Source organism: Pristiophorus japonicus, chromosome 20 (genome assembly GCF_044704955.1).
Source record: "Pristiophorus japonicus isolate sPriJap1 chromosome 20, sPriJap1.hap1, whole genome shotgun sequence".
NCBI lineage: Eukaryota > Metazoa > Chordata > Chondrichthyes > Pristiophoridae > Pristiophorus > Pristiophorus japonicus.
The window spans coordinates 88,485,476-88,619,032 of NC_091996.1; the positions used below are offsets into that span (position 1 = coordinate 88,485,476).

General features: G+C 53.1%; 2 protein-coding genes and 1 long non-coding RNA gene across 4 annotated transcripts in view; 1 reads left to right on the plus strand and 2 right to left on the minus strand.

Annotated features, from left to right (window-relative positions):
* LOC139232662 (phosphatidylinositol 4,5-bisphosphate 3-kinase catalytic subunit alpha isoform) overlaps positions 1-2,436 on the plus strand; it is a 221,938-nt gene extending 219,502 nt beyond the window's left edge. The window contains exon 22 of the mRNA XM_070863122.1: positions 1,373-2,436. Coding sequence (XP_070719223.1) covers positions 1,373-1,637 — 265 coding nt within the window. The 3' untranslated portion in view covers positions 1,638-2,436. The remainder of the gene's footprint in view (positions 1-1,372) is intronic.
* Positions 2,437-22,102: 19,666 nt separating this feature from the next.
* Positions 22,103-97,806, minus strand: tfr2 (transferrin receptor 2). Of its 2 annotated transcripts, none has more exons than XM_070863496.1 (19): positions 97,770-97,806; positions 83,094-83,156; positions 77,641-77,848; positions 74,474-74,675; positions 63,476-63,616; positions 50,073-50,184; positions 48,967-49,089; positions 46,842-46,958; positions 43,473-43,612; positions 41,652-41,830; positions 39,997-40,116; positions 39,286-39,368; positions 38,253-38,316; positions 33,803-33,870; positions 30,057-30,133; positions 28,846-28,930; positions 24,767-24,994; positions 23,254-23,394; positions 22,103-22,403 (listed from the first exon to the last, which is right to left on the minus strand). In XM_070863496.1, the coding sequence occupies exons 2-19, from the start codon at positions 83,124-83,126 to the stop codon at positions 22,158-22,160; spliced, it is 2,367 nt and encodes a 788-aa protein (XP_070719597.1). In that variant the 5' UTR covers positions 83,127-83,156; positions 97,770-97,806; the 3' UTR covers positions 22,103-22,157. The 2 variants fall into 2 exon arrangements, with proteins under 2 accessions (XP_070719597.1, XP_070719598.1); XM_070863497.1 differs by lacking the exon at positions 97,770-97,806 and adding an exon at positions 86,457-86,556.
* Positions 97,807-104,373: 6,567 nt separating this feature from the next.
* On the minus strand, positions 104,374-112,814 carry LOC139232997 (uncharacterized). The gene is made up of 3 exons (XR_011588129.1): positions 112,760-112,814; positions 110,277-110,361; positions 104,374-105,547 (listed from the first exon to the last, which is right to left on the minus strand). It is a non-coding gene; the product is annotated as an uncharacterized lncRNA (long non-coding RNA).
* Positions 112,815-133,557: the final 20,743 nt, after the last annotated feature.

Sequence of the window (133,557 nt, forward strand, 5' to 3'; positions counted from 1 at the left end):
GCCCCTACACCCCTCCCTATCTCTGTAACCTCCTACAGCCCTCCCTATCTCTGCAACCCCCTCCAGCCCCTACACCCCTCCCTATCTCTGTAACCTCCTATAGCCCTCCCTATCTCTGCAACCCCCTCCAGCCCCTACACCCCTCCCTATCTCTGTAACCTCCTACAGCCCTCCCTATCTCTGCAACCCCCTCCAGCCCCTACACCCCTCCCTATCTCTGTAACCTCCTACAGCCCTCCCTATCTCTGTAACCTACTCCAGCCCCTACACCCCTCCCTATCTCTGTAACCTCCTCCAGCCCTCCAAGATCTCCGCGCTGCTCCAATTCCGGCCTCTTGCGCACCTCCGATTTTAATCGCTCCACCATTTGCGGCCGTGCCTTCATCTGCCTGGGCCCTAAGCTCTGGAATTCCCTCCCTAACCCTCTCCCCCTCTCTCCTTTTAAGACACTCCTTAAAACCCACCTCTTTGCCCGAGCTTTTGGTCACCTGTCCTAATGTGGCTCGGTGTCAAATTTTGTCTGATAAGCGCTCCTGTGAAGAGCCTTGGGGACATTCCGGTACGTTAAAAGGCCCTATATAAATGCAAATTGTGATAGGATATCACGGCATGGAGAGCGTACATTGTGATGGGCTATCACGGGATGGGGAGAGTGCGTTGTGATGGGATATCACGGGATGGGGAGAGTGCGTTGTGATGGGATATCACGGCATGGAGAGAGTGCGTTGTGATGGGATATCACGAGATGGGGAGAGTGCGTTGTGATGGGATATCACGGCATGGAGAGAGTGCGTTGTGATGGGATATCACGAGATGGAGAGAGTGCGTTGTGATGGGATATCACGGGATGGGGAGAGTGCGTTGTGATGGGATATCACGGGATGGGGAGAGTGCGTTGTGATGGGATATCACGGGATGGGGAGAGTGCGTTGTGATGGGATATCACGGGATGGAGAGAGTGCGTTGTGATGGGATATCACGGGATGGGGAGAGTGCGTTGTGATGGGATATCACGGGATGGGGAGAGTGCGTTGTGATGGGATATCACGGGATGGAGAGAGTGCGTTGTGATGGGATATCACGGGATGGGGAGAGTGCGTTGTGATGGGATATCACGGGATGGGGAGAGTGCGTTGTGATGGGATATCACGGGATGGGGAGAGTGCGTTGTGATGGGATATCACGGGATGGGGAGAGTGCGTTGTGATGGGATATCACGGGATGGAGGGAATGCATTGTGAGGAGGTGAGATTAGGAATGGGAAGGAGCGGCTGGATGGTGTGGTGGGTGGGATGTGGAGGGCCATGAAATCTCACTGAGTGGAGGGTTCACGCGCTCTCGTTTCTCCTCCCCCCCCCCGAACCCACCGCAGGTTTCAGGAGATGTGCTACAAGGCGTACCTGGCCATCCGGCAACATGCCAACCTCTTTATCAACCTCTTCTCCATGATGCTGGGCTCGGGCATGCCCGAGCTGCAGTCCTTCGACGACATCGCCTACATCCGCAAGACCCTGGCGCTGGACAAGACGGAGCAAGAGGCGCTGGAGTACTTCACCAAGCAAATGAACGATGCCCACCACGGGGGCTGGACGACAAAAATGGACTGGATCTTCCATACCATCCGACACATGCCCTGAGCAGCTCCCGGGGAACCCTCGACCACAGGAGTCGATGAAAACCGCTTGTACTCCGAAGTCGGACGCGCCTTGCAGGCAAGGGGGAACCGCCCGGTACTGGCTCGAGCTCGGGGTTGCCTTGGAAACTAGGCAACGTTCCCACCCACCCCTCCCTCCCTACCCAGGATTGGCTGCTCCAATCTCTAACACTACACGTTAAAACTCTTGCACCTACAATGAGTTGAACTCTTGTGAATTGGGTCTAGGTGAATTTTTTTTTGGACTTTTCTTTTTCGGAAAAAGGTGGGAGGCGTCCGACAGGAAGAAGTGGATTTTGAGACTGTACGCAGACTGGGGGAAAAAGGTGGAGGTGCTGGGAATCACCGCGGCTCACAATCTACAAGGAGTCCAGTCCGCCATTTCTCGCACGGAAGTAGTTTTTTTTAAAAAAAGATACTTTTTGAAGTGACGTGCAGTGTTCAACACTTCGGTTTACAGGCCTGCCCCTCATGTGGAATTAGGAGCCAAATTTCGTGAGGGCGAAACATTTAAAAAAAAAACAACCTAACTTGGGCTTGGTGGGGGGGGAAAGGGTGATCGCCACAAAACCTTTCGATCCTTTCTCTTGTTTCTGCACTCGGTGGGGGAAAACTTCTCGGCCCTGAAGGAAAATGGACCCAATCTTCGATTGTGGAAGGAGCAGGAGAACTTTGAGCGGGATCGTACGCTGAGGTGACCAGCCTTCCTCGGTTGAGTTTACAGTCGGGCGCGTTGTCGATGAGGCCCGGCTTGACTGGTTGGAGAATCCCTCTTTTGGAAAGTGGGGGGCGGGTTTTGGAGGGGGGGGGGGGGGAACTATGGTTCTAAAATCTGTTGTAAACAGTGGTGAGAAGCTGTTCGATAATTTGAAGATCTTTCTATTTATTGGAGGCGTTGGGTTGGGTTGGGTGGCCTCCAATGGGATGGAGGCATTGCTTTGAGTGGCCTCCAATGGAATGGAGGCATAGGGTTGGCTGGCCTCCAATGGGATGGAGGCATAGGGTTGGGTGGCCTCCAATGGGATGGAGGCATAGGGTTGGGTGGCCTCCAATGGGATGGGGGTATAGGGTTGGGTGGCCTCTAATGGGATGGAGGCATAGGGTTGGGTGGCCTCCAGTGGGATGGAGCCATTGCATTGAGTGGCCTCCAATGGGATGGGGGTATAGGGTTGGGTGGCCTCCAGTGGGATGGAGCCATTGCATTGAGTGGCCTCCAATGGGATGGGGGTATAGGGTTGGGTGGCCTCCAATGGGATGGGGGTATAGGGTTGGGTGGCCTCCAATGGGATGGAAGCATAGGGTTGGGTGGCCTCCAGTGGGATGGAGCCATTGCGTTAAGTGGCCTCCAATGGGATGGAGGCATTGCTTTGGGTGGCCTTCAATGGGATGTAGGCTTTGGCTTGGGTGGCCCCTTGATTGTTGCTAAAGGCTGGGGACCCTCAACCCCAATCGATTAATGGTGTCAATCTCCCTCCCTCTCTCCATTCTCTGTGCAGCGCCGAGTTACCGCTACAGCCTTTGCTTGGCACCTTCGGGGGAAGAGGGAGATGAAGGAGGTCAGAGTGGGTTGCTGCCATCTCCTTCCCTGCAACCTTTTGTGTGTGTGTGTGTGTGTGTGTGTGGGGTTTTTTTTTGCACTGTTCCCCTTTGCTACCTACCATCCATGAAGGAAAAACAAAGCTGCCCCTGTACTCCAGGGAGACCTCGCTGGTTGAAAATGTTTAATGAAGAAACCTCACCCACCTCTCTGATGCCCGCGCTCCCCTCTCTTCTCCAAGATACCCGACGTGGTGTCAGTAATGTATTTGCTTCATTGCTTCTTTGCTTAAGAATTCGTAGCGACACATCCGTGCTGTAAACTTCTATGATTGCTATTAAGAACTAGTTGGTTTATTAGCAAAAGGTTTAACAATCACACAACACATTACCAGTTCATCCACCAGGCTCACAACCACCTGCCTCGTCGTGGATCACCCGAAACCAACTGGCCGGGGTTTTATTGAGTCTTGTGAACATCACGTGACTGGCTAAGCCACTCCCAACTCAACAGCTCTATCAACCTGTGAGCACGCTCACTGGTGTATACATTACAGCGTTCTTTGCGTGGTGCAAATCAGGTCTGAAAGTCGAATAATGGTTAGGAAGGAGCTGCCATTGGTTATCTGGCAGTAATGAGCACCCGCCCCCTGAATTCCTGTAGGATAGAAAGCAAGGGCCTACAAGTATTATAAGTAACTGCATATTTTTAGTTTTTTGGGAGCGGGAGGGAGGTGGGAATATTATACAGCAGCAATTTGGGGAATATATTCTCTGGGATGAGATGCATAGTGTTGACAGATTTCCCCCTTGATGATTGTTATCTCGATCCAGCTGTGAAACAGTCGGCTGGTGTGAGATGTTTACGGGTTGACCTCCATTGGGTTGGGTGGCCTCCAATGGGATGGAGGCATGGGGTTGGGTGGCCTCCAATGGGATGGAGGCATGGGGTTGGGTGGCCTCCAATGGGATGGAGGCATGGGGTTGGGTGGCCTCCAATGGGATGGAGGCTTTGGGTTGGGTGGCCTCCAATGGGATGGGGTTGGGTGGCCTCCAATGGGATGGAGGCATGGGGTTGGGTGGCCTCCAATGGGATGGAGGCATGGGGTTGGGTGGCCTCCAATGGGATGAAGGCTTGGGGTTAGGTGGCCTCCAATGGGATGGAGGCATGGGGTTGGGTGGCCTCCAATGGGATGGAGGCTTTGGGTTGGGTGGCCTCCAATGGGATGGAGGCATGGGGTTGGGTGGCCTCCAATGGGATGGAGGCATGGGGATGGGTGGCCTCCAATGGGATGGAGGCATGGGGTTGGGTGGCCTCCAATGGGATGGAGGCATGGGGTTGGGTGGCCTCCACTAAGACAGAGGCTTTGGGCTGGGTGGCCAATTTGGGTTGGGTGGCACGGACATACTTTTGGGAGTTGCATTTCCTTTGGAGCCACTAGGTGTCGCTGCTGTTCGTCCTCGATCGCCAAGACTCGCACAACTGAGGGGAAACTAGTGTTTCAGTGGGTAGAGACAGTATTAGAGGTTAGAATGAAGAATCTGCCTCTCCCTGGAAGGATGTGAAAATTAAACCTTTTCAGTGCAAGCTTTAACGATGAATAAGTGCCGTAGCGGCCGGCCAAATAATTAACGGGTCCCTCCCCCTTTCCAAGCTTCAAATTAGAGCCAGGCCGCTCAGCGCCGATCTCGGGAAGCACTTTTACCACACAAAGGCCAGTGGTTATCTGGAACTCTCTCTTTCCCCCCCCCCCCCAAAGGTTGTTGAGACTAGGGGTCAGTTGGAGCTTTCAAATCTGAGATCGATAGATTTTTGTTGGGTAAGGTCATCGAGGGATATGGAGAAATGGTGGGTAAATGGGATTGAGGCCATGGTCTGATTGAATGACGGAACGGGCTCGAGGGGCTGAATGGCCTCCTGTTCCTATCTAACCGGTTCGGTGGGCTGAATGGCCTCCTGTTCCTATCTAACGGGCTCAAGGGACTGAATGGCCTCCTGTTCCTATCTAACCGGTTCGGTGGGCTGAATGGCCTCCTGTTCCTATCTAACGGGCTCAAGGGACTGAATGGCCCCCTGTTCCTATCTAACAGGCTCAAGGGACTGAATGGTCTGTTCCTATCTAACAGGCTCAAGGGACTGAATGGCCTCCTGTTCCTATCTAACGGGCTTAAGAGACTGAATGGCCTCCTGTTCCTATCTAACAGGCTCAAGAGACTGAATGGCCTCCTGTTCCTATCTAACGGGCTCAAGAGACTGAATGGCCTCCTGTTCCTATCTAACAGGCTCAAGAGACTGAATGGCCTCCTGTTCCTATCTAACAGGCTCAAGGGACTGAATGGCCTGTTCCTATCTAACAGGCTCAAAGGACTGAATGGCCTGTTCCTATCTAACAGGCTCAAGGGACTGAATGGCCTGTTCCTATCTAACAGGCTCAAGGGACTGAATGGCCTCCTGTTCCTATCTAACAGGCTCAAGGGACTGAATGGCCTGTTCCTATCTAACAGGCTCGAGGGACTGAATGGCCTGTTCCTATATAACAGGCTCAAGGGACTGAATGGCCTCCTGTTCCTATCTAACAGGCTCAAGGGACTGAATGGCCTGTTCCTATCTAACAGGCTCAAGGGACTGAATGGCCTGTTCCTATCTAACAGGCTCGAGGGACTGAATGGTCTGTTCCTATCTAACAGGCTTGAGGAGCTGAATGGCCTCCTGTTCCTATATAACAGGCTCGAGGGGCTGAATGGCCTGCTACTATCTTTATCTAACAGGCTCGAGGGGCTGAATGGGCCTCCTCCTGTTCCTATGTAACAGGCTCGAGGAGCTGAATGGCTTCTTTGCAAGAGCTATCCAGTTAGTCCCACTCCCTCCCACTGCCCCTTCCCCCATTGCCCGACAGATCATAATAACCGTCTATGCTATCAAAACCCTCATGATTTTGAACACCTTTATCAAATCTCCCCTTAAACTTCTCTGCTCCAACCCCAGCTTCTCCAGTCTCTCCTTGGTTGATTCCTGGGATGAAGGTGGGTGTCTTTTATGAGGACAGGTTGGGCCTATACTCAATGGAGTTTAGAAGAATGAGAGGTGATCTTACAGAAACATTTAAGATTCTCAGGGGGCTCGACAGGGGTAGATGCAGAGAGGATGTTTCCCCTCGTGGGGGAATCTAGAACTAGGGGGCATAGTTTCAGAATAAGAGGTCGCCCATTTAAGACGGAGATGAGGAGGAATTTCTTCCAAGGGTCGTGAATCTGTGGAATTCTCTGCCCCAGAGAGCTGTGGAGGCTGGGTCATTGAATATATTTACAGTGGAGATAGATTTTTGAACGATAAGGGAGTGAAGAGTTATGGGGAGCGGGTAGGGAAGTGGAGCTGAGTCCGTGATCAGATCAGCCATGATCTTATTGAATGGCGGAGCAGGCTCGAGGGGCCGAATGGCCGACTCCTGCTCCTATTATGTTCTTATGTATCCATGTCACTGAAGCCCCTCGTCCCTGGTACCATTCTGGTAAATCTCTTCTGCACCCTCTCTAAGGCCTTCACATCCTTCCTGAAGTGTGCTGGTCCAGAATTGGACACACTATACTCCAGCTGGTGCCTAACCGAGTTTTATGAAGGTTAGCGTAACTTCCTTGCTTTTGTACTCTCAGCTTCTATTTATAAAGCCCACAATCCCCACATGCTTTCTTTAACGGCCTTGTTGTTTTTTTTTTCATTTTCTGTTTAAAGGAGGTTTATTTTCAATATTTTCCTGAAGGAGTTTAGCGAGCGGGAAAGGGGAGAAGCGTTCATTATCGCTCCCGCCTCTCGCTCTTGAATAATGTGAATCGGTCGACTGCCATTTTGATCCTCCGTGCGAATAGACTGCTTGAGCCTGGGGGACTCTGTGCTCAATTGGTTCGGCTTCCTGGGCATTTCCAGCTTCAGAGGGGGTGGGGGGGAGGGGTAAAGGAAAGAATTTGCATTCATGTAGCCCCTTTCACGGCCTCAGGGCGACTTTGGTTGGACAGTATTCGGGGAGGTTTGACCACATCACCTCCAACCGGCCCACCCATGCCCTCTCGCCAATGGTCACCCGTTGTGTCAATCGATCAAAAATGGCGACCATAGTACCCACAATCCTCTGGTCCCGGAAAGTCCTCTATACATCGTCAAGGCGCAATACCTCCTGTGCTTATTGCGAGCTGTGCTGCTCCCAGCAGTGTCCGGGAGATTAATCTTTAATTCCGGGAAACTCCAGGACAATCCAGGTGGCCTGGCCACCCTTGCCAAAGCCCTTCACAGCCAATCGCATACTTTGGTTTTGTAGCGCAGTCACTGTTGTGCCCCGTGCAACTTGAGGTTGTGTCGGCGAGCTGTTCGGCTGTGGAGGCGGCATGACGGCAAGGTAGTGGTGTGGTGAGGATCGAACCCAGGACCTTCCTGAGCAAACCCCACACAAATTTCTGCTGCTTAATTATTAACTGCATGAAGTGAGTAACGGTGTAAGCTGTGCTTTGGTGGATGGTACTCTGCCCCCTGAGTCGGGAGGTCGTGGGTTCGAGTCCCGCTCGAGAGTCAAAATCCAGGCCAACACTCCCAGTGCAGTGCTGAGGGAGAGCCGCACTGTCGGTGGGGCAGTACTGAGGGAGTGCCGCACTGTCGGAGGGGTGGTGCTGAGGGAGCGCCGCACTGTCGGAGGGGCAGTACTGAGGGAGCGCCGCACTGTCGGAGGGGCAGTACTGAGGGAGTGCCGCACTGTCGGAGGGGCAGTACTGAGGGAGCGCCGCACTGTCGGAGGGGCAGTACTGAGGGAGCGCCGCACTGTCGGAGGGGCAGTACTGAGGGAGCGCCGCACTGTCAGAGGGGCAGTACTGAGGGAGCACCGCACTGTCGGAGGGGCACTACTGAGGGAGCACCGCACTGTTGGAGGGGCAGTACTGAGGGAGCGCCGCACTGTCAGAGGGGGCAGTACTGAGGGAGCGCCACACTGTCGGAGGGGCAGTACTGAGGGAGCACCGCACTGTCGGAGGGGCAGTACTGAGGGAGCGCCGCACTGTCGGAGGGGCAGTACTGAGGGAGCGCCGCACTGTCGGAGGGGCAGTACTGAGGGAGTGCCGCACTGTCAGAGGGGCACTACTGAGGGAGTACCGCACTGTCGGAGGGGCACTACTGAGGGAGCGCCGCACTGTCGGAGGGGGCCGCCTTTCGGATGAGACGTTAAACCTCTCGGGTGGACGTAAAAGATCCTACGGGCACTACTTGGAAGAAGAGTTCTCCCCGGTGTCCTGGGGGCAATATTTAGCCCTCAATCAACATCACTTTTGGAAAAAAAAACAGATTATCTGGGTCATTTAACACATTGTTGTTTGTGGGAGCTTGCTGTGCGCAAATTGGCTGCCACATTTCCCACATTACAACAGTGACTACACTCCAAAAAACAAAGTACTTCACTGGCTGTAAGGATTCTTGGGACGTGCTGGGGTTGGGAAAGGTGCTATGGAAATGGCAGGTCTTTTAAACAATATTTAACGGGTGGGGAGTCTGGGTTGGAAGGCGCTGCGCGACACATCAGCAGCGGGTTCCAAGTGTGCCGTGTCTTTGTTCAGACTTGGAGGAGAAGTGTTTGTTAGCAACTGGTTCATTCGCGCACAGGGTGATCCCGACTGTTGTCCGTACAATTGCGCCCTCCAGAGATTCCGACGCTTCTCTCTCCGGGAGGAGCGGAGCTGGGGACGGGAACCCTCCGCGCGGAAGGCCCGTTTGTTGAAGTGCAGAACCTCGCTTTCTTTCCGAACCCCATTCCCCGGGGCGCTCGATGCTTGACTTGTGGGAGATGGGAATGTGTGCAGCGAAGGCTCTGCTCTTTTGAGCGGGGCCCCTTAATGAGCGGGAAGGTGAGAGTTTTTAAAGTTACCTGGGGCTAGGAGCCGTCTTTGATCGGGGACGAGAGCAATGTTGATCGCCACTAACGCGAGTTGCTTGTTGTCTGTGGGGAGTGGAGATTGAACGTGAGCGCAACTTTACAGGCATTGTATTGCTGCAGAACGCTGACAGCCCTGGTTCTCTCCCACCCCATCACAGTCTAGATAGATGGAGCTTTACTCTGTATCTAACCCCGTGCTGTACCTGCCCTGGGAGTGTTTGATGGGGCAGTGTAGAGGGAGCTTTACTCTGTATCTAACCCCGTGCTGTATCTGCTCTGGGAGTGTTTGATGGGACAGTGTAGAGGGAGCTTTACTCTGTATCTAACCCGTGCTGTACCTGCCCTGGGAGTGTTTGATGGGACAGTGTAGAGGGAGCTTTACTCTGTATCTAACCCCGTGCTGTATCTGCCCTGGGAGTGTTTGATGGGACAGTGTAGAGGGAGCTTTACTCTGTATCTAACCCCCTGTACCTGCACTGGGAGTGTTTGATGGGACAGTGTAGAGGGAGCTTTACTCTGTATCTAACCCCGTGCTGTACCTGCCCTGGGAGTGTTTGATGGGACAGTGTAGAGGGAGCTTTACTCTGTATCTAACCCCGTGCTGTACCTGCCCTGGGAGTGTTTGATGGGACAGTGTAGAGGGAGCTTTACTCTGTATCTAACCCCCTGTACCTGCCCTGGGAGTGTTTGATGGGACAGTGTAGAGGGAGCTTTTCTCTGTATCTAACCCCGTGCTGTACCTGCCCCGGGAGTGTTTGATGGGACAGTGTAGAGGGAGCTTTACTCTGTATCTAACCCCGTGCTGTACCTGCCCTGGGAGTGTTTGAAGCTGACACTGGGTGCCTGAAATGGAGAATGACCCGTTTGCCCCATATTGACACCCTCACCTTGAAGACGTCGAAAAATAAAAAGTTCCACTAATTCAAATCTATGGGCAGTAAATGCAGACCCAGGATTGGAGGGTCTTTAGGGGATCTTGGCGACCCGACCCGGCACGAGGTAGTAAAGCTGGCTTGGATCAACCGGTCTTCTTAGCACAATGGGGGCCCCTCAAACACTTGCGATGCTCCCTGTGGTTATTATGGTCTCGTCGTCCGCCTAAGTGTGGCCGTGCCCCTCGCCTGCAAGAATGGCTGGGGGATGGAGGGGAGAAAGGGGTCAGAAAATAGCATTCGCGCGGCGATTGGGGGTGGGAGGCTACGGTGGGGCGGGGCAAGCAGTCCTGGATGTCCTGACTCTTATCACAATGAGGGGTGGAGTGGGAGCCTCTTCCAACACTTGAGCCGCTGCGTGTGGTTATTATGGAGATGGTGGGGTTACAGCGATACAGGGCTAGTGCTGAATCTCTGATCTGGTGTCGGGAAGGAGATGGCAGCCCTCGGTTCCCACCCAGGATCCCCGCATTTTGCTGCTGCATGTGCATGTAACAGGAGAGGCAATAGGGAGCGTCACCAGCAGCTTTATCGGGAGCTGTCCCTTTATATTCCCGGTTTCTCTCTCTCTGTGTGTGTGTGTGTGTGTGTGTCTTGAGGATCCGTGCAAATTAATCCTGATTGGGACGGCGGTGTGAATGAGGCTGCTGTGTAAACTCACCACAGATTCTCTGCGTGTTTTTTTTTTAAATGAAAATTAAAAAAATAAATTGTATTTGCACTTTGCAAAAAGAAACGAACCTTGTACAAATGTAAAGTCAGAGCAGAAGCACTACGCGCCTTTGGGTCTTGCGTGGCGTTTCAATAAAGATGTCAGGTATTGTTTTAAGTCCAGTGCGTCCTCTCTCCTTGTGTTCAATCTGTCCGTGTCTCACCCTGGCCAACGGCGCTATATAAATGCAAGTCCGTCTTTTTGTCGTCTCCCTTTCCTTCTCTCTTCCCCCCCCCCCCCCTCTTCATTTCTTTCCCTCCTTTACCATCCTTCTATCCCTCTTTTCGCTCTTTCCTTCATTCCTTTCCCCATCCTCCTCCCTCCCTCCGAAAGCCATGGCAGAGTGTAACCGGCCGACGTGGGCACTGTGCCGAGGACTAACGCCCTCCCGGCTGAAGGTCCTCGGCCATCTGGGCAAGCCGCGGGAGGGGCCTCTAGCTCTCCCAACGCAGCGAGGGTGCCGAGGGGGGACGGGAGAGCGTGTAACGGGGAAACGAGAGAGACCCGAAGGACTGACCAAATAAAACGAGGAGAGTGGCCAGGGGATAGGACGCGGAGAGAAAGTCCGAAGGCTGAGGTAAGGGAACGATCACTCTAGGGAGGAGGGGGCAAAGCCATCTCCTAAAGAGAGCTTCTCTTCCTTTGCTGGCACCTGGGCTGGTGTCCGGGTTACTTTTGCTGGTGGACTTGATCACAAGAGGCATGGAAAATGGTCAACGATACACGCAGAGGTTCAACAAAACCATTAATTATATTGGTGCTTACAAATCTCTGCTTGCCCTTAGTGCAAGTTAAAAAGTGCAAAGAAGGGGGTCCTTGTGAATGAAACACACAAAGTTAGTATGCAGGTACAACAAGTAATCAGGAAGGCAACTGGAATGTTGTCCTTTATTGCAAGGGGGATAGAGTATATTATCATCATAGGCAGTCCCTCGTGTCGAGGATGACTTGCTTCCACGCCAAAAAGGGACGAGTTCACAAGTGTTTCAATGAAGGACCTAATATTCCAGATCCCGAACTACATCCTGAAGGGTGGAAGGTGCCTGTGGGTGGATTTTTTTAACGTGGGGTGGCCGTTGCACACCAGCCACCACACGGGCTTGACAGAGCGAGGTCTTGGTCCAGTGGCAAGGGTTAACCAGGACGACTGGAGACCAGCTCTGCTGCACGGACCCAGTGTGCGCACATATCGCACAGTGTGGGCTGGGCCCGTGCTGCCCTCGCCTCTTCTGGGCCCCAGATTCACGCCTCTCCTGGGCCCCGGTCACTTCCCTCTACAGACTCTTGCCGCTCCTTCGCCCCTCCTGCTGTGCCTGCCCGGACGTCCTGCTGCAACTGTACAGGGTATTGGCGAGGCCACACCTGGAGTACTGCGTGCAGTTTGGGTCTCCGTATTTAAGGAAGGATATATTTGCATTGGAGGCTGTTCAGAGAACGTTCACTAGGTTGATTCTGGGGATGAGGTGGTTGCCTTATGAAGATAGGTTGAGTAGGTTGGGCCTAGACACATTGGAGTTCAGGAGAATGAGAGGTGATCGTATTGAAACTTATAAGATAATGAGGGGGCTCGACAAGGTGGATGCAGAGAGGATATTTCCACTCATAGGGGAAACTAAAACTAGGGGACTTGGTCTCAGAATAAGGGGCCGCCCATTTAAAACTGAGATAAGGAGAAATTTCTCAGAGGGTTGTAAATCTGTGCAATTCTCTGCCCCAGAGAGCTGTGAAGGCTAGGTCATTGAATATATTTAAGGCGGAGATAGACAGATTTTTGAGCGATAAGGGAGTGAAGGGTTATGGGGAGCGGGCAGGGAAGTGGAGCTGAGTCCATGATCAGATCAGCCATGATCTTATTGAATGGCCGACTCCTGCTCCTATTTCTTATCTTCTTATGTAACATCATAAAACTTTGTACAGCACCTCAAATGTAATTATTTCATTCCAGTTTATAAACCATAAATCCACACCAGGAGCTTTAACAAGATGATTCTGAGGGGGCTGGACAGGGTAGATGCAGAGGGGATGTTCCCCCTTATGGGGGAATCTAGAACTAGGGGACATAGTTTCAGAATAAGGGGTCGCTCATTTAAAACGGAGATGAGGAATTTCTTCTGAGGGTTGTAAATCTGTGGAATTCTCTGCCCCACAGAGCTGTGGGGGGTCATTGAATATATTTAAGGTGGAGATAGACAGATCTTTGAGCGATAAGGGAGTGAAGGGTTATGGGGAGCGGGCAGGGAAGTGGAGTTGAGGCCAAGATCAGATCAACCATGACCTCATTGAATGGCGGAGCAGGCTCGAGGGGCCGAATGGCCGACTCCTGCTCTCATTTCTTATGTTCTAACAACAACTTGTATTTATATAGCGCCTTTAAGGTAAAACATCCCAAAGCGCTTTGCAGGAGTGTTATAAGAAAAGATTTGACACTGAGCCGCATAAAGAAGTAGTAGCAGGACATTTGGAAAAGCAAAATTCGGTCAGGCAGAGTCATTGTGGATTTATGAAGGGGAGGTCATGTTTGACAAATTTGCTGGAGTTTTTTAAAGATGTAACGAACAGGGTGGATAAAGGGGAACCAGTGGATGTGGTGTATTTGGACTTCCAGAAGGCATTTGACAAGGTGCTTCATAAAAGGTTATTGCACAAGATAAAAGTTCACTGGGTTGGGGGTAATATATTAGCATGGATAGAGGATTGGCTAACTAATAGAACAGAGAGTCCGGATAAATGGTTCATTCTCTGGTTGGCAACCAGTAACTAGTGGGGTGCCGCAGGGATCAGTGCTGGGACCCCAACTATTTACAATCTATATTAACGACTTGGAAGAAGGGACCAAGAGTAACGTAGCCAAGTTTTCTGACGATACAAAGATGGGAGATGGGTGGAAAAGCAATGTGTGAGGACACAAAAAATCTGCAAAAGGACATAGACAGGCTAAGTGAGTGGGCAAAAATTTGGCAGATGGAGTATAATGTTGGAAAGTGTGAGGTCATGCACTTTGGCAGAAAAAAATCAAAGAGCAAGTTATTATTTAAATGGAGAAAGATTGCAAAGTGCCGCAGTACAGCGGGACCTGGGGGTACTTGTGCATGAAGCGGAAAAGCATAGTATGCAGGTACAGCAAGTGATCAGGAAGGCCAATGGAATCTTGGCCTTTATTGCAAAGGGGATGGAGTATAAAAGCAGGGAAGTCTTGCTACAGTTATACAGGGTATTGATGAGGCCACACCTGGAATACTGCAGTTTTGGTTTCCATATTTACGAAAGGATATACTTGCTTTGGAGGCTGTTCAGAGAAGGTTCACTCGGTTGATTCCGGAGATGAGGGGGTTGACTTATGAAAGGTTAAGTAGGTTGGGCCTCTACTCATTGGAATTCAGAAAAATGAGAGGTGATCTTATCGAAACGTATAAGATTATGAGGGGGCTTGACAAGGTGGATGCAGAGAGGATGTTTCCACTGATGGGGGAGACTAGAACTAGAGGGCATAATCTTAGAATAAGGGGGCGCCCATTTAAAACAGAGATGAGGAGAAATTTCTTCTCTCAGAGGGTTGTAAATCTGTGGAATTCGCTTCCTCAGAGAACTGTGGAAGCTGGGACATTGAATAAATTTAAGACAGCAATAGAGAGTTTCTGAAACGATAAGGGGAGTGGGCGGGGAAGTGGAGCTGAGTCCATGATCAGATCAGCCATGATCTTATTGAATGGCGGAGCAGGCTCGAGGGGCCGTATGGCCTACTCCTGTTCCTATTTAGGGCAGGTGAGAGGTAGGTTTTACGGAGCTTCTTAAAGGAGGAAAGAGAGGTAGAAACATAAAAACATAGAAAATAGGTGCAGGAGTAGGCCATTCGGCCCTTTGAGACTGCACCGCCATTCAATGAGTTCATGGCTGAACATGCAACTTCAGTACCCCATTCCTGCTTTCTCGCCATACCCCTTGATCCCCCTAGTAGACTACATCTAACTCCTTTTTGAATATATTTAGTGAATTGGCCTCAACAACTTTCTGTGGTAGAGAATTTCACAGGTTCACCACTCTCTGGGTGAAGAAGTTTCTCCTCATCTCGGTCCTAAATGGCTTACCCCTTATCCTTAGACTGTGACCCCTGGTTCTGGACTTCCCCAACATTGGGAACATTCTTCCTGCATCTAACCTGTCTAAACCCGTTGGAATTTTAAACGTTTCTATGAGATCCCCTCTCATTCTTCTTAACTCCAGTGAATACAAGCCCATTTGACCCAGTCTTTCTTAATATGTCAGTCCCGCCATCCCGGGAATCAGTCTGGTGAACCTTCGCTGCACTCCCTCAATAGCAAGAATGTCCTTCCTCAAGTTCGGAGACCAAAACTGTACACAATATTCCGGGTGTGGCCTCACCAAGGCCCTGTACAACTGTAGTAACACCTCCCTGCCCCTGTACTCAAATCCCCTCGCTACGAAGGCCAACATGCCATTTGCTTTCTTAACCGCCTGCTGTACCTGCATGACAACCTTCAATGACTGATGTACCATGACACCCAGGTCTTGTTGCACTTCCCCTTTTCCTAATCTGTCACCATTCAGATAATAGTCTGTCTCTCTGTTTTTACCACCAAAGTGGATAACCTCACATTTATCCACATTATACTTCATCTGCCATGCATTTGCCCACTCACCTAACCTATCCAAGTCACTCTGCAGCCTCATAGCATCCTCCTCGCAGCTCACACTGCCACCCAACTTAGTGTCATCCGCAAATTTGGAGATACTACATTTAATCCCCAATGCAATCATTAATGCACAATGTAAACAGCTGGGGCCCCAGCACAGAACCTTGCGGTACCCCACTAGTCACTGCCTGCCATTCTGAAAAGTACCCATTTACTCCTACTCTTTGCTTCCTGTCTGACAACCAGTTCTCAATCCACGTCAGCACACTACCCCCAATCCCATGTGCTTTAACTTTGCACATTAATCTCTTGTGTGGGACCTTGTCGAAAGCCTCTGAAATACACCACATCAACTGGTTCTCCCTTGTCCACTCTACTGGAAACATCCTCAAAAAATTCCAGAAGATTTGTCAAGCATGATTTCCCTTTCACAAATCCATGCTGACTTGGACCTATCATGTCACCTCTTTCCAAATGTGCTGCTATGACATCCTTAATAATTGATTCCATCATTTTACCCACTACCGATGTCAGGCTGACTGGTCTATAATTTCTCTCCCTCCTTTTTTAAAAAGTGGGGTTACATTGGCTACCAGAGTCCAGAGTCTATGGAATGTTGGAAAATGACTGTCGATGCATCCGCTATTTCCAAGGCCACCTCCTTAAGTACTCTGGGATGCAGACCATCAGGCCCTGGGGATTTTATCGGCCTTCAATCCCATCAATTTCCCCAACACAATTTGCCGACTAATAAGGATTTCCCTCAGTTCTTACTAGACCCTCTGACCCCTTTTATATCCGGAAGGTTGTTTGTGTCCTCCTTAGTGAATACCGAACCAAAGTACTTGTTCAATTGGTCTGCCATTTCTTTGTTCCCCGTTATGACTTCCCCTGATTCTGACTGTAGGGGACCTACGTTTGACACCAAGCCCACAAAATGAGGTATTGGGACAGGTGATCAGTTGCTTGGTAGGCTTTGAGGAGGGTCTTAGAAGGAGGGATGGGGGGTGGGGGAAAAGAGAGGTTTAGGGAGGGAATTCCAGGGCTTAGGGCCTAGGCAGCTAAAGGCATGGCCACCAAGGGTGAAGCGCTGAAAATCAGGGAAGCGTAAGAAGGCAGAATTGGAGATGTGCAGAGATCGCTGCGGGGCAGGTTGTTCGGCTGGAGTCGGTGACAGAAATGGGGAGGGGTGAGGCCATGGAGGGAGTTGAACAGGAGATGGGGCCACCTTTTATCCCACAGCACGGTGTAGGCAATACACTCACCGCTTTCTGGTCTGCCTTTACAGGCTGCCCCTCATGGTGCTTTGGTAGCCGTTGGAACTTCACCGGGAAAGTAAAAAGACCGACTCAATCGTGGGGTTTCAGACTGGATTTATTATCGAGTTACAATAAGCTGAAGCATTTGACGTGACTCTGACTGGTCTCTGGTCTCGGGCCTGTACTGCGCTCTCAAGCCCGAGAGATGTTACAACGGAGAACTCCCGACAATCCCAATCAGCCAACAGCACGGTGAGGTCACGACCCCTGACAGCCCTGTGTCAACCCGACACGCTTATAAAGGAATAAGGACAGGACTTGGGTTTATGTAGCGCCCGAGGATGTCCCAAAACGAGATTGTGTCGCGGGACCTTTTACGTCCTCCCGAGAGGGCAGAGGGGGCATTATTCCCTTTAAAAGGAGGAGGTGGGGTTTGGGGAGGGAGTTTCAGAGCTGGGGGCCCAGGCAGCTGAAGGCACGGCCGCCAATGGTGGAGCCAATCAAATCGGGGACACACAAGAGGCCAGAATTGGAGGAGCGCAGAGATCTCCGGTTGTGGGGCTGGAGGAGATCGCAGAGATAGGGAGGGGGCGAGGCCACGGAGGGATTTGAACATGAGGATGCGATTTATAAAACTGTCAGGGACCAGAGGCCAATGCCCAGTCTTTAAGGGTTAAGTTACGAGGAGAGATTACACAAAATTAGGGTTGTATTCCCTCGAATTTAGAGGTTTAAGGGGCGATCTGATCAAGAGATAGAGAAATTATTCCTGCTGGTTGGGAAGCCTAGGACTAGGGGGCACAGTCTAAAAATTACAGCCAGATCTCTCGGGAGTGAAATTGGGAAATACTTCTACGCACAAAGGATGATCGAAGTTGGGAACTCTCTTCCGCAAACGGCAATCAATCCATTGTTAATCTTGAACTGGAGATTGATAGTACCGTTGGTTAACAGAAATCTAAGGGATACGGGGCAAAGGCAGGTGGATGGAGTTAGGTCGATGATCAGCCGTGATCTCACTGAACGGCGCAACAGGCTCGAGGGGCTGAATGTCCGCCTCCTGTTCCTAATGTAGGTCAGCGAGCACAGGCGGCGAGCGGGACGCGGTGCGAGTTGGTACACGGGCTTTGGACGAGCTCGGGTTTGTGTCGGGCGGGAGGCGGGCCAGGATTGCCGAACTCCTTTTTCGGAAGAAACTCTCGCCCCGTTCCTTAGTCCAGCGTGCGTGTCCCTTCCGAACGGAAGGCATGGAGACCCGGGGGAGGGGGGGGGGGGAGGGGGACCAGGGCCGGGCGGGTGTGTGTGACCATCACGGCTGAAGGTTGAGTGGACCTTCCCCTCCTCCGGCACTGAGCCACGCAAATCAAGCCAAAGCGGAACACAGCGCGAGCGGGCAGGCCGCGAAACAAACGCGGCAAAGCGGTATTAACCTAACAAACAAACAAACAAACAAACAAGAAGGACTGAGCGATGAGAAGAAGCTGATCCCGATAATTAAGCCTCCGGAAAATGCGTCAGTGGCAGTCTTCCTAACGCGGAAACAGGACAATCTCGACACTGGCGCAACAGCTGTAATGATGTCATGAGGTGGGTGCTACCAAGTGTGGGGGAAACTCGCTCCTGACTAATCACTTCTACCTTTCGGCCCAAGTCCGGAACCAGCCAGAATAGGGCATGTGGGTGGGGGCGGGGACGGGCAAGTTTTAAAATTTGTTCTTGGGCAAGACCCAGCATTTATTGCCCGTCCCTAATTGCCCCTGGAGAAGGTGGTGGTGAGCCGCCTTCTTGAACCGCTGCAGTCCCGTGTGGTGAAGGTGCTCCCACAGTGCTGTTAGGGAGGGAGTTCCAGGATTGTGACCCAGCGACGATGAAGGAACGGCCGATATATTTCCAAGTCAGGATGGTGTGTGACTCGGAGGGGAATCGTAGAACGCTTACAGCACAGAAGGAGGCCATTCGGCCCGTCAAGCCCGTGCTGGCTCTCTTCAAGAGCTCTTCAGCTAGCCCAACTTCCCTCCCCCACCACCCCCCCCCCCCCTCACCTCCGCCCTTTCCCCGTAGCCCTGTAAACCTTTTTGGGAACTTGGAAGTGGTGGTGTTTCCAGATTAGCGTTCTGATGTTTGATTCACTGCTGATGAGAATTCATCCGCAACTTAAGGGGGGAAAAAATTGGACTTCTCTTTCAAAACAAACAACATTTCGGTGTTTGGTTTACAGTTTGGGAAAGCGTCTTTCAAAAATGGTACTAGATGGGTTAGTTGCAGAGCAAAGCTTCCGGTGCTGAGAAGACACACGGAAGTGGAATCATAATTATGTTTTTGGACACTGCAAATGGCTACCCTAGGAGCTTGGGATACACGGTAAATGGCTGCCCTAGGAGTTTGGGGTACACTGCAAATGGCTGCCCTAGGACCATGGGGTACACTGCAAATGGCTGCCCTAGGAGCTTGGGGTACACTGCAAATGGTTGCCCTAGGAACATGGGGTACACTGCAAATGGTTGCCCTAGGAGCGTGGGCTACACTGCAAATGGCTACCCTAGGAGCTTGGGGTACACTGCAAATGGCTGCCCTAGGAACTTGGGATACACGGTAAATGGCTGCCCTAGGAGCTTGAGGTACACTGCAAATGGCTGCCCTAGGACCATGGGGTACACAGCAAATGGCTGCCCTAGGAGCTTGGGGTACACTGCAAATGGTTGCTCTAGGAGCGTGGGGTACACTGCAAATGGCTGCCCTAGGAACTTCGGCTACACTGCAAATGGCTGCCCTAGGAGCTTGGGGTACACTGCAAATGGCTGCCCTAGGAACTTGGGATACACGGTAAATGGCTGCCCTAGGAGCTTGGGGTACACTGCAAATGGCTGCCCTAGGAGCATGGGGTACACTGCAAATGGCTGCGCTAGGAGCTTAGGGTACCCTGCAAATGGCTGCCCTAGGAGCTTGGGGTACACTGCAAATGGCTGCCCTAGGCACTTGGGGTACACTGCAAATGGCTGCCCTAGGAACTTGGGGTACACTGCAAATGGCTGACCCAAGAGCTTGGGGTACACTGCAAATGGCTTCCTGACTATCCTGAACATTCCCAGCAGCCCACCTCTCCCACCTCATGACACCCTGGCTCATTATAAGCAGATACTGCTTTTTCATTCGAAGACAGTATAACTGTCATAATTATGGAAGGCACTGCTTCCGATAATTACCAATATATAAAAAAAATGTCTTAATACTTATGAAATAATTTATAGTGATCACTGTCCCTGATAAATTAAACAATCATTACTGACAACCAGAGTATAGACACAAGCACTAAATGTGGATATACAAACACGCAATGTCGTTTCTTTAGCTAAGATATTTATAACTCACTAATGTATTCACGTTAAATTCCTGCTTTTAATTTTATTTCCTCCACAGGATGTGGGTGACAGTGACAAGGTCACATTTATTGAATCAACCGCTGGGTTTCTCTAGAAAAGAGAAGGCTGAGAGACGACCCGATAGAGGTCTTTAAAATTATGAAAGGGTTCGACAGGGTAGATGTACAGAATATGTTTCCACTTATGGGTAAGAGCATAACTAGAGGCCATCAATACAAGATAGTCACCCAGAAACCCAATGGGGAATTCAGGAGAAACTACTTTACCCAGAGAGTGGTGAGAATGTGGAACTCACTGCCACAGGGAGGGGTTGAGGTGAATAGTATCGATGCATTTAAGGGGAGGCTGGACAAGCGCATGGGGGAGAAGGGAATAGAGGGTTATGCCGATAGATTTAGATGAGGAAAGACGGGAGGAGGCTCGAGTGGAGCATAAACGCCGGCATGGACTGGTTGGGCCGAATGGCATCGACTCGATGTAATTGTGGGGAACTGGGGCTTCATCCACCAACCAATCCCGAGGGGGCGTTAAGACGGGAGACACATAGGGAGAGCAGAATCCCATCCCGGAAAGGCATTGGCCAACCGGTTTGGAAATTTTAATCCGCAAATGATCCGATTTTTAAAAAAAAGAAACTTAATTTCACACCTTGCCAGTGGCGGGATTTGAACTCACAATGCGAGGTGGCTGGTTCAACGCCGTACCCAACCCTGGGAGGAGGCACTGGTTACGGCAAATTGATCGATGACCCGGGTTAAAGGCAGGAATTCAAGGTAAACACATTAACCGCAGAGGTAAATTAGACCTCCGAGAGTGAGAAAGGAGGGGAGTGAGAGAAAGGAGAGAGGGAGAAAGACAGAGAGGACGAAGGAGAGACTGAGAAGGAAAGAGAGGGAGGGAGGGAGGGAAGGAGAGAGAGAGAGATGGAAAGAGGGAGGAGAGAGAGATGGAAAGAGGGAGGAGAGAGAGAGAGAGAGGGAAGGACTGAGAGGGAGAAAGAAAAAGAGAGTGAAGGAGAGACTGAGAAGGAAAGAGGGAAGGAAGGAGAGAGAGAGAGAAGGAATGAGAGAGGGAGAAAGAAAAAGAGAGTGAGAAGGAAAGCGAGGGAAGAGAAGAGAGAAAGGGAAGGAAGGAGAGAGATGGAAAGAGGGAGGGGAGAGAGGGATGGAAAGAGGGATTTTTTCTTGTGCAGGGGAATGTCTGTCACACATTGCCAGCACAATTACATTTTTATGCTGTCACAGGACAGTTCACTCAGATACGTGTGTGTTTATAACATTTCCCTGAGCAAAAACCATTTGCACGCTGTATAACAGAGGTTACAGAGGGAGAGGGGCAGATAGGAGGCAGAGGAACCTCCCCAAGATAACCAGGGCGCGTTTCTGGAAAGCATACTTCCTTCTCCAGGTGACTGAGCGGCTGGTTCTAGTGAGTGAGCAATGGCCCTGATTGAATTCCAACAGCAAGTCTTTGTCACTGCCCTCTCTGAGCAGGGGTAACCGACCGGGGAGAGGGGCAGGCGGAGGGTGAAGGGGAGTGGGGAGGGAGGGTGAAGGGCAGGGAGGGAATTGGTGGGAGGGAGGGAGAGGTGGAGGAGGGGAAAGGGTGGGGAGTGCTGTGGGAGGGCGAGAGAGAGAGCGGGATGGAGGGAGGGGAGGAGTGGAGTAGCGAGGGGAAGAGATGGATGGGGTGGGAGGGGTGGAGGGTGGTTGGGAGGAGTGGATGGAGGGAGGGAAGGGAAGGGAAGGGGTGGGGGGGGAGGGGAAGGAGGGAGCGAGGGAGTGCAGAGAAGGAAGGATGGAGAGGAGTGAGGAAGAGATGGAGGGGAAAGAGAGAGAGGGAGGGAGGGACGGAGGGAAAGGGACAGAGGGAAGGGAGGGGTGAAGAGATGGAGGGGATGGAGCGAGGGGAGGCAGGGCAGGGACGAGAGGGACACAATCTCCAGTAGAGTTGGTAACCCCTGAACCCCTGCTCCCTCTCCCCGACCCCCGAACCCTCCGCGCTCTCCCCCACGACCCCTGAACTCCCGCTCCTTCCCCCCCGTTCCCTCCCCCCGCCCTCACCGTGACGACTGGGAGAATCGGGCTCGTGGGGCAGTGACGAGAGCCCTGATTGGTTGCGGGCCGTTAGAAGCCGTTGATGTCCAGGCTCCAGACGTCGCCGCTCAGTGCGTTGGCGGCCCCCTGCAGGGTCCACGTCACCAGGGCCAGCTGCCTGCGGAAGCACTGCTCGTCGAAGCGGGCGGGGTCTACACGCAGCAGCTGCAAGTGTTGGTAAAGGGCCGGCAGCGTGTAGTCGCCCCGGCCGTGCAGAATGTGCCGGAACGGCGAGTCCGTCACCGACACGTACGGAGACAGGAAGTAGAACTCCACCTGTTGGGAAATGTGCAGGAGCAAATATTACCGCCATTGTTCCCCAAGGCACCGCCTCACCCCATCCCCCTCCCCATCTCCCCTCCCCCATTCCCCCCTCTCCATTCCCCCATTCCCCCCTCTCCATTCCCCATTCCCCCCTCTCCATTCCCCTCTCTTCATTCCCCCACTTCATTCCCCCATTCCCCCCTCCCCATTCCCCCTCTCCATTTCCCCCTCTCCATTCCCCCTCTCCATTTCCCCTCCTCTCCATTCCCCCATTCCCCCCTCTCCATTCCCCATTCCCCCTTCTCCATTCCCCATTCCCCCCTCTCCATTTCCCCCTCTCCATTCCCCCTCTCCATTCCCCCTTCCCATTTCCTCCCTCTCCATTCCCCCATCCCCATTTCCTCCCTCTCCATTCCCCCATTCTCCCCATTCCTCCCTCTCCATTCCCCCATTCCCCCCTCTCCATTCCCCATTCCCCCTCTCCATTCCCTATTCCCCCCTCTCCATTCCCCTCTCTTCATTCCCCCACTTCATTCCCCCATTCCCCCCTCCCCATTCCCCCCTCTCCATTTCCCCCTCTCCATTCCCCCTCTCCATTTCCCCCCCTCTCCATTCCCCCATTCCCCCTTCCCATTTCCTCCCTCTCCATTCCCCCTTCCCATTTCCTCCCTCTCCATTCCCCCATTCTCCCCATTCCCCCCTCTCCATTTCCCCATTCCCCCTCTCCATTTCCCCATTCCGCCCCCCGTTCCATTCCCCCATCCCCATTTCCTCCCTCTCCATTCCCCCTCTCCATTCCCCCATTCCCCCTCTCCATTCCCCCGTCCCTCCCCACTGAAGGCCCTGGCTCCCTGATAATCACCCTCATTATCTTATCGTTGTAGATGCGATTGAGCCTCTCGTTTTTCCCGTCCGATGAATCGATCAGGTTGGTCAGTGCCTCGGCCGCTCGGTTGAAGTCTCCTCGGGCAGAGTACAGCCACTGGAGGGTGAGGCCATAATTCTGTGAACAGGCCCAGAGTGCAGGGAGTGGGAGGGCAGGAGAGAGAGAGAGAGGGAGCGAGGGATGGGGAGTGCAGGAGAGGTGGAGTGCGGAGAGGGGGGGGCGAGAGGGATAGAGAGTGAGGGAGGGGGACGGTGGGAGAGTGAGAGAGAGAGAGAGAGAGCGAGGGAGGGGGAGTGCGGGAGAGGGAGGGGGACGGCGGGAGAGGGAGAGTGAGAGAGGGGAAGGGTGGGAGAGTGAAGGAGAGGGATAGAGAGAGAGAGCGAGGGAGGGGGTGAACGGGAGAGGGAGAGAGAGCAAGAGAGAGACAGGGAGGGAGAGCAAAGAAGGGAAGGAGAGAGAGAGAGAGAGAGTGAGATAGGGATAGAAAGGAAGAGGGGTAGAGTGGGAAAGAGAGAGAGGGGTTGAGGGGGAGAGGAACCGTGAGGGATAGACAAAGAGAGGAAGGGAAGGAGTGAGAGAGAGAGAGAGGAAGGGAAAGTGAGAGGGGGATGGCAGAGATTGAGGGATAGAAAGAGAGGGCAAGGCAGAGATGGGAGAGGGTGGGATAGAAGAGACAGGGTGAGGGAGAGGGGGGAGAGACAGAGGGACAGTGAGGGATAGAGAAAAAGAGAGGGAGGGAGGGGAGAGAAAGCAAGAGTTTGAGGGGGCGCATTAGGGAGAGAGCCAGAAATAGGAGAGAGAAAGGGAGATAGAGGGAGAGAGAAAAAAAGGAAGAGTGTGAGAAAAAGAGAGATCGAGAGTGAAGAGAGAGAGAGAGAGTGAGGGAGACACAGCAAGAAATAGAGAGAGAGTGCGGGAAAGAGAGAAGTCATTGCTTTTAATATGATTTTGTTTTAAACTTTTAATTCAATGTTAAGTGTAATTTTCTCTCTCATTTTATCGTATTCAAACTATCTCTACACTGTCCCATCAAACACTCCCAGGGCAGGTACAGCACGGGGTTAGATACAGAGTAAAGCTCCCTCTACACTGTCCCATCAAACACTCCCAGGGCAGGTACAGCACGGGTTAGATACAGAGTAAAGCTCCCTCTACACTGTCCCATCAAACACTCCCAGGGCAGGTACAGCACGGGTTAGATACAGAGTAAAGCTCCCTCTACACTGTCCCATCAAACACTCCCAGGGCAGGTACAGGGGGTTAGATACAGAGTAAAGCTCCCTCTACACTGTCCCATCAAACACTCCCAGGGCAGGTGCAGCACGGGGTTAGATACAGAGTAAAGCTCCCTCTACACTGTCCCATCAAACACTCCCAGAGCAGGTACAGCACGGGGTTAGATACAGAGTAAAGCTCCCTCTACACTGTCCCATCAAACACTCCCAGGGCAGGTACAGCACGGGGTTAGATACAGAATACAAGAGAATACCTGCAGTTCCTGTGAGAAGGTGCTGAGCTGGGTGATGTAGTTGAGGGTTTCATCGCTGTACACCTGGTAGTTGAGTTGCAGCAGGTCATTGTTGGTGAGTTTAATCACCATCTGCCCGACCATCTCGGCCACCGACCGGCTCACGTCCTCCAGCCTTCCGTTCAGCTTCCTGTTCAATAGCTCGTAGGTGTCCTGCTTGGTGTTGAGGAACGGGTAGGCCCTGTTGAACTACGGAGAGGAACCAGCTGTCACAGTGATCCTGGACCCGACCTTACTGCCCCCCTGTCCGACACTAACGCAGATTCTCCCGTGTGTCTCCACAGTGCCAGCCGTGGCTCAGTGGGCAGGACTCTCTCTCTCGCCTCTGAGTCAGAAGGTCATGGGTTCGAGCCCCACTCCAGGGACTTGAGCACAAAATCCAGGCCGACACTCCCAGTGCAGTACTGAGGGAGCGCCGCACTGTCGGAGGGGCAGTGCTGAGGGAGCGCCACACTGTTGGAGGGGCGGTACTGAGGGAACGCCGCACTGTCGGAGGGGCAGTGCTGAGGGAGCGCCGCACTGTCGGAGGGGCAGTGCTGAGGGAGCGCCGCACTGTCGGAGGGGCAGTGCTGAGGGAGCCCCGCACTGTCGGAGGGACAGTGCTGAGGGAGTGCCGCACTGTCGGAGGGGCAGTGCTGAGGGAGCCCCGCACTGTCGGAGGGACAGTACTGAGGGAGAGCCGCACTGTCGGAGGGGCAGTGCTGAGGGAGCGCCGCATTGTCGGAGGGGCGGTGCTGAGGGAGCGCCACACTGTCGGAGGGGCGGTACTGAGGGAACGCCACACTGTCGGAGGGGCCATCTTTCAGATGAGACGCTAAACCGTTGCTCTCTCAGGCGGACGTAAAAGATCCAATGAAGTACTTTTGGAGTGTAGTAATGTGGGAAACGCGGCAGCCAATTTGCGCACAGCAAGCTCCCACACACAGCAATGTGATAATGACCCGGATAATCTGTTTTAGTGACGTTGATTGAGGGATAAATATTGGTCACAGGACACCGGGGAGAACTCCCCCTGCTCTTCTTCGAAATAGATGGCCGTGGGATCTTTTATGTCCACCTGAGAGAGCAGACAGCGTCTCCGACAGTGCGGCGCTCCCTCAGCACTGCACTGGGAGCATCGGCCTGGATTTATGTGCTCAAGTCCCGGGTGTGGGACTGGAACCCACAACCTTCTGGCTCAGAGGGAATCGAGGGATATGGGGAATCGGGCGGGGAAAGTGGAGCTGAGGTCGAAGATCAGCCACGATCTCATTGAATGGCGGAGCAGGCTCGAGGGGCCGAATGGCCGACTCCTGCTCCCATTTCTGATGGTCTAAGTCTCTGGGGGTGGAGCTCGAACCCACGACCTTCCGACTCCGAGGCGAGAGAGTGCTGCCCACTGAGCCACGGACAACATCTCACAAGACGAGGCGACGAAGGGGCCGGTAAACGAGGGTGCGATGTTGCGACTGTGTTCCGCAGACCGCCCTCAGTGGAGGAGGTGCATCCGGGAGGGCGCTGAGCACCTCGAGTCTCGTCGCCGAGAGCGTGCAGAAGCCAAGCGCAGGCAGCGGAAGGAGCGTGCGGCAAACCAGTCCCACCCTCCCCTTTCCCTCAACCACTGTCTGTCCCACCTGTGACAGAGACTGTAATTCCCGTATTGGACTGTTCAGCCACCCGAGGACTCGCTTTGAGAGTGGAAGCGAGTCTTCCTCGATCCCGAGGGACTGCCTCTGATGATGATGATGTTTCGCTGTCGGTCCGACATTTGAGCAGGTTCTGTGACCAAGGGCGGCTGCTGGGGAAGGGTTGGGGAGCGCCGGCGCTACACGGGCGCAAGCAGCGATGCTGCCGCGAACGCGTCCTCGACTCGGGCGGGACAGTCTCCTCACCACCCCCCACCCTCCAGAGGGGCTCATCACCCCCTCCCCAAGCTCGGCGCGCGCAATGGCCAGATTAAAGACCAAATTCAATCATTTCATGGAATCGCACAACGCTGAAGGAGGCCATTGGGTCCACCGTGCCTATCCTGTGCCGGCTCTGTGAGCGAGCGATCCAATCAGTCCCACTACACCCCCCCCCCCCCCCGCTCTTTCCCCACAGCCCAGCAAACGTTTCCCCTCCACGCATTTATCCCATTCCCGGTTTGATAGTTACGATTGAATCTGCTCCCACCGCCCTTTCAGGCAGCGCGTTCCCGATCACAACAAATCACTGCGTAAATAAAACATTCTCCCCATCTCCCCCGCGGGCTCCCTTGTGAATTATCTTCAAGCTGTGTCCCCCTGGCTACCGACCCTCCCGCCACTGGAAAGAGCGCCTCCTTATTTACTCGATCAAAACCCACCCTTCCCACAATTTTGAACAGCTCTATTGAATCTCTTCTTGGCCTTCTCTGCTCGAAGGAGAACAATCCCAGTCTCTCCAGTCTGTCCACCTGACTGAATAGTTTCAACGTGACTCCTGTCTGAGGCGGAACCACATTGTTCGCAACCTTTCTGTCACGTTTGACCCTGAAATGAGCTTCCGGTCACATATCCGCAGCATAACTAAGACCGCCTATTTCCACCTCCGTAACACCGCCCCTGCCTCAGCTCATCTGCTGCTGAAGCCCTCACCCGTGCCTTTGTTACCTCTAGACTTGACTATTCCAACGCACTCCTGGCCGGCCTCCCACATTCTACCCGACGTAAACTAGAGGTGATCCAAAACTTGGCAGTCCGTGTCCTAACTCGCACCGAGTCCCGCTCACCCATCACCCTCCGTGCTCGCTGCCCCGTGTCCTAACTCGCACCGAGTCCCGCTCACCCATCACCCCCCGTGCTCGCTGCCCCGTGTCCTAACTCGCACCGAGTCCCGCTCACCCATCACCCCCCGTGCTCGCTGCCCCGTGTCCTAACTCGCACCGAGTCCCGCTCACCCATCACCCCCCGTGCTCGCTGCCCCGTGTCCTAACTCGCACCGAGTCCCGCTCACCCATCACCCCCCCGTGCTCGCTGCCCCATGTCCTAACTCGCACCAAGTCCCGCTCACCCATCACCCCCCCGTGCTCGCTGCCCCGTGTCCTAACTCGCACCGAGTCCCGCTCACCCATCACCCCCCCGTGCTCGCTGCCCCGTGTCCTAACTCGCACCGAGTCCCGCTCACCCATCACCCCCCGTGCTCGCTGACCGACATTGGCTCCCGGTTAAGCAACGCCTCAATTTCAAAATTCTCATCCTTGTTTACAGATCCCTCCATGGTCCTCGCTCCCTCTCTATCTCTGTAAACTCCTCCAGCCCCACAACCTCCCGAGATATCTGCGCTCCTCTAATTCTGCCCCCCTGAGCATCCCTGACTATAACCGCTCAACCATTGGTGGCCGTGCCTTCTGTTGCCTGGGCCCTAAGCTCTGGAACTCCCTCCCTAAACCTCTCCGCCTCTCTCTCCTCCTTCAAGACGCTCCTTAAAACCGACCTCTTTGACCAAGCTTTTTTTCCAATCTCCTCTTTCTTTTCTCTTTCCCCACCCCCTGTGCTCACTGCCCCGTGTCCTAACCCGTACCCAGTCCCGCTCACCCATCATCACTCCCCTGTGCTCGCTGCCCCAGTGATGATTCCGCCACCCACACCCTCTCTAGATTCATCTTTTGTTTCTTAACTTGTGCCGTTACCGTTTCAATTTGACTCACCATCCCTTTTGTCTCTCTAATCTCGCCTGCCTTCCCCCTATCACTGACCTTCCCTTTTGTTCTTCCCCTCTCCTCCCCCTTTCCCCGCCTCCTGCACTTCCTCAACAATCTGTTACATCGCAAACTTTGCCGGTGCTGAGCAAGGGTCATCGACCCGAAACGTTAACTCTGTCTCTCTCTCCACAGATGCCGCCCGGCCCACTGAGTATTTCCAGCATTTTCTGTTTTTAACTCCAATATTTTCTTATGTGGCCTTGGTGTCAAATTGTGTCTGATAATCGCTCCTGTGAAACGCCCTTGGGACATTTCACTACATTAAAGGCGCTATATAAAGTTGTTGTTGCTGTTGTGATAGGCAGTGGGGGAGGGGATTCTGGCCGCTGTGACTCACCTCACGAAAGCTGAGCTCCATGGCCGGAACTCCGGCAAAGGCAGTGAAGGGATAGGCACTGCTGTCCATGGTGAGGGGCTGTATGCTGCTCAGAGAGAACGGGACAGGTTTAGTACAGCGTCTGTTAGTGCAACGTATTGGCTTCATGGGTTCTTGGCTTCAGAATTCATAGCAACACATTGCTGTTAAGAGCTAGTTGGTTTGTTAACGAAAGGTTTAACAATCGCACCACACATCACCGGTTCATCCACCAGGCTCACAACCAGCGGTACCCATCGTGGATCCCAACGGGCCGGGTTTTTATTGAGTCTTGAGAACATCACCGTGACTGGCTAAGCCACTCCCAACTCAACAGCTCAACCAACCTGTGAGCATGCTCACGGGGGCATACGTTACATTCTAATCTGCTGCCGTTTATCTCCCGGGGAGGAAAGGGAGCAGAGGGAGGGAAAGGGAAGGAGGGAAGGGAGGGAGGGAGGAAGGGAGAGAGGGAGGGAGGGCGGGAAGGAGAGAGAGAGAAGGGAAGAAATTGATTACATTTATATAGCGCCTTTTGCAACCACCGGACGTCCCAAAGCGCTTTACAGCCAATGAAGTACTTGTGGAGTGTGATCACTGTTGTATTGTGGGAAACGCGGCAGGCAGTTTGCGCACAGCAAGCTCCCACACACAGCAATGTGATAATGACCCAGATAATCTGTTTTTTTTGTTATGTTGATTGAAGGATAAATACTGGCCCCAGGACACTGGGGAGAACTCCCCCTGCTCTTTTTTGAAATAGTGGCCGTGGGATCTTTTACGTCCACCTGAGAGAGCAGACGGGGCCTCGGTTTAATGTCTCATCTGAAAGACGGCAAATGGTCATTCGGCCCATCGTGCCTGTGCCAGCTCTTTGAAAGAGCGATCCAGTTAGTCCCCCCGCCCTCCACAGCCTGTGTGGCTGGTACATGCTGTAGACACACTCAGGCTCCAGTTACAACGCCTCTGTGGGATTGGATTTCCTCAGGTGATGGGACCGAAGACTGGTCCCCATCCGTGCCAAATCTGTTCAGGAGAAGCCATGTGTAGCAACCTTTGCTTTTAGTTTGGGATCAGGGCTCACTGCTGGGAGGAACTGGCGTGCGTTCCTATAGGAACCCCCCCCCCCCAACTCGCGCCCCGCGCCCCTCCCCCACCCCGCCTCCCCCCCCCCCCCCCAATATTGTACCTACATTTGGCTGATGGAGTCGGGATTCCGCGCCTTGATCTGGTCGTAGACACTCTGACCACTCCACTTCGGGCTGACAACCTGTCAGGGAAGGACACGTTGGATCAGAGCTGTGTGTGAGAGAGTGTGTGTGTATATGAGAGAGTGTGTGTGTGTGTGGGTGTGTGTGAGAGTGTGGGTGTGTGTGTGTGTGTGAGAGTGTGGGTGTGTGTGTGTGAGAGAGTGTGTGTGTGTATGAGAGAGTGTGTGTGCGTGGGTGTGTGTGAGAGTGTGGGTGTGTGTGTGTGTGTGAGAGTGTGGGTGTGTGTGTGTGAGAGAGTGTGGGTGTGTGTGTGTGAGAGAGAGTGTGTGTGTGTGAGAGTGTGTGTGTGTGTGTATGAGAGAGTGTGGGTGTGTGTGTGTGTGTGAGAGTGTGTGGGTGTGTGTGAGAGTGTGTGTGTGTGTGTATGAGAGAGTGTGGGTCTGTGTGTGTGAGAGAGTGTGTGTGTGTGGGTGTGTGTGAGAGTGTGTAGGTGTGTGTGAGAGTGTGTGTATGTGGGTGTGTGTGAGAGTATGTGTGTGTGTGTGTGTGTGTGTGAGAGTGAGTGTGTGTGTGTGTGTGTGTATGTGAGAGAATGTGTAGTTGTGTGTGTGTAGGTGTGTGTGTGAGAGTGTGTGTAGGTGTGTGTGTATGAGTGTGTGTGTGTGTGTATGAGAGAGTGTGTGTGGGTGTATGAGAGAGTGTGTGTGTGTGTGTGTATGAGAGAGTGTGTGTGTGTATGTATGTGTGTGTGTATGTATGAGTGTGTGTGTGTGCATGAGAGAGTGTGTGTGGGTGTATGAGAGAGTGTGTGTGTGTGTGTATGAGAGAGTGTGGGTCTGTGTGTGTGAGAGAGTGTGTGTGTGGGTGTGTGTGAGAGTGTGTAGGTGTGTGTGAGAGTGTGTGTATGTGGGTGTGTGTGTGAGTGTGTGTGTGTGAGAGTATGTGTGTGTGTGTGTGTGTGAGAGTGTGTGTGTGTGTGTGTGTGTGTGAAAGAATGTGTAGGTGTGTGTGTGTAGGTGTGTGTGTGAGAGTGTGTGTAGGTGTGTGTGTGTATGAGAGTGTGTGTGTGTGTGTGTATGAGAGAGTGTGTGTGGGTGTATGAGAGAGTGTGTGTGTGTGTATGAGAGAGTGTGTGTGTGTATGTATGTGTGTGTGTGTATGTATGAGTGTGTGTGTGTGCACGAGAGAGTGTGTGTGGGTGTATGAGAGAGTGTGTGTGTGTGTATGTATGTGTGTGTGTATGTATGTGTGTGTATGTATGAGTGTGTGTGTGTGTGTATGAGAGAGTGTGTGTGGGTGTGTGTGTGGTGAGAGAGAGTGTGTGTGTGAGAGAGAATGTGAGTGTGTGTGTGCTTGTGTGTGAGAGAGTGTGTGCGAGAGCGAGTGTGTGGGTTTGTGTGTGTGCGCGTGTTTGAGTGCGTGTTTGTGTGTGCACGTGTGTTTGTGTGCGTGTCTGAGTGCGTGTTTGTGTGTGCACGCATGTTTGTGTGTGCACGCATGTTTGTGTGTGCGCATGTCTGAGTGCGTGTTTGTGAGTGTACGCGTTTGTGTGTGCGTGCGTGTCTGAGTGCCTGTTTGCGTGTGCGCGCATGTCTGAGTGCCTGTTTGTGTGTGTGCGCATGTCTGAGCGCGTGTTTGTGTGTGTGCGCATGTCTGAGTGCGTGTTTGCTTGTGTGCGCATGTCTGAGCGCGTGTTTGCGTGTGTGCGCATGTCTGAGCGCGGGTTTGTGTGTGCACGTGTCTGAGTGCGTGTTTGCGTATGCGTGCGTGTCTGAGTGCGCGCGTGTGTGCGATCTATAATTGCATTAATACCCCTTGTCCCACCTGCTTCCCCTGAGACTGTCGAGGCTGGGGTCCCGCCAACAGTTCCACACCGGCGTGTGTGGCCTGGCCACTTCTCGGCTCGGGGGGCTGGGGGTTCTCGGATTAACCCGGCACCTCGCCTGATACCAGAGTGTTTGGCCCCTCGATGCCCAGTCTCGCGGGTCGGAGTTCTGAGCGAATTTCCCACCCTCGAAAGGAGATGTTGGAGCGGCGATCCCACAGAGCTTTGCGGGATAGAGACTGGCAAAGTTAAACCTGGAATCTAATGGTGCCCTGTGCTGGCTCTTTGAAAGAGCGACCGAATTAATCCTAAATCAGGAAACGCAAAATACCCAACCTCTAAACCCCCTCCCCTGGTTTCTGCTCAGCCACACCAAGGTGGAAAATTAAGGGGCAATCTAATCGAGGTGTTTGAGGCGAGCAACAGAGTTGATAGGAACTATTTCCTCTGGTAGGGTGGGTGTTCAGAACAAGGGGGGCTTAACATAGAAACATAGAAAATAGGTGCAGGAGGAGGCCATTCGGCCCTTTGAGCCTGCACCACCATTCAATGAGATCATGGCTGATCATGCTTTCTCTCCATACCCCTTGATCCCTTTAGCCGTAAGGGCCACATCTAACTCTCTTTTGAATATATCTAACGAACTGGCCCCAACAACTTTCTGTGGTAGAGAATTCCACAGGTTCACAATTCTCTGAGTGAAGAAGTTTCTCCTCATCTCGGTCCTAAATGGCTTACCCCTTATCCTTAGATTGTGACCCCTGGTTCTGGACTTCCCCAACATCGGGAACATTCTTCCTGCATTTCATTTGTCCAATCCCGCCAGAATTTTATATGTTTCTATGAGATCCCCTCTCATTCTTCTAAATTCCAGTGAATATAAGCCTAGTCAAACCAGTCTTTCTTCATATGTCAGTCCTGCCATCCCTGGAATCAGTCTGGTGAACCTTCGCTGCACTCCCTCTATAGCAAGAATGTCCTTCCTCAGGTTAGGAGACCAAAACTGAACACAATATTCCAGGTGTGGCCTCACCAAGACCCTGTACAACTGCAGTAAGACCTCCCTGCTCCTATACTCAAATCCTCTCGCTATGAAGGCCAACATACCATTTGCCTTCTTCACCGCCTGCTGTACCTGCATGCCAACTTTCAATGACTGATGAACCATGACACCCAGGTCTCGTTGCACCTCCCCTTTTCCTAATCTGTCACCATTCAGATAATAGTCTATCTCTCTGTTTTTGCCACCAAAGTGGATAACCTCACATTTATCCACATTATACTGCATCTGCCATGCATTTGCCCACTCACCTAACCTATCCAAGTCGCTCTGCAGCCTCATAGCATCCTCCTCGCAGCTCACAGTGCCACCCAGCTTAGTGTCATCTGAAAACTTGGCGATATTACACTCAATTCCTTCATCTAAATCGTTAATGTATATTGTAAATAGCTGGATTAAAAGATTAAAATTCGAGCCCGGCCGTTCAGGGGTGATGTCAGGAAGCACTTCTTCACACAAAGGGCGGTGGGAATCTGGAACTCTCTCACCTCAAAAAAGCTGCTAAGGGTTACGGGGAGCGGGCGGGTAAGTGGAGCTGAGTCCACGGCCAGATCAGCCATGATCTTGTTGAATGGCGGAGCAGGCTCGAGGGGCTCGATGGCCTACTCCTGCTCCTAATTCTTATGTTCTTATGTTTATGTTCTAATTAAACATTTCAAAACGGAGATGGATAGATTTTTGTTGGGTAAGGGTATTGAGGGTTGCGGAACCAAGGCGGGGCAAGATGGAGTTACGATACGGATCAGCCGCGATCTGATTGACGGGTGGAACACCCTCGAGGGACTGAATGGCCTTTTCCCGCCGTGAGAGACTGGCGGGCAAGCCAGCGTAGAGCGAACGTACCTGTTTCATCACCGGCTCGATCAGGTTGCGGAGCAGAGGACTGGACTGAATGTAGAGTCTGTCGCCCCCTGGAAAATGAGCAGGGTGTTAGTGCGGGCACTGCGGGGTTGAAATTCTGTGTCTACCGCCACCCGTTACCGCGCGGGGCAGGCGGCTAACGGTACCGGCAAAGGCCGACGGTAAGCGGTACTCGCGCCTGCGGAGACGCTCAGTCAGCTCTTTGGCAGACCCGCCAAGAGGTAACACCGTGCCGGCTTACGCCGACCGCCTGGTGATGCCATCCGTAGAAACATAGAAATTTACCGCGCAGAAGGAGGCCATCTCGGCCCATCGTGTCCGCGCCGGCCGACAAAGAGCCGCACGGCCCTCGCTCAGCAGCCCTGACGGTTACATATAAACCCACGAACAACGGCGGACAGGTAAAGAGCACCCGGCCCAACCAGTCCGCCTCACACAACTGCGACACCCCTTACACCGAAACATTCTACACTCCACCCCAACCAGAGCCATGTGATCTCCTGGGAGAGGCAAAAACCAGATAAAAACCCAGGAGCCAATTGGGGAAACAAATCTGGGAAAATTCCTCTCCGACCCATCCAGGCGATTGACACTAGTCCAGGAGATCACCCTGGTCGTATTCGATTCCCTGCAGTACTTACCGTTATATCTGCTCCGTCCAACAAAAGGTCATCCAGTCTAATCCCAATGACCAGCTCTCGGTCCGTAACCTTGCAGGTTACTGCACTTTAAGTGCCCATCCAACCATCTCTTAAAAGTGGTGAGGGTTTCTGCATCCACCATTCTTCCAGGCAGCGAGTTCCCGATCCCCACAACCCTCTGCGTGAAGAAGCCCTCTCCCCTCAAATCCCCTCTAAACCTTCCACCAACCACCTTAAAACCAGCGTGTAACGCCCCCTTGGCGGCTCGATCGCGATATTTAGTCAGCCTTCCCGGCACACAGCCTGGAAAAAGTAGTCAGTAAAGAGCGGAACTCGGGCGCAATCGCCCAGAGAGCAAGCTATGTTCTTTTTTATTTCTTCATTTTTTTCGTTTTTCGATAACAGTTGGGGAAGTGTGCGTGTGTGTGTGTGCGGGTCGGAGAGGTTTGAGGTTCTTTTTTCATTTCCTTCCCCTTTCTCAGCTCATCATCATCATAGGCAGTCCCTCGGAATCGAGGAAGACTTGCTTCCACTCTAAAAGTGAGTTCTCGGGTGACTGAACAGTCCAATACGGGAATTACAGTCCCTGTCACAGGGTGGGACAGACAGTGGTTGAGGGAAGGGGAGGGTGGGACTGGTTTGCCGCACGCTCCTTCCGCTGCCTGCGCTTGTTTTCTGCACGCTCTCGGCGGGTCGAGACTCGAGGTGCTCAGCGCCCTCCCGGATGCACTTCCTCCACTTGGGGCGGACTGGTCTTTGGCCCGGGGACTCCCAGGTGTCGGTGGGGATGTTGCACTTTATCAGGGAGGCTTTGAGGGTGGTCCCTTGTAATGTTTCCTCTGCCCACCTGGGGCTCGCTTGCCGTGTCAGAGTTCCGAGTAGAGCGCTTGCTTTGAGAGTCTCGTGTCGGGGACATGCGGACAATGTGGCCCTGCCCAGCGGAGCTGGTCGAGTGTGGTCAGTGCTTCCATGCTGGGGCCAGCCTCCCGATGCGAGATCTAGTCGGCCCCCTCACCTCCCGCCCGAGGAGGGATGCTCCACGCCACCTTACAACGCTGTTCTCTCATCTTTGGCCGTAAAAGCCGAATTTGTCAGTTTGAGGCCTGCACCGAATGCCCGGCGGTGAAATCAGCATGCGGGTGGTGACAATGTCTCAAAAACAGCGGGACCCAATTTTGACCCCTGTGCTTGCTAAATATATTTGTTTTGCCAATGGGACAAGTTGCTAAAGCTGTAACAAAGAAACAGGATCTAGTTTATACAGAGTTAAAAAAAAAACAGAGGACCTGTACAAACCAACAGTGAGGCCCCAGTATTGCTCCCTCCTTCCTGGACTCGGTACTGGAGGACAACAAGTGTTCTGCCTGCCCCATACCTCTGGAGCCTCCTATCAACAAGGGCAGGCATTGATGACGAGATCCAACACCGCCTCCAGCGCGCCAGTGCAGCCTTCGGCCGCCTGAGGAAAAGAGTGTTCGAAGACCAGGCCCTCAAATCTACCACCAAGCTCATGGTCTACAGGGCTGCAGTGATACCCGCCCTCCTGTATGGCTCAGAGACGTGGACCATGTACAGCAGACACCTCAAGTCGCTGGAGAAATACCACCAGCGATGTCTCCGCAAGATCCTGCAAATCCCCCAGGAGGACAGACGCATCAACGTCAGCGTCCTCGTCCAGGCCAACATCCCCAGCATCGAAGCACTGACCATGTTGTGTCTGTAATGCACTTATGAATGACACCACGAGGCAATGTGTTGTGCTCAAACTGTAGTGACCTTGGTCCTTTATTCGTAACTCCAGAGTGAGGCACATGCATGGTGGGCAGCCTTTTATACAGGGCCCTGCACACCTATGCAGGTGACCCTCAGGTCTCCCACCGCAGTGCCCTCTGGTGGACAGCCTCTGCCACAGGGGCAGGAAACCCCGGTCTCCACCAGTTGCACCCTCTAGTGGTGCCAGCATGGTATATACACAGTGTAAACCTTATTGATAGTACATCAGGTAACAAGTCTCCATCTTATGCAACTATACAGTGACTACACAGAGAGTATAACTATAGTCTGCATATATAACAGACCACACTCGATCAGCTCCGCTGGGCGGGCCACATCGTTTGCATGCCTGACACGAGATTCCCAAAGCACTCGCTCTACTCGGAACTCCTACACGGTAAGCGAACCAAAGGTGGGCAGAGGAAACGTTTCAAGGATACCCTCAAAGCCTCCTTTGATAAAGTGCAACATCCCCACCGACACCTGGGAGTCCCTGGGCCAAAGACCAGTCCGCCCTAAGTGGAGGAAGTGTATCCGGGAGTGCGCTGAGCACCTCGAGTCTCGTTGCCGAGAGCGTGCAGAAAGCAAGCGCAGGCAGCGGAAGGAGCGTGCGGCAAACCAGTCCCACCCTCCCTTTCCCTCAACCACTGTCTGTCCCACCTGTGACAGAGACTGTAATTCCCGTATTGGACTGTTCAGTCACCTGAGAACTCACTTTTAGAGTGGAAGCAAGTCTTCCTCGATTCCGAGGGACTGCCTATGATGATAATGATGCCTGCCCCTCCCACCCCAAAGTTTGCTGGGCTAGGCTGGTAGTTCGGCCTGGTCCCACTTCCCCCTCCTGTGTCAGCCCCAAGGCAAGCATGGCCTTGATCGAGGAATTGGAGGGGGGAGGGAACAGAAGCCTAACTACAGGCCTGATAGGCCTACAACTATGGGTCGGGATCGCCAGGGGTCTACTGACTGCTTGAGGGGAACAAGAGCCATTGGACTCCGAAGCCTGAGGTCCCAGTGGGCCCTGGTTAGAGAAGGAGGCCACCTAGTATTTTTAGGGGTCTTTGGGAGTATAAGAATAAAGACGTCTTACTGCAATTATATAGGGCCCTGGTGAGACCACACCTGGAGTATTGTGTACAGTTTGGGTCTCCTTACCTAAGGAAGGATATACTTGCCATAGAGGGAGTGCAACAAAGGTTCACCAGACTGATTCCTGGGATGGGGGGATTGTCCTATGAGGAGAGATTGAGTAGACTAGGCCGATATTCTCTTGAGTTTTGAAGAATGAGAGGTGATCTCATTGAAACATTCAGCATTCTTCCAGGGCTTGACAGGGTAGATGCAGGGAGGATGTTTCCCCCGGGCTGGGAAGTCTAGAACCAGGGGTCACACAGTCTCAGGATAAGGGGTCGGCCATTTAGGACTGAGATGAGGAGAAATTTCTTCACTCAGAGGGTGTTGAATCTTTGGAATTCTCTACCCCAGAGGATTGTGGAGGCTCAGTCGTTGAGTATATTCAAGACAGAGATCGATGGATTTTTGGATATTAAGGGAATTAAGGGATATGGGGATCGGGCGGGAAAGTGGAGTTGAGGTCAATGATCAGCCAAGATCTCATTGAATGGCGGAGCAGGGGCTCGAGGGGCCGAATGGCCGACTCCTGCTCCCAGCAGACCCCTGCCTCCAAGGGGCCTTTAGGCACAAGGGACCACTGCCAATTTCTCGGGACACCACAACAAATGGATGCCCCCAGGGACGGATATTTGAGGTGAGGGGGCCTGGGATGGCTCCAGTTGCTGGGCCCGCACTCACGGCCTTCTGGGAAAATCCTGAGGCAGCGCCGAGAGCGGGCGGGAGATCGAACGTCGTGTACAGCAGTCACAGACAGCTGTGTCGGAGGGTTGGGGGGGTGGGTGTGTTGGGAAATGGCCAACAGGATTCACTCAGACGCAGGTGAGGAGGCCCCATTCCCCCTGCCAGACCCCCCCATCTCCTCGACGGATTTACTGATTGCTTCTTACCCTGGACGGCTTTATCGAGACTGAAGTAAGCGGCTGCCTTCAGGTGCATCATGGTCAGGTAACCCTGCAGACAGAGACAGAGAGTCAATACGCCAGAGCCTTGGCCATTCGATGATGCAGACAGGGCATTTCATATAATAAGCACTGCCGGTCTTAAAGGGTTATAGTCCCACTCCGCCCCTCCAATCCCAGCCCCGCCCCTCCAATCCCATCCCCCGCCACTCCAATCCCAGCCCCGCCCCTCCAATCCCATCCCCCACCCCTCCAATCCCAGCCCCGCCCCTCCAATCCCATCCCCCGCCCCTCCAATCCCAGCCCCGCCACTCCAATCCCAGCCCCGCCCCTACAATCATAACCCCGCCCCTACAATCCCAGCCCCGCCCCTCCAATCCCATCCCCCGCCCCTCCAATCCCAGCCCCGCCACTCCAATCCCAGCCCCGCCCCTACAATCATAACCCCCAACCCTCCAATCCCAGCCCCGCTCCTCCAATCGTAACCCCGCCCCTCCAATCATAACCCCGCCCCTCCAATCGTAACCCCACCCCTCCAATCACAGCCCCGCTCCTCCAATCATAACCCCACCCCTCCAATCACAGCCCGCCCCTCCAATCGTAACCCCGCCCCTCCAATCACAGCACCGCCCCTCCAATCGGAACCCCGCCCCTCCAATCATAACCTCGCCCCTCCAATCCCAGCCCCTCCCCTACAATCCCAGCCCATCCCCTCCAATCCCAGCTCCGCCCCTCCAATCCCTCCCCTCCAATCCGAGCTCCTCCAATCCCGGCCCCTCCCCCACCATACAGGCCCCTCCCCCAATCCCGTCTCCACCTCCACCATACCAGCTGCTCCCTACAATCCTGGCCCCTCCCCCACCATACCGGTCCCCCCAATTCCAGCCCCTCCCCTCCAATCCCAGGCTCCTCCCCCAATCCCGGCCCCACCCCCACCATACCAGTCGCTCCCCTCCAATCCCGGCCCCTCTCCTAATTCCATTCCCCTCCCCTCCAATCCTGGCCCCTCCCTCCCACCTACCTCAAGCCATTCTGTGGCTCCAACGCTGCCAAACTCTCCGGCGTCCCAGCTTGCGAACAGCACGCTTCGCCGAGGCCTGAACCCTGGCGGGAAAAAGACGCAGTTATTAGAGGATGGAGCAACGCAATGCGAGGGTCAGCGGTGTCGAATAGCTGTGCCTCCTCCCCCAGACGGTGTGGACTCAGAGCTGGGGTCAAGCCACCCTCCACTACTTTGTCCTTCCTAATCTCCTTCTGGTCGAGAGATTCCGTCTGGCAGCCGGGTTTGGCTTGCGGGTGAGCAGCAGAGAGCCAATAGTTGGGGCAAAAAGAAATCATGTCTTCCTCAAGGTGGAGTCCCTGATAGAAGGAATCAACACCCGCCCGTATCTCAGTCCGTAGAGCGACCACGGAATCAGTCAAACGAAACCTCGGTTAACGGGTATTTATTCAAGCATGCAGGGGAAGGTTCCGATGAACACGTCCCCGTACAATTACAATGATACACTTTTCGAGGTGTGCGACCCTCCGACAGAACCACCGATTGGGCGACTGCTATCAGCGAAGTTACATTGATTCGTCGCCCCTCATCAGGCCGGCATTCCCCAACGGAGGGGGGACACGGATGGGAGGAGGCCACGTGCGAAGATGGCATGGAGCGGTTGGGCCCAATGGCCAGTTTACACCGCAGCGGTTAAAGTCCGACGTGACTCCTTCCTGGAGGTTCCCTTACCGTTGGCCACCATTTCGGACAGCGCGTGGGCAAGCTCCAGCAGAATGGCCGTCCCCACACCCGACTTTGCGGCACCTGGGCCCCAGGCGTCCCGCTGTGCTCCCAGGATGATGTATCGATCTGTTAACAAAAGGAAAGAGATAACGGCAGGTGCAGAGAGCGGTGTCGGCAGAGAATCTCTCACACCCACTGGGAGCGGGCAAGCTTTCAGGTTCCCGTCCTCAGCTCTGGTTAATGCGCTCGAAAACCGAGGTTTAGTGACGCCATTAATTCACAGATAGAGGCGACCATCCAACACTCCCAGCGCAGGTACAGCACGGGGTTAGATACAGAGTAAAGCTCCCTCTACACTGTCCCATCAAACACTCCCAGGGCAGGGACAGCACGGGGTTAGATACAGAGTAAAGCTCCCTCTACACTGTCCCATCAAACACTCCCAGGGCAGGTACAGCACGGGGTTAGATACAGAGTAAAGCTCCCTCTACACTGTCTCATCAAACACTCCCAGGGCAGGTACAGCACAGGATTAGATACAGAGTAAAGCTCCCTCTACACTGTCCCATCAAACACTCCCAGGGCAAGTACAGCACGAGTTGGACACCAAGCTGCTTAATGAGACATTAGGACCTATGACCAAAATCTTGGTCAAATCGGCATTTTTTAAGGAGCGTCTTAAAGGAGGAAAGGGAGAGAGAGAGGTTTCGGGAGGGGAATCCAGAGCTTTGGGGCCTAGATGTCTGAAGGAGCGCAGAAATCTTGGAGGATTGTAGGGCTGGAGGTGATCACAGAGATAGGGAGGAGCGAGGGCCATGGAGGGATTTGAACACAAAGATGAGAATTTTGAAATTGAGGCGTTGCTTAACCGGGAGCCAATGTAGGTCAGCGAGCACAGGGGGTGATGGGTGAGCGGGACTCGGTGCGAGTTAGGACACGGGGCAGCGAGCACAGGGGGTGATGGGTGAGCGGGACTCGATGCGAGTTAGGACACGGGGTCAGCGAGCACAGGGTGATGGGTGAGCGGGACTCGGTGCGTGTTAGGACACTGGGCAGCGAGCACAGGGGGTGATGGGTGAGCGGGACTCGGTGCGAGTTAGGACACGGGGTCAGTGAGCACAGGGTGATGGGTGAGCGGGACTTGGTGCGTGTTAGGACACGGGGGCAGCAAGCACAGGGGGTGATGGGTGAGCGGGACTCGGTGCAAGTTAGGACACGGGGCAGCGAGCACAGTGGGTGATGGGTGAACGGGTCTCGGTGCGAGTTAGGACACGGGGCAGTGAGCACAGGGGGTGATGGGTGAGCGGGACTCGGTGCGTGTTAGGACACGGGGCAGTGAGCACAGGGGGTGATGGGTGAGCGGGACTCGGTGCAAGTTAGGACACAGGGCAGTGAGCACAGGGGGTGATGGGTGAGCGGGACTCGGTGCGAGTTAGGACACGGGGGCAGCGAGCACAGGGGGTGATGGGTGAGCGGGACTCGGTGCGAGTTAGGACACGGAGTGGGGAGGGATGGTGAGGCGTGGATGAGGGGTGAGGGTGTGGGGGAGGGGAGAGGGGGATGTATGGTGAGGGGGGTTGGGGGAGGGGAGGGGGTGAGCTGCCCCCATCCGGTACCGTCAATCCCAGCAGTCAATCACCTCAGCCCCCTCGTGCGCTCACCTGGTTCCGCGAAGCCCTCGATGGAGCCAAAGACATTGCTGATTACGGTGGAGACCATGCGTGTGGTGACTCCCAGTTGGAGCCTTTGGCCGGGTTCCAGGAAGGTGGGGCCGAGGCTGTATTGGCCGTGAGGGAGGCGACCTATCCAGTCCTGGGGAGCATCCATGCCGCGCAACTTTCTGCCCGGTAAGGAAAGAATAACAGACCGTGAGAATCCGCGGACACCCTGGGGCTATTTAAGCTTCAGATTTTTCTTCCCCCGTTACTGAAAGACCTGCATTTATATAGCGCCTTCACAACCTCTGGACGTCCCAAAGCTCTTTACAGCCAATGAAGTACTTTTCGAATGTAATCCCCGGGGACCCCCTGTAAATACTGACACACTCCCCGGGGACCCCCTGTAAATACTAACACACTCCCCGGGGACCCCCTGTAAATACTGACACACTCCCCGGGGACCCCCTGTAAATACTGACACACTCCCCAGGAATCCCTGTAAATACTGACACACTCCCAGAGACCCCCTGTAAATACTGACACACTCCCGGGGACCCCCTGTAAATACTGACACGCTCCCAGGGACCCCCTGTAAATACTGACACACTCCCGGGGACCCCCTGTAAATACTGACACGCTCCCGGGGACCCCCTGTAAATACTGACACACTCCCGGAGACCCCCTGTAAATACTGACACACTCCCGGGGACCCCCTGTAAATACTGACACACTCCCCGGGGACCCCCTGTAAATACTGACACACTCCCCGGGGACTCCCCGTAAATACTGACACATTCCCGGGGACCCCCTGTAAATACTGACACGCTCCCGGGGACCCCCTGTAAATACTGACACGTTCCCGAGGACCCCCTGTAAATACTGACACACTCCCCGGGGACCCCCTGTAAATACTAACACACTCCCCGGGGACCCCCTGTAAATACTGACACACTCCCCGGGGACCCCCTGTAAATACTGACACACTCCCCAGGAATCCCTGTAAATACTGACACACTCCCCGGGGACCCCCTGTAAATACTGACACACTCCCCGGGGAGCCCCTGTAAATACTGACACGCTCCCGGGGACCCCCTGTAAATACTGACACACTCCCGGTGACCCCCTGTAAATACTGACACGCTCCCGGGGACCCCCTGTAAATACTGACACGTTCCCGGGGACCTCCTGTAAATACTGACACGCTCCCGGGGACCCCCTGTAAATACTGACACGCTCCCGGGCACCCCCTGTAAATACTGACAAGTTCCCGGGGACCCCCTGTAAATACTGACACGTTCCCGGGGACCCCCTGTAAATACTGACACGCGCTCGGGGACCCCCTGTAAATACTGACACTCTCCCGGGGACACCCTGCAAATACTGACACACTCCCGGGGACCCCCTGTAAATACTGACACACTGCCCGGGGACCCCCTGTAAATACTGACACACGCCCGGGGACCCCCTGTAAATACTGGCACACTCCCGGGGACCCCCTGCAAATACTGGCACACTCCCGGGGACCCCCTGCAAATACTGACACACTCCCGGGGACCGCCTGTAAATGTTAACACCTGCCAAAGTTTAATCCGAAAGACGGCCCCTCCGACAGTGCGGGGCTCCCTCAGCACTGCACTGGTTGTGTCGGCCTGGATTTATGTGCTCCAGTCCCTGGTGTGGTTTTTGAACCCACGACCTTCTGACTCAGAGGCGAGAAAGAGTGCTACCCACTGAGCCACGGCTGACAACAAGATGTCTGGTGACGTGTGTTGCCTGGTATGAGCGGGTTTGGGGGTGGGCTTGGTTTCATGGGCACCCGCTTACCTCATGAGTTTGGACGCTACATTGGCGCTGATGGAATGGGCCAGGATTTTGGGCAGTGCAGACGAGGCGATGGGGGGGAACTGTGTGTGATTGAAGGACGGGAATCCCGGAGTGAACGGGTCACCAGTGCCCAGATGAACCTGGAGGGAGAGACAGAGAAAAAAAGACGCATTTATATAGCGCCTTTCACGACCACCAGACAGACGTCTCAAAGTGCTTTACAGCCAATGAAGTACACTTGGAGTGTAGTCACTGTTGTAATGTGGGAAACGCGGCAGCCAACTTGCGCACAGCCAGCTCCCACAAACAGCAATGTGATCGTGACCCAGATAATCTGTTTTGTTATGTTGACTGAGGGATAAATATTGGCCTCGAAATAGTGGCCATTGGATCTTTTACATCCATTTGTGAGAGCAGACAGGGTCTCGGTTTAACGTCTCATCCGAAAGACGGCACCTCCGACAGTGCGGCGCTCCCTCAGTACTGCCCCTCCGACAGTGCGGCGCTCCCTCAGTACTGCCCCTCCGACAGTGCGGCGCTCCCTCAGCACTGCCCCTCCGACAGTGCGATGCTCCCTCAGTACTGCACCTCCGACAATGCTGCACTCCCTCAGTACTGCCCCTCCGACAGTGCGGTGCTCCCTCAGCACTGCCCCTCCGACAGTGTGGCGCTCCCTCAGTCCTGCCCCTCCGACAATGCTGCACTCCCTCAGTACTGCCCCTCCGACAATGTGGCGCTCCCTCAGCACTGCCCCTCCGACAATGCTGCACTCCCTCAGCACTGCCCCTCTGACAGTTCGCCGCTCCCTCAGCACTGCACTGGGAGTGTCGGCCTGAATTTATGTGCTTAGGTCCCTGGAGTGGGACTCGAACCCGCGACCTTCTGACTCGGAGACGAGAGTGCTGCCCACTGAGCCGCGCTTGAGCTGGAACATTGACTGAGTGACGCGACCAACAATCGTTTAAAAACCTCGGGCCATCGGATGCTGTGGAGGGTCAGAGGGAGCAGCATTGGAGAATTTCACAGCACAGCGGGAGGCACAGGCTTGACGGGCCGAATGGCCTCCTCCTCTGCTGTCAGGCTCTACGGGGCCCAAAGGATTGCCGATGGCCACCGAGAGACCAGGTGGTACATTACCAGGACAATCCCTCGAAAAGAGGTGGCAGTACCGCTCGGCGGCAAAATAACAGCTTACGCCCTCAAAGCCTCCCTGATAAAGTGCAACATCCCCACCCACACCTGGGAGTCCCTGTACCAGAGACCAGTCCGCCCTAAGTGGAGGAAGTGCATCCGGGAGGGCGCTGAGCACCTCGAGTCTCGTCGCTGCGAGCGTGCAGAAAGCAAGCGCAGGCAGCGGAAGGAGCGTGCGGCAAACCAGTCCCACCCTCCCCTTCCCTCAACCACTGTCTGTCCCACCTGTGACAGAGTCTGTAATTCCCGTGTTGGACTGTTCAGTCACCTGACAACTCACTTTTAGAGATTGACTAGACTTATATTCACTGGAGTTTAGAAGAATGAGAGGGGATCTCATAGAAACATATAAAATTCTGACGGGATTGGACAGGTTAGATGCGGGAAGAATGTTCCCGATGTTGGGGAAGTCCAGAACCAGGGGTCACAGTCTAAGGATAAGGGGTAAGCCATTTAGGACCGAGATGAGGAGAAACTTCTTCACCCAGAGAGTTGTGGAACCTGTGGAATTCTCTACCACAGAGAGTTGTTGGGGCCAGTGCGTTAGATATATTCAAGAGGGAGTTAGATGTGGCCCTTACGGCTAAAGGGGTCAAGGGGTATGGAGAGAAAGCAGGAATGGGGTACTGAGGCGAATGATCAGCCATGATCATATTGAATGGTGGTGCAGGCTCGAAGGGCCGAATGGCCTGCTCCTGCACCTATTTTCTATGTTTCTAGAGTGGAAGCAAGTCTTCCTCGGAATCGAGGGACTGCCTCTGATGATGATAAGGAGTGGCAGCGGGCGGGAGCCCCCAATCTCGGCGAGAATGGTGCTTGTCGGCCCCAGTGCCGCCGAGGATGGAGTTGGGGCCCAGGGAGGGCGGGAAGACCTGAAGATAGGAAATGATAGCAAAAAACAAAATACATGGGAACATCTCCAGGGGACCCCCATCCAGGTAAGTCGCTGTAACAAAATTTTTTTTCAAGATGTTCACGAACCTTTTTTTTGCAGGCCATCGAACTTACCGTCGGGGTTAGACCAGCCTCCACACGGCGGCCCTTACCCTGTTCTCGCCCCGAATCCCGCCCGCACCAATCTGGCAGCTCGGCGGGCGAGTGGTCACTTATGGCACTTGGCCGCCAGCGGGCAGTGTCGGCGGTACTCCCCTCCTGCCCGCTCCAGCCCGAGGGGGAACTGGCACAGAGAGGGGAGGCCGGAGGCCACCAAGATCGGGGCCGATGATTCCGTGGCTGGTCTCCATCGCAACTCCATTCGCTCCCTCGGTATCCTCGCCCGACAGAAATCGACCGAGCTCAGTCTTGAAAGCTCCAATTGACCCAAAGCGCCCACTGCCTTTTGGGGGGGCAGAGAGTTACAGATTGCCACCACTCTTTGTGGGAAGGAGTGCAGTGTGTGCACCGTCTACAAGATGCACTGCAGCAACTCGCCAAGGCTTCTTCGGCAGCACCTCCCAAACCCGCGACCTCTACCCCCTAGAAGGACAAGGGCAGCAGGCGCATGGGAACACCACCTCCTCCACGTTCCCCTCCCAGTCACACACCGTCCCGACTTGGGAATATATCGGCCGTTCCTTCATCGTCGCTGGGTCACAATCCTGGAACTCCCTCCCTAACAGCACTGTGGGAGCACCTTCACCACACGGGACTGCAGCGGTTCAAGAAGGCGGCTCACCATCACCTTCTCAAGGGGGCAATTAAGGGATGGGCAATAAATGCCGGCCTTGCCAGCGACGCCCACATCCCAGGAATGAATGAAACAAGGGCATTTCCAGACATCACCCTGAACGGCCGGGCTCTAATATTAAGATGACGCCCCCCCCCTTGTTCTGGATACCCATGCACCAGAGGAGATCGTTCCTCTCTATCTACCCCTATCACCTTCAATTATCTTAAACCCCTCGATTAGATCGCCCCTTAATCTTCTACACTCGAGGTAATACAAGCCCAGTCTATGTGAGCTGTCCCTCGTAATTTAAGCCCTTCAGCCCCGGGTATCGGTTCTGGTGAATCTGCTCTGCTCCCTCCCCGAGGCGGATATATCATCCCTGAGGAACGGGGGCGCAGAACTAAAGGCGGTTACTCCAGAGGGGCCTCTGACTAAGACTCCGGATCCCGCGGAGAATGGGGGGCGGCGGGGGGGGGGAGATAGGGAGCCTTTCGGTTTCGCACACTTACGTGTCCGGAGATGGCTATGTTGCCGAATAGCCCGAGCCCCCTGGGGTCCGGCGATATGTCGGCAGGGTCCGGGTAGATCAGAACGCCGACTGCTCCGTACTGCTGGGCTAAAGCAACCTGTCGGGGGCAGACAATCAGACCAGTTTACAACACAGCGACAACAGGCCCATCTGTGAAGTAATGGAAAGATTTCCGGGCTCTTTAACAGTCCAGCAGGGCTCATCTTTATTATTCCTGTATCTCCGCACCGTTCCCTGGGAGGACACTGAGAAGTGGAGGAAGGATTTGCGGGCTCATTAACAGTCTGACAGGGTGGCGTTGAATGTGAGGGGCGTCAGTGCTAGGGAGGGCAGCAATATCCATTTCAGGCACCCAGCAAACGCTCCCGGGGCAGTTACAGGGGGTTAGATACAGAGTAAAGCTCCCTCTACACTGTCCCATCATACACTCCCAGGGCAGGTACAGCACGGGTTAGATACAGAGTAAAGCTCCCTCTACACTGTCCCAGCAAACACTCCCAGGGCAGGTACAGCACGGGGTTAGATACAGAGTAAAGCTCCCTCTACACTGTCCCATCAAACACTCCCGGGGCAGGTACAGGGGGTTAGATACAGAGTAAAGCTCCCTCTGCACTGTCCCAGCAAACACTCCCAGGGCAGGTACAGCACGGGGTTAGATACAGAGTAAAGCTCCCTCTACACTGTCCCATCAAACACTCCCAGGGCAGGTACAGCACGGGGTTAGATACAGAGTAAAGCTCCCTCTACACTGTCCCATCAAACACTCCCAGGGCAGGTACAGGGGGGTTAGATACAGAGTAAAGCTCCCTCTACACTGTCCCATCAAACACTCCCAGGTCAGGTACAGGGGGTTAGATACAGAGTAAAGCTCCCTCTACACTGTCCCATCAAACACTCCCAGGTCAGGTACAGGGGGTTAGATACAGAGTAAAGCTCCCTCTACACTGTCCCATCAAACACTCCCAGTGCAGGTACAGGGGGTTAGATACAGAGTAAAGCTCCCTCTACACTGTCCCATCAAACACTCCCAGGGCAGGTACAGGGGGTTAGATACAGAGTAAAGCTCCCTCTACACTGTCCCATCAAACACTCCCAGGGCAGGTACAGCACGGGGTTAGATACAGAGTAAAGCTCCCTCTACACTGTCCCATCAAACACTCCCAGGGCAGGTACAGGGAGGTTAGATACAGAGTAAAGCTCCCTCTACACTGTCCCATCAAACACTCCCAGGTCAGGTACAGGGGGTTAGATACAGAGTAAAGCTCCCTCTACACTGTCCCATCAAACACTCCCAGGTCAGGTACAGGGGGTTAGATACAGAGTAAAGCTCCCTCTACACTGTCCCATCAAACACTCCCAGTGCAGGTACAGGGGGTTAGATACAGAGTAAAGCTCCCTCTACACTGTCCCATCAAACACTCCCAGGGCAGGTACAGGGGGTTAGATACAGAGTAAAGCTCCCTCTACACTGTCCACACCTGGAGTAGTGACTATAACCTCAGAAGAGCGCCCTCTAGTGCCGCAGGCCTGTATTTTTACATTTGCTGCAGTCTCCCTCGATGGGATCACCGATTAGGCCCCGAATGGGAGGGCGTTAGTGCGATGGTCACAGGTCCACAGGAATTGGCCTGCCCAACACACTTCACGTAGCCTCTTACGGCCAGCCGGGAGAGGATACTTCTGTCCCATCAGTCTCCGCTGGATCTGAAATCAAGAACGTAAAAATCCTTCTTTTAAAAGTCAATAAGACAGAGAACTGGAAGACCATCCACATGTGACAGTGCGTAGGGTCCATGAAAGAAAGACTAGCATTTATATAGCGCCTTTCATGACCAACGGATGTCCCGAAGTCTTTTACAGCCAAAGTAAGTACTTTTGGAGCGTAGTCACTGTTGTAATGTGGGAAACGCGGCAGCCAATTTGCGCACAGCAAGCTCCCACACACAGCAATGTGATAATGACCGAGTTAATCTGGTTTTGTGATGTTGATTGAAGGATAAATATTGGCCCCAGGACACCGGGGAGAACTCCCTTGCTCTTCTTCAAAATCTTTTATATCCACCTGAGGAATGTACTGTCAGGGGCAAACACTTGAGACTACCAACCTTTTCTGCAAAGCTTATGTTCCCAATGCGGAGGATGACAATGTTATCTTGGACACTGACGCCCAATTCCTTTAGTTTCTTGAAATCCTCGTCTCTTCCGTAATAGCCGTAGACTAGACCGCCCTGCAATAGACAGTGGCACAATCACAGATTATTCACTTTACCACTCTGTCCGAATCAAAAAATGATCAAGGGTTAGATACAGAGTAAAGCTCCCTCGACACTGTCCCATCAACACTCCCAGGGCAGTACAGCACGGGGTTAGATACAGAGTAAAGCTCCCTCTACACTGTCCCATCAACACTCCCAGGGCAGGTACAGCACGGGGTTAGATACAGAGTAAAGCTCCCTCTACACTGTCCCCATCAAACACTCCCAGGGCAGGTACAGCACGGGGTTAGATACAGAGTAAAGCTCCCTCGACACTGTCCCATCAAACACTCCCAGGGCAGGTACAGCACGGGGTTAGATACAGAGTAAAGCTCCCTCTACACTGTCCCCATCAAACACTCCCAGGGCAGGTACAGCATGGGTTAGATACAGAGTAAAGCTCCCTCGACACTGTCCCATCAACACTCCCAGGGCAGGTACAGCACGGGGTTAGATACAGAGTAAAGCTCCCTCGACACTGTCCCATCAAACACTCCCAGGGCAGGTACAGCACGGGGTTAGATACAGAGTAAAGCTCCCTCTACACTGTCCCATCAACACTCCCAGGGCAGGTACAGCACGGGGTTAGATACAGAGTAAAGCTCCCTTGACACTGTCCCATCAAACACTCCAGGGCAGGTACAGCACGGGGTTAGATACAGAGTAAAGCTCCCTCTGCACTGTCCCATCAAGCACTCCCAGGGCAGGGACAGCACGGGTTAGATACAGAGTAAAGCTCCCTCTGCACTGTCCCATCAAACACTCCCAGGGCAGGTACAGCACGGGGTTAGATACAGAGTAAAGCTCCCTCTACACTGTCCCAACAAACACTCCCAGGGCAGGTACAGCACGGGGATAGATCGACATTTGGATGCAAGGTTGCAGAAGTGAAAGGTCAAAGGTCGTCCCCATAACGCTACCCCGGTCATGTCCGTGCCCCGTACGAGGACACTTACCGTGACATTTCCCTTCGGACTGTACGCGAGGTACACATCCTGGTTGTCCAGCTGCATGTCATCGTGGAGCGCCCCATTGGCATTGACCACCCGCAGGTAGTTGGCACTAGACCTGGGAGGGCGGGTAAAAATGGTAGAAGTGAGTGATGTGGTGTGTATTAGTGTTACAGTGAGGGGTGTGGGGTATATCAGTGTTACAGTGAGGGGTGTGGGGTATATCAGTGTTACAGTGAGGGGTATATCAGTGTTACAGTGAGGGGTGTGGGGTATATCAGTGTTACAGTGAGGGGTGTGGGTTATATCAGTGTTACAGTGACTGTTGTGGGGTATATCAGCGTTAGAGTGAGGGGTGTGAGGTATATCAGTGTTACAGTGACTGGTGTGGGGTATATCAGTGTTAGAGTGAGGGGTGTAGGGTATATCAGTGTTACAGTGAGGGTTTTGGGGTATATCAGTGTTACAGTGAGGGGTGTGAGGTATATCAGTGTTACAGTGAGTGGTGTGGGGTATATCAGTGTTACAGTGAGGTGTGTGGGGTATATCAGTGTTACAGTGAGGGGTATATCAGTGTTACAGTGAGGGGTGTGGGGTATATCAGTGTTACAGTGAGGGGTGTGAGGTATATCAGTGTTACAGTGAGTGGTGTGGGGTATATCAGTGTTACAGTGAGGGGTGTGGGGTATATCAGTGTTACAGTGAGGGGTGTGGGGTATATCAGTGTTACAGTGAGGGTTGTGGGGTATATCAGTGTTACAGTGACGGGTGTGGGGTATATCAGTGTTACAGTGAGGGGTGTGGGATATATCAGTGTTTACAGTGAGGAGTGTGGGGTATATCAGTGTGTTACAGTGAGGAGTGTGGGGTATATCAGTGTTACAGTGAGGGGTGTGGGGTATATCAGTGTTACAGTGAGGGGTGTGGGGTATATCAGTGTTACAGTGAGGGGTGTGGAGTATATCAGTGTTACAGTGAGGGGTGTGGGGTATATCAGTGTTACAGTGAGGAGTGAGGGGTATATCAGTGTTACAGTGAGGGTTGTGGGGTATATCAGAGTGTTAGAGTGAGGGGTGTGGGGTATATCAGTGTTACAGTGAGGGGTATGGGGTATATCAGTGTTACAGTGAGGGGTATGGGGTATATCAGTGTTCCAGTGAGGGGTGTGGCGTATATCAGTGTTACAGTGAGGGGTGTGGTGTATATCAGTGTTACAGTGAGGGGTGTGGGGTATAGCAGTGTTACAGTGAGGGGTGTGGGGTATATCAGTGTTACAGTGAGGGGTGTGAGGTATATCAGTGTTGCAGTGAGGGGTGTGGGGTATATCAGTGTTACAGCGAGGGGTGTCGGGTATATCAGTGTTACAGTGAGGGGTGTGCGATATATCAGTGCTACAGTGAGTGGTGTGGGGTATATCAATGTTACAGTGAAGGGTGTGGGGTATAACAGTGAGGGGTGTGCGGTATATCAGTGTTACAGTGAGGGGTGTGGGATATATAAGTGTTACAGTGAGGGGTGTGGGGTATATCAGTGTTACAGTGAGGGGATGCGGGGTATTTCAGTGTTACAGTGAGGGGCGCGACGTATATCAGTATTGCAGTGGCGGGTGTGGCGTATATCAGTGTTACAGTAAGGGGTGTGGGGTATATCAGTGTTACAGTGAGGGGTGTGGGGTATATCAGTGTTACAGTGAGGGGTGTGGGGTATATCAGTGTTACAGTGAGGGGTGTGGGGTATATCAGTGTTACAGTGAGGGTTGTGGGGTATATCAGTGTTACAGTGACAGGTGTGGGGTATATCAGTGTTACAGTGAGGGGTGTGGGATATATCAGTGTTTACAGTGAGGAGTGTGGGGTATATCAGTGTGTTACAGTGAGGAGTGTGGGGTATATCAGTGTGTTACAGTGAGGAGTGTGGGGTATATCAGTGTTACAGTGAGGGGTGTGGGGTATATCAGTGTTACAGTGAGGGGTGTGGGGTATATCAGTGTTACAGTGAGGGGTGTGGAGTATATCAGTGTTACAGTGAGGGGTGTGGGGTATATCAGTGTTACAGTGAGGTGTGTGTGGTATATCAGAGTGTTACAGTGAGGGGTGTAGGGTATATCAATGTGTTACAGTGAGGGGTGTGTGGCATATCAGTGTTACAGTGAGGGGTGTGGGATATATCAGTGTTACAGTGAGGAGTGAGGGGTATATCAGTGTTACAGTGAGGGTTGTGGGGTATATCAGAGTGTTAGAGTGAGGGGTGTGGGGTATATCAGTGTTACAGTGAGGGGTATGGGGTATATCAGTGTTACAGTGAGGGGTATGGGGTATATCAGTGTTATAGAGAGGGGTGTGGCGTATATCAGTGTTACAGTGAGGGGTGTGGTGTATATCAGTGTTACAGTGAGGGGTGTGGGGTATAGCAGTGTTACAGTGAGGGGTGTGGGGTATATCAGTGTTACAGTGAGGGGTGTGAGGTATATCAGTGTTGCAGTGAGGGGTGTGGGGTATATCAGTGTTACAGCGAGGGGTGTCGGGTATATCAGTGTTACAGTGAGGGGCGTGCGATATATCAGTGCTACAGTGAGTGGTGTGGGGTATATCAATGTTACAGTGAAGGGTGTGGGGTATAACAGTGAGGGGTGTGCGGTATATCAGTGTTACAGTGAGGGGTGTGGGATATATAAGTGTTACAGTGAGGGGATGCGGGGTATTTCAGTGTTACAGTGAGGGGCGCGACGTATATCAGTGTTGCAGTGGCGGGTGTGGCGTATATCAGTGTTACAGTAAGGGGTGTGGGGTATATCAGTGTTACAGTGAGGGGTGTGGGGTATATCAGTGTTACAGTGAGGGGTGTGGGGTATATCACTGTTACAGTGAGGGGTGTGGGGTATATCAGTGTTACAGTAAGGGGTGTGGGGTATATCAGTGTTACAGTGAGGGGTGTGGGGTATATCAGTGTTTCATGGAGAGGTGTGGGGTATATCAGTGTTACAGTGAGGGGTGTGGGGTATATCAATGTTACTGTGAGGGGTGTGGGGTATATCAGTGTTACAGTGAAGGGTGTGGGGTGTATCAGTTTTACAGTGAGGGGTGTGGGATATATCAGTGTTACAGTGTGGGGTGTGGGGTATATCAGTGTTACAGTGAGGGGTGTGGGGTATATCAGTGTACAGCGAGGGGTGTCGGGTATATCAGTGTTACAGTGAGGGGTGTGCAATATATCAGTGTTACATTGAGTGGTGTGGGGTATATCAGTGTTACAGTGAAGTGTGTGGGGTATATCAGTGTGACAGTGAAGGGTGTGGGGTATAACAATGAGGGGTGTGCGGTATATCAGTGTTACAGTGAGGGGTGTGGGGTTTATAAGTGTTACAGTGAGGGGTGTAGGGTATATCAGTGTTACAGTGAAGGGATGCGGGGTATTTCCGTGTTACAGTGAGGGGTGTGGGGTATATCAGCGTTACAGTGAGGGGTGTGAGGTATATCAGTGTTGCAGTGAGGGATGTGGGGTATATCAGTGTTACAGTGAGGGGTGTGGGGTATATCAATGTTACAGTGAGGAGTGTGGGGTATATCAGTGTTACAGTGATGAGTGAGTGGTATATCAGAGTGTTCGAGTGAGGTGTGTGGGGTATATCAGTGTTACAGTGAGGAGTGTGGGTTATATCAGTGTTACAGTGAGGGGTGTGGGGTATATCAGTGTTACAGTGAAGGGTGTGGGGTATATCAGTGTTACAGTGAGGGGTATGGGGTATATCAGTGTGTTACAGTGAGGGGTGTGGGGTATATTGGTGTTACAGTGAGGGGTGTGGAGTATATCGGTGTTACAGTGAGGTGTGTGGGGTATATCGGTGTTACAGTGAGGGGTGTGGGATATATCGGTGTTACAGTGAGGGGTGTGGGGTATATCAGTATTACAGTGAGGGGTGTGGGGTATATCGGTGTTACAGTGATGGGTGTGGGGTATATCGGTGTTACAGTGAGGGGTGTGGGGTATATCGGTGTTACAGTGAGGGGTGTGGGGTATATCGGTGTTACAGTGAGGGGTGTGGGGTATATCGGTGTTACAGTGAGGGGTGTGGGGTATATGGGTGTTACAGTGAGGGGTGTGGGGTATATCAGTGTGTTACAGTGAGGGGTGTGGGGTATATCAGTGTGTTACAGTGAGGCGTGTGGGGTATATCAGTGTGTTACAGTGAGGGGTGTGGGGTATATCAGTGTGTTACAGTGAGGAGTGTGGTGTATATCGGTGTTACTGTGAGGGGTGTGGGGTATATCAGTGTTACAGTGAGGGGTGTGGGGTATATCGGTGTTACAGTGAGGGGTGTGGGGTATATCGGTGTTACAGTGAGGGGTGTGGGTTATATCGGTGTTACAGTGACGGGTGTAGGGTATATCGGTGTTACAGTGAGGGGTGTGGGGTATATCGGTGTTACAGTGAGGGGTGTGGGGTATATCAGTGTTACAGTGAGGGGTGTGGGGTATATCAGTGTTACAGTAAGCGGTGTGGGGTATATCAGTGTTACAGTGAGGGGTGTGGAGTATATCAGTGTTACAGTGAGAGGTGTGGGGTATATCAGTGTTACAGTGAGGGGTGTGGAGTATATCAGTGTTACAATGAGGGGTGTGAGGTATATCAGTGTTGCAGTGAGGGGTATATCAGTGTTACAGTGAGGGGTGTGGGGTATATCAGTGTTACAGCGAGGGGTGTCGGGTATATCAGTGTTACAGTGAGGGGTGTGCGATATATCAGTGTTACAATGAGGGGTGTGGGGTATATAAGTGTTACAGTGAGGGGTGTGGGGTATATAAGTGTTACAGTGAGGGGTGTGGGGTATATCAGTGTTACAGTGAAGTGTGTGGGGTATATAATTGTTACAGTGAAGGGTGTGGGGTATAACAGTGAGGGGTGTGCGGTATATCAGTGTTACAGTGAGGGGATGCGGGGTATTTCAGTGTTACAGTGAGGGGCGCGAGGTACATCAGTGTTGCAGTGCCGGGTGTGGCGTATATCAGTGTTACAGTGAGGGGTGTGGGGTATATCAGTGTGTTACAGTGAGGAGTGTGGGGTATATCAGTGTGTTACAGTGAGGAGTGTGGGGTATATCAGTGTTACAGTGTGGGGTGTGGGGTATATCAGTGTAACAGTGAAGGGTGTGGGCTATATCAGTGTTACAGTGAGAGGTGTGGGGTATATCAGTGTTACAGTGAGGAGTGTGGGGTATATCAGTGCTACAGTGAGGGGTGTGGGCTATATCAGTGTTACAGTGAGGGGTGTGGGGTATATCAGAGTGTTACAGTGAGGGGTGTAGGGTATATCAGTGTTACAGTGAGGGGTGTGGTGTGTATCAGTGTTACAGTAAGGGGTGTGGGGTATATCAGTGTGTTACTGTGAGGAGTGTGGGGTATATCAGTGTTACAGTGAGGGGTGTGGGGTATATCAGTGTTACAGTGAGGGGTGTGGGGTATATCAGAGTGTTACAGTGAGGGGTGTCGGGTATATCAGTGTTACAGTGAGGGGTGTGGTGTGTATCAGTGTTACAGTGAGGTGTGTGTGGGGTATATCAGTGTTACAGTGAGGGGTGTGGAGTATATCAGTGTTACAGTGAGGGGTGTGGGGTATATCAGTGTTACAGTGAGGTGTGTGTGGTATATCAGAGTGTTACAGTGAGGGGTGTAGGGTATATCAATGTGTTACAGTGAGGGGTGTGTGGCATATCAGTGTTACAGTGAGGGGTGTGGGATATATCAGTGTTACAGTGAGGAGTGAGGGGTATATCAGTGTTACAGTGAGGGTTGTGGGGTATATCAGAGTGTTAGAGTGAGGGGTGTGGGGTATATCAGTGTTACAGTGAGGGGTATGGGGTATATCAGTGTTACAGTGAGGGGTATGGGGTATATCAGTGTTACAGTGAGGGGTGTGGGGTATAGCAGTGTTACAGTGAGGGGTGTGGGGTATATCAGTGTTACAGTGAGGGGTGTGAGGTATATCAGTGTTACAGTGAGGGGTGTGGGATATATAAGTGTTACAGTGAGGGGATGCGGGGTATTTCAGTGTTACAGTGAGGGGCGCGACGTATATCAGTGTTGCAGTGGCGGGTGTGGCGTATATCAGTGTTACAGTAAGGGGTGTGGGGTATATCAGTGTTACAGTGAGGGGATGCGGGGTATATCAGTGTTACAGTGAGGGGTGTGGGGTATATCACTGTTACAGTGAGGGGTGTGGGGTATATCAGTGTTACAGTAAGGGGTGTGGGGTATATCAGTGTTACAGTGAGGGGTGTGGGGTATATCAGTGTTTCATGGAGAGGTGTGGGGTATATCAGTGTTACAGTGAGGGGTGTGGGGTATATCAATGTTACTGTGAGGGGTGTGGGGTATATCAGTGTTACAGTGAGGGGTGTGGGGTATATCAGTGTTACAGTGAGGGGTGTGGGGTATATCAGTGTTTCATGGAGAGGTGTGGGGTGTATCAGTTTTACAGTGAGGGGTGTGGGATATATCAGTGTTACAGTGTGGGGTGTGGGGTATATCAGTGTTACAGTGAGGGGTGTGGGGTATATCAGTGTACAGCGAGGGGTGTCGGGTATATCAGTGTTACAGTGAGGGGTGTGCAATATATCAGTGTTACATTGAGTGGTGTGGGGTATATCAGTGTTACAGTGAAGTGTGTGGGGTATATCAGTGTGACAGTGAAGGGTGTGGGGTATAACAATGAGGGGTGTGCGGTATATCAGTGTTACAGTGAGGGGTGTGGGGTTTATAAGTGTTACAGTGAGGGGTGTAGGGTATATCAGTGTTACAGTGAAGGGATGCGGGGTATTTCAGTGTTACAGTGAGGGGTGTGGGGTATATCAGCGTTACAGTGAGGGGTGTGAGGTATATCAGTGTTGCAGTGAGGGATGTGGGGTATATCAGTGTTACAGTGATGAGTGAGTGGTATATCAGAGTGTTCGAGTGAGGTGTGTGGGGTATATCAGTGTTACAGTGAGGGGTGTGGGGTATATCAGCGTTACAGTGAGGGGTGTGAGGTATATCAGTGTTGCAGTGAGGGATGTGGGGTATATCAGTGTTACAGTGAGGGGTGTGGGGTATATCAATGTTACAGTGAGGAGTGTGGGGTATATCAGTGTTACAGTGATGAGTGAGTGGTATATCAGAGTGTTCGAGTGAGGGGTGTGGGGTATATCAGTGTTACAGTGAGGTGTGTGTGGTATATCAGAGTGTTACAGTGAGGGGTGTAGGGTATATCAATGTGTTACAGTGAGGGGTGTGTGGCATATCAGTGTTACAGTGAGGGGTGTGGGATATATCAGTGTTACAGTGAGGAGTGAGGGGTATATCAGTGTTACAGTGAGGGTTGTGGGGTATATCAGAGTGTTAGAGTGAGGGGTGTGGGGTATATCAGTGTTACAGTGAGGGGTATGGGGTATATCAGTGTTACAGTGAGGGGTATGGGGTATATCAGTGTTACAGTGAGGGGTGTGGCGTATATCAGTGTTACAGTGAGGGGTGTGGTGTATATCAGTGTTACAGTGAGGGGTGTGGGGTATAGCAGTGTTACAGTGAGGGGTGTGGGGTATATCAGTGTTACAGTGAGGGGTGTGAGGTATATCAGTGTTACAGTGAGGGGTGTGGGATATATAAGTGTTACAGTGAGGGGATGCGGGGTATTTCAGTGTTACAGTGAGGGGCGCGACGTATATCAGTGTTGCAGTGGCGGGTGTGGCGTATATCAGTGTTACAGTAAGGGGTGTGGGGTATATCAGTGTTACAGTGAGGGGATGCGGGGTATATCAGTGTTACAGTGAGGGGTGTGGGGTATATCACTGTTACAGTGAGGGGTGTGGGGTATATCAGTGTTACAGTAAGGGGTGTGGGGTATATCAGTGTTACAGTGAGGGGTGTGGGGTATATCAGTGTTTCATGGAGAGGTGTGGGGTATATCAGTGTTACAGTGAGGGGTGTGGGGTATATCAATGTTACTGTGAGGGGTGTGGGGTATATCAGTGTTACAGTGAGGGGTGTGGGGTATATCAGTGTTACAGTGAGGGGTGTGGGGTATATCAGTGTTTCATGGAGAGGTGTGGGGTGTATCAGTTTTACAGTGAGGGGTGTGGGATATATCAGTGTTACAGTGTGGGGTGTGGGGTATATCAGTGTTACAGTGAGGGGTGTGGGGTATATCAGTGTACAGCGAGGGGTGTCGGGTATATCAGTGTTACAGTGAGGGGTGTGCAATATATCAGTGTTACATTGAGTGGTGTGGGGTATATCAGTGTTACAGTGAAGTGTGTGGGGTATATCAGTGTGACAGTGAAGGGTGTGGGGTATAACAATGAGGGGTGTGCGGTATATCAGTGTTACAGTGAGGGGTGTGGGGTTTATAAGTGTTACAGTGAGGGGTGTAGGGTATATCAGTGTTACAGTGAAGGGATGCGGGGTATTTCAGTGTTACAGTGAGGGGTGTGGGGTATATCAGCGTTACAGTGAGGGGTGTGAGGTATATCAGTGTTGCAGTGAGGGATGTGGGGTATATCAGTGTTACAGTGAGGGGTGTGGGGTATATCAATGTTACAGTGAGGAGTGTGGGGTATATCAGTGTTACAGTGATGAGTGAGAAGGTATATCAGAGTGTTCGAGTGAGGTGTGTGGGGTATATCAGTGTTACAGTGAGGAGTGTGGGTTATATCAGTGTTACAGTGAGGGGTGTGGGGTATATCAGTGTTACAGTGAAGGGTGTGGGGTATATCAGTGTTACAGTGAGGGGTATGGGGTATATCAGTGTGTTACAGTGAGGGGTGTGGGGTATATCGGTGTTGCAGTGAGGGGTGTGGGGTATATCAGTGTTACAGTGAGGGGTGTGGGGTATATCGGTGTTACAGTGAGGGGTGTGGGGTATAGCGGTGTTACAGTGAGGGGTGTGGGGTATATCGGTGTTACAGTGAGGGGTGTGGGGTATATGGGTGTTACAGTGAGGGGTGTGGGGTATATCAGTGTGTTACAGTGAGGGGTGTGGGGTATATCAGTGTGTTACAGTGAGGCGTGTGGGGTATATCAGTGTGTTACAGTGAGGGGTGTGGGGTATATCAGTGTGTTACAGTGAGGAGTGTGGTGTATATCGGTGTTACTGTGAGGGGTGTGGGGCATATCAGTGTTACAGTGAGGGGTGTGGGGTATATCGGTGTTACAGTGAGGGGTGTGGGGTATATCGGTGTTACAGTGAGGGGTGTGGGGTATATCGGTGTTACAGTGAGGGGTGTGGGGTATATCGGTGTTACAATGAGGGGTGTGGGGTATATCGGTGTTACAGTGAGGGGTGTGGGGTATATCGGTGTTACAGTGAGGGGTGTGGGGTATATCGGTGTTACAGTGAGGGGTGTGGGTTATATCGGTGTTACAGTGAGGGGTGTGGGGTATATCGGTGTTACAGTGAAGGGTGTGGAGTATAGCAGTGTTACAGTGAGGGGTGTGGGGTATATCAGTGTTACAGTGAAGGGTGTGGGGTATAACAGTGTTACAGTGAGGGGTGTGGGATATATAAGTGTTACAGTGAGGGGATGCGGGGTATTTCAGTGTTACAGTGAGGGGCGCGACGTATATCAGTGTTGCAGTGGCGGGTGTGGCGTATATCAGTGTTACAGTAAGGGGTGTGGGGTATATCAGTGTTACAGTGAGGGGATGCGGGGTATATCAGTGTTACAGTGAGGGGTGTGGGGTATATCACTGTTACAGTGAGGGGTGTGGGGTATATCAGTGTTACAGTAAGGGGTGTGGGGTATATCAGTGTTACAGTGAGGGGTGTGGGGTATATCAGTGTTTCATGGAGAGGTGTGGGGTATATCAGTGTTACAGTGAGGGGTGTGGGGTATATCAATGTTACTGTGAGGGGTGTGGGGTATATCAGTGTTACAGTGAAGGGTGTGGGGTGTATCAGTTTTAGAGTGAGGGGTGTGGGATATATCAGTGTTACAGTGTGGGGTGTGGGGTATATCAGTGTTACAGTGAGGGGTGTGGGGTATATCAGTGTACAGCGAGGGGTGTCGGGTATATCAGTGTTACAGTGAGGGGTGTGCAATATATCAGTGTTACATTGAGTGGTGTGGGGTATATCAGTGTTACAGTGAAGTGTGTGGGGTATATCAGTGTGACAGTGAAGGGTGTGGGGTATAACAATGAGGGGTGTGCGGTATATCAGTGTTACAGTGAGGGGTGTGGGGTTTATAAGTGTTACAGTGAGGGGTGTAGGGTATATCAGTGTTACAGTGAAGGGATGCGGGGTATTTCAGCGTTACAGTGAGGGGTGTGGGGTATATCAGCGTTACAGTGAGGGGTGTGAGGTATATCAGTGTTGCAGTGAGGGATGTGGGGTATATCAGTGTTACAGTGAGGGGTGTGGGGTATATCAATGTTACAGTGAGGAGTGTGGGGTATATCAGTGTTACAGTGATGAGTGAGTGGTATATCAGAGTGTTCGAGTGAGGTGTGTGGGGTATATCAGTGTTACAGTGAGGAGTGTGGGTTATATCAGTGTTACAGTGAGGGGTGTGGGGTATATCAGTGTTACAGTGAAGGGTGTGGGGTATATCAGTGTTACAGTGAGGGGTATGGGGTATATCAGTGTGTTACAGTGAGGGGTGTGGGGTATATCGGTGTTGCAGTGAGGGGTGTGGGGTATATCAGTGTTACAGTGAGGGGTGTGGGGTATATCGATGTTACAGTGATGGGTGTGGGGTATATCGGTGTTACAGTGAGGGGTGTGGGGTATATCGGTGTTACAGTGAGGGGTGTGGGGTATATCGGTGTTACAGTGAGGGGTGTGGGGTATATCGGTGTTACAGTGAGGGGTGTGGGGTATATGGGTGTTACAGTGAGGGGTGTGGGGTATATCAGTGTGTTACAGTGAGGGGTGTGGGGTATATCAGTGTGTTACAGTGAGGCGTGTGGGGTATATCAGTGTGTTACAGTGAGGGGTGTGGGGTATATCAGTGTGTTACAGTGAGGAGTGTGGTGTATATCGGTGTTACTGTGAGGGGTGTGGGGTATATCAGTGTTACAGTGAGGGGTGTGGGGTATATCGGTGTTACAGTGAGGGGTGTGGGGTATATCAATGTTACAGTGAGGAGTGTGGGGTATATCAGTGTTACAGTGATGAGTGAGTGGTGTATCAGAGTGTTCGAGTGAGGTGTGTGGGGTATATCAGTGTTACAGTGAGGAGTGTGGGTTATATCAGTGTTACAGTGAGGGGTGTGGGGTATATCAGTGTTACAGTGAAGGGTGTGGGGTATATCAGTGTTACAGTGAGGGGTATGGGGTATATCAGTGTGTTACAGTGAGGGGTGTGGGGTATATCGGTGTTGCAGTGAGGGGTGTGGGGTATATCAGTGTTACAGTGAGTGGTGTGGGGTATATCGATGTTACAGTGATGGGTGTGGGGTATATCGGTGTTACAGTGAGGGGTGTGGGGTATATCGGTGTTACAGTGAGGGGTGTGGGGTATATCGGTGTTACAGTGAGGGGTGTGGGGTATATCGGTGTTACAGTGAGGGGTGTGGGGTATATGGGTGTTACAGTGAGGGGTGTGGGGTATATCAGTGTGTTACAGTGAGGGGTGTGGGGTATATCAGTGTGTTACAGTGAGGCGTGTGGGGTATATCAGTGTGTTACAGTGAGGGGTGTGGGGTATATCAGTGTGTTACAGTGAGGAGTGTGGTGTATATCGGTGTTACTGTGAGGGGTGTGGGGTATATCAGTGTTACAGTGAGGGGTGTGGGGTATATCGGTGTTACAGTGAGGGGTGTGGGGTATATCGGTGTTACAGTGAGGGGTGTGGGGTATATCGGTGTTACAGTGAGGGGTGTGGGGTATATCGGTGTTACAGTGAGGGGTGTGGGGTATATCGGTGTTACAGTGAGGGGTGTGGGGTATATCGGTGTTACAGTGAGGGGTGTGGGGTATATCGGTGTTACAGTGAGGGGTGTGGTGTGTATCGGTGTTACAGTGAGGGGTGTGGGGTATATCGGTGTTACAGTGAGGGGTGTGGTGTGTATCAGTGTTACAGTGAGGGGTGTGGGGTATATCGGTGTTACAGTGAGGGGTGTGGGGTATATCGGTGTTACAGTGAGGGGTGTGGGGTATATCGGTGTTACAGTGAGGGGTGTGGGGTATATCGGTGTTACAGTGAGGGGTGTGGGGTATATCGGTGTTACAGTGAGCGGTGTGGGGTATATCGGTGTTACAGTGAGGGGTGTGGGGTATATCGGTGTTACAGTGAGGGGTGTGGTGTGTATCAGTGTTACAGTGAGGGGTGTGGGGTATATCAGTGTTACAGTGAGGGGTGTGGGGTATATCGGTGTTACAGTGAGGGGTGTGGGGTATATGGGTGTTACAGTGAGGGGTGTGGAGTATATCAGTGTGTTACAGTGAGGGGTGTGGGGTATATCAGTGTGTTACAGTGAGGCGTGTGGGGTATATCAGTGTGTTACAGTGAGGGGTGTGGGGTATATCAGTGTGTTACAGTGAGGAGTGTGGTGTATATCGGTGTTACTGTGAGGGGTGTGGGGTATATCGGTGTTACAGTGAGGGGTGTGGGGTATATCGGTGTTACAGTGAGGGGTGTGGGGTATATCGGTGTTACAGTGAGGGGTGTGGGGTATATTGGTGTTACAGTGAGGGGTGTAGGGTATATCGGTGTTACAGTGAGGGGTGTGGGGTATATCGGTGTTACAGTGATGGGTGTGGGGTATATCAGTGTTACAGTGAGGGGTGTGGGGTATATCGGTGTTACAGTGAGTGGTGTGGGGTATATCGGTGTTACAGTGAGGGGTGTGGGGTATATCGGTGTTACAGTGAGGGGTGTGGGGTATATCAGTGTTACAGTGAGGGGTGTGGTGTGTATCAGTGTTACAGTGAGGGGTGTGGGGTATATCGGTGTTACAGTGAGGGGTGTGGGGTATATCGGTGTTACAGTGAGGGGTGTGGGGTATATCGGTGTTACAGTGAGGGGTGTGGTGTATATCGGTGTTACAGTGAGGGGTGTGGGGTATATCGGTGTTACAGTGAGGGGTGTGGGGTATATCGGTGTTACAGTGAGGTGTGTGGGGTATATCGGTGTTACAGTGAGGGATGTGGGGTATATCGGTGTTACAGTGAGGGGTGTGGGGTATATCGGTGTTACAGTGAGGGGTGTGGGGTATATCGGTGTTACAGTGAGGGGTGTGGTGTATATCGGTGTTACAGTGAGGGGTGTGGGGTATATCAGTGTTACAGTGAGGGGTGTGGGGTATATCGGTGTTACAGTGAGGGGTGTGGGATATATCGGTGTTACAGTGAGGGGTGTGGGGTATATCAGTGTGTTACAGTGAGACGTGCGGAGGGGTTCGCAGTAAGGCGTGTGTGCACTCTGATCCCTGGGCCTACCTGTCCGGGGACGGTAATGTGACATAGTGCGAGTCGGACCAGACATGACTGAGTCTGTAGCTGAGGAACTTGTCGTAAACGTGGGTGGTGAGTTCGCGGAGTTCGTCAGAGCCTGATGGGTGCGATCTCTCGCTCATCCTCCTGCAAACAAGATGGATGTCTCTTGGTTAGATCGTGGCCTGTAAACTAACCGTTGGGCAAATTCGTACACGGCAGATTCCGTTGCGGCCCAGCCTGCCTTTGAAGGAGCGATCCCAATTAGGCCCACTCCGCCCTGCTCTTGTCCCACAGCCCTGCCATTCATTTTCCATTTCAAGTATTTATCCACTTCTCTTTTGAACTTCACAACTGACCCTGTTGCGCATTCCGGCAGAGCTTTCCAGATCGTAACCAGTCGTTGTGTAAAATAAATTCTCCTCACCTTGGCCCTGGTTCTGCCATTTCCCTTCATCGGGGGTGTCCCGTGGTTGCCTTGACAATGGAAACAAAATGGCGCCCCCCCCCCCCTCCCTTTTGGCTGCATTGGGTATGGCCGAAATGGTGTGTCAGATACAGATGCAGTATAATGTGAGGTTATCCACTTTGGTGGCAAAAACAGGATGGCAGAATATTATCTGAATGGCGGCAGACTAGGAAAAGGGGAGGTGCAACGAGACCTGGGGGTCATGGTTCATCAGTCATTGAAAGTTGGCATGCAGGTACAGCAGGTAGTGGATCGACTGGGCCTGTATTCATTGGAGTTTAGAAGGATGAGAGGGGATCTCATAGAAACATATAAAGTTCTGGACAGGTTAGATGCGGGAAGAATGTTCCCGATGTTGGGGAAGTCCAGAACCAGGGGTCACAGTCTAAGGATAAGGGGTAAGCCATTTAGGACCGAGATGAGGAGGAACGTCTTCAATCAGAGAGTGGTGAACCTGTGGAATTCTCTACCGCAGAGAGTTGTTGAGGCCAGTTCGTTGGATATATTCAAGAGGGAGTTAGATGCGGCCCTTACGGCTAAAGGGATCAAGGGGTGTGGAGAGAAAGCAGGAAAGGGGTACTGAGGTGAATGATCAGCCATGATCTTATTGAATGGTGGTGCAGGCTAGAAGGGCCGAATGGCCTACTCCTGCACCTACTTTCTATGTTTCTATGTCAGGGTGTCAAACAGCCCAGAAGGCCCAAGGCCTAATCCCCCTCCTTTCCGCCACACCCCTCGTGCTCCCCCTGGGTGTCCTTGACAACCAATCACTGAAAGTTAACATGCAGGTACAGCAAACAATTAAGAAAGCAAATGGTATGTTGGTCTTTATTACAGGAGGATTTGAGTATAAGAGTAAAGACGTCTTACTGTAATTATACAGGGCCCTGGTGAGATTGTGTACAGTTTGGGTCTCCTGACCCAAGGAAGGATATACTTGCCATAGAGGGAGTGCAACGAAGGTTCACCAGACTGATTCCTGGGAAGGGGGGATTGTCCTATGAGGAGAGATTGAGTAGACCAGGCCGATATTCTTCGAAGAATGAGAGACGATCTCATTAAAACATACAACATTCTTACAGGGCTTGACAGGGTAGATGCAGGGAGGATGTTTCCCCCCGGGCTGGGGAGTCTAGAACCAGGGGTCACAGTCTCAGGATAAGGGGTCGGCCATTTAGGACATAGAAACATAGAAACATAGAAACATAGAAAATAGGTGCAGGAGCAGGCCATTCAGCCCTTCTAGCCTGCACCGCCATTCAATGAGTTCATGGCTGAACATGAAACTTCAGTACCCCCTTCCTGCTTTCTCGCCATAACCCTTGATCCCCCGAGTAGTAAGGACTTCATCTAACTCCCTTTTGAATATATTTAGTGAATTGGCCTCAACTACTTTCTGTGGTAGAGAATTCCACAGGTTCACCACTCTCTGGGTGAAGAAGTTTCTCCTCATCTCGGTCCTAAATGGCTTACCCCTTATCCTCAGACTGTGACCCCAGGTTATGGACTTCCCCAACATTGGGAACATTCTTTCTGCATCTAACCTGTCTAAACCCGTCAGAATTTTAAACGTTTCTATGAGGTCCCCTCTCATTCTTCTGCACTCCAGTGAATACAAGCCCAATTGATCCAATCTTTCTTGATAGGTCAGTCCCGCCATCCCGGGAATCAGTCTGGTGAACCTTCGCTGCACTCCCTCAATAGCAAGAATGTCCTTCCTCAAGTTAGGAGACCAAAACTGTACACAATACTCCAGGTGTGGCCTCACCAAGGCCCTGTACAACTGTAGCAACACCTCCCTGCCCCTGTATTCAAATCCCCTCGCTATGAAGGCCAACATGCCATTTGCTTTCTTAACCGCCTGCTGTACCTGCATGCCAACCTTCAATGACTGATGTACCATGACACCCAGGTCTCGTTGCACCTTCCCTTTTCCTAATCTGTCACCATTCAGATAATAGTCTGTCTCTCTGTTTTTACCACCAAAGTGGATAACCTCACATTTATCCACATTATACTTCATCTGCCATGCATTTGCCCACTCACCTAACCTATCCAAGTCACTCTGCAGCCTAATAGCATCCTCCTCGCAGCTCACACTGCCACCCAACTTAGTATCATCCGCAAATTTGGAGATACTGCATTTAATCCCCTCGTCTAAATCATTAATGTACAATGTAAACAGCTGGGGCCCCAGCACAGAACCTTGCGGCACTCCACTAGTCACTGCCTGCCATTCTGAAAAGTACCCGTTTACTCCTACTCTTTGCTTCCTGTCTGACAACCAGTTCTCAATCCACGTCAGCACACTACCCCCAATCCCATGTGCTTTAACTTTGCACATTAATCTCTTGTGTGGGACCTTGTCGAAAGCCTTCTGAAAGTCCAAATATACCACATCAACTGGTTCTCCTTTGTCCACTTTACTGGAAACATCCTCAAAAAATTCCAGAAGATTTGTCAAGCATGATTTCCCTTTCACAAATCCATGCTGACTTGGACCTATCATGTCACCATTTTCCAGATGCACTGCTATGACATCCTTAATAATTGATTCCATCATTTTACCCACTACTGAGGTCAGGCTGACCGGTCTATAATTCCCTGTTTTCTCTCTCCCTCCTTTTTTAAAAAGTGGGGTTACATTGGCTACCCTCCACTCCATAGGAACTGATCCAGAGTCAATGGAATGTTGGAAAATGACTGTCAATGCATCCGCTATTTCCAAGGCCACCTCCTTAAGTACTCTAGGATGCAGGCCATCAGGCCCTGGGGATTTATCTGCCTTCAATCCCATCAATTTCCCCAACACAATTTCCCGACTAATAAAGATTTCCCTCAGTTCCTCTTCCTTACTAGACCCTCTGACCCCTTTTATATCCGGAAGGTTGTTTGTATCCTCCTTAGTGAATACCGAACCAAAGTACTTGTTCAATTGATCCGCCATTTCTTTGCTCCCCGTTATGACTTCCCCTGATTCTGACTGCAGGGGACCTACGTTTGTCTTCACCAACCTTTTTCTCTTTACATACCTATAGAAACTTTTGCAATCCGCCTTAATGTTCCCTGCAAGCTTCTTCTCATACTCCATTTTCCCTGTCCTAATCAAACCCTTTGTCCTCCTCTGCTGAGTTCTAAATTTCTCCCAGTCCCCAGGTTCGCTGCTATTTCTGGCCAATTTGTATGCCACTTCCTTGGCTTTAATACTATCCCTGATTTCCCTAGATAGCCACGGTTGAGCCACCTTCCCCTTTTTATTTTTACGCCAGACAGGAATGTACAATTGTTGTACTTCATCCATGCGGTCTCTAAATGTCTGCCATTGCCCATCCACAGTCAACCCCCTAAGTATCATTCGCCAATCTATCCTAGCCAATTCACGCCTCATACCTTCAAAGTTACCCTTCTTTAAGTTCTGGACCATGGTCTCTGAAATTACTGTTTCATTCTCCATCCTAATGCAGAATTCCACCATATTATGGTCACTCTTCCCCAAGGGGCCTCGCACAATGAGATTGCTAATTAATCCTCTCTCATTACACAACACCCAGTCTAAGATGGCCTCCCCCCTAGTTGGTTCCTCAACATATTGGTCTAGAAAACCATCCCTTATGCACTCCAGGAAATCCTCCTCCACCGTATTGCTTCCAGTTTGGCTAGCCCAATCTATGTGCATATTAAAGTCACCCATTATAACTGCTACACCTTTATTGCATGCACCCCTAATTTCCTGTTTGATGCCCTCCCCAACATCCCTATTACTGTTTGGAGGTCTGTACACAACTCCTACTAACGTTTTTTGCCCTTTGGTGTTCTGCAGCTCTACCCATATAGATTCCACATCATCCAAGCTAATGTCTTTCCTAACTATTGCATTAATCTCCTCTTTAACCAGCAATGCTACCCCACCTCCTTTTCCTTTTATTCTATCCTTCCTGAATGTTGAATACCCCTGAATGTTGAGTTCCCAGCCCTGATCATCCTGGAGCCACGTCTCCGTAATCCCAATCACATCATATTTGTTAACATCTATTTGCACAATTAATTCATCCACCTTATTGCGGATACTCCTTGCATTAAGACACAAAGCCTTCAGGCTTGTTTTATTAACACCCTTTGTCCTTTTAGAATTTTGCTGTACAGTGGCCCTTTTTGTTCTTTGCCTTGGGTTTCTCTGCCCTACACTTTTCCTCATCTCCTTTCTGTCTTTTGCTTTTGGCTCCTTTTTGTTTCCCTCTGTCTCCCTGCATTGGTTCCCATCCCCCTGCCATATTAGTTTAAATCCTCCCCAACTGAGATGAGGAGAAATTTCTTCACTCAGAGGTGGTGAATCTTGAAACAGTACCCCAGTGAGAGTCAGTACCTCGTGAGAGGGAGGAGAGGAGAGGGGCAGGAGGGGAAATATTGAACAACACAAAGTGACCAGACCACAGGAAATGCACTGGGGGTCATTGATAGAGGGTTCGAACTTGAAAGCAGAGAGGTTATATTAAACTTGTGCAGAACCTTGGTTGGGCCGGACTTGGAGCACTGCGCACAATTCTGGTCTCCACATTTACAAAATGGATATAGGGGCACTGGATAAGGTGCAACAAAGATTTACCAGAACTGAGAGGTTTAAACTGCAGGTCGGACCTCTCTGGGACCTGACCGGGGAATTATCCGAACCACAGGAGGTCAACTGGTGACAACGACCTGGACGTGTTCTGCGCATGTGAAGCGCTAAAAGTCTACTGCGTCCACAATCACTCCGTTTATAAAAATCCTCAGGCCCAGCTTCGGCACCTCAGTCTGTCACCTCCCCTCCCCTCCCCTCCCCTCTCCCTTCCCCTCCCCTTCCCTCCCCTCCCCCTCCCCTCCCCTCCCCTCCCCCTCCCCCCCCTCCCCATCCCTCCCCTTCCCTCCCTTCCCCTCCCCTTCCCTCCCCTCCCCCTCCCCTCCCCTCCCCCCCCTCCCCATCCCTCCCCTCCCCTCCCCTCTCCCTTCCCCTCCCCTCCCCTCCCCTCCCCTCCCCCTCCCCATCCCTCCCCTTCCCTCCCCTCCCCTTCCCTTCCCACCCCTCCCCTTTCCTCTCCTCCCCTCCCCTTCCCTTCCCTCCCCTCCCCTCCCCCTCCCCCCTCCCCATCCCTCCCCTTCCCTCCCCTCCCCTTCCCTTCCCACCCCTCCCCTTCCCTCCCCTCCCCTCCCTTTCCCTTCCCTTCCCCAGCCCGCTTACCTCAATGAACACCAACAGCTCAAAAAAAACACATACATGCACACACAAAAAAAACTAGAAATCGGAGATAAAGTGGAGGAGAGACACCGATCCTTACCCACGATCCTACTCCCGGTGCCGGTCGGTGTGTAGACCGTGAGTAGAGCCTAACTGGTGGAAACATTGGTCTCCTGCTAGACCTGTGCAGGGTATTGGTGAGGCCACACCTGGAGTACTGCGTGCAGTTTTGGTCTCCGTATTTAAGGAAGGATATACTTGCATAGGAGGTAGTTCAGAGAAGGTTCACTCGGTTGATCCCGGGGATGAGGGGGTTGACTTATGAGGATAGGTTGAGGAGTTGGGCCTCTCCTCATTGGAGTTCAGAAGAATGAGAGGTGATCTTATCGAAACGTATAAGATTATGAGGGGGCTCGACAAGGTGGATGCAGAGAGGATGTTTCCACTGATGGGGGAGACTAGAACTAGGGGGCATGATCTTAGAATAAGGAGCCGCCCATTTAGAACTGAGATGAGGAGGAATGAGTGTAGTGAATAAGGCGGATGAGCTAGGAGCACAGGTAGACAGTTGGGAGTATGACATTATAGCCATTACAGAATCATGGCTGAAAGAGGGGCAGGTTTGGCAGATCAATATTCCTGGCTACAGGATTTTTAGACAAGACAGAGAGAGGGGGGTATAAAGACGGGGGGTGGGGGGGGTTGCGGTTCTGATTAAAGAAACTATTGCAGCAGTGAGGGGGGATGATATGTTAGAGGGATCATCAAATGAGGCCATATGGGTTGAATTGAAAAATAAAAAAGGGGCGATCACGCTGCTGGGCATGTATTATAGACCCCCAAACAGTGGGAGGGAGATAGAGGAGCAAATATGTCGGCAAATTGCTGTGAAGTCCAAAAACCACAGGGTAGTAACAGTAGGGGATTTTAACTATCCAAATATTGATTGGGACAAATTTAGTGTGAAGGGTATAGAGGGTGCGGAATTCTTGAAATGCATTCAAGAGAACTTTTTTAGTCAGTATGTAGCAAGCCCAACACGAGAGGGGGTGATCTTGGACTTAGTTTTGGGGGATGAAGCTGGGCAGGGTGAAGGGGTATTAGTGGGAGAGCACTTGGTGCCAGTGACCATAATTCAGTCAGATTCAAGTTGGTTATGGATAAGGACAAGAATAGGCCTGGAATAAAAGTTCCGAATTGGGGAAAAGCTAATTTTGCTAAGTTAAGGAGTGATTTGGCCACAGTGGGGACTGGAAACAGCTACTTGTGGGTAAATCCGTGTCGGAACAGTGGGAGGCATTCAAGGAGGAGATCCGGAAGGCTCAGACCAAACATGTGCCCTTAAAGAAAAAGGCTGGGAAAAAATAATTCTAGAGCCCCCTGGATGTCTAGTGACTTACAGGGGAGGATTAGGAAAAAAAAGGGACGCTTATGTCATATATCAACAGTTAAATACGATAGAATCTTTAGAAAGTTAAGAGGCAAAATTAAAAAGGATATTAGGAATGCTAAGAGAGAGCACGAGAAATTCTTGGCCAGTAAAATTAAGGAAAACCCTAAGATGTTCTATAAGTTTATTAAGAGTAAGAGGGTAACTAAAGAAAGGGCAGGGCCTATTAGAGACCATGAGGGTAATCTTTGTGTGGAGGTGGAAGATGTTGGTAAGGTTCTTAACGAATACTTTGCATCTGTTTTCACAAAGGAAAGGGGCAATGCAGATACTGCTATCGAGGAGGAGTGTGATATTCTGGGTGAAATAAATATAGTGAGAGAGGAAGTATTAAGGGGTTTAGCAGCTTTGAAAGTAGATAAGTCTCCAGGCCCGGGTGAAATGCATCCCAGACTGTTGAGCGAAGTAAAAGAGGAAATAGCAGAGGCCTTGACCATCATTTTCCAGTCCTCTTTGGATCTGGGCATGGTGCCGGAGGATTGGAGGACTGCTAATGTAGTACCCTTGTTTAAGAAGGGAGAAAGGGATAGGCCCAGTAATTACAGGCCTGTCAGCCTAACCTCAGTGGTGGGAAAATTATTGGAAAAAATCCTGAAAGACAGGATAAATCTACATTTGGAAAGGCAAGGATTAATTAGGGACAGTCAGCACGGATTTGTTAAGGGAAGATCGTATCAGACTAACCTGATTGAATTTTTTGAGGAGGTAGCCAAGAGGGTCGATGAGGGTAGTGCGTACGATGTAGTATATATGGACTTTAGCAAAGCTTTTGATAAGGTCCCACATGGTAGACTGGTCATGAAGGTAAAAGCCCATGGGATCCAGGGCAAAGTGGCAAGTTGGATCCAAAATTGCCTTGGAGGTAGGAAGCAAAGGGTAATGATTGATGGATGTTTTTGTGACTGGAAGGATGTTTCCAGTGGGGTTCCGCAGGGCTCAGTGCTGGGACCCTTGCTTTTTGTGGTATATATCAACGATTTAGATTTGAATATATGGAGTATGATTAAGAAGTTTGCAGACGACACTAAAATTGTCTGTGTGGTTGATAATGAAGAGGAAAGTCATGGGCTGCAGGAGGATATCAATCTACTGGTCAGGTGGGCAGAGCAGTGGCAAATGGAATTTAATTCAGAGAAGTGTGAGGTAATGCACTTTGGGAGGGCTAATAAGGAAAGGGTGTACACATTAAGCGGTAGGCCATGGAGTGCTTGGACCCTGGAGTGCTTGTCCACAGATCCCTGAAAGTAGCAGGCCAGGTTGATAAGGTGGTTAAGAAGGCATACGGAATGCTTGCCTTTATTGGCCGAGGCATAGAATATAAGAGCAGGGAGGTTATGCTTAAATTGTATAATACTTTGGTTAGGCCACAGCTGGAGTATTGCGTGCAGTTCTGGTCGCCGTATTATAGGAAAGACGTGATTACACTAGAGAGGGTGCAGAGGAGGTTTACTAGGATGCTGCCTGGAATGGAGAATCATAGTTTTGAGGACAGATTGGATAGGCTGGGTTTGTTCTCATTGGAACAGAGGAGGTTGAGAGGAGACCTCATTGAGGTGTACAAAATATTGAGGGGCCTGGACATAATGGATAGTAAGGGTCTATTTCCATTGGTGGAGAGGTCTATTATGAGGGGGCATGGTTTTAAGGTGGTTGGTGGAAGGTTTAGAGGGGATTTGAGGGGGGGCTTCTTTACGCAGAGGGGATCTGGAACTCGCTGCCTGGAAGAGTGGTGGATGCAGAAACCCTCACCACTTTTAAGAGATGGTTGGATGGGCACTTAAAGTGCAGTAACCTGCAGGGTTACGGACCGAGAGCTGGTAATTGGGATTAGACTGGATGACCTTTTGTTGGCCGGTGCAGATATAATGGTAAGTGCTGCAGGGAATAGAATACGGCCAGGATGATCTCCTGGACTAGTGTCGATCGCCTGGATGGGTCGGAGAGGAATTTTCCCAGATTTTTTCTCCCTAACTTGGCCTGGGTTTTGTTATGTATTAATGCTTGGGGGGGTCACCCGTCACCAGAGGGCGCCGCGGTCGGAGGTCATCGGGCTGTACGCATGTGGCGTGTGTGCTTGGTCACCTGTATATAAGAGGGGTGTCTTCGTCACGCAGGCACTCTTGGGCTGGAATAAAGATGGTTTAGGTTTGCACCTGAGTGAGTTTACAGTAACCAGACTCTTGAGTCATTACAGGTTTTTATCTGGTTTTTGCCTCTCCCAGGAGATCACATGGCTCTGGTTGGGGTGGAGTGTAGAATGTTTCGGTGTAAGGGGTGTCGCGGTGGTGTGGGGCGGACTGGTTGGGCCGGGTGCTCTTTACCTGTCCGCCATTGTTCGTGGGTTTATATGTAACCTTCAGGGCTGCTGACCGAGGGCCGTGCGGCTCTTTGCCGGCCGGCCCGGACACGGTGGGCCGGAATGGCCTCCTTCTGCGCTGTAAATTTCTATGTTTCTATGTTTCTAATTTCGTCTCTCAGAGGGTTGTAAATCTGTGGAATTCTCTGCCCCAGAGAGCTGTGGAGGCTGGGTCACTGAATATATTTAAGGCGGAGATAGACAGATTTTTGCGCGATAAGGGAGTGAAGGGTTATGGGGAGCGGGCGGGGAAGTGGAGCTGAGTCCATGATCAGATCAGCCATGATCGTATTGAATGGCGGAGCAGGCTCGAGGGTTCAAATGGCCGAGTCCTGCTCCTATTTCTTACGTTCTTATGTGCAGACGTACCTATATACACGAATGTACCAATATATAGAAGTACCTATATACATTAATGTACTATATACACTAATGTACCGATATACAGAAGTACCTATATACATTAATGTACCTATATACACTAATGTACCGATATACAGAAGTACCTATATACATTAATGTACCTATATACACTAATGTACCTATATACACTAATGTACCGATATACAGAAGTACCTATATATATTAATGTACCTATATACACTAATGTACCGATATACAGAAGTACCTATATACATTAATGTACCTATATACACTAATGTACCTATATACACTAACGTACCGATATACAGAAGTACCTATATACATTAATGTACCTATATACACTAATGTACTGATATACAGAAGTACCTATATACATTAATGTACCTATATACACTAATGTACCGATATACAGAAGTACCTATAAACACTAATGTACCAATATACAGAAGTACCTATATACATTAATGTACCTATATACACTAATGTACCGATATACAGAAGTACCTATAAACACTAATGTACCAATATACAGAAGTACCTATATACACTAATGTACCGATATACAGAAGTACCTATAAACACTAATGTACCAATATACAGAAGTACCTATATACATTAATGTACCTATATACACTAATGTACCGATATACAGAAGTACCTATAAACACTAATGTACCGATATACAGAAGTACCTATATACATTAATGTACCTGTATACTTTCATTGTTGAATATACCGGTCTATGTTTTCATACTCAGGATCAGAATCATATATGTCATGTCGTGACCATGAACAAACAGAACTATCGACCCATGTGGATCAGTTTGCCCCAGACCCAGCAGGCCCCGAACCCGGCCTTGGCGGGGAGCATAAACGTCGGCACGGACTAGCGGGGCCGAACGGCCTGTGTGTGCGGTGTAATATATATTGCTCCAACCAGTGGGTTACTGTGGCACTCCAGCCGGTGCTGTTTATGAGAATAGATAGTCCAGGTCACCTGACAGGGCTTCCTAAAGTTATCAGCCATCTTAGAGCCTGTGTGTTTGTGATGTCGTACTGAAAGTATAACATTTGGCGACGAGGACGGGATAACCGGATAACATTTTCGGTAAGAGACAACGAGCGAGGCCAACCTGGTGTTGTCGGTGATCGCCTTCTCGTTGAGGTACTTGCTGAGCATGGTCTTGAGGTCATTCCAGTACAGGACGTCCTCCGCATCGGGGCTCGTTTTCTGCCAATCATAATCCTCCTCATTGCTGATGGCCACGCACTCTGGATTGAGTTCCATGCAGGACTTGCAGGCCTTGCGAGTGCTGACATATCCCAGGAGGAAAGCTGCGTGGGGTAAAAGAGAGAGTGACAGAAAATCAAAGCAGGGTAGAGAAAGCTCCAGGGTTCCCTGTCTGACCCGGACTGTTCGCAACCCTTGGTGTCATATATGACCCTGAAATGAGCTTCCGACCACATGTCCGCACCATAACTAAAACCGCCTATTTCCACCTCCCTCACATCGCCCGTCTCCGCCCCTGCCTCAGCTCACCCGCTGCTGAAACCCTCATCCGTGCCTTTGTTACCTCCAGACTCTCTGAAACTCTCAGAGCCTCCCTGATAAAGTGCAACATCCCCACCGACACCTGGGGAGTCCCTGGGCCAAAGACCAGTCCGCCCTAAGTGGAGGAAGTGCATCCGGGAGGGCGCTGAGCACCTCGAGTCTCGTCGCCGAGAGCGTGCAGAAAGCAAGCGCAGGCAGCGGAAGGAGCATGCGGCAAACCAGTCCCACCCTCCCCTTCCCTCAACCACTGTCTGTCCCACCTGTGACAGAGACTGTAATTCCCGTATTGGACTGTTCAGTCACCTGAGAACTCACTTTTAGAGTGGAAGCAAGTCTTCCTCGATTCCGAGGGACTGCCTATGGTGATGATGACCTCTAGGCTTGACTATTCCAACGCACTCCTGGCCGGCCTCACACGTTCTACCCCACGGTATGGAGAGAAAGCAGGAAAGGGGTACTGAGGTGAATGATCAGCCATCATCATTTTGAATGGTGGTGCAGGCTCGAAGGGCCGAATGGCCTACTCCTGCACCTATTTTCTATGTTTCTATGTTTCTACGTAAACTAGAGGTGATCCAAAACTCGGCTGCCCCGAGTCCTAACTCGCACCGAGTCCCGCTCACCCATCACCCCCTGTGCTCGCTGCCCCGTGTCCTAACTCGCACCGAGTCAAACTCACCCATCACCCCCTGTGCTCGCTGCCCCGTGTCCTAACTCGCACCGGGTCCTGCTCACCCATCACCCCCTGTGCACGCTGCCCCGTGTCCTAACTCGCACCGAGTCCCGCTCACCCATCATCCTCTGTGCTCGCTGCCCCGTGTCCTAACTTGCACCGGGTCCTGCTCACCCATCACCCCCTGTGCACGCTGCCCCGTGTCCTAACTCACACCGAGTCCTGCTCACCCATCACCCCCTGTGCAAGCTGCCCCGTGTCCTAACTCACACCGAGTCCCGCTCACCCATCACCCCCTGTGCTCGCTGCCCCGTGTCCTAACTCGCACCGAGTCCTGCTCACCCATCACCCCTTGTGCTCACTGACCCCGTGTCCTAACTCGCACCGAGTCCCGCTCACCCATCACCCCCTGTGCTCGCTGACCGACATTGGCTCCCGGGTAAGCAACGCCTCGATTTCAAAATTCTCATCCTTGTGTTCAAATCCCTCCATGGCCCTCGCCCCCTCCCTATCTCTGTAATCTCCTCCAGCCCCACAACCCCCCCGAGATGTCTGCGCTCCGTAAATTCTGCCCTCTTGAGCTTCGCTGATTATAATCGATCAACCATGTTGTTTTGAGGGATCAATATTGGCCACAGGACACCGGGGAGAACTCCCCCTGCTCTTCTTTGGAGTATTGGCCGTGGGAAGTTTTACACCCACCCGAGAGGGCAGACGGGGCCTCGGTTTAGCGTCTCATCCGAAAGACGGCACCTCCGGCAGTGCGGCGCTCCCTCGGTATTGGTGCTGGCAGTCTCGGCCTAGATTATGCGCTCAAGTCTCTGGAGTGGGGCTCGAACCCATGAGGCCCATGAGGCGCGAGAGAGACAATGCTACTGCCCGAGCCATAGCTGGCGCCAATGAAGGGCGGCCATTTTTGTAACGGCGGGGAAAACGCGGAGAACTAGCCGCTCCCGTCAAAGAGCGGCAACTGGGCGAAGGTTGCTGAGGCTCGCGGACAAGAGCCCCCGGTCAGGCAAGGGATATCTCAGTCACGGAAAGGCACAACATAGAATCAAAGGAAAATTACCGGTACAGAAGGAGGCCATTTCGGCCCATCGTGTCCGTGCCGGCCGACAAAGAGCCACCCGGCCTAATCCCACTTTCCCGCTCTCGGTCCGTAGCCCTGCAGGTTACGGCACTTCAGGCGCACATCCAAGTACTTTTTAAATGTGGTGAGGGTTTCTGCCTCTACCACCCTTTCAGGCCGTGAGTTCCAGACCCCCACCACCCTCTGGGTGAAGACATTTCCCCTCAAATCCCCTCTAAACCTCCCCCCAATTACTTTCAATCTATGCCCCCTGGTTGTTGACCCCTCTGCTAAGGGAAACAGGTCCTTCCTACCCACTCTATCCAGGCCCCTCATAATTTTATACACCTCAATAAGGTCTCCCCTCAGCCTCCTCTGTTCCAAAGTAAACAACCCCAGTCTATCCAATCTTCCCTCACAGTTAAAATTCTCCAGTCCCGGCAACATCCTGGTAAATCTCCTCTGCACCCGCTCCAGTGCGATCACATCTTTCCTGTAATGTGGTGACCAGAACTGCACGCAGTACTCCAGCTGTGGCCTAATCAGTGTTTTATACAGTTCAAGCATAACCTCCCTACTCTTGTATGCTATGCCTCGGCTAATAAAGGCAAGTATCCCGTATGCCTTCTTAACCACCTTCTCTACCTGGCCTGCTACCTTCAGGGATCTGTGGACCTGCGCTCCCAGGTCCCTGTGTTCCTCTACACTTCTCAGTGTCCTCCCATTTAATGTGTGTTCCCCTTGCCGTGTTAGCCCCTCCCCAAATGCATTACCTCACACTTCTCCGGATTAAGAGCCATTTGCCGCTGCTCTGCCCCCACCCGACCAGTTCATCGACACCTTCCTGGAGCTTGCCTCCGCAGCGTCAACCACACGGCCAACTTTTTGCTCCGTCTGCAAACTTCTCCATTGTGGCCCCTGTACGGGCCGGTGGGGCCACATGGGCCTGCTCCTGCTTCCTAAACCGGGACCGAGGGGAGGGGAGAGGAGGGCCCTGACCACTTACCGACAACGAGTAGCAGCAGGGAGATCAGCACCAGGTAGACCACAGCCTTCTTCTTGTTCTTGGGCTTCCTCATGACCAGGGCCACCATCTCGCTCCTGACTGAAGGCCCGTCCATCTCCTCCTCTGCCAATTTCACCTCCATGCTGTCCGTTTCCCCGTCATCCAACGGCTGCCGCTTGTAGAATGTGTAGGAGTCGTATTTCTCGCCCTGCCGGACGCAAGCATTTAACTCGGTCAAATGTCCCGAGGCGCTTCACAGGAGCGACTGTCAAACAGCGTTTAACACCGAGCTACGTAAGGAGGTATTAGGGCAGGTGATCAAAATTCCTGGTCAAAAAGGTAGGTTTTAAGGAAGGTCTTAACTCTGCGTGACCCTGGTGTCATGTTTTGACCCTGAAATGAGCTTTCTACATATCCGCAGCATGATTAAGACCCGCCTATTTCCACCTCGCCCGTCTCCGCTCCTGCCTCAGCTCATCCGCTGCTGAAACCCTCATCCGTGCCTTTGTTACCTCCAGCCTTGACTGCTCCAACGCACTCCTGGCCGGCCTCCCACATTCTACCCCACGTAAGCTAGAGGCGATCCAAAACTCGGCAGTCTTAATTCGCAACAAGTCCCGCTCACCCATCACCCCCCCTGTGCTCGCTGACCCCGTGTCCTAACTCGCAACGAGTCCCGCTCACCCATCACCCCCTGTGCACGCTGCCCCCGTGTCCTAACTCGCACCGAGTCCCGCTCACCCATCACCCCCTGTGCTCACTGCCCCCGTGTCCGAACTGGCACCGAGTCCCGCTCACCCATCACCCCCTGTGCTCGCTGCCCCGTGTCCTAACTCGCACCGAGTCCCGCTCACCTATCACCCCCTGTGCTCGCTGACCCGTGTCCTAACTCGCACCGAGTCCCGCTCACCCATCACCCCCTGTGCTCGCTGACCCGTGTCCTAACTCGCACCGAGTCCCGCTCACCCATCACCCCCTGTGCTCGCTGACCCCGTGTCCTAACTCGCACCGAGTCCCGCTCACCCATCACCCACTGTGCTCGCTGCCCCGTGTCCTAACTCGTACCGAGTCCCGCTCACCCATCACCCCCTGTGCTCGCTGCCCCGTGTCCTAACTCGTACTGAGTCCCGCTCACCCATCACCCCCTGTGCTCGCTGCCCTGTGTCCTAATTGGGAGTCCCTGGTTAAAGACCGCCCTAAGAGGAGGAAGTGCATCCGGGAGGGTGCTGAGCACCTCGAGTCTCATCGCCGAGAGCGTGCAGAAATCTAGCGCAGGCAGCGGAAGGAGCGTGCGGCAAACCAGTCCCACCCTCCCTTTCCCTGAACCACTGTCTGTCCCACCTGTGACAGGAACTGTAATTCCCGTATTGGACTATTCAGTCACCTAAGGACTCATTTTAAGAGTGGAAGCAAGTCTTCCTCGATTCCGACAGCCTGCCTATGATTTAGATGAAGGAATTGAGTGTAATATCTCCAAGTTTGCAGATGACACTAAACTGGGTGGCAGTGTAAGCTGTGAAGAGGATGCTAAGAGGCTGCAGGGTGACTTGGACAGGTTAGGTGAGTGGGCAAATACATGGCAGATACAGTATAATGTGGATAAATGTGAGGTTATCCACTTTGGGGGCAAAAACACGAAGACAGAATATTATCTGAATGGCGGCAGATTAGGAAAAGGGGAGGTGCAACGAGACCTGGGTGTCATGGTACATCAGTCATTGAAAGTTGGCATGCAGGTACAGCAGGCGGTGAAGAAGGCAAATGGCATGTTGGCCTTCATAGCGAGGGGATTTGAGTGTAGGAGCAGGGAGGTCTTACTGCAGTTGTACAGGGCCTTGGTGAGGCCTCACCTGGAATATTGTGTTCAGTTTTAGAAACATAGAAAATAGGTGCAGGAGTAGGCCATTCAGCCCTTCTAGCCTGCACCGCCATTCAATGAGTTCATGGCTGAACATGAAACTTCAGTACCCCATTCCTGCTTTCTCGCCATAACCCTTGATCCCCCGAGTAGTAAGGACTTCATCTAACTCCCTTTTGAATATATTTAGTGAATTGGCCTCAACTACTTTCTGTGGTAGAGAATTCCACAGGTTCACCACTCTCTGGGTGAAGAAGTTTCTCCTCATCTCGGTCCTAAATGGCTTACCCCTTATCCTTAGACTGTGACCCCTGGTTCTGGACTTCCCCAACATTGGGAACATTCTTCCTGCATCTAACCTGTCTAAACCCGTCAGAATTTTAAACGTTTCTATGAGGTCCCCTCTCATTCTTCTGAACACCAGTGAATACAAGCCCAGTTGATCCAGTCTTTCTTGATAGGTCAGTCCCGCCATCCCGGGAATCAGTCTGGTGAATCTTCGCTGCACTCCCTCAATAGCAAGAATGTCCTTCCTCAAGTTAGGAGACCAAAACTGTACACAATACTCCAGGTGTGGCCTCACCAAGGACCTATACAACTGTAGCAACACCTCCCTGCCCCTGTATTCAAATCCCCTCGCTATGAAGGCCAACATGCCATTTGCTTTCTTAACCGCCTGCTGTACCTGCATGCTAACCTTCAATGACTGATGTACCATGACACCCAGGTCTCGTTGCACCTCCCCTTTTCCTAATCTGTCACCATTCAGATAATAGTCTGTCTCTCTGTTTTTACCACCAAAGTGGATAACCTCACATTTATCCACATTATACTTCATCTGCCATGCATTTGCCCACTCACCTAACCTATCCAAGTCACTCTGCAGCCTAATAGCATCCTCCTCGCAGCTCACACTGCCACCCAACTTAGTGTCATCCGCAAATTTGGAGATATTGCATTTAATCCCCTCGTCTAAATCATTAATGTACAATGTAAACAGCTGGGGCCCCAGCACAGAACCTTGCGGCACTCCACTAGTCACTGCCTGCCATTCTGAAAAGTACCCGTTTACTCCTACTCTTTGCTTCCTGTCTGACAACCAGTTCTCAATCCACGTCAGCACACTACCCCCAATCCCATGTGCTTTAACTTTGCACATTAATCTCTTGTGTGGGACCTTGTCTAAAGCCTTCTGAAAGTCCAAATATACCACATCAACTGGTTCTCCTTTGTCCACTTTACTGGAAACATCCTAATCTGAGGAAGGACGTTCTTGCTATTGAGGGAGTGCAGCGAAGGTTCACCAGACTGATTCCCGGGATGGCAGGACTAACATATGAGGAGAGACTGGATCGACTGGGCCTTTATACACTGGAGTTTAGAAGGATGAAAGGGGATCTCATAGAAACATATAAGATTCTGACGGGACGGAACAGGTTAGATGCGGGTAGAATGTTCCCGATGTTGAGGAAGTCCAGAACCAGGGGACACAGTCTTAGGATAAGGGGTAGGCCATTTAGGACTGAAATGAGGAGAAACTTCTTCACTCAGAGAGTTGTTAACCTGTGGAATTCCCTGCCGCAGAGAGTTGTTGAGGCCAGTTCGTTAGATATATTCAAGAGGGAGTTAGATGTGGCCCTTACAGCTAAAGGGATCAAGGGGTATGGAGAGAAAGCAGGAAAGGGGTACTGAGGTGAATGATCAGCCACGATCTTATTGAATGGTGGTGCAGGCTCGAAGGGCCGAATGACCTACTCCTGCACCTATTTTCTATGTTTCTCTATGTTTCTATGATGATGAACCCGCACCGAGTCCCGCTCACCCATCAACCCCCGTGCTCGCTGCCCCGTGTCCTAACTCGCACCGAGTCCCGCTCACCCATCACCTCCTGTGCTCGCTGCCCCGTGTCCTAACTCGCACCGAATCCCGCTCACCCATCACCCCCTGTGCTCGCTGCCCCGTGTCCTAACTCACACCGAGTCCTGCTCACCCATCACCCCCTGTGCTCGCTGCCCTGTGTCCTAACTCGCACCGAATCCCGCTCACCCATCACCCCCTGTGCTCGCTGCCCCGTGTCCTAACTCGTACCGAGTCCCGCTCACCCATCACCCCCTGTGCTCGCTGCCCCGTGTCCTAACTCGCACCAAGTCCCACTCACCCATCACCCCCTGTGCTCGCTGCCCCGTGTCCTAACTCTCACCGAGTCCCGCTCACCCATCACCCTCTGTGCTCGCTGACCGAAATTGGCTCCCGGTTAAGCAACGCCCCGATTTAAAAATTCCCATCCTTGTTTACAAATCCCTCCATGGCCCTCGCCCCCTCCCTATCTCTGTAATCTCCTCCAGCCCCACAACCCCCCGAGATGTCTGCACTCCTCTAATTCTGCCCTCTTGAGCATCCCTGACTATAATCGCTCCACCATCGGTGGCCGTGCCTTCTGTAGCCTGGGCCCCAAGCTCTGAAACTCCCTCCCTAAACCTCTCTACCTCTCTTTCCTGCTTCAAGACGCTCCTTAAAACCGACCTCTTTGACCAAGCTTTTGGTCACCTGCGCTAACTTCTACTTATGCGGCTCGGTGTCAAATTGCTATCACATAACACTCCTGGAACGTTTCACTACGTTAAAGGCGCTATATAAATACAAGTTGTTGTTGTTTCCAAACGGGATTTGACACCGTGCCACGTAAAGAAATATTAGCGCAGGTGATCAAAATTCAGTCAAAGAGCTAGGTTTTAAGGAACGTATTAAAGGAGAAGAGACCGGGGAGAGGTTCAGGCAGGGAGTTCCAGAGCTCAGGACCCAGGCTGCTGAAGGCACGGCCACCAATGGTGGAGCGATTAAAATCGGGGAGTGCATAGTTTGCAAAAGGTTGTAGGAGGTTACAGAGATAGGGAGGGGGTGAGGGCCACGGGGGCATCGGAACACGAGGATGGAGAATTTTAAAATCGAGGCGTTGCCGGACCGGGAGTCAATGTAGGTCAGCGAGCCCAGGAGGTTGAGGGTGGGGGTGGGGGAGGGGCGGGGGGAGGTGATTGGGTGAAATGGGACAGATTGAGATGCGGAGCGGCAAAGTTTGGGATGAGCTGAAGTTGACGGAGCGTGGAAGGTTGGTGGCCGGCCAGGAGAACATTGGGATAGTCATGTCTGGAGGTAACAAAGGCTGAGGTAGGGGTTTCAGCAGGATTTGAGCTGAGGTGGGGGGGCGGGGGGGGAGTGGGGGCGGAGACGGGTGAATAATACAGAGGTGGAAGCAGGCGGTCTTTGCGATGGAGAGGATATGGGGTCGGGATTGAAGAGGGCGCCACGGAATTCGGACAAGGAAGGTCCCAGATTGGATCGATGGTGGGACCTCAATTGATCTCAGTACCTCCCCACCGCCCCCTCCACCGAGCAGTAGAGAAGAGGAATTTAACCAGTATTCCCGCCCCGCCCCCCCTCCTCCCCCGCCCCCCACCCGGTTAGAGCAAAGATCAGACGCGACGGCGATTCCTCCCACAGTCGAATAGCCCGGGCGTGAAGAATGGCCAACGGTGGGCGCGAGCCTGTGCGCGCCGAACGCCAGCGGGAGCCAAAGGTGTCGAGGTTAGGATCTTACCACAGTCGATAGCACAGATCTGAACGATTCCATTCTCCTCGGTCTCCCAGACTCCGTGTGACCCTGGACAGATAGAAGGCGGTAATTACTGCGGGCTGAGCATTTCTAGTCGCGCCAGAGACTCGGGCACATTACCCGGGCCGACGCTCCCCTGTGCCAGCGCTGCCCTGTCAGAGGTGCCGCCTTTCGGATGAGACGCAAACACGCCTGTTCTCTCAGGCGGATGCAACAGATGCCACGGCCACTAAGAACAGGAAGGCCAATGGAATCTTGGCCTTTATTGCAAAGGGGATGGAGTATAAAAGCAGGGAAGTCTTGCTACAGCTGTACAGGGTCTTGGTGAGGCCACACCTGGAGTACTGCGTGCAGTTTTGGTCTCCGTATTTACGAAAGGATATACTTGCTGTGGAGGCAGTTCAGAGAAGGTTCACTGGGTTGATCCCGGGGATGAGGGGTGTTGACTTATGAGGAAAGGTTGAGTAGGTTGGGCCTCTACTCATTGGAATTCAGAAGAATGGGAGGTGATCTTATCAAAACGTATAAGATTATGAGGGGGCTTGACAAGGTGGATGCAGAGAGGATGTTTCCACTGATGGGGGAGAATAGAACTAGGGGGCATGATCTTAGAATAAGGGGCCGCCCATTTAAAACTGAGATGAGGAGAAATTTCTTCTCTCAGGGGGTTGTAAATCTGTGGAATTCACTGCCTCAGAGAGCTGTGGAAGCCGGGACATTGAATACATTTAAGAGAGAAATAGACAGTTTCTTAAACGATGAGAGGATAAGGGGAGCGGGCGGGGAAGTGGAGCTGAGTCCATGATCGGATCAGCCCTGATCGTATTGAATGGCCTCACCTGGGCCATGGTGATATAAATACAGGTCTTTCTTTAGCCAATCGGGACTCCGACACTTTCGAAGCTGGTTTTCTACTTCGGTTGAAAGCCACTCGCCATCTCTTGCCTGAGACGAGGCAGGTCACAATTCGCAGTTGGCAGGAGCAGTGGCCTCGCCCAGCGCTGGGCCCCCTCTGATACTGCGCGTTGGAGGGAGGGGATATCTTTCTCTGTCCCTGCGACTTTGTTATCAGTTCCCGCAATGGACCCCGCGGCCACTATTTCGAACAAGAGCAGGGGAGTTCTCCCCGGTGCGCTGCAGGCCAGTATCTATCCCTCAAACAACGTCACCGCCAAAGTTGGTCAGCGGCTCAATCGCTCCCAGCAAACACTGTTCCGTTCCTCCCCCTGTCCTCGGTCATTGGCTTACATAAAGCAAGCGTTGGAATAGACGAGTCTGGAGGTATGGCTCCTGTCCAAAGGCTTGGCGGCGTCGCTGATGTGGCCGGGCACTGCCCCGGCAGGCAGAATGTTCTGCAACATTCCGCACACCCTCACAATCGACAACAACAGCGTCTCGCAAAGAAGGACAGGCTTGCATTTCTGTGGCGCCTTGTACGACCACGGGCCGTCCCACAGCGCTTTACAGCCAACCAAGCACCTTTGAGGTGTGGTACATCGCGCCTTTAACGTAATAAAACGCGTCCAAGGCCCTTCACGGGGGTGTAATCAGGCCAAATTTGACACCCCGAGCCACGTAAAGAGTTATTCGGGGCAGGTTACCAGAAGCTGGGTCGAAATGGTCGGTTTTAAGGAACGTCTTAAAAGGAGGGGAGACAGGCGGAGAGTTTTAGGGAGGGAGTTCCAGAGCTTGGGGCCCAGGCAACAGAAGGCACGGCCACCGATGGTGGAGCGATTATAATCAGGGATGGTCAAGAGGGCAGAATTAGAGGAGGGCAGAGATCTTGGGGGGGTTGTGGGGCCGGAGGAGATTACAGAGATGGGGAGGGGGTGAGGGCCACGGAGGGATTTGAACACAAGGAGAATTTTCAAATTGAACCCAATTATTTTCTCCTGTTGTAAGAGCAGGAGTTTCTGGTATAGGGAATTGGTGAGTTCACAATCTCTGGCCATAGTCTTGGCACCGATCTATGGGGTAATGCCCCAGGGGCACCAGCTTGTGCGGGGAGGGGGAGGCCCACTCATCGTAGCTGAGAGAGCGCCGCACTGTCGGAGGGGCGGTACTGAGGGAGCGCCGCACTGTCGGAGGGGCGGTACTGAGGGAGCGCCGCACTGTCGGAGGGGCAGTACTGAGGGAGCGCCGCACTGTCGGAGGGGCAGTACTGAGGGAGCGCCGCACTGTCGGAGGGGCGGTACTGAGGGAGCGCCGCACTGTCGGAGGGGCGGTACTGAGGGAGCGCCGCACTGTCGGAGGGGCGGTACTGAGGGAGCGCCGCACTGTCGGAGGGGCGGTACTGAGGGAGCGCCGCACTGTCGGAGGGGCGGTACTGAGGGAGCGCCGCACTGTCAGAGGGGCAGTACTGAGGGAGCGCCGCACTGTCGGAGGGGCAGTACTGAGGGAGCGCCGCACTGTCGGAGGGGCAGTACTGAGGGAGCGCCGCACTGTCGGAGGGGCAGTACTGAGGGAGCGCCGCACTGTCGGAGGGACAGTGCTGAGGGAGCCCTGCACTGTCGGAGGGGCAGTACTGCGGGAGCGCCGCACTGTCAGAGGGGCAGTACTGAGGGAGCGCCGCACTGTCGGAGGGACAGTACTGAGGGAGCGCCGCACTGTCGGAGGGGCAGTGCTGAGGGAGCGCCGCACTGTCGGAGGAGCAGTGCTGAGGGAGCCCTGCACTGTCGGAGGGGCAGTACTGCGGGAGCGCCGCACTGTCGGAGGGGCAGTACTGAGGGAGCGCCGCACTGTCGGAGGCGTCCTCTTTCGGATGAGACGCGAGGCACTATCTCGGGTGGACGTAAAAGATCCCACAGCCACTATTTGGAAGAAGAGCAGGGGGAGTTCTCCACGGTGTCCTGGGGGCCCAATATTTATCCTTCAATCAAAAAAAACAATCAAGTCGGTTATTTATATCAATGCTGTGGGAGCTTGCTGTGCGCAAATTGCCTGCCGCATTTCCTACGTGACTACACTCCAAAAACGAGCTTCTTTGGCTGTAAAGCGCTTTTGGGCTTCTTGAGAGATACAATGGGGTTAGTTTTTCGGCTTTGATGGTCTCGGGGCGACGGGGCGGTAAAGTTAGCGCCCGAGAACAGTTTGCGCCTCAGTGGGTGAGTTTGGGCCCTGAGTCCGGGGGCGCAGGGCTAAGTGAGGCGTTGTACACCTCTCTCGGGGCGCTAGCGTGGGATACTCCCGAGCTAAAGAGCTGGGCCGGGAGCGCTCCCGGAGACACCTGGGGGGGGGGGTGGGGGGGGGGGGAGAAAAATAACCCTCACAAAAACATTCCCAATACAATAGCCCACCCCCACCACACAAATCGCAAAAAGAATTAAAAGAACAAACGATCGCACTTACCTCAGGAGTCCGTCGCTCACCTCTCCGCTGTCGGGAGGGTCGGCCCGCCCCGATTTCCCAGGCGGTCGCTCCGGGGCGTAAAACGGAGCGGAAAATTCCCCCCCCCTTTTAAGGTCTTTGATCCGCCGACTGCCGTTTGTGGCGTTTCATCGCAAGACGTGAGGCAAGGCTGTGCGGGGGGTTCCCGGAGGGTGACTTTGAGTCAGACACCGAGCCTCGGGCCGGTTTGCCGCTAGGCCGTGCCCCCTGAGCCGGCACTCCGGGAGTCTCCGGCAAGCGCTTGGCACCGAGTCAAGTATCGGGACACCAGCGCAGATCGGGATTGGACATTTCAGATTGTGTAGCAGGATTTGACCCCAGGGTCGCATCGCCAAGCACCCAGGCTTATCCTGGAATCTCCAGGTGTTACCCCCCCCCCCCCCCCCCCCGGGGACAGCTGGGAGAATATCCCTGGGGAAAAATCGTCGGGGTACGTATGGAAAATGGGGAAGAGGTTGTTTGACTGGGTGGGGGTGCTTGGAGCCGGGAGGTCATGTGATAAAACTTCCAAGAATATGTCCATCCAGGTTTGGTGACCCCTGACCTACGACCTTCGAATGCCACGTTTAGTAGTCCAGTGACAGAGCCTGCCACGCCGGTGCCAATGCTGGGTCAGTACGTCCTGCTGACCCGCTCTCACTGTGCCCGTTCAATGCTGCCCAGTTTCACGCCCTGCTGACCCCTCGTTACCCCCGTCCTGGCCCTTCCACCATGCCCGCCTGTTGACCCATTGTACGTCCAACCAACAAGTCAGGAGTGTGATGGAACACTCTCCACTTGCCTGGATGAGTGCAGCTCCAACAACACTCGAGAAGCTCGACACCATCCAGGACAAAGCAGCCCGCTCGATGGGCACGCTACCCACCACCTTCAACATTCACTCCCTCCACCACCGGCGCCCCCTGGCTGCAGTGTGTACCATCTACAAGATGCACTGCAACAACTCGCCAAGGCTTCTTCGGCAGCACCTCCCAAACCCGCGACCTCTCCCCCCTAGAAGGACAAGGGCAGCAGGCGCATGGGAACACCACCACCTCCATGTTCCCCTCCCAGTCTCACACCGTCCCGACTTGAAAATATATTGGCCGTTCCTTCATCGTCGCTGGTGTAATGTACGCACCCGTGGGCCTGCCTCACAGGTTTGTAGAGCTGTTGAGTTGGGAGTGGCTTAGCCAGTCACGTGATGTTCACAAGACTCAATAAAACCCCGGCCAGTTGGGTTCGGGGGATCCACGATGGGGCAGGTGGTTGTGAGCCTGGTGGATGAACTGGTAATGTGTCGTGCGGTTGTTAAACCTTTTGCTAATAAGCAAGCGCTCTACTCGGAACTCCTACACGGCAAGCAAGCCCCAGGTGGGCAGAGGAAACGTTACAGGGACCACCCTCAAAGCCTCCCTGATAAAGTGCAACATCCCCACCGACACCTGGGAGTCCCTGGGCCAAAGACCAGTCCGCCCTAAGTGGAGGAAGTGCATCCTGGAGGGCGCTGAGCACCTCGAGTCTCGTCGCCGAGAGCGTGCAGAAACCAAGCGCAGGCAGCGGAAGGAGCGTGCGGCAAACCAGTCCCACCCACCCCTTCCCTCAACCACTGTCTGTCCCACCTGTGACAGAGACTGGAATTCCCGTATTGGACTGTTCAGCCACCTGAAAACTCACTTTTAGAGTGGAAGCAAGTCTTCCTCGATTCCGAGGGACTGCCTATGACGATGATTTTGCTGATAAACCAACTAGTTCTTAATAGCAATGTGTTGCTATGAATTCTTAAGCAAAGAACCCATGAAGCAAATACATCGTCGCTGGGTCAGAATCCTGGAACTAAGAACATAAGAACATAAGAACTAGGAACAGGAGTAGGCCATCTAGCCCCTCGAGCCTGCTCCGCCATTCAACAAGATCACGGCTGATCTGGCCGTGGACTCAGCTCCACTTACCCGCCCGCTCCCCGTAACCCTTAATTCCCTTATTGGTTAAAAATCTATCTATCTGTGACTTGAATACATTCAATGAGCTAGCCTCAACTGCTTCCCTGGGCAGAGAATTCCACAGATTCACAACCCTCTGGGAGAAGAAATTCCCTCTCAACTCCCTCCCTAACAGCACTGTGGGAGCACCTTCACCACACGGACTGCAGCGGTTCAAGAAGGCGGCTCACCACCACAACTCATTCTCAAAGGGATGGGCAATAAATGCTGGCTTTTGCCCAGATCCCAGGAACGGATTTTTTTTTTTAAAAGCTCGTGACATTGACCTGGCCTTTTCGCCAGGCCCGCTGGATCGTGCTCAGTTTCACAGAGTGGGCCCAGAGTCTAAACGTGGCCGGGAAAGACGTTACAGCCTTGCTTGGGTGGGCCAAGTGCTGGCCGCGTGCACTCTGCTTCACCTTTGCCCTATCTGCTCGGAGCACAAGTGGGGATGTTGTGCGGAGGAGGGTGGATGCCGTGCGATATTGAAGTGGTGCTCAATGTGCAGCCCGTTATCCGTGGGAGTGACACTCTCTGCAGCTGGGCGTTGCTCCCACAATGACTGGCTTTCCCGGAACAGTGCTACTCCGAAAGCGCTGATCGGGCTGTGTAACCCCATCGCACCCCAGCCTCATCATCACAGGCCGTCCCTCGGAATCGAGGAAGACTCGCTTCCACTCTGAAAGTGAGTCCTCAGGTGGCTGAACAGTCCAATACGGGAACCACAGTCCCCGTCACAGGTGGGACATTCAGTGGTTGAGGGAAAGGGTGGGTGGGACTGGTTTGCCACACGCTCCTTGGTTCCTGCATGCTCTCGGCACTGAGACATAGAAACATAGGAAATAGGTGCAGGAGTAGGCTATTCGGCCCTTCGAGCCTGCACCGCCATTCAATATGATCATGGCTGATCATGCAACTTCAGTACCCCATTCCTGCTTTCTCTCCATACCCCCTGATCCCTTTAGCCGTAAGGGCCACATCTCACTCCCTCTTGAATATATCTAACGAACTGGCCTCAACAACTTTCTGTGGTAGAGAATTCCACAGGTTCACCACTCTCTGAAGTGAAGAAGTTTCTCCTCATCTCGGTCCTAAATGGCTTACCCCTTATCCTTAGACTGTGACCCCTGGCTCTGGACTTCCCCAACATCGGGAACATTCTTCCTGCATCTAACCTGTCCAATCCCGTCAGAATTTTATATGCTTCTATGAGATCCCCTCTCATTCTTCTAAATTCCAGTGAATATAAGCCTAGTCGATCCAGTCTTTCTTCATATGTCAGTCCCGCCATCCCGGGAATCAGTCTGGTGAACCTTCGCTGCACTCCCTTGAGACCCGAGGTGCTCAGCGCCCTCCCGGATGCACTTCCTCCACTTAGGGCGGACTGGTCTTTGGCCAGGGACTCCCAGGTGTCGGTGGGGATGGTGCACTTGATCAGGGAGGCTTTGAGGTTGTCCCTGTAACTTTTTCTCTGCCCGCCTGGGGCTCGTTTGCCGTGTTGGCATTCCGAGTAGAGCGCTTGCTTTGGGAGTCTCGTGTCGGGCATGCGGACAATGTGGCCCGCCCAGCGGAGCCAATGTAGGTCAGCGAGCGCAGGGGGTGATGGGTGAGCGGGACTCGGTGCGAGTTAGGACACGGGGGCAGCGAGCACAGGGGGTGATGGGTAAGCGGGACTCGGTGCGAGTTAGGACACGGGGCAGCGAGCGCAGGGGGTGATGGGTGAGTAGGACTCGGTGCGAGTTAGGACACGGGGGCAGCGAGCACAGGGGGTGATGGGTAAGCGGGACTCGGTGCGAGTTAGGACACGGGGGCAGCGAGCACAGGGGGTGATGGGTGAGCGGGACTCGGTGCGAGTTAGGACACGGGGCAGCGAGCACAGGGGGTGATGGGTGAGTAGGACTCGGTGCGAGTTAGGACACGGGGGCAGCGAGCACAGGGGGTGATGGGTGAGCGGGACTCGGTGCGAGTTAGGACACGGGGCAGCGAGCACAGGGGGTGATGGGTGAGCGGGACTCGGTGCGAGTTAGGACATGGGGCAGCGAGCACAGGGGGTGATGGGTGAGCGGGACTCGGTGCGAGTTAGGACACGGGGGGCAGTGAGCACAGGGGGTGATGGGCGAGCGGGACTCGGTGCGAGTTAGGACATGGGGCACCGAGCACAGAGGGTGATGGGCGAGCAGGACTCGGTGCGAGTTAGGACATGGGGCACCGAGCACAGAGGGTGATGGGCGAGCAGGACTCGGTGCGAGTTAGGACATGGGGCACCGAGCACAGGGGGTGATGGGTGAGCGGGACTGGGTGCGAGTTAGGACACAGGGCAGCGAGCACAGGGGGTGATGGGTGAGCGGGACTCGGTGCGAGTTAGGACACGGGGCACCGAGCACAGAGGGTGATGGGTGAGCGGGACTCGGTGCGAGTTAGGACATGGGGCACCGAGCACAGGGGGTGATGGGTGAGTGGGACTCGGTGCGAGTTAGGACATGGGGCACCGAGCACAGAGGGTGATGGGCGAGCGGGACTCGGTGCGAGTTAGGACATGGGGCACCGAGCACAGGGGGTGATGGGCGAGCGGGACTCGGTGCGAGTTAGGACACTGGGTCAGCCGAGCTTTGGGCCAGCTCAACTTTACAGAGGGTGGTCGATCGGTCAAACCATCACAGGGCTTCTCCATTTCAGAGCTGGGGGTAAGTTTTCAGAACGACACGAGCTCTGGCGCTCAGCGGCACTTTGGAAAAACTCCTCCCCCTCTCGCTGATGCGTGGTTGGCGAGTTATCATCACTGGGGCCGGGGTTCACATGACAAGCTGACCTGTAAACTGGTGGGGATGGGGCAACCTTCACCTTTGGGCAGTTTGAGCCTTTGATCCGAAGGGATTGAGGTAAATAAACAGCGAGAGGTAAATCGTCAACAGGACCTTTAACCTCTGAACTCCCTGTCACCTGTCGACTAGCCAAAGCTGCAGCTGGAACCCATGGTATTTTCCATTCAGCTTTCTGTACCCTTCCCAGCGGCTCAGAGCTTTAACCCAGCCAGAAATAGAGCTGCACTACTCCAGCACTGTGTCAGCTGTGGGAGTGTAGTCACTGTTGTTATGTGGGAAACGCCAATTTACGCACAGCAAGCTCCCACACACAGCCATGTGATAAATGACCCAGATAATTTTTGTACTGCTAGTTGGGGGATAGTGTCAGCCGTGGCTCAGTGGGCAGCACACTCGCCTCTGGGTCAGAAGGTTGTGGGTTCGAGTCCCACTCCAGCGACTTGAGAACAAAAGTCTAGGCGGGCACTCCCAGTGCAGTGCTGAGGGAGTGCCGCACTGTCGGAGGTGCCGTCTTTCGGATGAGATGTTCAACCGAGGGTAAACAGCGATCTTTTACGTCCACCTGAGAGGGCAGACGGGGCCTCGGTTTAACGCCTCATCCGAAAGACGGCACCTCCGACAGTGCGGCGCTCCCTCAGTACTGCCCCTCCGACAGTGCGGCGCTCCCTCAGCACTGACCCTCTGACAGTGCGGCGCTCCCTCAGCGCTGCCCCTCCGACAGTGCGGCGCTCCCTCAGCACTGCCCCTCCGACAGTGCGGCGCTCCCTCAGCACTGACCCTCCGACAGTGCGGCGCTCCCTCAGCACTGACCCTCTGACAGTGCGGCGCTCCCTCAGCGCTGCCCCTCCGACAGTGCGGCGCTCCCTCAGCACTGCCCCTCCGACAGTGCGGCGCTCCCTCAGCACTGACCCTCTGACAGTGCGGCGCTCCCTCAGCACTGACCCTCCGACAGTGCGGCGCTCCCTCAGCACTGACCCTCCGACAGTGCGGCGCTCCCTCAGCGCTGCCCCTCCGACAGTGCGGCGCTCCCTCAGCGCTGCCCCTCCGACAGTGCGGCGCTCCCTCAGCACTGACCCTCTGACAGTGCGGCGCTCCCTCAGCACTGCACTGTGGGAGTGTTGGCCTTGAATTTTGTGCTCAAGTCTCTGGAGTGGGACTCGAACCCACAACCTTCTGACCCAGAGGCGAGAGAGAGAGAGAGAGAGAGAGAGAGCTGACACTATCCCTCCATCAACGTCACAATAAAACAGATGACCTGGGTCATTACCACATGGCTGTGTGTGGGAGCTTGCTGTGCGCAAATTGGCGTTTCCCACATTACAACAGTGACCGCACTCCAAAAAGTACTTTGTTGGCTGTAAAGAGTTCTGGGACGTGCTGGGGTTGGGAAAGCTGCGACAGAAATGGCACACCTTTGAAACAATATTTAACGCGTGGGGAGTCTGGGTTGGAACGTGCTTTGGGGCGTCCGGTAGCCGTGAAAGGCGCTATATAAATGCAAGTCTTTCTTCTTCTTCCTGGCCGGCCTCCCGTGCAGTCCCAAACTCGGCTGCCCGTGTCCTAACTCCCGTTCAGCCATGACCCCCCCTCCCTCCGCCCGCCAGTGCTCGCTGAGCGGGAGTCCGGCCGCTGGGTGTGAGGAAGAGCAAAGGACCACGAGTCGGAGCTGCCTCATTATTCGGCCAATGTCAGGCCCGCCCGGGCCGCTAACTCCACGCTGCCGTCGGAGCGGCACGAGCCAAGGCGCGGCGAGCGCCGATGACACGTGGGCGGGGTCTTGAGCCCGTGGGTCAGCGCGGTGCGCGGTGTTACGAAAGGCCCTGGCGGAGACTGTGTGTGTCTTCACTGAGTCACGCTGGCCTCCCTCGCCAGTCAATGAGTAGCCAGGATACTCAATGACGCACGCTGCTTATCCCCTGCCACTGTGGCCGAGACTGGCCTTTGGTCCACTCCAGCACACTCTGCAAAGCAACACAATCCTCACATCCACGACAGCGCGATATCAGAGGAGAAAGAAGGTGCGTTTATATAGCGCCTTTCACAACCTCAGGACATCCCGAAGCGCTTTACAACCAATGAAGTGCTTTTTTGGGAGAGTGTGGTCACTGTTGTAATGTGGGAAATGCTAATTTTGCGCACAGCAAGCTCCCACAAACATCAATGTGATAATGACCCAGATAATCTGTTTTTGTTATGTTGATTGAGGGATAAATATTGGCCCCAGGACATCGAGGAGAACTCCCCTGCTCTTCTTCAAAATAGTGCCGTGGGATCTTTAACATCCACCTGAGAGAGCAGACAGGGCCTCGGTTTATCATCTCATCCGAAAGACGGCACCTCCGACAGTGCGGCGCTCCCTCAGTGCTGCCCTTCCGACAGTGCGGCGCTCCCTCAGTGCTGCCCCTCCGACAGTGCGGCGATCCCTCAGTGCCGCCCCTCCGACAGTGCGGCGCTCCCTCAGTGCTGCCCCTCCGACAGTGCGGCGCTCCCTCAGTGCCGCCCCTCCGACAGCGCGGCTCTCCCTCAGTGCTGCCCCTCCGACAGTGCGGCGCTCCCTCAGCACTGCCCCTCCGACAGTGCAGCTCTCCCTCAGTGCTGCCCCTCCGACAGTGCGGCGCTCCCTCAGCACTGCGGCGCTCCCTCAGTGCTGCCCCTCCGACAGTGCGGCGCTCCCTCAGCGCTGCACTGGGAGTGTCGGCCTGGATTTTTGTGCCTCTGGAGTGGGACTTGAACCCACAACCTTCTGACTCAGAGACGAGAGAGAGAGAGAGCTGCCCAGTGAGCCACAGCTGACACTGCACTGGCAAATTATAATAGTGGATGGATTCTCAAACTGTGTGCACTTGAACTGTGAAAACATCTAATTGAGTAATTTACAGAGATTTATATAGAATGTACGGCACAGAAACTGGCCATTCGGCCCATCGCTCCGTGCCGGGGTTTATGCTCCACACAAGCCTCATCCCACCCCTTTTCATATCACTCCATCCCCATATCTCTCTATTCCTTTCTCCCTCATGTGTTTATCCAGCCTCCCCTTAAATGCATCGATACTATTCGCCTCAACCCCTCCCTGTGGCAGCGAGTTCCACATTCTCACCCCTCTCTGGGTAAAGAAGTTTCTCCTGAATTCCCCATTGGGTTTATCAGTGACTATCTTATATTGATGGCCCTGAGTTCTGATCTCCCCCACAAGTGGAAATATCCTTCTTTACGTCTGCCCTGTCGAACCCCTTCATAATTTTAAAGATAGTTATAATCTCTCAGTTCTGGTATCAACCTTGTGAATCTTGGTTGCACCCTCTCCAGTGCCTCTATATCCTATCCACACTCGATCAGCTCCGCTGGGCGGGCCACATTGTCCGCATGCCCCGACACGAGACTCCCAAAGCAAGCGCTCTACTCGGAACTCCGACACGGCAAGCGAGCCCCAGGTGGGCAGAGGAAACGTTACAAGGGACACCCTCAAAGCCTCCCTGATAAAGTGCAACATCCCCACCGACACCTGGGAGTCACTGGCCAAAGACCAGTCCGCCCTCAGTGGAGGAAGTGCATCCGGGAGGGCGCTGAGCACCTCGAGTCTCGTCGCCGAGAGCGTGCAGAAAGCAAGCGCAGGCAGCGGAAGGAGCGTGCGGCAAACCAGTCCCACCCTCCCCTTTCCTTCAACCACTGTCTGTCCCACCTGTGACAGACTGTAATTCCCGTATTGGACTGTTCAGTCACCTGAGAACTCACTTTTAGAGTGGAAGCAAGTCTTCCTCGATTCTGAGGGACTGCCTATGATGATGACGTAAAGGAAGGGAGTGAGAGGCGGAGAGGTCTAGGGAGGGAGTTCCAGAGCTTGGGGCCCAGGCAACAGAAGGCACGGTCACCGATGGTGGGGCGATTGAAATCGGGAAAGGCACAAGAGGCCAGAATTAGAGGAGCGCAGAGATCTCGGGGAATTGTGGGGCTGGAGGAGGTTACAGAGATAGGGAGGGGCGAGAGGCCACAGAGGGATTTTGAACACGAGGCTCAGGATCAGTTTCTGTCTACAAACCGCAGAGTCACAGAGACCTACAGGGTGTCAAGAAGCGAGCTGGAGTGTGTGTCCATTTGGACCTCCCCCCCCCCCCCTACCCATTCCATCCTCCCCCCCCCATCCCCCCCACCCCCATTCCCCCCCACCCCCTCGCTGTACAGCACCGACCCTTGTAGGGAACAGTTCCACAGCCACTTTGTGCTAGTGCCCAATATGAGCCCAGAGAATGAGCGTTGGCCAGCTATTTGACTCCGATCCCGCCACAGCCCCCGCTGTCCACACACACACAAAGGGCTGGGGCACTGGACAGCGATGGGGAGCAGGAAGCCCTGGCTAATTTGCAGCCCCCCTCCCCTCCTACATATGCTGGGGTCCCCTGAGGCCAAAGGTCGCAACCCCTTCCCTCCCCCTCCCCCACCACTACCCGTCCAGGCTGGGAACAGTTTTTTTGTTGAGCTGGTCACACGGCACACACAGCGGGTGCAGGCGAGGCGGACTGCCAGCCCACCCTCCCTCGCCCCGATCACAGGGGTCTCGCAGAATCCGAGAAGATTGGACTGCAGATGTATGAGTGCATCCTGAGATCCTATGGGGCTTGAGAATGAAAGGGAGCGAAGGGACAGGACCGTAGTGTCAGCCAATGGCTCAGTGGGTAGCACTCTCGCCTCGGAGTCAGAAGGTTGTGGGTTCGAGTCCCACTCCAGGGACTTGAGCACATAAATCCAGGCTGACACTCCCAGTGCAGTGTTGAGGGAGCGCCGCACTGTCGGAGGGGCAGTACTGAGGGAGCGCCGCACTGTCGGAGGGGCAGTGCTGAGGGAGCGCCGCACTGTCGGAGGGGCAGTGCTGAGGGAGCGCCGCACTGAGGGAGTGCCGCACTGTCGGAGGGGCAGTGCTGAGGGAGTGCCGCACTGTCGGAGGGGCAGTGCTGAGGGAGCGCCGTACTGTCGGAGGGGCAGTGCTGAGGGAGCGCCGCACTGTCGGAGGGACAGTGCTGAGGGAGCGCTGCACTGTCAGAGGGACAGTGCTGAGGGAGCGCTGCTCTATTGGAGGGGCAGTACTGAGGGAGTGCCACACAGTTGGAGGGGCAGTACTGAGGGAGCGCCGCACTGAGGGAGTGCCGCACTGTCGGAGGGGCAGTGCTGAGGGAGCGCCGCACTGTCGGAGGGGCAGTACTGAGGGAGTGCCGCACTGTCGGAGGGACAGTGCTGAGGGAGCGCTGCTCTATTGGAGGGGCAGTACTGAGGGAGTGCCACACAGTCGGAGGGGCAGTACTGAGGGAGTGCCGCACTGTCGGAGGTGCTGTCTTTCGGATGGGACTTTAAACCGAGGCCCTGTCTGCTCTCTCAGGTGGACGCAAAAGATCCCATGGCCACTATTTCGAAGATGAACAGGGGAGGTGTCCTGGGGCCAATATTTATCCCTCAATCCACATGGCATGAAAACAGATTATCTGGATCATCGCTGTGTGTGGGAGCTTGCTGTGCACAAATTGCCTGCCGCGTTTCCCACATTACAACAGTGACTCCAAAAAGTACTTCATTGGCTGTAAAGCAGCTTTGAGACGTCCGGTGGTCGTGAAAGGCGCTATATAAATGCCAGTCTTTCATGGGGATAGGAAGGAGGCTATTCAGCCCCTGGAGCCTGCTCTGCCAATCAATCCGATCGTGGCTGGTCTGTAACTTAACTCTATCTACCCGCCTGGGGTTCCGTAACCCTTAATGCCCTTGCATAACAAAAATCTGTCAATCTCAGTTGTGAAATTTTCAAGTGACCCTCCCCCAGCCTCGACAGTGTTTTGGTGGTGGGGGAGAGAGTTCCAGATTGCCTGTGTGAGAAGAAGTGCTTCCTAACATCACCCCTGAACGGCCGGGCTCCAATGGTGAAGATAAGCCCCCTTCGTTCTGGACCTCCTGGCACCCGAGAAAACACTTTCTCTCGCTCCACCCCCATCAACTCCTTCAGTCGTTGTAAACACCTCGGTCAGATCACTCCTTAATCTTCTACACTCGAGGGAACACAAGCCCAATCTGTGCGACCGCTCCTCGCAATTTAACCCCTTCAGCCCCGGGTATCGCTCTGCTGAATCTGCGCTGTTCACCCCCCCTCCGAGACCGATATATCTTTCCCGAGAGGCGCAGGACAGAACTGAACGGGTTTACTCCAGAGCGGGTGGGGGGGGGGGGGGTGGGGGTCTGACTAAAGGTTTATACAACTGCAGAATAACTTCCAGCCCACTTTCGATGAAAGCCAGAAACCCTTTCGCCTTTTCCCATGATTTCTTTTGCCCCTGCCCACTAGTTTTTAAGGGATTACTGTACTCGGCCTCTCTCGGTCTCTCCGCTCCCCGGCGGTTCCCAGCTCGTCGGCATTTCTATCCGTCTGCGGGCCAGAGCGGACGATCGCGTGCCTCGCTCAACGCTGAGCCGCAGGGGGTGAGAATTGAGGGTGGAATTAAAGCAGTACTCACCGCCCTCTGTCTCCGACTCTGGCTGGCGCTCGATGCCAGAACTGTCGGCAGAAGAAGGAGCTTAGTCCCTCCCCGTCCCGCCCCCCCCCCCAGTCAACGACGGCCAATCCCATTGGCCGATCCTGCCAAGGCTCCTCCCACGCATGGTCCGAGCTGATTAACCCCGCCCACCCTCCCCACACCCCGCACTAACGCCGCAACCTCTCTGGCTCGAGATGCGCGATAGATTTGAGCCAAGGGACCGAGGTTATCAGCAGCTTGACAGTCTCTCGGCGAGAGCCAAGCTCTTCCGTTCTCCAGGAGCGAGGAGGCTGACTTTGCGATCACGAAAGGGTTCGAGAGGGGGGGGGGGGCGCCGAGGAGGTGTTCCCCACTAGTGAGGGGGGGGTGGAGGGAAGGGGGGGGTCAAAAAAAAACTAGGGTGCAAAAATATAAGCAAGTCACGAATAAATTCAGGAGAAAACTTCTTCACCCAGAGAGCGGTGAGAATGTGGAACTCGCTGCCACAGGGAGGGGTTGAGGCGAGTAGCAAAGATGCTTTAAAGCTAGATAAACACACGGGAAAGGACTAGAAGGTCGTGGTGATAAACTGAGATGAAGAGGGGCGGGAGGAGGCTCGAGGGGAGCATAAACCCCGGCACGGAGCGGTTGGGCCGAACGGCCTGTGTCCACACTGTCATCATTAGGCAGTCCCTCGGAGTCGAGGAGGACTTGCTTCCACTCTAAAAGTGAGTTCTCAGGTGACTGAACAGTCCAATACAGGAATTACAGTCCCTGTCACAGGTGGGACAGACAGTGGTTGAGGGAAGGGGAGGGTGGGACTGGTTTGCCGCACGCTCCTTCCGCTGCCTGCGCTTGCTTTCTGCACGCTCTCGGCGACGAGACTCGAGGTGCTCAGCGCCCCTCCCGGATGCACTTCCTCCACTGAGGGCGGACTGGTCTTTGGCCCAGGGTACTCCCAGGTGTCGGTGGGGATGTTGCACTTTATCAAGGGAGGCTTTGAGGGTGGTCCTCGTAACGTTTCCTCTGCCCACCTGGGGCTCGCTTCCCGTGTAGGAATTCCGAGTAGAGCGCTTGCTTTGGGAGTCTCGTGTCGGGGCATGCAGACAATGTGGCCCGCCCAGCGGAGCTGGTCGAGTGTGGTCAGTGCTTCGATGCCGGGGATGTTGGCCTGGTCGAGGACGCTAACGTTGGTGCGTCTGTCCTCTCGGGGGATTTGCAGGATCTTGCGGAGACATCGTTGGTGGTATTTCTCCAGCGACTTGAGGTGTCTACTGTACATGGTCCATGTCTCTGAGCCATACAGGAGGGCGGGTATCACTACAGCCCTGTAGACCATGAGCTTGGTGACAGTTTTGAGAGGCCTGGTCTTCGAACACTCTCTTCCTCAGGCGGCCGAAGGCTGCACTGGCGCACTGGAGGCGGTGCTGGATCTCGTCGTCAATGTCTGCTCTTGTTGATAAGAGGCTCCCGAGGTAGGCGCCACGTAACGCACGTCAGCGTCAGTGAGGGGGAGCAATGCTCACGCACGTTCCGAAGCTTTGGCTCGGCAATAAAAGGGGGGGGGGGTGAAGGGTCAACCAGGAGGGTGGTCCAGTTGAGAAGTGCCCAGAGACTCGATCAGCAAGGCTCTGGGTTCCATTCCCGTTGGGTGCTCAGTGAGCAGATCTCACCTCACTCGAGCTGGCCGCGTGGAGTGGGAGTGAGGTGGTTAAAAAAAAGACTTGCATTTATATAGCGCCTTTCACGACCACCGGGCATCCCTAAGCGCTTTACAGCCAATGAAGTACTTTTTGGAGTGTAGCCACTGTTGTAATGTGGGAAACGCGGCAGCCAATTTGTGCACAGCAAGCTCCCACAAACAGCAACGTGATAATGACCCAGATCATCTGTTTTTGTGATGTTGATTGAGGGATAAATATTGGCCCCTGGACACTGGGGAGAACTCCCCCTGCTCTTCTTCGAAATAATGGCCGTGGGATCTTTTATGTCCACCTGAGAGAGCAGACGGGGCCTCGGTTTAACAACTCATCCGAAAGACAGCCCTTCCGACAATGCGGCGCTCCCTCAGTACTGCCCCTCCGACAGTGCGGCGCTCCCTTAGCACCGCCCCTCCGACGGTGCGGCGCTCCCTCAGCACCGCCCCTCCGACAGTGCGGCGCTCCCTCAGCACCGCCCCTCCGACAGTGCGGTGCTCCCTCAGCACTGCCCCTCCGACAGTGTGGCGCTCCCTCAGTACTGCCCCTCCGACAGTGCGGCACTCCCTCAGTACCGCCCCTCCGACAGTGCGGCGCTCCCTCAGTACTGCCCCTCCGACAGTGCGGCGCTCCCTCAGTACCGCCCCTCCGACAGTGCGGCGCTCCCTCAGTACTGCCCCTCCGACAGTGCAGCGCTCCCTCAGTACTGCCCATCCGACAGTGCAGCGCTCCCTCAGCACTGCCCCTCTGACAGTGCGGCGCTCCCTCAGTATTGCCCCTCCGACAGTGCACGCTCCCTCAGCACTGCCCCTCCGACAGTGCAGCGCTCCCTCAGCACTGCCCCTCTGACAGTGCGGCGCTCCCTCAGTATTGCCCCTCCGACAGTGCGCGCTCCCTCAGCACTGCCCCTCCGACAGTGCAGCGCTCCCTCAGCACTGCCCCTCTGACAGTACGGCGCTCCCTCAGTATTGCCCCTCCGACAGTGCGGCGCTCCCTCAATACTGCCCCTCCGACAGTGCGGCGCTCCCTCAGTACTGCCCCTCCGAAAGTGCGGCGCTCCCTCAGCACTACCCCTCCGACAGTGCGGCGCTCCCTCAGTACTGCCCCTCCGACAGTGCGGCGCTCCCTCAGTACTGCCCCTCCGACAGTGCGGTGCTCCCTCAGTACTGCCCCTCCGACAGTGCGGCGCTCCCTCAGCATTACCCCTCCGACAGTGCGGCGCTCCCTCAGTACTGCCCCTCCGACAGTGCGGCGCTCCCTCAGCATTACCCCTCCGACAGTGCGGCGCTCCCTCAATACTGCCCCTCCCTCAGCACTGCACTGGGTGTGTCGGCCTGGATTTTTGTGGTCAAGTCTCTGGAGTGGGACTGGAACCCACAACCTTCTGACTCAGAGGCGAGGGTGCATTCAAGATGGTTGGCAAAAGAACCAGAGGGGGAGATGAGTTGAATTTATTTTACACAACGATTAGTGATCGGGAACGCGCTGCCTGAAAGAGCGGTGGGAGCAGATTCAATAGTAACTTTCAAACGGGGAATTGGATAAATACTTGAAAAATTGAAAAAATTGACGTGTTATTGGGAAAGATCGGGGGAGGGATCGCTCTTTCACAGAGCCGGCACAGGCATGATGGGCCGAATGGCCTCCTTCTGTGCTGTGTGATTCTTTAAAGGGCTGGATTTTTGGTCTTCTACACGAAACACAAAAAGTATGCCGGTGCAGCAAGTAATCAGGAAGACCAATGGAATGTTGGCCTTTATTGCAAGGGGGATAGAGTATAAAAGCAGGAAGTCCTGCTACAACTGTACAGGGTATTAGTGAGGCCACACCTGGAGTACTGCGTGCAGTTTTGCTCTCCGTACTTCAGGAGGGATATACTTGCCTTGGAGGCAGTGTAATGATGGTTCACGAGGTTGATTCCGGGGATGAAAGGGCTGTCTTATGATGAGAGATTGTGTAGAATGGGTTTATACTCTCCGGAGTTTAGAAGAATGAGAGGTGATCTTATTGAAACATGTAAGATTCTGAGGGGGCTGGACAGGGTCGATGCAGAGAGGATGTTTCCCCTTATGGGGGAATCTAGAACTGGGGGGCACAGTTTCAGAATATGGGGCCACCCATTTAAAACGGAGATGAGGAGGAATTTCTTCTCCCAGTGAGTCGTGAATCTTTGGAATTCTCTGCCTCAAGGAGCTGTGGAGGCTGGGCCATTGAATATATTTAAGGTAGAGATATTTGAGCGATAGGGGAGTGAAGGGTTATGGGGAGTGGACAGGGAAGTGGAGCTGAGTCCATGATCGGATCAGCCATGATGTTATTGAATGGCGAAGCAGGCTCGAGGGGCCGAATGGCCGACTCCTGCTCCTATTTCTTATGTTCTCGATAGTCTGTCCTTGACGTTAATAACAACAGAAAGTAAATTAGCGTTTTCCACTCTGCCTTTATTGGTCTGACTACAGTTTCTGTTACAGTAAAATAGCTGATAAAGCGCCCCATGGGGGGATTAAAGAGGTAGGGCATCTCCAATTATTTTGTTACAGGCGATGAATAGTGAAGTTACTGAAGATTTTGATGTCGGAAAATGTTTGGAATGCTTAGCAAAGGCCAAGAGTCTCCAGCCAGTTCTCCATTTGTGAATGTAATTCAAGCTTGTCTCTTTACTTGTCCATTCTTTCTTTCTAATGGTTCCCAGTCCTGGTGGGTTGGTCCTCACACTGAGCCTTGATAAAGTATGCGATGTGGCTTGGATTCTGGCAGCATTTCTTCATTGCCTTCTCCGCCGAAGTTCTCCCTCTCCGGGAATCGGTCCGCATGAAGACTGTTGACCCGAACCAAGAACTGGATTTGGAAAGGTCGGCAATAAAAGTGGTCAAGTTGACTAAGACTGACATCGGTCGTAGGGCCAGTGGAGTATTTGGTTGAAGGTTTGTGTCGTGTGAGTGCTTAATACTGGGCTAGGGATTTGGCCCCTTTCCAATGGTTTGGGGACAAGTTTTCCATCATTTCAGCATCGGGCAACTAGTTCGGTTAACGCTCCTGAATTTGGAAAGTGGTTAATAATAGCATCCCTCACTGGAACTAGGCTAATCGCGGTCGGAGGTTGTTGTGCTTTACTGCGTCATCGCTAAAATTAAATTGATGTGCGTGAGTTGGCTTCATGAGACTTGAGCTGGAGTGAGAATGAGATGTGTTGGCGCATCTGACAGGATCAGGGGCAAAATGGAGCCGAGATGGTTCAGGGTGCCTTATGGTATCGAGGCTCGAGTGAGAATGAGATGTGTTGGCGCATCTGACAGGATCAGGGGCAAAATGGAGCTGAGATGGTTCAGCGGGCCTTTTTGGAGCTAGGCTCGAGTGAGAGAGAGACGTGTCGGCACATCGTACCACTGGACATGGGAGGGAATGAGACTGAGATATTACCACACTCCTCAGCGGACCAGGAACCGAGGAAGACTGAGACGCTTCTGGGCCAAAACTGGAGTGGGAATGAAATGTGTTGGCACATCTGACATGCTCAGGGGTAAAATGAGGCCAAGATGTGTTGGCATGCTTTATTGGAGCAAGGCCAGAGAGAGACAGAGCTGTTTCAGTGGGTTTTATTGGATCAGGGCTCGAGTGAGAATGAGCTTCATTCGCACATCGGTTGGGATCAGGGGTAAAATGAGACTGGGAAGTTTCAGTGAGCCTTATTGGTCCTGGGCTCGAGTGAGAATGAGCTTCATTAGCACATCGGTTGGGATCAGGGGTAAAATGAGACTGGGAAGTTTCAGCTAGCCTTATTGGTCCTGGGCTCGAGTGAGAATGAGATGCGATAGCACATCGGTTGGGATCAGGGGTAAAATGAGACTGGGAAGTTTCAGCTAGCCTTATTGGTCCTGGGCTCGAGTGAGAATGAGATGCGTTAGCACATCGGTTGGGATCAGGGGTAAAATGAGACTGGGAAGTTTCAGCTAGCCTTATTGGTCCTGGGCTCGAGTGAGAATGAGATGCGTTAGCACATCGGTTGGGATCAGGGGTAAAATGAGACTGGGAAGTTTCAGCTAGCCTTATTGGTCCTGGGCTCGAGTGAGGGTGAGATGCCTCAGCATGCTTTATTCGACCAGGGCTGCAGGGAGTCGGAGGTGATCCGCTGTGGCTTATTGGGCTTGGGCATGAGTGGGAATGAGCTGTGTTAGCACATCTGACGGGATCTGCGGTAAAATGAGACCTTGATGTTTCAGTGTGTCTTGTTAGACAAGAGATAGAGTGAAAGTGAGATGTGTCACCGTGCTTTATTGGATCAGAGATAGAGTGAGAGTGAGATGTGTCACCATGCCATATTGGATCAGAGAAAGAGTGAGACTGAGATGTGTCAGCGTGCTTTATTGGATCAGAGATAGAGTGAGAGTGAGATGTGCCACCATGCTTTATTGGACCAGAGTGAGAGTGAGATGTGTCAGCGTGCTTTATTGGACCAGAGTGAGAGTGAGATGTGTCACTGTGCTTTATTGGACCAGAGTGAGAGTGAGATGTGTCACCGTGCTTTATTGGACCAGGGATAGAGTGAGATGTGTCACCATGCTTTATTGGACCAGGGATAGAGTGAGATGTGTCAGCATGCTTTATTGGACCAGGGATAAAGTGAGATGTGTCATCGTGTTTTATTGGACCAGGGATAGAGTGAGATGTGTCACCGTGCTTTATTGGACCAGGGATAGAGTGAGATGTGTCACCATGCTTTATTGGACCAGGGATAGAGTGAGATGTGTCACCATGCTTTATTGGACCAGGGATAGAGTGAGATGTGTCAGCATGCTTTATTGGACCAGGGATAAAGTGAGATGTGTCATTGTGTTTTATTGGACCAGGGATAGAGTGAGATGTGTCAGCATGCTTTATTGGACCAGGGATAGAGTGAGATGTGTCATTGTGTTTTATTGGACCAGGGATAGAGTGAGATGTGTCACCATGCTTTATTGGACCAGAGTGAGAGTGAGTTGTGTCAGCTTTCTTTATTGGACCAGAGTGAGAGTGAGAGTGAGTTGTGTCAGCGTGCTTTATTGGACCAGAGTGAGAGTGAGCTGTGTCAGCGTGCTTTATTGGACCAGTGTGAGAGTGAGATGTGTCACCGTGCTTTATTGGACCAGAGTGAGAGTGAGATATGTCAGCATGCTTTATTTGACCAGGGCTAGCGTGAGATGGCAGTGCTTTAGCCTGCTTTATTGGACCATGGATAGAGGGAGAGTGAAATCTTTTAGCAAGTCTCACTAAACCAGGGGTAGAGTGAGACTGAGATGGTTTAGCACGCCTCATTGAACCAGAGGTAGGATGGTAGGGAGAGCTTTCAGTGTGCCTTAATGAACTAGAAGGCTTGACATGCCTTACTGGGCGAGGGGTAGTGCATAACAAAGGTGTATCAGAAAATGATACATTATGAGCACGACGAGACCTTACTGGATCTCTCTGTCGAAAAGGTTCGGAAGGGTCAGCATGTGAAATCGCGGCAATTATTTGGCAGCCTTCAGAATCACATATCAATCCAGAAATAGGGTGGGAGTTTGCGACGTGGGGAGTTTGTACCGCCAGTAATTTGGGGTTTACAGAGTCACACGCGGGCCTGCAGACCAGTTGGAATTTCTGTTCACAACCATTTCCTACTTTGCTTTTAGGGTCTTTCTTTCCCTGTGGACCATACTTCCTGATTGAAACTTCTGGGCTCTGAGGTCTCGATGTTGTTCTGTGATTCTGCCGGAGTCTTGCCATTCCCAATTCCGTCCTCTGTCGAAATTTGTCAAAGGCCGCACATGAATCCATTGCGGCCCCAAGTCTTTGGGAATCAAGGACGGGCCTTTGATGGCCACCTTCTGAGACCTGCCGTGTGGCACCTGCTTTTGTCCGACTCCTGGAGTCATTATTCGCCCGCTGATGCTTTGAAAGGCATCTGCCCAATTCTGAATTGGCTGGGCAGGGTCTATCTGCTATAACTTGCATTGGTTCAATCGTACACTTAATAGTGATAGGGGTTGAGTTCTGCTTGTTGGGGTTATCTATATTGGAGCATAATAAATCTGACCTGGGGGGGAGCTGTTTTGTCATTGGCACCTGAAAGTAAAACAAGAGAGTGTTGTATATGTGTAATATAAATATTTACTCTGTACACTCAATGTACAGTTACATAAGACTACTGGATATACCTTCACACTGTATATACTATGCTTGCACCACTAGAGGGTGCAACTGGTGGAGACCTAGGGGTCACCTGTACTCGACAGGTAACCAGGTATAAAAGGGAGCTCACCTTATTGTACCCTCACTCAGGAGCTGCAATAAATGGACTAAGGTCACCACAGTTCAAGTACAATACCTTACCTCGTGGAGTCATTATAGAGTGCTTACAGACACAACAACTGGCGATGAGATTACGAATTTCCACGCGAAAATGGCTAACCTTGGCACGTTTCAACAATTCGCCGATGGGGAAGATTGGGAAGCCTTTGTGGAACGGCTCCAACACTTCTTTATTGCGAACGACCTGGCGGGAGACACCCCGACCTCGCTGGCTGATAAGTGCAGAGCTATCCTGCTCAGCAGTTGTGGGCCCACCGTCTATGGCCTCGTCAGGGACTTGCTAGCCCCAGAGAGGACAACGACCAAAACATATGTGGAGCTCGTAACGATGATACAGGAACAGCTCAAACCTAAAGAGAGCACCGTCACAGCCAGGCGCCGGTTCTACACCCACTGGCAGCCCGAAGGCCAAGAAATCGCAAAATATGCCGCAGACCTCAGACGATTGGTTGCACCGTGTGATTTTGGTGACCACCTCACCGAAGCGCTGCGGGACATCTTCGTGATCGGAATCGGCCACGAGGGCCTTCTCCACAGGCTGCTCTCTGCGGACACCACGGTCACCCTGCAGAAGGCAATTAACGTCAGCCAGCCGTTCATGGTCTCGGCCTGTGATTCCAAGCGGGTAACTCACCCCCAGGACTCTAACCGGCAAGTACTGTGAACCGACTGGTGCCTTTTAGAGGCAAGGCTGCTGCAAGCGGTCTCTCTCAGGGTAGAGAGAACAGAACCCCGAGTCCCGCAATCCTGAGTCCACCACATGGGGCCAACCGGCCAACCCCATGCTGGCGCTGTGGAGGAAATCACAGGGCCCACCAGTGCCGCTACAAAGACTATACTTGCAAAGGCTGTAACACGAAGGGCCACCTCCAGCGAATGTGCAAGAGAAATCGCACTCACCGAGTCGATGAAGAGTTGGCTGACCACCCGGAGTCCAGCGACGATGAAGAGAGAGTCCATGCGGCAGCTCAGCCCCCCAGGAGAGCTGGTGTACGGAGTGTTCACCTGCTCCACCGAGAGTTCTCCGTTGAAAATGGAAGTTGAAGTCAACGGTGTTCCAGTCACGATGGAGGTGGACACAGGGGCGAGCCAGTCACTGATGAATCAGGCGGCCTTTGAGAAACTCTGGGACAATCCAGTCGAACGACCTAAAATGATCCCGATCCAAGTGAAGCTGCTCACCGAGACAAACGACACCGTCCCAGTCGTTGGCAGCGTGGATGTCCAGGTGTCCCACGGCGCGCAATACACAAGTTACTGGTGATGGTCCAACGCTGCTAGGAAGAAGATGGATGAAACAGATCCGTTGGAGCTGGGAAAACCTCGAACCTCCGGCGATTGATGTCCTACGCAGCCCCGAATTTGGATCCTGAGAAACCAGCCACTCAACTCGACTGCGTGGAGACGACACAGACCGCTCAGCCCGACTGCGAGATGATCCACCCGAAATGACCCGACCTCACCTTCCAGGCTCCAGTGGCAGGACTCCGGAGGAAGAAAATCGGCGCAGAGGGCAACTTCCCCGGCTTCCTCGGCAGAACCTGGGGAGAAAAGGATCACCGCAGCCTACCTCGTGGAGAGAAAGAAGATGGCGCCCGCACCACGAGGTGAAGCGCCTGAAGTAAAGATGGCGGCGGCCAGGCCGCGAGGGGCAGCGTTGAGGGAGCGACACGTGATGCCGAGCAGCGAACCGGATTGGGGTAAAGATTGCAAGGCCCTCTTAAAGGAGACCGGCAACCTATCACAATTAAAGGGACAGCTCCACTCTTTGTACAGCGATGCTGGTGATACACGATGTAATTGACAAATGCAAGTATGTAAATGTAACTAGCCCTGTTGAGTCGGGCGATTGCGGTCGGAGCCAATGTATTATGACAGTAAATGAAGCAATGATGTGCGATACCGGGTTCTACATGTACGCTGACAAAACCAAGGGCAACCTCCCATCGGGAGCACCCAGGTCCAGCGGGCTACCCGATCATGTAGCCTGCACCTCCGGGGCCAATGTGATACCCCAGGGAGTGTGGCCACACACAGAGGGAGCATACCAGCTGCAGGGCCAGCGATCAGCGGACGGCAAAGATACCACTACCGGTACCCTGCCCCCGATCGGCTCTACCTCTCTGGCCACCAGGGCCAGTACCGGGAGCAAGAGGCCAGCACTCCTCCAGCCCTCCTCAACGGGACCTGGGATGACCAGGCTCCCACTATCGCTGAAGAGCAGCAGGGAGACACCGCAGCCCTCAAAGGAGGACAGGGAGGCCACACACCCCTGTGGCTCTGCCCAGCACTAGGCCACGGCAGAGGCCCTGAGATCCAGCCAGGGCAGCGATCTGAGCCCACCCAGCTGGCAGGGGACACAGCGTCGCCATCAGACAACCTGGACACAGTCCGGTCACTCTGAAACTAGCGTCCTCACCCACCTGCACCGACACACCCCAGGGGCAAGACTGTGATACCACGTATGTACCTTACCTTGTTCCACTACTGCAGAACCCAAACAGTGATGTAACTAATCCTATGTTTTTGTTCTTTCCTTCTGTACATGTATGCACATGCAGGTGTTGAGCCACACACATGGTCTATGTATGGGGGGGGGAATGGATGTATATAGCCATGGACACACATGGATCACACCCAGAACCCACTCAACCCCCACTGCAACCTCTAACGGTCCACTGCTGACCATTTCCCAATGTCGTGGCAATAAGGACTTGGGGGGGGTCGACAGGGTGAGAACCAGGCCAAAGCATAGACAAGGTGCAAGGGCTTTGGGCACTCAAGTCTCGGGCCAGAGCACACAATGCAAAGGCCAGTGGCACAAGGCTTAGGGGAGAGTGATGTTGTGTATGTATAATATAAGTATACTCCCTGCACACTCAATGTACAGTTACATAAGACTACTGGATGTGCCTTCACACTGTATACACTATGCCTATACCACCAGAGGGTACAACTGGTGGAGACCTAGGGGTCACCTGTACACGACAGGTAACCAGGTATAAAAGGGAGCTCACCTTACTGTATCCTCACTCAGGAGCTGCAATAAATGGACTAAGGTCACCACAGTTCAAGTACAATACCTCGCCTCATGGAGTCATTACTAGAGTGCTTACAGACACAATAGAGATTAGACATTTGTGTCAGCCGTGGCTCAGTGGGCAGCACCCTCGCCTCTGAGTCAGAAAGGTCATGGGTTAAAGTCCCTCTCCAGGGACTTGAGCACAGAAATCTAGGATGACACTCGCAGTGCTGAGGGACAGCCGCACTGTCGGAGGTGCCGTCTTTCGGATGAGTTGCTGAACCAAGGCCCCGTCTGCTCTCTCAGGTGGACGTAAAAGATCCCATGGCCACTATTTCGAAGAGGAAATCTCCCTGGTGTCCTGGGCCCAATATTTATCCTTCTGCCAACATCACTCAAACAAATGATCTGGTCGGTATCTCGTTGCTGTTTGTGGGAGACTTGCTGTGCGCAAATTGGCTGTTGTGTTTCCAGCAGTGACTGCACTCCATTGGCTGTAACGCGCTTTGGGGGCATTGTGAAAGCTGCTATACAAATGAAAATTATTTCTTTCTGTCAGGTGACTTGACCAAGATTTGGAGATTGCCCGATAACAAGGCAAGAAACAGAACCTGTGTTCTATCTGAAAACTTGTCTAACGGCAATAACACTGGCCACACCGTTCTCCTCTGAGGGACTGCTCCCGAGCAATGGCTTCTCTTCCCACCCACGCACAACTGCGGAGTTCCTCGATTCATGTTCCTTGCTGTCGCACTGGCCCTTGGCGACGTTATCCGCAGGCGTAGGGGTCAGTTTCTGACCACCCTCAAAGCCCTCCCTGATAAAGTGCAACATCCCCACCGACACCTGGGAGTCCCCGGGCCAAAGACCAGACCGCCCTAAGGGCAGGAAGAGCATCCGGGAGGGCGCTGAGCACCTCGAGTCACGTCGCCGAGAGCGTGCAGAAAGCAAGCGCAGGCAGCGGAAGGAGCGTGCGGCAAACCAGTCCCACCCACCCTTTCCTTCAACCACTGTCTGTCCCACCTGTGACAGGGACTGTGGCTCTCGTATTGGACTGTTCAGCCACCTAAGGACTCACTTTTAGAGTGGAAGCGAGTCTTCCTCGATTCCGAGGGACTGCCGATGATGATGAGCATGCGGAAGAAGAAGGTGGGTATTGTGTATGTAGGCACTCTGTTAATGACTCCACGAAGCAGAGCTATGGCACTTGAACTGTACAGACTGCAGTCCTTTATTGCAGCTCCTTGAGTGAGGACACCAAGAGGTGAGCTCCCTTTTATACTGGGTTACCTGCAGTGTGCAGGTGACCCTTAGGTCTCCAGCAGCAGCACCCTCTGGTGTACAAGTATGGTATATACAGGGTGAAGGTACATTCAGGTCTAGTGTTACAGTACATCATTGGGGATACATAACAGTGAGGGTTGGAGAAAATCGATGGGCATTAGGGTAGAAAAGAATTACCTTAAATCTTGAGGTGACTTGAGCGGCAGAGTGGAGTCACAGCAGTTGAGTCTCTTGCAGTGGAGTCCAGTACATCAGCGCAGGCCTAATGGGCGAGGAATCCAGGAGTCAGGGAGTCACGTTTGAGCAGTTGAAAGTAACACAGTGAGAACAAAGAGTGAACAGGGTTGGGGGGGTGCGGGGGGGAGGGTTTGCTGATGGGCCGTGGGCCCAGCACAGCTTGTGTTAAACTTGCAGCTTGAACCTAATAGTTTGGGCTTAGTTGCACCCACTAACAGAGACAGGAGAACTTAAACAGTGGAAGGAGATAAGGGGCTATGGGGAGCGGGCGGGGAAGTGGACACGAGCCCATGATCGGATCAGCCATGATCGTATTAAGTGGCGGAGCAGGCTCGAGGGGCCGTATGGCCGACTCCTGCTCCTATTTCTTAGGGAAGAGAGGAGACTGGGGGAGGAAGGACAAAGGATTGAGTTCCAGAGCAAAGAAGCCACCCAAGTAAGGAGCCACCTTAGAGGTTCCATGACTATACTGTCACCTCCTCCCAACTCGAAACCTTCCCTGATTTCTCCCTTCCTCTGGAGCACCTAGGAGGCAGAGTCTCAGAATAAGGGGCCGCCCATTTAAAACGGAGATGAGGAGCAATTTCTTCTCTCAGAGGGTTGTAAATCTGCCCCAGAGAGCTGTGGAGGCTGGGTCATTGAATGTATTTAAGGCGGAGAGCGACAGATTTTTGAGCGATAATGGAGTGAAGGGTTATGGGGAGCGGGCGGGGAAGTGGAGCTGAGTCCATGATCGTATTAAATGGCGGAGCAGGCTCGAGGGGCCGAATGGCCGACTCCTGCTCCTATTTCTTATGTTCTTAACTCACATGTGAGCCATTAGTTAGACTTCGTCCTGCCCCTATTTCGTATATGTTCATTATCAGGTGCGATATAAATCACATCATCATTGCCACAGGCTCTTTCCAGTTCTTAAAGGGGAGGTTCATTGAGGCTCCTATTTCTTATGTTCTTATGTTTTCCCCGTCGCTTTAACTCACCATTGGCAGCCACGCGCTCAGCCACTCCTTTGAGATTCTCTCTCTCAAACCCCTCCTGAAGCCTTCCCAAAGCCCAAAATCTTCGAGCCAGCTTTCCGAGGGCCATCCCCTCCTTTGTGGAGTGCCTGCTCTCCGCACCCCTCTGGGAAGAGCCTCTGTCGGGTTTTCTACGTCGAAGGCACTGTATAAAATGTTTCTAACACCCCCCCCCCACCCCCAGCGCCCCTTCCCTTTACCCAGAGACCAGCAAAGCCTCCATTTAAAGAGGCGGAAATCTGCAGTCAGCGTCACAGAGCAGATGGTGGCCACCCCGTTGTTACCATCTGCAAAATGGTAACCTCCCAAACCCCCTCCCCCCTCCTAGAATCGTAGAACGATAGCAGCACAGAAGGAGGCCATTCGGCCCATCGTTTGTCTGTGCCGACTCTTTGCAGGAGTGACCCAATTAGTCCCCCTCCCCGTACCCCAGCACATCGTATTTATGCAATTCCCTTTATAAAGGCCTTTGCTCTCCTGACGTTGGGACGAATTCCCGCGCCTCCCCACCCACCCCCACCCCCCCACTCGCCCCCAACAGCCCCTGGGGGTGCTCAGGTCAAGTGAGGCGTGATCCCAGAAGACAAGAGCGAACTCGGGACAGGCCGAGGATTGGGCCGAGTCTGCAGGGCTCAGCGACGCGTGTCCCGAAAGCAAACGGGCCATTGAGGCGGCCCCCGTTGGGAAACTGATGGTGATGTTTGATTGCCTAGAGGGGATATCTGTATATATATAAAGCCCCTCCCCCCGCCAACCCTGGGCCAGCACGGAAGTGTTTCACCAGGGGCTTTATGGAGAACTTCGTGACCCCCGACCTGTGAGAGAACAGCTCCGCAGGTCGGGCTATAAAAGAGCTGGGGGCCACACCACTTCAACCTCCAGCGCGAGCTGCTCCAAGCGTGCGACGATTTTGAGCTGGGCGACTGGGTGACGTCATCGAGACCCTGGTCGCCATTTTTGGAGCGTGGGCAGGAACATCGGCGGGGCCCAGGTACAGAGGAGCGGGAAGGTCGGGGCGGAGGAGCGGCGAGTGTTTGTGGCGGAGGTGCGACAGATGAGGGGTACGGGGGCCCAGAAGAGGCGAGGGCCCAGGGGCCCAGCCCACACTGTGCGATATGTGTGTGCGCACTGGGTCCATGCAGCAGAGCTGGTCTCCAGTCGTCCTGGTTAACCCTTGCCACTGGACCAAGACCTCGCTCTGTCAAGCCCCGTGTGGTGGCTGGTGTGCAACGGCCACCCCACGTTAAAAACATCCACCCACAGGCATCTTCCACCCCCCTCAATCGGAGTTCAGGAGCTGGAATATCGGGCCCTTCATCGAAACATCTGTGAACACGTGTGGAAGCAAGTCATCCTCGCTCGAGGGACCGCCTGTGACGATGATATGGAGAACAGTTTGACACTTACATACAGAACACAATCTGATTGTTGAGACCTGGCAAACTGCATCTCTTGTCTTCCTGCCTTGTATTAAATAAAAATAAATCAATCAGCCTCCTTAACATAGAAACATAGAAAATAGGTGCAGGAGTAGGCCATTCGGCCCTTCGAGCCTGCACCGCCATTCAATGAGTTCATGGCCGAGTTTCTCGCCATACCCCTTGATTCCCCTAGTAGTAAGGACTACATCTAACTCCTTTTTGAATATATTTAGTGAATTGGCCTCAACAACGTTCTGTGGTAGAGAATTCCACAGGTTCACCACTCTCTGGGTGAAGAAGTTCCTCCTCATCTCGGTCCTAAATGGCTTACCCCTTATCCTTAGACTGTGACCCCTGGTTCTGGACTTCCCCAACATCGGGAACATTCTTCCTGCATCTAACCTGTCTAAACCCATCAGAATTGTAAACGTTTCTATGAGGTCCCCTCTCATTCTTCTGAACTCCAGTGAATACAAGCCCAGTCGATCCAGTCTTTCTTGATAGGTCAGTCCCACCATCCCGGGAATCAGTCTGGTGAATCTTCGCTGCACTCCCTCAATAGCAAGAATGTCCTTCCTCAAATTAGGAGACCAAGTTTCTCCTTCATTGGCAAAACCACTGGCAACACGGGCACCGGGGAGAGCCCTCCTGCTCCTCTTCGAAATAGTGTCCATGCGGTCTTTCGGGGCCGAAATCGCGTACCGCCCCGTTTGGGGGCAGTAACCTTTGCCAGGACGGCCGTTCCGAGAATTGGGGGGAGCGACCCCCACCGAGGGGAAGTGCGGCACACTGTCGGACTATCTCACGGGGAGGGCGGCTCGTGGGCCTTGAGCGCGCCCGACTCGAAATGTTACGCAGGCCTCTCCGCGTGGGGCTGACGCGATTCCAGGACCCTCCCCTCCCGTTAAAAGGGGGAGGTGGGGCCCGCGGGAAATCCCCCACACACACGCGGCAAGTCGGAGGACAGCGCGAAATGGCGGCGCGCGCGGGACCCCCCCCCCCCCTTTACGTATTCGCCCCGCGAGCGGAGTGGGCGGCCCTCCGAGGCTGGTGCCGACATCGCTCGCGGTGGCCTCCTGGGGGCGCTGGCCAGTTTTCGCCGCGGGGCGTAAAAGGGGGTCGCCGCGCACGCCGATGATGTCACTGGCGGAGGCAGCAGCGGCCCGGGCCGTCACCGGTGGGGAGGCGCCGCTTCCGTCTGTGCGCCTCCGTTAACTCCTGCACGCTTTCTCCCGGGAGCCGGCAGCCTCCGGAGGCGGCAATGGCAATTACAAACCATGTGACTTTCTCCCCTTTTACGTCAACCTGAGAGGGCAGACGGGGCCTCGTTTTAATGTTTCATCTGAAAGGAGGCACCTCCGACAGTGCGGCGCTCCCTCAGTACTGCCCCTCCGACAGTGCGGCGCTCGCTCAGCACTGCCCCTCCGACAGTGCGGCGCTCGCTCAGTACTGCCCCTCCGACAGTGCGGCGCTCGCTCAGTACTGCCCCTCCGACAGTGCGGCGCTCCCTCAGTACTGCCCCTCCGACAGTGCGGCGCTCCCTCAGTACTGCCCCTCCGACAGTGCGGCGCTCCCTCAGTACGGCCCCTCCGACAGTGCGGCGCTATCTCAGTACTGCCCTCCGACAGTGCGGCGCTCTTTCAGTACTGCCCCTCCGACAGTGCGGCGCTCCCTCAGTACTGCCCCTCCGACAGTGCGGCGCTCGCTCAGTACTGCCCCTCCGACAGTGCGGCGCTCCCTCAGTACTGCCCCTCCGACAGTGCGGCGCTTCCTCAGTACCGCCCCTCCGACAGTGCGGCACACCCTCAGTACTGCCCCTCCGACAGTGCGGCGCTCCCTCAGTACTGCCCCTCCGACAGTGCGGCGCTCCCTCAGTACTGCACTGGGAGTGTCAGCCTGGATTTATGTGCTCAAATCTCTGGAGTGGGACTTGAACCCACAACCTTCTGACTCAGCGGCGAGAGTGCTGCCCACTGAGCCACGGCTGACACTGTTAAGGAGATAGACTGTCGGTCCTGCCATTCACCAAGCTCCCAGATGCCCCATTGCCTACACACATCCAGTAACTTACAAGGCAAATATTTTTCAAGCTGAAGGCTGCAGGAAGAAGTCTAACTAACGGCTCACATGTGAGATAAGAACGTAAGAAATAGGAGCAGGAGTAGGCCATTCGGCCCCTCGAGCCTGCTCCGCCATTCATTAAGATCGTGGCTGATCTGATCACGGACTCAGCTCCACTTCCCCGCCTAGGATGAACTCTCGATTCAGGCCGATTGCCTACTGCGGGGAAACCGCGTAGTCATGCCCCAGATGGGCAGAGAGGTGTTCATCAGAGAACTCCACAATGGGCACCCGGGCATTGTCACGATGAAGGCAATTGCCAGGTCACACGTTTGGTGGCCAGGGATAGACGCAGATCTGGAACTTTGTGTTCGCAGGTGCAACACGTGTGCCCAGCTGGGCAATGTGCCCAGGGAAGCCCCCCTTAGCCCCTGGCCATGGCCCGCCAAGCCTTGGTCACGCATCCATGTGGACTACGCAGGTCCTTTCATGGGGAAAATGTTTTTGGTTGTAGTAGACGCCTACTCCAAATGGATCGAGTGTGACATTTTAAATTCAAGCACATCCTCTGCCACGGTAGAAAGTCTACGGGCAATGTTCACCGCCCACGGTCTACCGGACATCTTGGTCAGCGACAATGGCCCGTGCTTCACAAGCACTGAATTCCAGGACTTCATGGCAGGCAATGGAATTAACCATGTTAGAACGGCACCGTTCAAGCCGGCCTCAAACGGCCAGGCAGAACGAGCAGTGCAGATAATCAAACAGGGGATGCTCAGAATCCAAGGGGGTTCCCTACAAAGACGCTTATCACGCCTCCTGTTGGCCTACAGATCCCGACCACACTCGCTCACAGGGGTTCCACCCGCAGAGCTACTAATGAAAAGGACGCTCAAAACCCGATTATCCCTTATCCACCCCACCATGAAAGAAATTGTCGAGAGCAGGCACCAGTCACAATATCACTACCATGACAGGAATGCGAGGGCGCGATGTATTGATGTAAATGATCCTGTTTTTGTCCTCAACTACGCTGCAGGGCCCAAATGGCTTGCAGGCACTGTGGTTGCCAAAGAGGGAAATGAAACTTACCAATGGACAAATCTGCCACAAACATGTGGATCAAACAAAAAGGAGGTTCAGCAACCCCATAGAAGAAGCAGAGGAAGAACACGATATAGAGTTCACTCCACCACAGGTGACCGAACACCGGAACCAAAGGGAGGAGAGCCCAGTCACTGTGGGCAGTCCGGACAGGTCTGAGGCACCGCAAACAGCAGACACTCAGGCCAGCGCCCAACAACCGGAGCCCCAACTCAGGCGCTCTACAAGGGAGCGTAAACCACCAGAGAGACTCAACCTGTGATCCCAATAAGACTTTGGGGGGAGGTGATGTCATGTATTCAACTATCATTGTAACCCATGTATAAACTGACCTAAGTTGTACACCGTGAGAACATTGACCACTAGGTGGGAGACACTCCTAACCTGGACATTCAGGTATAAAAGGGGAAGCTCCACCCACCTTCATCACTTGAGTGCTAAGGAATAAAGGACAGGTCACAGACTGACCTTCTCTCAAGCATGGGCCTCGTGTGCATTTATACTGTGTAGTAAGGACGTATCAGTTTCAATAAGATCACCTCTCATTCTTCTGAACTCCAATGAGTATAGTCTCAACCTACTCAACCTATCTTCATAAGTTGTTATATATGCAGATTATAGATATACTCTCTGTGTAGTCACTGTATAGTTGCATAAGATGGAGACTTCTTACCTGATGTACTATCAATAAGGTTTACACTGTGTATATACTACGCTGGCACCACTAGAGGGTGCAACTGGCGGAGACCGGGGTTTCCTGCCCCTGTGCCAGAGGCTGTCCACCAGAGGGCACTGTGGTGGGAGACCTGAGGGTCACCTGCATAGGTGTGCAGGGCCCAGTATAAAATGCTGCCTACCCTGCTTGTGCCTCACTCTGGAGTTACGAATAAAGGACCAAGGTCACTACAGTTTGAGTACAACACATTGCCTCGTGGTGTCATTCATAAGTACATTACAGACATGACATAAGACAACCCCCTCATCTCAGGAATCAACCGAGTGAACCTTCTCTGAACAGCCTCCAATGCAAGTACATCCTTCCTTAAATACAGAGACCAAAACTGCACGCAGTACTCCAGGTGTGGCCTCATCAATACCCTGTACAGTTGTAGCAGGACTTCTCTGCTTTTATACTCTATCCCCCTTGCAATAAAGGCTAACATTCCATTTGCCTTCCTGATCACTTGCTGTACCTGCATACTAACTTTTTGTGTTTCATGCACAAGGACCCCCAGGTCCCTCTGTACTGCAGCGCTTTGCAATTTATCTCCATTTATATTATAATTTAAATAATAATCCATTTAAAGATATCCCTCTCCAGCGATTCAGGACATTGCGGGACCTGGGGGTACTTGTGCATGAAGCACAAAAGGATAGTATGCAGATACAGCAAGTGATCAGGAAGGCCAATGGAATCTTGGCCTTTATTGCAAAGGGGATGGAGTATAAAAGCAGGGAAGTCTTGCTACAGCTAGACACGGTATTGGTGAGGCCACACCTGGAGTACTGCGTGCAGTTTTGCTTTCCATATTTACGAAAGGATATACTTGCTTTGAAGGCAGTTCAGAGAAGGTTCACTCGGTTGATTCCGGAGATGAGGGGGTTGATTTATGAGGAAAGGTTGAGTAGTTTGGGCCTCTACTCATTGGAATTCAGAAGAATGTGAGGTGATCTTTTTGAAACGTATAAGATTATGAGGGGGCTTGACAAGGTGGATGCAGAGAGGATGTTTCCACTGATGGGGGAGACTAGAACTAGGGGGCATAATCTTAGAATAAGGGGCCGCCCATTTAAAACTGAGATGAGGAGGAATTTCTTCTCTGAGAGGGTTGTGGATCTGTGGAATTCTCTGCCTTAGAGAGCTGTGGAAGCTGGGACATTGAATATATTTAAGACAGAAATAGACAGTTTCTTAAGCGATAAGGGGATAAGGGATTATGGGAAGCGGGCAGGGAAGTGGAGCTGAGTCCATGATCGGATCAGCCATGATCTTATTGAATGGCGGAGCAGGCTCGAGGGATCGACTCCTGCTCCTATTTCTTACGTTATTGCTTTTTTCACCTCTTAACATATTTGCAAGTACATTCCTTCAGAAGCTTACCTCTTCTATGACCGGTTCTGAACGGAGTGATCGCACCCTTCAATTTTATAAGGGACTGTGTGAACAATGACATATCAATTAGCAAAACCCTGTTGCAGTACATAAAACTTTTCTATTTCATCGAATCATAGAAATTTACAGCACAGGAGGAGGCCATTCGGCCCATCTTGTCCGCGCCGGCCGACAAAGAGCCACCCGGCCTAATCCCACTTTCCAGCTCTTGGTCTGTAGCCCTGCAGGTTACGGCACTTCAGGCGCACATCCAAGTACTTTTTAAATGTGGTGAGGGTTTCTGCCTCTACCACCCTTTCAGGCCGTGAGTTCCAGACCCCCACCACCCTCTGGGTGAAGAAATTTCCCTTCAAGTCCCCTTCTACCAATAACTTTAAATTTATGCCCCCTGGTTGTTGACCCCTCTGCTAAGGGAAACAGGTCCTTCCTATCCACTCTATCCAGGCCCCTCATAATTTTATACACCTCAATCAAGTCTCCCCTCAGCCTCCTCTGTTCCAAAGAAAACAACCCCAGCCTATCCAATCTTTCCTCAACGCTAAAATTCTCCACTCCCGGCAACATCCTGGTAAATCTCCTCTGTACCCTCTCCTGTGCAATCACATCTTTCCTGTAATGCGGTGAATATATTTACAGTACAGTTACAATGATATATAAAAAAATCCATGTTATAGTGAAAACCATCACACCCCCTGTGCTCGCTGACCGACATTGGCTCCCGGTTAAGTAACACCTCGATTATTAAATCCTCATCCTCGTTTTCAAATCCCTCCATGGCCCTCGCCCCTCCCTGTCTCTGTCATCTCTTCCAGCCCCACAACCCCCCCGAGATGTCTGCGCTCCTCTAATTCTGGCCTCTTGAGCATCCCCCGATTTCTATCGCTCCACCATCGGTGGCCATTCCTTCTGTTGCCTGGGCCCCAAGCTCTGGAACTCCCTGCCTAAACCTCTCCACCTCTCTCCTCCTTTAAGACGCAGCTTAAAACCCACCTCTCATCTGCCCTAATTTCTCCTTGTGTGGCTCGGTGTCCAATATTAGCGGTTTAATACTCCTGAGAAGCGCCCTGGGATGTTTCACAATAAAAGCGCTATATAAACGCAAGTTCTTATTGAAACTGCTCTTACAAAAACACTATTATTGCACACATCGGGTTCGAGGTCAGTTGCAGCCTCCAGTTAAAGATGGGTTAGAGGGCGTGGCAGAATTGAACCAGGGCGTGCAGATGTATCTCAGAATTCAGAGAGACGGAAGTCATGCATTCTGTCTTTAAATATACACATTAAATATACACAGACCTGTGGAAGCTGGGACATTGAATAAATTTATGGGCAGAAATAGACAGTTTTTTAAACGATAAAGGGATAAGGGATTATGGAGAGCGGGCCGTGATCTTATTAAATGGCGGAGCAGGCTCGAGGGGCCGTATGGCCTACTCCTGCTCCTATTTCTTGTGTTCTTATATATTATTTAAATAGGAAAACCTAAAGCAATTTGGGAACCGCAATAATGCAGTTGATTGGAACTTCGAAGTTTCTCTGCAGGGCAGGCCGAGGAGGTGGGAGAGGCAAACTTGAGGTTCTGCAGCGCTGCCACTGGTGGGAGGGTGCAATTACTCTGTGACATATAAAAGTTTACATATAAAAGAAAAAGACTTGCATTTATATAGCACCTTTCACGACCACCGGATGTCCCAAAGCGCTTTACAGCCAATGAAGTACTTTTGAAGTGTAGTCACTGTTGTATTGTGGGAAACGCGGCAGCCAATTGGTGCACAGCAAGCTCCCACAGACAGCAATGTGATAATGACCCTGTTTTTAAATTATGTTGGTGGAGGTATAAATATTGGCTGGGACACCAGGGAGAACTGCTTTGCTCTTCTTCGAAATAGTGGCCATGGGATCTTTTACATCCACCTAAGAGAGAGCAGATGGGGGCCTCGGTTTAACATCTCATCCCGATAGACGGCACCTCCGACAGTGCGGCGCTCCCTCAGTACTGCCCCTCCGACAGTGCAGCACTCCCTCAGTACTGCCCCTTCGACAGTGCAGCATTCCCTCAGTACTGCCCCTCCAACAGTGCAGCGCTCCCTCAGTACTGCCCCTCCGGCAGTGCGGCGCTCCCTCAGCACTGCCCCTCCGACAGTGCAGCGCTCCCTCAGTACTGCCCCCTCCGACAGTGCGGCATTCCCTCAGCACTGCCCCTCCGACAGTGCGGCACTCCCTCAGTACTGCCCCTCCGACAGTGCGGCACTCCCTCAGTACTGCCCCTTCGACAGTGCAGCATTCCCTCAGTACTGCCCCTCCGACAGTGCGGCGCTCCCTCAGCACTGCCCCTCCGACAGTGCAGCGCTCCCTCAACACTGCCCCTCCGACAGTGCAGCGCTCCCTCAGTACTGCCCCTCCGGCAGTGCGGCGCTCCCTCAGTACTGCTCCCTCCGACAGTGCGGCATTCCCTCAGCACTGCCCCATCGACAGTGCGGCACTCCCTCAGTACTGCCCCTCCGACAGTGCGGCGCTCCCTCAGTACTGCCCCTTCGACAGTACAGCACTCCCTCAGTACTGCCCCTTCAACAGTGTGGTGCTCCCTCAGTACTGCCCCTCCGACAGTGCGGCACTCCCTCAGTACTGCCCCTCCGACAGTGCGGCGCTCCTTCAGTACTGCCCCCTCCGACAGTGCGGCATTCCCTCAGCACTGCCCCTTTGACAGTGCGGCGCTCCCTCAGTACTGCCCCTCCGACAGTGCGGCGCTCCCTCAGCACTACCCCTCCGACAGTGCGGCGCTCCCTCAGCACTGCCCCTCCGACAGTGCGGCGCTCCCTCAGCACTGCCCCTCCGACAGTGTGGCGCTCCCTCAGCACTGCCCCTCCGACAGTGCGGCGCTCCCTCAGTACTGCCCCTCCGACAGTGCGGCGCTCCCTCAGCACTGCCCCTCCGACAGTGCGGCGTTCCCTCAGTACTGCCCCTCCGACAGTGCGGCGCTCCCTCAGCACTGCCCCTCCGACAGTGCGGCGCTCCCTCAGTACTGCCCCTCCGACAGTGCGGCGCTCCCTCAGCACTGCCCCTCCGACAGTGCGGCGCTCCCTCAGTACTGCCCCTCCGACAGTGCGGCATTCCCTCAGCACTGCCCCTCCGACAGTGCGGCGCTCCCTCAGCACCGCCCCTCCGACAGTGCGGCGCTCCCTCAGCACTGCCCCTCCGACAGTGTGGCGCTCCCTCAGTAACTGCACTGGGAGTGTCAGCCTGGATTTTTGTGGTCAAGGCTGTGGAGTGGGACTTGAACCCACGAGCTTGACTCAGAGGCGAGAGAGAGTGCTGCCCACTGAGCCACGGCTGACACTGTTAAAAATTCAGCTGACTATAAATGCAGACATTGGAATTTATAATGGGAAAAGCTGACGGCCAAACGTGACAACAGGAAATAAGATTTTTTTTTAAGACCGGAACTATATGCAAATGTACCATTTTTTGATATACTATCGATATGGAAGCACCGGTTAACCGCAGTAATCCTTCGATTATGGGATCTCGCTTGGCACGTCCATGGCTGTCGAGCTCACCTGGGGGCTCACATGCTAAGGGAAACTTGTAACCGTGCAATAAAGACCAGAGGAAGCCAGCGTCCATTCCCAGTCAGTGCAGGGTTGTTTGATCTGAGCCAGGGCGTTGGTTAGGGATGCTATTGTAGGCCTTAACGCCCTCGAGGTTGGAGGGGGAGAGGTGGTGGGGAGGGGCGGGGGGGGGAACCAGCCAGGGTTAGATGCAGGAAGAATGTTCCCGATGTTGGGGAAGTCCAGAACCAGGAGTCACAGTCTAAGGATAAGGGGGTAAGCCATTTAGGACCGAGATGAGGAGAAACTTCTTCACCCAGAGAGTTGTTAACCTGCGGAATTCCCTACCGCAGAGAGTTGTTGAGGCCAGTTCATTGGATATATTCGAGAGAGTTAGATGTGACCCTTACGGCTAAAGGGATCAAGGGGTATGGAGAGAAAGCAGGAATGGGGTACTGAGGTGAATGATCAGCCATGATCTTACTGAATGGTGGTGCAGGCTCGAAGGGCCGAATGGCCTGCTCCTGCACCTATTTTCTATGATTCTATGTTCTCGCTCCCGATCGCTATCCAGTGACCTCCGCTGAATGGGCAGGAGGGACAGGGTCGTGCTGAGCGGAGACGCACTGTCAAAGGTGTAGCGTGTGGCTGCCCCACGCCCCCTCCCTCCCTTCCCCCCACCCGGGCGAGGTGCCAGAGAGGCGAGTCAGCACTCATAGGACCGACCTTGTGGTTACACGGCCGTGTGTTGGGAGCACACCTGCAAAAGAGGAGAGAGAAAAACAAGGCTATAAAAGAGCTGTGTACAGAGCTGGGAGCACCTACTATCATCATCGGCAGTCCCTCGGAATCGAGGAAGACTTACTTCCACTCTAAAAATGAGTTCTTAGGTGGCTGAACCGTCCAAAACGGGAATTACAGTCTCCGTCACAGGTGGGACAGACAGTGGTTGAGGGAAGGGGAGGGTGGGACTGGTTTGCCGCACGCTCCTTCCGCTGCCTGCGCTTACTTTCTGCACGCTCTCGGCGACGAGACTCGAGGTGCTCAGCGCCCTCCCGGATGCACTTCCTCCACTTAGGGCGGACTGGTCTTTGGCCAGGGTCTCCCAGGTGTCGGTGGGGATGTTGCACTTTATCAGGGAGGCTTTGAGGGTGTCCCTTGTAACGTTTCCTCTGCCCACCTGGGGCTCACTTGCCGTGTAGGAGTTCCAAGTAGAGCGCTTGCTTTGGGAGTCTCATAGAAACATAGAAAATAGGTGCAGGAGTAGGCCATTTGGCCATTTGCACCACCATTCAGTAAGATCATGGCTGATCATTCACCTCAGTACCCTTCCCTGCTTTCTCTCCATACCCCTTGATCCCTTTAGCCGTAAGGGCCACATCTAACTCCCTCTTGAACATATCTAACGAACTGGCCCCAACAACTTTCTGTGGTGGAGAATTCCACAGGTCAACAACTCTCTGGGTGAAGAAGTTTCTCCTCATCTCGGTCCTAAATGGCTTACCACTTATCCTTAGTCTGTGACCTCTGGTTCTGGACTTTGGTTACATTTGGTTACATTCGCTTTGGTTACATTTTTTTAAAATCACACCTTCCGTGTCCAAAACGATTTAACCAACCAAATACGTTTTGAAGTACGGTGGCTGCTGTAAGGCAGGGAAACACGACAGCCAATTTTCGCACAGCAAGATCCCACAAGCAGCACATGAGATGAATGACTAGGTTGGTTTTAGTTGGTGGGAGCAATGATAAAAGACTTGCATTTATATAGCGTCTTTCACAACCGCTGGACATCCCAAAGCGCTTTACAGCCAATGAAGTACTTTTGGAGTGTGGTCACTGTTGTAATGTGGGAAACACGGCAGCCAATTGGTGCACAGCAAGCTCCCACAGACAGCAATGTGATAATGACCCAGATAATCTGTTTTAGTGATGTTGGTTGAGAGATAAATATTGGCCCCAGGACACCGGGGATAACTCCCCTGCTCATCTTCGAAATAGTGGCCGTGGGATCTTTTACGTCCACCTGAAAGAGCAGACGGGGCCTCGGTTTAACGTCTCATCCGAAAGACGGCACCTCCGACAGTGCGGCGCTCCCTCAGCGCTGCCCCTCTGACAGTGCGGCGCTCCCTCAGCACTGCCCCTCCGACAGTGTGGCGCTCCCTCAGCGCTGCCCCTCCGACAGTGCGGCGCTCCCTCAGCACTGCCCCTCCGACAGTGCGGCGCTCCCTCAGCACTGCCCCTCCGACAGTGCGGCGCTCCCTCAGCACTGCACTGGGAGCATCAGCGTGGATTTTGTGCTCAAGTCCCTGGAGTGGGGCTCGAACCCACAACCTTCTGACTCCGAGGCGAGAGAGAGAGTGCTGCCCACTGAGCCATGGCACTGGCCACAGTTACTCGAACTCAGGGATTGTGAGCTAAGACCGACTGGAGTCACTGCGGGCGGGTGGGGGTGGTGGGGGGGGCGCTCCGGGAGGCTGAGGATTTCCTGGAGTGCTCGATCCAGGATGTGGTCAGCACGCAGCTACAGAGGGTTCAGGGGGACAGCATGTGGGTGTCCAGCCGGCAGGGTCGGAAAAGGCCGGAATCTTCCGGGAGTGTGGCGCTCTCAAACCGCTTTTCAGCGCCCAACACCACCGAGGGCGACGACACCTTGGGGGGGGAGTGCCGTCTAGAGCACACCCGCGGCAAATGACGGCACAGCAAAGTGAAGAAATGCAGTGGTCATCACATTGCTGTCTGTGGGAGCTTGCTGTGCACAAATCGGCTGCCGCGTTTCCCACATTACAACAGTGACTACGACAACCGCTGATGTAAAAGTTTGGGCTGATCAATGAAAATCAGCACGGATTTGTTGAAGGAAAATCGTGCTTGACGAACTTGATCGAGTCTTTTGATGAAGTAATGGAGAGGATCGATGAGGGTAATGCGGTGGATGTTATATATATATGGACTTTCAAAAGGCATGTGGCACAGTACCACATAATAGACTTGTTAGCAAAATGAAAGCCCGTGGGTTAAAGGGGCAGTGGCAAGATGGATCCAAACCTGGTTAAGGAACAGAAAGCAGAGAGCAATAGTGAACGGTTGGAGGGAAGTATTTGATGGTGTCCAGTTTTTACGACTGGAGGGAAGTATTTGATGGTGTCTCCCAGAGGGTTGGTATTAGGACCATTGCTATTTTTCATATATATATATATTAATGACCTGGACTTGGGTACACGGGGCACAATTTCAAAGTTTGCAAATGATACGAAACTCGGAAATGTTGCCAACAACGAGGAGGATTGTAACAGACCTCAGGAGGACATGGAGAGGCTGATGAAATGGGCAGGCACGTGGCAGATGGGATTTAATGCCGAGAAGAGTAAAATGAAATGTTTCGGTGGAAAAAAAAAATGAGGAGAGGCAATATGCACTAAATGGTACAATCGTAAAAGGGGTGCAGGAACAGAGAGATCGGGAGATCGCTACACAAGTCTTTGAAGGTGGCACGAGGCTGCTAATAAAGGACGTGGGAACCTTGGTTTTATTAATAGAGCAATAGAGTATAAAAACAAGAAAGTTATGCAAAACCTTCATAAAACACTGGGTTAGGCCGCAGCTGGAGCATTGTGTCCAATTCTGGGCACCGCATTTTAGGAAGGACATCAAGGATTTGGAGAGGGCGCGGAAGACATTTACGAGAATGTTTCCAGGGACGAGGGACTTTGGTTATGTGGGGAGACTGGGGTCATTCTCCTTGGAGCGGAGGAGGTTATGGGTGTAATGTATGCACCTGTGAGCATGCTCACGGGTTTGTAGAGCTGTTGACATGGCGTACCATCTTGCCGTCCGGAGGAGGCGGGAGTCCCCAATGGGAGTGCTCTCTACGCGGGAGTCCTCCCTCTATTTATTGGGGACTTGGCCTGGAGGGTGTTGCACGGAGCAGTCCTGTGCAATACGTTTTTAAGTTGGTTCACGGGCTCCCAGGCCGCCTGTAATTTCTGCGGTCTGGAGGAGTCCGTGTTCCACGTTTTTATGGAGTGTGCGAGGTTGCAGCCCCCGTTTCATTATTTAAAGGGGCTGCTCCTCAAATTCTGGTTGCACTTCAGTCCCGCACTCCTGATCTTTGGGCACCCTGTGCGGAGGGGGGGAGCGGGTAGGTCCGAGGGCCTCCTCGTAGGACTGCTCCTGGGCACGGCCAAGGGGTGCCATCAGCCGGTCCAGGCAGCGGGCGGTCGAGGGGGTCGTTCAGCTCGACTGCCTGCCTCTCTTCCGCGGTTACATCCGAGCCGGGGTGTCCCTGGAGATGGAGCACGCGGTGTCCACCGGTACGCTCGCGGCCTTCCGCGAGAGGCGGGCGCCGGAGGGACTGGAGTGCATCATCACTCCCCGGCAACCAAATTTTCATGTCTAAAACTTAATTTGTTTATTGTGTCGGTTTTAGTGCCCCCCCGCCCTTTAGCCAGGGGGCACTTGTATAATTTGTGTTTTAGTGCCCTAAAAAAAAACAACAGGACACTTGAAAAGTTTTTGGAATGTGCCTTCCCTTTAATCAGGGGCACTTGATTACTGATATACAACAAAATAGTTGTAGAGCTGTTGCGTTGTGAGTGGCTTAGCCAGTCACATGATGTTCACAAGACTCAATAAAACCCCAGCCAGTTGGGTCTCAGTCATCCACGATGGGGCAGGTGATTGTGAGCCTAGTGGATGAACTGGTAATGTGTCGTGTGATTGTTAAACCTTTGTTAATAAACCAATGTTTTTAACAGTAAACACCTCAAGTCGCTGGAGAAATACCACCAACGATGTCTCCGCAGGATCCTATAAATCCCCTGGGAGGACAGACGCACCAACATCAGCGTCCTCAATCAGGTTAACATTCCCAGCATCGAAGCACTGACCACACTCGATCTCCTCCGCTGGGCGGGGCCACATTGTCCGCATGCCAGACGCGAGACTCCCAAAGCAAGCGCTCTACTCGGAGCTCCTTCACGGCAAACGAGTCAAAGGTGGGCAGAGGAAACGTTACAAGGACCACCCTCAAAGCCTCCCTGATAAAGTGCAACATCCCCACCGACACCTGGGAGTCCCTGGGCCAAAGACCAGTCCGCCTCAAGTGGAGGAAGTGCATCCAGGAGGGCGCTGAGCACCTCGAGTCTCGTCGCCGAGAGCGTGCAGAAACCAAGCGCAGGCAGCGGAAGGAGCGTGCGGCAAACCAGTCCCACCCTCCCTTTCCCTCAACCACTGTCTGTCCCACCGGTGACAGAGTCAGTGGCTCTCGTAGTGGACTGTTCAGCCACCTGAGAACTCACTTCAGGAGTGGAAGCAAGTCTTCCTCGATTCCGAGGGACTGCCTGTGATGATGATGATGTCGCTATGGATTCTTAAGCAAAGAACCCATGAAACAAATACATTGCAAAGGGGAGATTTGATAGAGACGTTCAAAATCATGACAGGTTTTGACAGTAAATAAAAGGAAACCGTTCCCATCAGTGTCCTCAATCAGGTTAACATTCCCAGCATCGAAGTAACCAGAGGACACGGATTTAAGGTGATCGGCAAAAGAACTAGAGACGACACGAGGAAAACCTTTTTTTTTTAAACGCAGCGAGTTGTTGCGATCGGGAACGCGCTGTCTGAAAGGGCGGTGGGAGCAGATTCAATCGCATCTTTCAAACGGGCAACTGGATAAATACTTGAATGGAGAAAAAAAATGACAGGGCTATGGGGAACGAGCAGGAAGTGAGATTAATTGGCTCTGCCAATCAGCAGCACAGGTATGATGGGCCGAATGGCCTCCTCTGGTGCCGTACCATTCTATGATTCTAAAGCTTGCCCCCACAGCATCGAAACACAGTCACATCTTTCACGGGTTTCCTGAATGAGCCTGATCCAGGTTTGGAGCCACATCTCTATAATCCAGACAACGTGCATTGTCAAATAAACGCACCAACATATTTGCACTTTAGTTATTAATATATTCCCCCATCAAGGATTCGCCACGGCTGTTTTTATTCTCTTGACTAGATCGTACCCCCTCCTTTTTTCAACCTATCCTATCCAACTCGTCCTGGAACCTCACCACAGAGCTTCCTGTTACAGAGCCAACTCCAACCAATGGTGTCTTTGTTAGAACATTCTGTTCTGAGATCATCTCCAGATAAATATCACTCTCGACCATTGAGTGCAGTCACACTGTGATTGTCTTTGGACTGGTCACTGTGGGCACGACTGGCATTGCCGTGTCCATGGTGAAGTTGCTTGGAGATTTTGGGACTCCTTGGCTGTGAATCCCAAAACCATCCTGTGATTGGCTGTGATGGGATTGGCTGTGAATCCCAGGGACATCCTGGGATTGGCTGTGATGGGATTGGCTGTGAATCCCAGGGCCATCCTGTGATTGGCTGTGATGGGATTGGCTGTGAATCCCAGGGCCATCCTGTGATTGGCTGTGATGGGATTGGCTGTGAATCCCAGGGCCATCCTGTGATTGACTGTGATGGGATTGGCTGTGAATCCCAGGGACATCCTGGGATTGGCTGTGAATCCCCAGGGACATCCTGTGATTGGCTGTGAATCCCAGGGACATCCTGGGATTGATTGGCTGTGAATCCCACGGACATCCTGGGATTGGCTGTGAATCCCAGGGCCATCCTGGGATTGATTGGCTGCGAATCCCAGGGACATCCTGGGATTGGCTGCGAATCCCAGGGACATCCTGGGATTGGCTGCGAATCCCAGGGACATCCTGTGATTGGCTGCGAATCCCAGGGACATCCTGTGATTGGCTGCGAATCCCAGGGACATCCTGGGATTGGCTGCGAATCCCAGGGACATCCTGGGATTGGCTGCGAATCCTAGGGACATCCTGGGATTGGCTGTGAATCCCAGGGACATCCTGAGATTGGCTGTGAATCCCAGGGACATCCCGGGATAGATTGGCACGTGCCCGACACCCACACCTGGCCTGGGAGTGCCAAGGTTCTCCCCACCGCTCCCTCTGATCTCCCCGACTCTAATGGCAGGCTTGTCTAAGAGATACCAGCGTGATGGTGTTGAAGATGAGCACGGCCAGGACAGCGGCTCCGAAGAAGCAGAAGACGACGAACTCAGTGGTGATGCAGTGTCTCGCGCTATCCAGGCACAGGCATGTCTCCTCGGGGACCCACGGCTTCTGGTCCACGAACCAGTGGCATGGTGGCAGCGGGTGAACCATGGAGATGGCCGAGACAAGAAGCAGGGCGGGGGGGGCGGGGGGAAGAGGAGCAGGTGGACAAGGAGGTGAGCAGGTCTGGGCTCGAGACTCTGAACTGAAGCAGTGCAGGGGCAGAGGGGTCATGAGCAGGAGGGTGGAAATATGTCAGACTAATACATTGTGACTCTGCCCAAGGAGTCAAGGCACCTTTTGTTACGCCCCAAGGCACACGGCAGCCGCCCTTTCTCATTCGATATTCGAGCAAAGTGGGTGAATACTGGCAGATCCGGTCTTTCAACATTTGTGTTTCTTCAGTCTCTCAAAAGACTTCAGTGAGACGAGAGCGGGAGAAAGTGCTTTAATCTACAGACAGCAAGTGAACTTGCAGAATAACCGTTCATTGAATTAAAAAGCCTTGCATTTACATAGCGCCTTTCACCACCGCCACACATCTCAAAAGCGCGTTTTGCAGCCAACGAAGTACTTTTGGACTGTAGTCACTGGTGTAACGTGCGAATCTCAATTGCGATCGGGGCCCAGGAGGGGCGAGAGTTCGGGGGCCCAGGAGAGGCGAGGGGCCCAGGGGCAGCACGGGCCCAGCCCACACTGTGCGATATGTGTGGGCGCACTGGGTCCGTGCAGCAGAGCCTGGTCTCCAGTCATCCTGGTTAACCCTTGCCACTGGACCCAAGGCCTCGCTCTGTCAAGCCCCGTGTGGTGGCTGGTGTGCAACGGCCACCCCACGTTAAAAGAAATCCACCCACAGGCATCTTCCGCCCTTCAGGATGTAGTTCGGGATCCGGAATATTAGGTCCTTCACTGAAACACCTGTGAACTCGTCGTTTTTCGGCGTGGAAGCAAGTCATCCTCGCTTCGAGGGACCGCCTCAGAGAGTGGGAATCTCACTTAACGGCCCCGTCACGCGCATTTAGACGGAACTGAGACTCTATACCAGAATCGAGAGGTTCTAGCTCCCCAGTTTAGATCAGAAGAGGGTACTGGTACCCCCGCCCCCCATCCCCCCCGCTTTAATCGTATAATTAGACGCTGGGCGATACGGGCACGCTCCTGAACATACGAACGCTGGGACCGCTCATGGGAGTGGCCTGCTCCGCTGAAGCTGAGAGAATATCTTACGGCAGACCTGAAACTTGGGACACTTTGTGTGTACTGCATGAAGCACCCAGGCTGGTTGGCATGGCCCTTGCCTTCATTCCTCCCCCCCGCTCCTACGCTCTTGTCTTTAACAGGCCAAGGTGAAGGACCAAGGCCCATTGCAAGCACAAAACAACCACGCAAGAGTAAGGGAAGACAAGTGATTCAGGAAATAATGACGGCGTCAAGCTTGGGAGTAAATGACTATTCCAGGAGGATGGAAACACTTTGAAGGGTAAGGGGCGCGATGGTTTTGATGTGCGGGAAAAAAGAGAAACGTTTGCATTTATCTAGCGCCTTTCACGATCCCCAAAGCGCTACACAGCCAAAGAAGTCTTTGAGAATTCCAGTCATCTACTCATTCTTGTAACGTAGGAAATGCGGCAGCCATGTTGCGCACAGCAAGCTCCCACAAGATCAGATGAGAGTACCCCTCCTCCTCCTCTCTGATCCCACAGCCATGTGATAATGACCCAGATAATCTGTTTTTGTGATGTTGATTTGAGGGTAAATATTGGCTCCAGGACACCGGGGAGAAGTCCCCCTGCTCTTCTTCCAAATAGTGGCCATGGGATCTTTTACGTCCACCTGAGAGAGCAGACAGGGCCTTGGTTTAATCTCTCATCCGAAAGACGGCACCTCCGACAGTGCGGCACTCTCTCAGTACCGCCCCTCCGACAGTGCGGCGCTCCCTCAGTACTGCCCTTCCGACAGTGCGGCATTCCCTCAATACTGCCCCTCCGACAGTGCGGCGCTCCCTCAGTACTACCCCTCCGACAGTGCGGCACTCCCTCAGTACTGCCCCTCCGAAAATGCGGCGGTCCCTCAGTACTGCCCCTCCGACAGTGCGGCGCTCCCTCAGCACCGCCCCTCCGACAGTGCGGCGCTCCCTCAGTACTGCCCCTCCGACAGTGCGGCGCTCCCTCAGTACTGCCCCTCCGACAGTGCGGCACTCCCTCAGTACTGCCCCTCCGACAGTGTGGCGCTCCCTCAGCACCGCCCCTCCGACAGTGCGGCGCTCCCTCAGCACCGCCCCTCCGACAGTGCGGCGCTCCCTCAGCACTGCACTGAGAGTGTCGGCCTGGATTTATGTGCTCAAGTCCCTGGAGCGGGACTCGAACCCACAACCTTCGGACTCAGAGGCGAGAGAGAGTGCGACCCACTGAGCCACAGATTCAATAGTAGCCTTCGAAAGGGGACTGGATAGGTACTTGAAAGAGAAAAAATTGCATGGATATGGGGAAAGAGCAGGGCGGGGGGAAGACTAACCGGATCGGTCTTCGAAAAAGCCGGCACAAACTCGATGGGCCGAATGGCCTCCTTCTGTGCTGAAGTATTCTACAATTCTAGGCCGTTCAATGCCAAAATAAGGAGGAAGATTCTGTAGGATGACAGGCCTGGAAGATGAGAGGAAAGTTAAGGTAACAATAATTCTAAAAGAGGCAAGCGGAAGCGAGAGACTGAAGTGACAGACACCCCCCCCCACCCCCCCCCACCCCCTCAGATCACAGGCTTTACCTTGCGTCTCGTGTGGGAGCACAATAGATTTGGGGAGCGCCTCCGCAGAGAGGGGGCAAGTATTGTAGGCTCAGGCGGACGTCGGCTTTACTCAAGGAACCATGACGGTTGAACAGGGTAAAACAAAATACGTTGAAATTAAAGAGGAGACTGTTTCTTGCAGTCAGCTTCTGCACCGGGCGTGTGCAGGCAAGGCCAGAGCAGATGAGGCGAGGGTCTGTCATCAAAGGCAACAGAGGGACCACGAGGCTTCATAAAACTGCAAAGAGAAAGATCATCATCATCTAAGGTCAGGAGAACAAGATACAGGCTGTGTTGCAAGCGAGCTAGGCTTTGCGTTCATCGAGGTTGGGCAGCCAGAGAAGCTCGTGACGCTGGAGTAGAACCTTGCGTTTGGAATGACTGCACAAACGTCACCAATGGTTCCCCATTGTTATGCAGTATCCCCTGCTGGACGTGTGGGGGTGGCAGATGAAGAAAAGGACCCGAAATAATAAAAGCACTTCTTCGGCAGGCAGAGGGGCAGCAGAAGTTCGGAACTCTCTTCCGCAAATCGCCGCTGGGTCAGTTGTCAAGTTTTAAAAATCGGAGATTGGTAGCTTTCTGTTACCGTGAGAATTCGGAGCAGGAGTCGGCCAATCGGCCCCTCGAGCTTGTTCCGCCATTCGATGAGATCGTGGCTGATCTTCAACCTCAACTCCACTTTCCCGCCCGATCCCTGTATCCCTCGATTCCCTAAATATCCAAAAATCTATCGATCTCTTGTCTTGGATATACTCCGAGACTGAGCCTCCACCGGCCCCTGGGGCAGAGAATTCCAAAGATTCACCACCCTCTGAGTGAAGAAATTCCTCCTCATCTCAGTCCTAAATGGCCGACCTCTTATCCTGAGACTGTGACCCCTGGTTCTAGACTCCCCAGCCCGGGGGAAAACATCCTCCCTGCATCTACCCTGTCAAGCCCTGTAAGCATTCTGTGTGTTTCAATGAGATCATCTCTCATTCTTCTAAACTCTAGAGAATATCGGCCTAGTCTGCTCAATCTCTCCTCATAGGACAATCCCCCCATCCCAGGAATCAGTCTGGTGAACCTTCGTTGCACTCCCTCTGTGGCAAGTATATCCTTCCTCAGGTAAGGAGACCCAAACTGTGCACAGTACTCCAGGTGTGGTCTCACCAGGGCCCGATATAATTGCAGTAAGACATCTTTACTCTTATAACTCAAATCCTCTTGTAATAAAGGCCAACATACCATTTGCTTTCTTAATTGCTTGCTGTACCTGCATGTTAACTTTCAGTGATTGGTGTACAAGGACACCCAGGTCCCTCTGAACACCAACATTTCCCAATCTCTCACCGTTTTAAAAATACTCTGCTTTTCCTACCAAAGTGGATAACTTCACATTTTTCCACGTGCTAACCAAAGGCGTTAAGGGATATGGGGCAACGGGCGGATGTGTGGAGTTAGGTCGCAGATCAGCCAGGCTCTCATTGAATGGCGGAGCAAGCTGGAGGGGCTGAATGGCCCCCTGCTGCTCCTAGGTTCAAACTTGGCCACGATGACTCACATGGTCAAATAGCCCACAAAGAATAGAGAGAACTTGCATTTATATCGTGCCTCAGGATGTCCCAAAGCACTTTCCAGCCAATTAAATACTTTTGAAGTTGAAATGTAGGAAACGCGGCGGTCAATTTGCACACAGCAAGATCCCACAGACTGCAATGCTGTAACTCCGCTCCCCCTACCTCCCTCTTCCCCACCCCTCCTCCCTGCCCCACCCCCTCCCCTCCCCTCCCTCTTCCCCACCCCTCCTCCCTGCCCCACCCCCTCCCCTCCTCCCTGCCCCACCCCCTCCCCCCCTCACCCCTCTTTCTTTCCCCCCACCCTCCCTCCCCTCACCCCTTTCTTTCCCCCCACCCTCCCTCTCTCCCCCCCCCACCCACCCCTCCCTCTCTTTCTCCCACCCCCCCCTCACTCTCTTCCCCCCCCCCTCTCACTCCCCCCCCTCACTCCCCTCACTCTTCTCCCCCCCTCACTCTTCTCCCCCCCCCCCCCCTCACTCTCTCCCCCCCCCCCCCTCACTCACTCTCTCCCTTCCCCCC

Excerpts from the sequence above, each read along its gene's own strand:
- tfr2 (XM_070863496.1), bottom strand. The coding sequence starts at position 83,126 with ATGGAATCGTTCAGATCTGTGCTATCGACTGTG. Across the intron at positions 41,831-43,472 it reads GTAGCGTCCAAACTCATGAG|AAAGTTGCGCGGCATGGATG; the intron begins GTAAGCGGGTGC and ends CTTACCGGGCAG. Across the intron at positions 22,404-23,253 it reads ACAACGATAAGATAATGAGG|GTGGAGTTCTACTTCCTGTC; the intron begins GTGATTATCAGG and ends ATTTCCCAACAG.